We start from the raw sequence: 139034 nt of genomic DNA, 5'->3' as shown, positions 1-139034 counted from the left end.
GAAAATAGTGCCTGTGGAATATATATAATTTTTTTTTTTAAATCGAGTACCTTGAAATTTGTTAGGTATCCTGAAATTTCTTAGGTACCAGTAGCTAAGAAATTTGTTGAGCCTTTATAATTATTATAGTATATATTTTTTTAAACTGAATATCCTTTCGGTAAATTCTTAGATACCTTGAAATTTATTGGGTACCAGTACATCATAGGCATAATTTATTTAAAAGTTGAATTTTTTATTTTTAAATAAATTAATACAAAAATATAACATGTCATTAAATAATTAGATGATGAATATATACTCAATTCAACTTCAGGGTTACCATTATATTCAACAAACAATTCTCCCTTGATCAGAACCTTTGCTTTGATGGAGTTGTTGGAAAATCAACCAAAGAATATCATCACACAAGAAGCAAAAAATAAACAAAATACAACTAAAAAAAAATGAGTTCAATTTTTGCACATAATATTGCAATTTCTCTCAAGCCATACAACTACAAAGTCTCAATTACATCCAAAAAAACTGGAGTAACTGTGATGAAGAAAACTCAAATTAACTGTCCATAATTATGATAGCTCTCTAGGTCTTTTTTCTTCTTACTATTCAATTATAGAGGGAGAATGCTAACCATTGCCCTTGAGGTATTGGATAAAGAGATATAAATAGAAATATAACATTGAAAAATGATAAAAAGTGGTAAATTTAACTTTTTAAAAATCAAAATATTGTTAAAACTAATGCAAACATGTTATTTTTAGCTTTCTTAACCATTGCCATGCAATGGTTAGCAAAACCCTTCTATTATTCTATTAACCGTGACAATCATCAATTCCGAAGATAAGTTGTATAGAATGTTATTAGTTAATGGACAAAACCTTTTGCAGCATTTTAAAATCTAAAAACTAAGTACATAATAATAGTAGTTTATGCATAACTAATATTTATTCAAACAAAATTAGGCAAACGAAAAAACTATCATCCACAAACGTCTTGTGGATGATAGCTTTTTCGTTTTGAACTTTTGATGCGAAATAATATCGATTTTCCATCCTCAAATTATTTATTTGTGTTATTTGAACAACTATTTTATGATAACTTATAAGACAACTATAGATTTACAAAGAAAATGAGGTATTAATACAAAAATCAAACAATAAAGAGAGAAGGTAAAAACATAATGTCAGTATTAGAAAGAATGGTTAATAGTGCTTTACCTCTTGTAATATAAGTCATTTTCGGTTTTTTCCCCTCTAAATATTTTTTTTATTTACCACCCTGTAAATTTTTTTTTTTTTTTTTGGAATACCCCTTAATAGGTCATAAAAAAACCAATTATTATTATTTTTTTTTCAGAAATTTTTCGTTTTTTTATGACCTATTAGGGGGTATTCCAAAACGTTTTACAGGAAGGAAAATCAGAAATGACCTATATTACAGGGGGTAAAGTACCATTAACCCTAGAAAGAAAGTTGTCATAAAAATTATCAAAAAATAATTGTACAAATATCATTTATCGTGCAATAATACTTTAAAAAAAAAATGGAAAATATGAAATCAACTTGAAAACAAATTCGAATCTTCCCTTCGTGAGCTGATCAGAGGATGAAGGACAAGCATCTGTCCCTAATATTTTATCTGTTTGAGAGTTTCCATGTATTTTCAAATAGTATAAAAAAACATTTTCGTGGGTTCTGAACAGAGTTTACAACATTAAGGTCATATTATATATAATATGGTAGTTGATATAAATATATTACATGACCAAATTATTGTGCGTTTATGTGACAAGGGTCTTGGCTAGTCTTGCTCAGTCAGATATATATATGTAGCTTTGCTCTACTGAATCATATATTATATTACTTCAAAATCGACAGTTCTATCTGGTTGAGAAGAATTATTAATTTCTCATGTGATCGTGATCAGTTTAAGCATCAACAACTCGACACCCAGCATGCATATTCGTACTTGCTTGTTCTCTGGCTCGATCTTCTCTCTAGCTTTAATTTATGAGCACATATAATATTAATATTTTCAATAATATTCATTTCAATTACCACTGGGATTCGGAAAATTATACTATCAAGATATACAGGAAGATCTCAACATGATTGATGCTGAATATAGTTATATATAGATTACACTTACATGGTGTCTTTTCAAACTAAATTAACTTTGTTCAACTTGGTTTTCTCCAACTGTCATAGAATTTGAGTTGGAAGTATGTCAGTTATAAAATTGATTTGTAAAATGAGGGATGTCTTTCTTTATAATATCTAATCAAACTTTATCTTAAAATTTGGATTAAACTTAAATATTCATCATAAGAAAATCGATTTGTAAGATGAAAAATGCTTCTATTTATAAACCTTGGTTATGTCTTATCTTTAAACTTTGTGAGACTTGATTTTTCCAATACAACGTAAATTTGTAACTAAGATTTCTGTTGGAAATCAAGTGTGCGTGATTATGTCCGATATCGACTAAAAATGAAGGAAACATTGAAAATATAAGAGAGGAGACTCATAAATCTATTGTCTTAAAGTTTTGGGGCAAGATGTGTTGTCTCTCTCTTAGCGGGTCCTAGACATTTAGCCTATTGTCGTTCCCAACACTCACCAAAATCCCCAACAAATTGGTATCAAAGCCTTGGTTAGGCTCGATGGAGGAGTGGGAGCGGGATCCTAGTGTGGATCAGACTAGTGATGTGAGTGAGTCACACTTGAGGGGGAGATTGTTGGAAATCAAGTGTGAGTGATTATGTCTCACACCGACTAGAAATGGAGGAACCGTTACATATATAAGAGAGGATACACATATACCCGATGCCTTAAGATTTTGGGTAAGAGTGTGATGTCTCTCTCTTAGCGGATTCTAGACGTTTAGCCCACTGCTGCTCCCCAGACTCCCTAACAACTTCGTTTACTTTTATAAATATTTCTATTTTTTCATTTCACAAAATATGTGTTTATTTTAGTTTGCTAATAATATGTAAGACTCTTGAAAGAGAAGATGAAATGTTATATATGTAGAGATGATGCTTTTTTGGAAAATGATGAACTTTTTTTTTTTTTTTTGTGTGTTTTCATTGTTTTTTTTAGAAGTGCACACAATTATTCATTTCAAAAGTCTAATATTTTCCTTGTATTTTTTTTTCTAATAATAATAATATCCTCCTTGTTTGCAAGTATTATTTCTTTTTTTGAATAATTGTTAGCAAGTAAAATTAAAACATATTATAAAAAATTTATATAATTTTTTTCTCCAAAAATAACGGGACCTAACTTATTTTTAGGGAGAAAATAATGATCTAGAAGTTTAAAACTGATTTCAACTTGTGAGATTTCTTTTTTTTGGAATAATAAATTCTGTGTTGAAAATGTAGTATATGATTTAGAGTTTTTTCTCTAAATTTTAACTTTTAGCTTAAAATAATTTCATGAAACTCCTTTATTGTTTTAGCAGATACAATTTTTTTTTTTTTAATAGTGATAAAATTAATGTTTTTGTAAAAACAATAAGCCCGTCTAGCTCAGTTGGTAGAGCGCAAGGCTCTTAACCTTGTGGTCGTGGGTTCGAGCCCCACGGTGGGCGTTTTTTATTTTATTATTTTATTTTTGCTTCAAATTATATTTTTTGAACAATCAATTCTTTAATTTTTTGAATTGTGACCTATTAGACAACCACTCCCAACATAAATAACATACCACAATCAATTCTTTAATTGTTTGAATTGTGACCTATTAGACAACCACTCCCAACATAAATAACATACCACAATCAATTCTTTAATTGTTTGAATTGTGACCTATTAGACAACCACTCCCAACATAAATAACATACCACGAGTAGTAAATGACGTGAGATTTGAACCCCCGTTGATGGTAATTCTTTCAAAAAAAATTTAAATGGACGGTACAATATGTTTTAACGGTGATCAAGATTGAAAATGAAGAAAAGAAATGAAAGAATTTTTAATGGAAAGAATCCAAATCCTAGTAACGTGTCATATCTTGTATGAAGTGTGTTAAATTATAATAACATATTTGTTTCAATCAACTATATGGGAAAATTTGAAGAACATAAATACTTTTTATTTTAGAAGGATTTGAACGGACATAATAAAACCACAAATTTTTTAATAAGGAACAAAAACATCCTACAACTTCATCATATAAGATATGTCCAAGATTAAAGAGCCACATAAAATTGTGTCAAACACAAGTTTTGAGTTGGGAGCTTCCGCGACTACAAACTTTCTTATTCATGCTTCTCTTTCGGATGTCATCGATCTTCTGAAGTTTATAAGCGAAGTTCCACTTTTGTATCTTTACTATAACTTTCCAAGAGAGTAGTTTTGTTTCGATTTTTTCCTCTTGTTTTTTTGTCTTTTGTTTTGTTTGATTAGCCTTTGTAAAAAAAAAAAAAAACACATGTTTTCATGATTCAAAAGAACCAAAACCAATCTAAACAAGACCAGACACAATTTACACAATTGATAACTGCCACCAGAAGTATAGGTCCAAAAAGTTGACTTTGGATCAAAGCTAGGCAATCAGATCAATCTTTAGTGTCCATTTTGTTCGGAATCCAGTATTTACTACTAATAGATGATCTAGTTGACTCTGACACATGTACCAATGCATATGTTTTATCTTTGATATATTCAACTCTCTACTAAAAAAAATTATGAAAATTTAATATTTTAAAAATATTCATCGAGACGAATCCAACAACATCTTATATGATATTATTTATCTTTGTTAATTAGTAGAAAAATATGATCAAAATATGTTAAATTAATAATATATATTGTCAAATAAATTATCCATTGAAAGACAAACTTTCTGCTACCTCATTTTGTTTAAAAACAAAAATATATTGAAGGACAGAGGGAGTACCAAATAGGTAAATTTGGAGGAGTGTAGTTTTCAAGAAATTAGTTGAAGGACAAATATATCTCTTGTAAAAGGACTGGAGAGTGGGTCCCTGATTTGATCACTATATTAGACATTTAACTCATTATGTGATGCATACTCTAAGATATTTCAAGAAGATCTTTGTAATAAAAAAACTACAATTCAAGTAAAGTGAGGGAATAAAAAAGTGTAACTTCGCTTACAATCCCAAACTATCCTTATTGGCGGACTAAGACCTCTCAAATTACTCACGTATGAGAGAATTAGTTAGGAAACACAAACTAAAATCTGGAACCGTTAATAAACAAGTTGTTTTGATCATCTTTGCTTCATTGTTTGGATGAGTTAATTGGTAACTAGTGAGACTTTATGATAGTTCATCATCACATGATATTTTTAAAGTCTTTTTAGTTTATTTCTTGAGTGCTATTTGAATTCTTGAGTGAATTGAGTTGTTTGTGGTAAATTTTTCAACAACCATATAAATCCTTATAGTGTGGTTCTCTCTTTTTGTTGTCGCCTTTTTTTCTCTTTAGTTTGTATTCTACACATGTGTTTAGACGGGTACAAGTTCACTATTTTTATTGTGCTAAAACAGATAAATTATCAAGATTTTTTTTTAATAAAAATAAATTATTAAGATAGTATTCATGAAATTTTAATTTTGATTAAAATTATATGTATATGTATTTTGATTAAATTGTAATAAAGATGAATGCTAACAACATACTCCCTCTGTCCTAAAATATAAGCAAAAAAATCTCATTTTCTTTGTATCAAAATATAAGAAAAAAGATCAACTTTTATGTTATTTTTATGTCTTTTCAAACAAATCATCTTTTCCAATGTAAAATTAAATGCAAGTTGCATTTAATTTGTTCTCCTTTTTATTTTCTCCATAATTTTTAACCAATGAGAATTATTTTTACATCTTTCCATGAAACTTATTCCAAGGAGAACACAAAAAATCATACCTCAAATCACTAAGTGTTAATCTTCTTAATAAGTGTGAATTAGTATTTTTTGCTTATAAATTAGGACGGAAGGAGTACAATTTAACACACGCTTTTCAACACACTCTTTTTAATTGATTAAATTTCATATGGGTCCCACCAAATCATGTGGGTCCCATATAAATTTGGTGGGTTCAATGTGAATTTTAACCAATCAAAAAGAGTGTGTTGAAAAATGTGTGTTAGAACTTGTGTTCTAGCATTTCTTAGGTAACAAATCATGCCTATCTTTTTCAAACATCCACAAAATAGCAAATAACTTAAATTCTTATATTTCTCAACGACACAAATATTATTTTTTTGGGTTAAATTAAGAGCATGATGAAATGAAAGAGAATAAAAGGTGTCCCAACTTGACTCTTATCCTTTGTCAAGTGTTCATATATATTATGAAATAAAGGGAAAACAATATATAAAATGTTTAGGGGGATATCAATTTAACCCCGTAAATCCACACAAAACACAAACGCGTAATACAAATATTTAAAATAACACAAATGGATTTGCCTCTATTTAATCCTAAAACTAATCAAAGGTCTACAATGCGGTGAATGAACCGACCGTCAATATGAAAGTTGGTCCACGTATCATCAACTCTCTGCAACGAATGACAACAAAGTAAACGACTCTTTCGAGTCCCACAATCCTAGTCAAAGATAGTGAATGATGAGGATATCATATCATTTTGAATCAATAACGAGAATCGATACCAATATTAAGAGGGATCAACATGGTGGCAACAAAACAACTACGAAACCTGCAGAACTAAACATATTTGAAAAAGGATCAGAGAATCAAAAGGCAATAACACCAACTATGAACCGAAGCCCAACCAAAACAACTCATACAACAGTGTTGGATGTGAAGAGATAACCATTAGAAAAAACCACAAACGCTGAATCTAGACGTCTCCATATTTTGAACTTAATATTGCGTAACCAGACATACCCTTACGAGGTTGAGCAACCAAACTTGAACCATTTTAAAGGAAATGTAATGCGGCGTCGTTATCTACCAAAGAAACCCTTAACCCATCGACATGGAGGAGGCAAACACCAAGAACTTGCGTATCATGAACAAAAACCAAATCTTTCCGAACCAGATCAAAACTTTGTGAACGAGGGAAAACCTTGTGAGATATCTAATGAGCAAAACCCGGCTTTACCAAGAACCATCCTGTAGAAATTGGATCCACTCAAACCATAACTAAACCTTGCATACGACAGAGGATCTCGACGATGGACAAAAGATGGGGCATGAACAAAGGACCGCCGAAGAAGAATAGGGGTTTATCAGTGGTATGGAGGGTGAATCTCATCGCACCACCAACGTGAATGGCTATATTTTGGAGGAAATAAGTGGTCGGTGGAGGGGCTGTGTGGTGGTTTTGCTAGAGGTTGAAGAGAAATAAAAGAGTGTATGTTTCCGGTGGTTTGGTGACACCAATAATATACCAGTTTTATAGAAAAATTTATTTAAAGGTATGATTGGAAGTGACAAAACCACCCCAAAAAATAATACATCCACTTTATATATAGTATATATATATTGTTGTCTCAATGACGCGAGTGATGTTATAATATATATGACGAAGTTTTTTTTTGAGAAAAAATATATATGTCTCATGCCAATTTATATCATCATTTTTAAAATGTATGAATATTTATATTCTTTTTATACTCTAAGAATGTGGCAACATGCATCTCTATTTGTTTTTTTTTATTACACATGCTCTATTTATTTTATTAAATGAAGAGAACTCTAACTCATCAATATGATAGTTCTTGAAAAACATTCTCTACTTGAGTTAAAATGCTTTAAAAGAAACACTCTTATCTGAAAGTTCATTTATTATAAATGACATTTAAAGTTTATGTTTAAATTGTTACGTTATATTTAATAAGTACAATAAACTATCTTGTCAAAAAAAAAAAAAGTACAATAAACTATTTGTAAGAAATTATGACATTAAAGTTTAAGTTTATCTCTTTTCAAATATTGTTTAAAATATGTAACCAAAAAAAAATTGTTTAAATACATACTAGATGTAGAAGTAAAATAAATATTTAATCTACATAATAGATTTCATTTTATTTTGCTATTGATCAACACATACTCAAATAAACACACATTGAGATAGAGGAAAATATGAAGACTCAGATTCGAATATGGGATTCCACACATAAACAATCCTCACAATTAAACCATTAGAGTGTAACACCTCATACATTGCATTTATATATTACAGTAGCTAATTATAATCATGTAATAAAATTGTTGTTTGTGATATCTACTATAAGAAAATGAATGTAAGAATACTTGCATAAGATAATAGTGCACTTTTTCGCATGTCATAAAAATTGTAAGACCAGAGAATCAAACTTTTAAGTAAATTATAAAATCACAAACATTATGATATAAATAATGAAATTATATGCTTAGAAATAACATAATTATTTTTCAACTTAATTAGTACGGGGATGCCCATATGTCACAAAAGTTATCTTCGCACTTTATATAGAGAGGATAAGGTACCTTTGGACAATCATCGTCAGAAACACAAGAAATCTGAGCTGCATTATCAAATAAGAAAATAAATCATCGTTACTAAAACGTGATTTGATATTGTGTATAAGAAAAATTAGAAAATTGTGTGACAAATTACATACTTCTAATGGTTTCAATAGGAAATAGAGTAATACATACTTCTAATAGTTTCAACAGGAAATAGAATAAGAAAGATGATCAACACATAAAATAAAATTACGATTTGAGTCATATTTGTTCTCCTTTGCATGTAATAAATATAATTATTTTTTTTTGTTTTATAAGCAAAAATTTCTTTTTTTGTTAACTTCAATTAAATAAGTTTTAGCACTTAGGAGTTCTAAGAAGCCATTTATAAAATTGAAATCAATGTTAAATATCTCTAATCAATATGTTGTGTTTATCTCTATAGCTCACTCAATTGATTATTTAATCTTACTAAATATATTACATAAAAATTATGATAATTATCAAAGTTCACTATTTTTTTTTATTAAACTTCATTATGTGTGTGTTTTTTTTTTAATATTTTAGCCTTTCGTAATAGATTGGGGAAAATCCCAATAGCGAAAGAATATTAGTGAATGATACAATTTTTTTTTTACCTGTGTAAATAATGAGTAGAAGAGGTGACAACATATTTTTTTTATAAATTAGAATGACTAGAATGTTATGGCTGGATCGTCCGTGAAAAGGGGTCACCACCAATTTTTAGTTCTTTACGAAAAAAAACCTAACAAATGTTGACCTTAAACCAGAGATCCAATTCAAAAATCGATTAAGAGTTGGGAATGTGTTATCTCCCTACAGTGTCCATTTGAAACAATTGTCCTATAATTAAATGCATAAGAATTATAATACTTTTAATAGTATTTATTTTATACAAAATGAAATAATAGACATAAACAATAATCATTTACATTAAATATGAGATAAGTAAATGTTTTTATATTTAATTTGATAAGGGAGATGATTTTTTATTTATTTATTTTACATATCCTTGGGAAAAATAGGAAAATCAATACACATTTAGTTTTTGTAGATTTTTTTTAAGCAAATGAAAGGGTGCATAGGGATCTCCAACTGCAACACCTTGAAAGATGGATTATGTGTGTTGACTATACTAATGTTAATATGATATTTCTTAATGATGTGGATCCTCTCTAACATTGATAAGTTAGTAGATAATTCATTTAGTTTTAAGTTATTATCATTTATGGATTCTTACTCTAGGTACAACAAAATCACCATGGCTTATGAATGAATCATGCAACTATTTTTACAACGTAATGTCATTCAACCATAGGAATACATGTGAAACCTACCAAATAATGAAACAAGGTTTCCAAAGAAAAAATTGACGACATCCTCTAAGTCTATATGGATGATATGATGATAAAATCCAAACAAGAGGTAGATTATACCATCATCAGAAGTAAGTCTTTGAACAAGCTTAAAAGTACAACATGAGACTTAACCCATATAAATATAAGTGCACATTTGATGTACGAGAAGGTAAGTTCCTAGGGTTCTACTTGATGAAACAAGGAATGGAGGCAACCCAAGATAAATTCACAGCTTTCACCAAAACACAATTACGTACTGAACTCGAAGAAGTCGATACAAAACACAATAACAGTGCAACCAAATATTACAAGAAGATAAATCCTATTTCGTGGAGACATTGCTGAGACAATGATGAGATGGTCACCTGAGATCTCTAAATTTGACATGAAAAAATGACCACTTGCCACGAGGACAAGAACAACATATGGATTATCTTTATAGACGAATCATTGAACTCTAATGGATGCATCACATTCATAATACTCAAGAATGGAGAAGGATCATTTTCAAAGTATATCTTGGACTATCCTTCTAAATATCAAACAATCAAGAGGAATATGAAACATTCTTCTTTGAACAAATTTTCAATTGGTAGCATCCCAAGTCCTAGGGGAATTTTATGTTGGAGATGAGTATCTGTGAGAATATAGTGATATATACAAAAAGAATCCTTATACAGTCCAAAAATATAGTACTTTTTGAAAAGCGACGTCTACTAGGGTTCAAATGGTGCAAAAGAAACGTTCATGGCTTAACTTTTTTTTTTTTTATCAGGTAGTTTAGTAGTTAGTGACTAGAATTCACTTTTTAAAAGGTGAATAAGTGAGGTGTTCGGAGTTCGAACCCCGATCCCTGCATATAATAATGCATATGTATATGAAAATATATCAAAGATTAAAATTACATATAAATAAAATCATTTGTAAGAACCTATGATACAAACATTGTGACATGTAAATAAAATTATACGCTTAGAGGTAATATAGCTAATTTTAAACAATTGTTACGGTGATCCCCATATCTCACAAAAATTATAAATGCACTTTATAAATAGAGGATACGATGCTTTTGGACAATCATAGTCAGAAACACATGGAATGCGAGCTGCATTGTCAAATAAGAAGAAAAAGATTGTTAGTAAAAGGTGATATAATATTATGTATAAGTTGAATTACAAAATTTGAAAATGGTATCAAAATGACATACTTCTATAACTGGTTACAACAAAAGATAGAGAAAGAAAAATAATGAAAAAATAAACAAACAGGAGAATTTGTGTCATATTTTACCCCTTTGCATTCAATAAATATGATTATTTTTATTGCTTTATAAGTAAAATTTCCTTATTTTTTAACTTCAACTAAATAGTTTATAGCACTTAAGAGTTGCAAGAAGACGTTTATAAAATTAAAATTAATGTTAAATGTCTCTAATCGATATGCAATGTTAGTTCATCAATTGACTAATAGCCTCAATAAATATCTCACATAAAGACATTGATGATCATCAAAGTTTATCATCTATTTTATTAAACTTAATTATGTGTTTTTTATTTATATATTAGCCTTTCGTAATAGATCGAAAAACAATTTCAAAACAGAAACAATATTAATTAATGATAAAACAACATTTGTATAAATAACACATCGAAAAGGTAAAAACACATTTAAAGTTAAAAGCACCATAATAGTTTCCATAAGTTTACATTAGCTGGTGAGGAAAAATGCATATTATATGTAGGAAACAGGGTTTGAACCCCGAACACCTCACTTATTCATCTTTAAAGTAAATTTTTCTAGCCGCTAAGCTACTTGACCAAAATAAAAACACCATAATATCGCAACTGGATGGTCTGTAAAAAGGAACCATCACCAATTTTAATTTGTTTATCACAAAAATTTGAAAAGTACTAAAAATGGTGATCTTAAACCAGAATTGAACTCGAAAATCAACAGAATATTTTAAATCCAAAATTAAATAAAAGTCATAAACAATTTTGAATCTAATAGAGAAGGCGTGAGCTAGGGGTGTACGTAGGTTCGGTTTGAGTTGTGTTTGACCAAACCCAAAACTCGAACCATATAGGGTACTCCGGTTTGAGTGAGGTAAAATAATCACCTGTTATACCATTGGATCGGATTGGGCAAACCTGCTAATTTATGGGTTGGATTGGATAATGAGTACGTGAATTTTTTGGATATGAGTCTGGTTTTACCCGAAACCCATTTATTTTTATAGATTTTTCATTTTTTGAAACCATACCCACCCTATTACCCGACCCAACCCATTTTTTTAGTTTTTTTTGGTGGATTTGACCGGTTTTTTTTGGGTTGACCCAACCCATGCACACCCCGCCGTGAGCGGCCTACATTCTCCATTAGATACAATTTTATTATAGTTAATTATATAGGATTTTAAGATATTTTAAATCCAAAATTAAATAAAAGTCATAAACAATGGAATATTTACATTATATATTTGGGGGAATAAACGTTCTTATTATTTAGTTTTTTTTTTTTTTTTTTTTTTTTTTTTTTTTTTTTTTCCGAACTCTAGACGTTGCATATATTATGCATTTTTCTCATCAATTAAGTTAAACTTAGGAAGATTTATTATTATTATTATTATTATTATTATTATTGTTATTATTATTTAGTGCGACAAGGAGGGAAGATTTTTCTTCATGTATGCTTAAGTATAATAGAGAAATCAAAATTCAAAACACACGTTTTTCTTGTAAAAGGAGTAGGTTTCACTTCAACATGTTTATGAGCCTAGCTAGCTAGCCTTCAAAACAAGTGAATTAATATATTTGCAGATGTAAGTTTGTTAATAGTTAGTTAAAATTTAGTTATGGATTTATATGTATAAATATATATGTATAAATAGGGTATATTCATGATAATTCAATTGATCTAATCTATCTATTCTGTATCTATCCATTATATAATTTCTAGCTATATATAAATGGTACAAGAATAGATAGAAATTATACATAATGAACTGATTCTACGAATGCTACATTTAACATGGAAAGATGAAGCATGAAAAGATGTTGCGGTTTGCCCTTTTCCAGATTTCAAATTTCAAATCGTGACATAAAAAAGGTATAAACGAAGCAATTTTAGGTTGTATGAATGATTTAAGGGAGAAGAAGAAAGCAGAAAATGGAAACAGGGGAGAAGAAGATGGAGATATGGAACAGCTTGAAGAGGAAATGTAGAGAGGTAGATCTGTGATTTTTATTTTTGGTTATAAAACCTGTATTTTTTTAGAAATGTTAACAAGTGCTCACTTGATAAGAAGTTTAAAATGGAAATTTTGTTTTGGAATTTGTGTATTCAACACATTGAAACATTAAAAAGTAGGGAGCTTCTACGGTGCAGTTATGAAACTGACTTTTTTGAAAAAGTTAATTTTAATCTTAATGTTTGATTTATTTTTAAAATTGTTGATTACCGATTAATGATCAATAGTAGTTCATCTAATAATGCTTGCAACATCTTAAACTTACATATATTATTTTATCGTTGATTTCTTTAACATGCAAACATACTTGTAGGAATACATTTTATTCCCTAAAAAACAAAAAAATAGTACAGTTTATTTAATTTTTTTAAAGAAAGTACAGTTTATTATTTTCCTCAAAAGGAAAAATACATTTTTTTTATTAAAAGATAAATTTGTCAAAGAAAAAAAATCTACGGTAATCATGCAAAGCTCGGATTTTGAATGAATATGATCAGGAGCTATATTGCTCTATAACAAAGGGGTAGCTATGGCTACCCAAAGAAAAAAAAATTATTGAATGAATAGGTATATTTATCTGATCCCGTCTTCTAAAAATTGGAAGGTGAACAAAAAAATACATATAAATTCTTTTTTTGATGGTGGTCGGGATTCGAACCCTAGACTTTACATATATTATGCATTGTCCTTACCAACTAAGTTAAACTTATGAAAACACACACATATATATATGTTTTGATTGATAATGAAAATATGACAACAACAATAATCTATCACTTCCTCTAAAGAATTTTGTTATCACCATTGGCCCAAAGAGATTTCACAGCAGTCTATTAACCCTTTATTATTGTAAAGGGTAAAGAGATTTAACGCCAGTTTATTAACTCTTTATCATTGCAAAAATAGACTTTTTATTAACAATTTTTTAATCAGTAAATTATAACCCTTTATTAACTATTTATAAGTCGTTCTTGTTGCTATAAATGTATTTTATAAAGTACATTTTATATTCGTAAAAGTTATTGCAATTTTTTTTTCTTATTTGTTAAATTTACTATTAATTTTTAAAAAATATTTTATTTTACTTTATATATGGCTACCTCATGAAAATATTATTAGCTTCGTCGCTCAATATGATGATAATATTTTTTCTTTAAAAGAATGATGATATTAATATTTTTACTCATATATTTTAACTAAATAATTTATTCTACTCACAACATACCGAATAATATATTAGAATGTACTTCAATCCCAAATATTGATTCTATATACCCCTTCAAACCCAATTCTTCAAAAGTTGCAGACTGCGTACCTGGGCCCGTACCGTACCACATGCCTAAGCAAATTAGGAACTATCAAATTTGAAGTTCTTTCTATTTGAATCATCTTTCATGATACTTTGCAAGAATGTCCCAGGCTTTGTGCGCATTCCTCTGAACTTCAGTTGCATCTACAACTAATCATGGATACCATTTTGCACTATTTCCAGTAAATCCAATGCTCCAAACAAACTCTTCATCACTGCACTCCTTCTTTCCCAATTTCTTCCTTCAAGATTTGAAAGATGAGTGTTGAAACTATTGCTACGCTTTAATTGTGTAATTGAAGATTTCTTGCTCCCCTAGAACAAAACAAAAGGCTCCTAATACCAATTTGTTAGCGCAGTTTACAATGCTTGTTCAGTACTAGGAAAATATGAGAAAATAAAAAGAAAAGAGAATGAGAGTTAGAGTTATGTAAATTATGATTTCATTAAATTGTAATCACACATACAAATGTTCATATACAAAATGTTGTTGAATTACTTAGAAACAAGTCATCTCTCAAACCCTAACAACCTAATTTTCAACAAACAAAAGTATCTTGATTACTATGTGATTTAACAAGTAACAATAACTACTTAGAAGGTCTTGACCTAGTTCTTTTCTCTCTTTTTCTTCCTCTTTTGACCTAGTTGCTCTTCTCTTTTTGTTCCTCTTTTTCTTTTGTTCCTCTCTTTTTGCTTGTATTTAACGGTTCTCCTTGCATGCATTACCTTTGTTTGAAAACAAAAATTGTGAGGTTTACATCTCGGTCCACGTGTGTGCATCCCACGTGCCATACTAATTAATTTACCCCAAAAGGAACCACAGGCCAAAACTATGTACTACTTCAAATTAGAGGATATGAGAATTCCTTATATTCATTACAAGATTTACCAAGTACAGACTAAAGATGTCCTATATATGGTGGAACCATTCTTAAAAAAAAAAATTACAAATGGAATAGATAACTTTTTTTCTTCTTCTTACAAGTAAAAGATAGTTTTTTCAGATCAACATTTCAACTCAAACTAAGTCTATCGCTGCCTTAAGAACTTTGAATCTCCATGTCTCACCCGCTCTTCCTGCACGAAATTGTAGAACAATAGACATTGTTAAAGAGAAATTGAACAACCACAAATATATATAACAATGAATGAAAGAAATTTTAATTAAAAATAAAAGTCTAACGTGTTCTGGTTGAGGGTGGCTGCCGCTGCCATCGATGCAGCCACACCGCCCGGTTTAGTTCTCATGTCCGCTTTGTTTCTAAGCTCTGCTCCAATCACTCCCTCTGCATCCTCTCGTGTTACAGCTTTATCCGATCCCAGCTTCTCCCTCGCACCCTCCATTTAAATCATTAAAGAACTATATGTCAGTTCTATAATTTAAGCTTCATTTTATTTTTAAATATGTATCCAATATTAAACCAAAAATATCTCTACAATTCTATTTGAACTAAATAAAACAAGAAAAATGTTAGGGTACTAGATAAAAAAAAATACAATGGAATTTGGAAAGTAAGAGAAATATTATTTTTAATAAAAAATTTCCATTTTTTGTTTTTGTTAAAGCTAAGAGTGCTCCAAGAACATCGATTAATATGACGCATAAAACAATATCACAAGGTAAGAAAAGTTACCGATACGACATCACCCAATGTAGTTTTCTGCAGATCAGGCATAGTACGAGTATTTCTGGTAGCTGCTGACTGAGCTATGGCACCCAACCCACCGGGCTCAGTATGATTCTTTCCGGTAGCTCTCATTTCCGCGGCCTGTATAGCAGCAGCATCACTCTGATCCAACGGCTTATCACCGGCTTGACTCAAAGCAGAAGCTTCCAGTGCCTCTCCAATGGTTATAGCATTCTTGTCCAAAACCAAACCAGGATCATTCATAGGCACATCAGGTTCAACAAACTGTCCAACAACTTGTGATCCAACAGATTCTGTGATCACACGGTTTGCACCCACTTTGGTTTTGGAGACACTCATGCCTTGGTTTTTTGCTATGTCTGAGATGTCTCCGTGGCTTACGAGGCCGGCAGCGGTGTTTACTGCAGCTGCTGATTGCATCACGGAGGCTGGACTGCCCTTTTGGGTTTGTCCTAGGGCTTGATTCTCTGTGGCTTGCATGAGAGCTGCGTCTCTTGGTTTGATTGGTTGTGAGGCTAATTCACCAGAGACGTTGAAAACGTCACCATATTTGATGGGTTCTTGCTCGGAGAATTGCTCTGCTTGTGGTCTCTGTGGCTGTTCTTGACTCATGATTCTGCACTTTGATTTTGATGCTTTACGTTTCCTAGATCGATATTGTGTGATAATTTATTGCAGTGTGTATATATACAGGGCATGTAGAAGAAATTAATGGATACAAAAAGAGGAATGGAGAATTTACACTTGTCATGCAAGGGAAAGATGATTGTTCCATGTTTGGAGGTACAGGTGGCATTTGAAGCAGCAAAGTGCATGCAGCATGACACATAGAAGACCAATTTTGTATGCATGCAGAACACGAATTCTAAAGACAGATTAAGCTGGTGATCTCTAGAACTAAACACACGTTATCCTTCTCTTTCTTTTCTACACCTCCACCGACTGGTGCCGGGAGCAACAAGCTTAGGGGATCACCTCAGAAAGTAAAGTTTTACTTTTTTTTATTTTTATTTTTTATAACGGAATTATACTAGAAAGAATGAGATAAGTACGTAATACGTGATCCACTAAATGGGTCAGAAGGTAATAGAGTATTTTTCACTGTAGGCAAGTGTGATTTAAACGGTTGGATTTGATAGTGTTTAGAAAGTTCGGAATTGATAAATACATTGCATGATATATGTGGAATTAGAGTTCGAACTTCAAACATTTTACTTATTTGTTTTGAAAGTGAATTTTAACCATTCAACTACTTGATAAAAGAAAGTTCATAATTGAAATTCTAATTTTTTAAGTAAAAGAAGTTTTATACATTCAAATACTAAAATCAAGATGTAACAAAAAAATAATACTAAAATGATTCAATAACAAAGATATAAGTTGGGACATGCCTCATTTTTATTTTGAGATTAGTATTAGCGTTAACGGTATATTCAAGATGAATTATCAATATGTATGAAATTCAAATTCTAACAACTAAACTAATTTCATCCACATATAACCAAAGTTATTACGAGATCCACAATTGTTAATCCATCCAACTCTAGGAAAAAAGATTATTGTGCATGTGTTCGCTCAAATAAACTTCAACTTTATGTGGTCTTTGAGATGACTAATCAAACTGCATGATGATAAGTCTTTGGTTACGTCGAGAGAATTATGAATTCGTTGATAGTCTTCACAAATATCTTCTTTTTTTAAGGGACTCACAAATATCTTTTTAAGCATTTCCTTTTAATATTTGTATATATTATCAATTTAATATTTATTTGTCTATGCTAGTTTGCTAATTTAATATTTTTATCATCAATTTAATCTAAAATAAATGAAGGATAATATAAACAAATAAAGGAGAAGATAAACAAATCTAGATATCCTTTCGGAGAAAAAAAAAAAACACATGTTAAAACCCATTATGATAATTTAAACATTAAAAACAATTTTTTTTCTACAAATGGGAAAATGGACAAACAAACAAAAAGAAAATAAACAACTATGGAAGAGAAACAAAGAAACAAAAAGAAAATCAACAACTATCTAGTAAAGAATTTCCCACTAGCATCGCCTAGCAGGTGGAGGAGAATTGCATCTTGATGCTCCGCGATGACCAAAACGCGTCTTGACTGCCAGCTCCAAGCTTAGCAATATAATCTGCACAAATATTTATACTACACTTATTATATAAACCACTTCTACCATAAAGTATCTAAACATAAATCACTTTAAACTTTATTTACTTTTAATCAAAATCAATTCTATCAAAATCAATTTTTGCCACCATATAACCAAACATACGTTAAGTCTGAAGTGAAGATATCACGGTAGGAGAAAATTGAAATTGGTGCTTAATTGTATGAGCAAAAAGCTTTTTTAATTACATCATGGGGTTACATCACTAAGTACTAATCACTAACTAATAAGACCAGTCAGGTTTGGAACAATAGAATAGCGACATTTCAAGGAGAGACAATGAATAGTACCAAAACATGAAAGAGAAGAAATAAAAAAATATACGTTGTATTAGAGTGACTAGAAGTAAAAGTTTCAAAACAAGACCCTTAACTAACCTTCCCTCAAAAAAAAAAAAAACCCTAAACTAATCTAATTTACTTTCTACAAAGTTCAATATCACCAATAACCTCATCAAGCTAAAATGTGTCCAGAACACTTTCACCGAGTGGTTGTTGATTCAACACCAAAGCAATTTTAGTTGTGCGTTTTTCTTACAGCTACACTTTGTTGCTTCTTCTTTTTCACCTTACAAAGATTGTGGCATGCATTTTTCTTGAATGGACGTTGCACCAAACACTCTGAGTATTACATCGTTAGAGCTTTGAAATACTTCTGAACAAGAGTTTTGGTAATACAACCATTTTTATTTAGTCAAGTAATTAGGAAACTAATATTTTTTCCTATAAAATCTCAAAAGCTCTAATCAACATCTTTAGAGACTAATCCTTTGAGGAGGTTCAAAAGAGAGGAATAAATTTCTTTCGAGTGAAGCAGGCAGATGATTGTAGATCAAAGACTGAGGGCTCGTTTGGCATGGATTTAAAAAAAAAAAAAGGATTTTCCTTTGTATTTCTATAATCGCATGCGCGCCGTACACGAGTAGTGCATCGCACAATCAATTTTTCATATGTGGCCTATTATTTCCAAAATAGGACGCGCGTCGCACATAAGCCAGCTAGTTCTACTATTTTTCATCCTTTTGGGCACCTAGGGTCGTGCACGAGGCGCACGGGCCAAAAGCTATTTTTCTTGATTTCTTCACTCTTCATGGACTCTTCATCTTTTGATATGTGATCGAGACTCGTGGCATAGTTCCCCAAGTTGTATGGACTTAAATTACTTCATTGTCCTTGGTCTTTATGCTTCCGTAACTTCTACGAGGTGTTTTCTGATCAGATCAAAACATATTCCAGAAACATTATGACACCCTATTGAATTGTGTGGTTAGGTAGTTACAAGACACACATATTCAATTCAAAACATTGCATACTCTTTTCTAAACTACTTGTAACTCACTTTAATGCTCTATAAAATTTTAAAATAAAAGACAAAAAGACTCTATAAAACACTAACATACATACTATGATGAGAAATCATCACTAAGTCACTACTTGCACCCATGATACATGGATATAAGCTTACCAAACTTGAGGCATCTTCTTACTTTGATCTTTCAGTTTATAGGTCTGTATATGGTTACTTGTAAACATGCAATTATTACAAGACCTGGCATTAGCTTTTATATCAACAAAGTTATGGCTAAACTAAATTAAACATATTGGAAAGTTACTAAAAGGTCTGGAGATATCTCAAGGATACAATCAATTTGGGGCTTCTTCTATAATCTAACTAACAAGTCCCCTAGTTTGGCTCTAAAACCCTAGACAAGGGTTCTGACAGCGATGACTAAAAGGTTAACATTTGATGCTTGTGTGCATCTAGACCTTATTAATTGGGTCTCTTAGTTTCCCCTCAAAAAAAATTGGGTCTCTTAGTGGATAAAAGCAACATGTGGTCTCTAGAAGTAAGACAAAAGCTGAATAATAAAAACAAGGCTTTGGTCACTTGTGGCTTCTTAGTTGCTTAAAGCTCCATTTCTAACTCCAACAGTTTTTTTGTTACAACATGAGTGCATTTGCTTTGACTCACAATCTTATCGTTTTGCATGTCAGGACCAAGCATATTGAGCTGGACCTGTTTTTGTTAGAGAAACGGTTCTTAGAAACAACTAAATGGTGTTCATGTCATAGTCCAACCCAATATGTTGATCTACTAACCAATGTCTTTCCGCTTATTCTTTTTGTAGATATTAGGTTTAAGCTCAAAATAAACTAAAAGTAGCTTAGCATAAGCTATTTAATTAACTCTTAGAGTTCGTTACAATTTGTTATAACTCTAGAAGTCTATAGTAAGAAATCATTGGTCATTGTAACATTTAACAATTCAAATCGATAAAATCAACTCAAAGAACTATGAGATTTCTCTACAATCTTTGAACCCTATCTTCAATTTCTCGCACTTTGCATCCTTGAAAAAATAAATCATATGCACTTTTGGTCCTTGTAGTTAATTCAATCGTCATTTGGGTGCTGTCATTTGTCTAACAGAAATATGCATGACACTGTCATTTTAACTTGGGGTAATAGGTCTTTACCCCCCCTGTAATATAGGTCATTTTCGGTTTTTCCCTCTGTAATTTTTTTTTTGATCTATCCCCTGTAATTTTTGTTTTGTTTTGATTTACCCCCCTAATAGGCCAAACAAAAACGAATTTTATTTTATTTTTCAAGAATTTTTCGTTTTTATTATTTTTTTAATACATAAGTATTAATAGGTCGACCTTCGGGCTTAACAAGCTTTTCAGAAAGCCTAAGCCTGACCTATTTAACTAAATAGTCTTTTTAAAAAGCCTAAGCTTAGGCTCTCACTAAACAGGCCAGGCCATAGCAGGTCAGGCCAAAGGCCCCTGTAGACGACTTGGACTATTCCCAACCCTAGTTGTTGCCATCACAGTTACATACATGAGGCGTTTGATTATTATGTTTACTATTATTTTAATATTTATTTAATTAATTTTCACTTTATTCAATCATAACATGACATGTGTCAAAAAAAATCAAAGTTTGGTTCAAAATATGAGTGAGGGGTGGCAAATGAGAAGGGGGCTAACTCGAGGGGTTAAAATCACACATTTTAAACTTGGGTGACCAAAATCGCACAATTGCTAAACTCGACCGTCCAAAAATGCAATTAAGCCTAAAACTTAACCTAATTTCAATATCTCTTCGATTTCATTCCTTTTAAATATGTGACTGTGTTATCTTTGATAGTATTACCAAAGGACACCGCCGTTGCACCCGCCACTATCTTTCTCTCACTATATTGTGTATACAAAGAGTTGTATAAGTCGTCGTTCACAATTCGTCGCTCATTGATGTACCTCAATTGCGACTCCATGCATTCATCATAAACTAGTAAAATCACAGGTCATTGACATTGTTCTATCATTGATTGCATCTATTTTTCTTTAGTTGTTTATTTTCGATCTTAGCCTTTTATTGTATTGTTTCATTAGATCTACAAGTAAGGCAACAAGATCTAGCCCACAGACAATCATTTTGTACGTCGTCAAATGAAAATCATTATTGTATTTTTTTAACAGTTTTTCAATTATACTTTTATCAATTGATCATTTGTAAAATGGTTGACATAAACCCCCAAACGATTGTGATTTACTTGATTACGTTTAACAAATGGCACTATCTTCATAGAAGATGATAATAATGAATTAACTATTTTTTTAGGGGGTATTATGTTTAGGATTACAATCAAATTTGACTTAATTATTGTTTTTTTCACAAATTATTTGATTTTATTTGTGATAGAAATGATCAACTTCATAAATTATAAATAGCTTTTATTTGTGAATTACTACAATTTTTATGAGTAAGTTATACGATTATATCAGTTATTTGTTTGATTTTATTTGTGATGGAAATGATCAACTTCATAAATTAGAAATAGCTTTTATTTGTGATTACTACAATTTGACTAAATGTTTGATGTCTTCTAATGCAGGTAAAGATCCTTCTGGGTTTAGATAAAAAAAAAAAAATCCTTCTAGGTAAAATGTAAATGGAAAAGAAAATGAAGATCATAATGAGGTTAGTTTTTTATTTTTTTATTTTTTTATTTTTTTTTTATGTTTGTAATAAGTGTATTATCATTAGAATGGCTTGCATATGACCCCCACCACTTGGGTACCATTGGAATAACAATGTTATATAACATTGGTCAATGAAGATGTGAAGTGTCATGTGGCACACCTTCATTGGTCAATGTTATATAACATTGGTATCCCGATAGTACACAAGTGGGCTGGTAGTTATTGGTCACTTGTTACTTTTTGGTTGAATGTTTTCCTTTTTCTTTTTTTTTTTTTGTTGTTATTGAATGTTTTCCTTTCTCATGGAATATATTTCTTGATAATGTTTAGGAATATTTCTTACTTTTTCAAGGTTAAAGATATATATCAACCTGCAAGTGTCTCCGTCTTCAAGGTTTTTCTCTTCCTTATATCTTTAACTTTTATTTTCACTAATTAATATGAATATTTATATTCATTTACAAATAATTAGTTGTATTATATCAACAAGTTAACAAACACTACTAAAACTCTCGATTTTCTTGCGGAATCTGGCGATAAATCCGCAGGAAACATGTTTCCTGCCGATTTTGCCCAGAATTTGCACTTCCAGATGATACTTTCGTGGGTAATTATTTCCTGAGGATTTTAGAAACCGCAGGAAACTTTCCTACCGAAATTTCCTCAGGAAAAGCCAATAGTATCCGCATGAATGTTTTGGTCAGAGTGGAAGAGATTCCCTTGCCCGTGAATATTTCCTACGAACGTTCCGCATGTAATTCCGCAACAAAGCCCTTAATTCAAGTAATTCCTCAAGAAGTGAGCCACAACTGAAGATAAATCAAATGCATAATTTATAACTTGCATAGAGGCGGTGCAAGAATAAATGTATAGATTTTTCCAAACTTTTTAAACACAACTTGCAAGCGAACTCAACCGCGCAGCCTCTAGGCCAAAGGTTGTCATCGTTTGGAAACCTATTGTGAATGAACCTCCACACAATGACGATACTCGAAGGAGCAATTAGGAGAAACTTCAAACCCTCCATATAAGATATTGGTATAGGTATATGGATGTTTTAAGAGGCTAAACCAGAACATGTTTGTCCTAACAGATGTTAACAGAGAAATAAACCATTGACAAAATAACACATAAATCACAACTTCCATAAAAGGTAATGAACATGCCACGTCCTAAAGCATTTTAAGCAATCTCCTTTAAGCAATTACACGTTCTCAAGTTTATGAGGTTGCTTTCTCTTGACCAATTGGAAAAGTGGGAGGAAGAACCCAGATTATTTTCAACATGGGATCACCCTTGTTTGTGTCATGCCAAGCAGAAGCTGAACAATAGCTAGTTGCAGAAAAAACAAGAATAGCAATTGATGATCCAACATTAATCTGATAGTTGGCTACATGTGTAAAAGTCAAACCAGAAAATATGTGGATTCCACCGTAAAGAAAAGCAACGACAATTTCACCACCTTGAGCTGAGTAAACAACTCGTGCGAGGGTCCCAAGATCTATCAGAAAATTAAAACGATTGAAATGGATCTCTTTTGACTTATCGTTTGTTGCCGGAATACTAATGTCCACTTTGGACTCCCAAACCATTTGAATATCAGGATTTCCATGAAAACTTCCAAATATTGGATGGATGACAACATGCTGGGAAGATGATTCCCATCGTTGGACTCTCCACTCTGTGACTGACGGGCCCTCATATGGATTATGATGGGACATGTACTTCCATGCAAAGATGAGTTGCAACATTGAATATCTATATTATGGATAAATGATCAGTGCACGTGAAACTTCATGCATAAAATTCTGACAAACATAAATTCCAATCAGCATCATCACAATATGTAGAAAATATTATATTACACAAGTTGGTCATAGAAGAATTTGTAGGCAGTGACAACATTAATAATAAAGGCAACAAAAATAGTAGGCAAGAATCAAGGATAAAATGCATATTAAAAAAATATATCATATTGCCAGTGAAAAAACACAGGTTTAGACATAAATGTTTAACAAATTTGAACAGCTTAACACAATATGTGGGTAAAATAAGGCTTCATAGATCTTAGTGTCGTTCAATTGGAATCAATTATAAATATGGTTAAGATAATAATGAATGTAAATAATAATGTAAAAAGAATATATTGAAATTGAATGGGGGATTCAAGTTAGAATTCATACCCTCAACTACGAAAACAACTATCACAGAACCACCACACATCAGATCAAAGGCTACCCCTGCTACACCACAACACTGGGTAGTGGGCGCAACTTCAGAACTCACATATGCTGAACAAAATGGCAGCTAAAGGAGCAAAACCACTCTAGTTGGGTGGGCTAAGAGGTGCTGAAGTTGTAATACTTGTCTTGGGAGAAAATTCCAGACCATTTCCATGTCCAGGAGAAGCCTCACATACAATAACAGTAGCTGGATTAAAAGCTCGCACACCGGCCACATGCAATGTACCATTGTCTGTGATGATAGCATCTCCAGCTATAATTCCACTTGGCCCACAATCTAATAGCCCTTTACTAATGCAAAACCATTTGGGTTGTGTTTCATTCTGAGTATGCGGCCTTTGGGGACAATGAAGTTGAACCGATCCTGATTGTAATACAGAACAGACACAGAGAAAATTGGGCCATCTAGCTGAAATCAAAACAACTATAAGTGTCAGACACACAAATTTTATATGTTGATGATGCTAGTCGCAACATTTATGACTAAATTATCATAAGATGCTTATGTGTCTGACACTTATAGTTGTTTTGATTTCAGCTAGATGACCCAATTTTCTTTGTGTCTGTTCTGTATTATAATCAGGATTGGTTCAACTTCATTGGTCCCAAAGGCCTCCTTCTAAGAAGGCAACACGACCCAAATGGTTTTGCACTAGTAAAGGGCTATTAGATTGTGGGCCAAGTGGGATTATATCTGGAGATGCTATCATCACACACAACGGTACGTTGTATGTGGCTGCTGCGCAAGCTTTTAATCCAGCTACCGTTATTGTATGGGAGGTTTCTCATGGACATGGAACTGGTCTGGAATTTGCTCCCAAGACAAGTATTACAACTTCAACACCTCTTAGCCCACCCAACTGGAGTGGTTTTGCTCCTTTAGCTGCCTTTTTGTTCAGTATATGTGAGTTTTGAAGCTGCACTCACTACCAAGTGTTGTGGTGTAGTAGGGGTAGCCTTTGATCCGACATGTGGTTGTTCTGTGATAGTTTTTGTCGTAGTTGAGGGTATGTACATAATTCTAACTTGAATCCCCTCTTCAATTTCATTATATTTTGTGTACATTATTATTTACATTCATTATTATCCTAACCATATTTATAACTGATTCCAATTGAACGACACTAAGATCTGTGAAGCTTTATTTTACCTACATATTGTGTTAAGCTGTTCAAATTTTTTAAACATTTATATCTAAACATGTGATTTTTCATTGGCAATATGATATATTCCTTTAATATTCATTTTCTTCTTGATTTTTGCCTACTATTTTTGTTGCCTTCATTTTTAATGATGTCACTGCCTACATAATCTTCCATGACCAACTTGTGCAATATAATATCTTTTACATATTGTGATGATGTTGATTGTGATTTATGTTTGTCAGAATTTTATGCCTGAAGTTTCACCTGCGCACTGATCATTTATCCATAAAATAGATACTAAATGTTGCAACTCATCTTTGCAGGGAAGTACATGTCCCCTCATGATCCATACGAGGGCCCGTCAATCATAGGGTGGAGAGTCCAATGATGGGAATCATCTTTCCAACATGTTGTCCTCCATCCAATATTTGGAAGTTTTCATGGAAAGCCTCCTATGTGAATGGTTTAGGAGTCCAAAGTGGACATTAGTATTCCGGCAACACATGATAAGTCAAAAAGGATCCATTTCAATCATTTTGATCTTCCAATAGATCTTGGGACCCTCGCACGAGTTGTTTACTCAGCTCAAGATGGTGAAATTGTCGTTGCTTTTCTTCATGGTGGAATCCACATATTTTCTTGTTTGACTTTTACACCTTTAGCCAACTATCAGATTAATGTTGGATCATCAATTGTCGTTCCTACTTTTTCTACAACATGTTGTTGTTCAGCTTCTGTTTGGCATGGCACAAACAAGGGTGAGGCCATGTTGAAAATAATCCGAGTTCTTCCTCCAGCTTTTCCAATTGGTCAAGAGAAAGCTAACTCCTCAACTTGGGAACGTGCAATTGCTGAAAGGTGATTGCTTAAGATGCTTTAGGACGTGGCATTGGTCATTACCTTTTCTGGAAGTTGTGATTTATGTGTTTTGTTGTCAATGGTTTATTTCTCTGCTAACATCTGTTAGGAAAAACAGGTTTTGGTTTAGCATCTTAAAACATCCTTATACCTATACCAATACCAATACCTTATATGAATGGTTTGAAGTTTCTCATGATTGCTCCTTCGAGTATCTTCATAGTGTGGAGGTTCATTCACAATAGGTTTCCAAACGATGACAGCCTTTCGTCTAGAGGTTGAACGGCATTGTTCGCTTGCAATATGTTTTTAAAAAGTTTGGAAAAATCTATACGGAGAGAAGGATCAATATGTAACAACTGTAAATGAATGAACGGTTTCTCAATGCTCAATGTCTAAATCAAAACACACGGGATTAGCAGACAAAATTTCTCAACAAAAAAAATAGATTAGCAAACAAAAAAAAATCAAAACATAAATGGTTTTTTTACTGTTTATTACGCACAATACTACAATTGATTAGGTGATTATTACTTCACATCGGGTGAAATATAGTTGTTAGTTTGGGTAAGATTGGGTTGATAGGGATGCTAGTTAATGACATTAGTTTGAGTTTACTTTGCATATATCATGGTATAAACTTGTTTTTTTCTTCAAATAATCTAACAATTAAACTAAAAAGCATTCTACCGTGAGTTTAGCTCAAGTAGAGACATTAATATATGTAAGGGTCGAAGTTCAAACTCTGAATTCTCCACATATTTAATTTTAAAGTGAATTTCTAACAATTAAACTACTTATCGAAAAAAGAAAAACTAATGTGCACTCGATGCGTATCGAATATCTCTACATTAATTGAATGAGTTGCATTTACATGACGGAATCCTTGTTTTATTTAGAAGGAAAAAAGAAGCCATATATTTATACACATATACATGTCATAAATTCATATATGTGAGTCATGTGATGAATTTGGCCTCTAAAGTGAGATATCTACCACGGTGTAAGGTGTACATATATATATTCATAAGATCGAATATTAGTTCCCTTTGATCTTTGGCACCGTCACTACAAGCTTCCCACCGGTACAAACCGCCGTCACCCTCTCTGGCTGCGTCCACGGAGGAAGTCGAAACCTCCACAAATCAACACCAAGAGAAGACCTTCTCTCCTGCTGACCAACCACCGCAACATCACCACCATCGATTCTCTTAATCACAATTTTAGTTATCCCTGGTAAAATCTCGATTGCATGAGCACGTACACCACCAGCGTTAAATATATTCATCTTATTACACGACGCCACGAATCGAAAAAACTGTGAAGTTTCTTCGATTGAAACGTCGGCGTCTGAAGGAAAAGGAAGCTCGAGCATTTTGGCGAAGACATGTGGAAGCCTCCATAGCTTCTTTGTGTTTACGTTTGGTGTTGAAGAAACAACGCCATGTTGGGAACGTTTCTTTGCAAAGGGGTTAACGTTAGTAACTTTCTTAGCAAACATGCTTGAATGTGTTGTTTGTGTTTTTGAATGTTAGATACAAGGTTGAAGAGGGAATTATGAAAATTTTGTGGGTTTATTTTCTTAAGTGAATGTTTGTTGATATATAGAGGGTAGTGGTGATTGGTTTGACGAAACTACCCTTAAATAGGACATTGTATTTTGATTGATTGGTTTTGCTTTCTTTGTCCTAAGGAATCTTGAAAAGGTTTTGCCCCATACTAAACGAATAGAATCCTTGTTCTGTGATTGATATGTGTTATAGGTAAAGTTAGCAAACAAATTTAATACAAATTAAAATGACTTTGTGGACCGCCCGTGTCTTATTCAAACCACTTCGTCCTTAACCAAGATTTTGTGTTTAGGGATTGTGGACCACCAATGTTCGGATAAGGGCCCATTAGCCCTAGAAAAGGGCAGCGTGCATGCCAGCGAGGGCGCTCTCCCTTCCTTATCCCCCGAAATCATCAAGCCCGAGCTTTTAGGTGAAACATTCGACTAATAAAAGGATATACGTGCTTTCCCCTATTATAGGTAACTTAGGGAGTAAGTCGCGAAAAAGAATGCCCAAAAGGCTAAAAACTAAATAGCATCATGGATATCATTCCCAAAGCATGACCAAATCAGATATCAAACCTTAGTTTTAACATTGTTCTCACTGCAAGTACAGTTTGTAAGTTTTATTTGTTTGCTTTATCACCAGTTTCATTTAACTTTCTAATTTAGTTTTAATATTAGTATGTTAATTGTTATATTAATATTTTCTATCTTGTCAAGATTGGAACTCTAAACTTTTAATTCGAATTTTTTTAATCTTTTAGCTTAATCAAGTGAGTTACTTCCCCTCTAATTTAGTTTTTATCAAATATATATTTAATTCATATACATTGTCATTAAAATAATTTAACTTTTATTCTAACTAGTTTTAAAGTCAAATATTAGATGATTGTGAAAGTGTAATTTTTTTCCCACTCAAAGTAGATAAATTAAACTCAAAAGAAATAATTGAATTGAGAAAGAAAAAGCTAAGATTAAATGAGATTAGAAGTGTGTAATTATGTGTTAAAGTAATCTCATAGAGTGATATATAGTTGACATGAGTAGATATTCCCTTTGTTTTTTTAATTGGTTGTATTCTTTTCATTTCATTTCTTTGGTTTTGGTTCCTTCGAATGTATGCTGCAGATAAAGTTTACAATTAGATGTCTCATCATTCATATATAATAGACATCAAATAATACCTTAAATGTAAAGGTTCTTTTAGTGATTAGATGGAATGTCTTATACGTAAATTACGTAATGATCCTCAAATGGAAGGATTTGTTTAATCGAACTAACTGCATATATTATTTAAATGAAAGACATCGTATAGAGGTCAAGAAGACTTCTTACATGAAAAACTCATATTAAGTACCAACTAATTAGTCTACACTTTTCATCTATAATATGGAGCTTCTTTAAGGTATATATCATAGTTTCTTTTCTTTATAAATTTATTTCGTGATTTTTAAAATTCTTTGTGTTAGAGTTTAAACCCTAGATTCTCCACTTATTTATTTTACAGATGAATTTATAATCACTAAACTATTTAAATGAAAAACTAATTTTCAATATTTTGTTCTACATGTTAGCCTATTATAACTTTTATCATTAATTAATATATAATATATGGTTAAGTGGTTATATAGTATGAATTAACAAATCTGTGTATATTCCATTGAAAATCAGGGTATATATACTTTTATATATTATTCTTGGACGCAAGATAAAAAGATGCCCGTCGAATAGTCAGACTCCACTTTGGGTGTGGTGCTTATAGCCACTTAAACTAATAACGAAGCCCGACCACACTTTTGCTTCAGTTTATATACAATAATATTGAATCTTTTAATGACTTTGATTTTAGTATTGTTGCATGATATAATAGCTATAGCTAGTATGATCTGTCTATGAGGAGTACATTGCAGCAATATATTCATCAATAACCAATCAATTCCATGTTAGTGAGAGTAGTTTTATTCAAGAATCTTATTCTGTAATTTGTGATTTTGTGTGGTCTGAGTATATGTGGGGATTTGACATGCTTACTGTGTTTGCATGTGAATCTTTTCTTTTGTGGCCTAACATGTGTTTGGCTGAGTGAGATAGAGAAAAAGTTGGAGAGAGAAAATGAGAATTTATGATCAAATTAGGGGTGGACAACGGTCGGATTCGGACGGTTTCGGGCTGAAAATCGTCCATTCGAAGCAAACCACGGTTGAAAAAACATAGAGTTTTGCTGTTCCCACATATAGTATGGCTGTGCCACACCAGTAATTTACGCAAATACCCTCTCGGCAGTTAACTGCCGAGGTTTTTAGGAAACCGGCGGCAGTTAACTACCGAGGAATTCCTCGGTAGTTAACTGCCGAGGAAAATGTTTCATCCGATGAAACAGCTACCTGCTCCCCCTACACACTATTTTTCATCACCTTCATTTCCAACCTCATTTCAATCCCAAAATCCATTTTTTCTATAATCAATTTTTGATCCAAAATCATTCAAGCATCAAGCATAGGAGGTATCAACACACTATTGACATAAAAAAACAGGTATTGTGCGTTTTATTTGAGTCATTTTTTGGGTGTTTTAGGGGTATCTACGTCAGTTACGTAGAACCCTGTCATGGGAATCCTCGGCAGTTAACTGCTGAGGAAAACTTCGGTTGTTTAGTGCCGAGGAAAACCTCGGTAGCTAGGTACCGAGGAACTCTTGGTGAAAATTTTCACCACGAAAAAATGGCAGCCACTGCCAAATTTTCAAAAAAAAATTTCTTTTGTTTTTTTTTTGTTTTTTTGTTTTGATTCATTATGGCATTGATGTTTATGCATTACTTAGTTGTTAATTCATATTTATGTGTTGTTTAATTATAGTAATGGTAAAGAATGCGAAAGATGTTCCGGGAGAGACAAAAGAAAATTTTGTCGAAAATTCCGGAGATGTCAAACCGCCTAATTTTGAAGCGAAAACAAACATAGATGAAGCTTCCGTCCATGTTGAAGCTTCAAAGTATGTTGGCGGCTCCGGTGTACTCCCACTTCAACCCCACGAGGTCGACACGGCTAAGTTTTTTTCAGACGACGTTAAGTCGAAAAATAGAGATGAATTGCTTGAGTGGGTGCGCCGACAAGCAAATAAGGCGGGATTTACCATTGTCACACAAAGATCAAGCTTGATCAATCCAATGTTCCGGCTAGTGTGTGAAAGGAGTGGAAGTCACATAGTTCCGAAAAAAAAACCGAAGCATGCGAACACAGGCTCAAGAAAATGCGGTTGCTTATTCATGATTAGTGGATATCAAAGTAAGCAAACAAAGGAATGGGGATTGAACATTCTTAATGGAGTTCACAACCATCCCATGGAGCCGGCTTTAGAAGGACACATTCTTGCCGGTAGATTAAAGGAGGACGACAAGAAGATCGTACGTGACTTGACCAAGAGCAAGATGCTTCCAAGAAATATTTTGATACACTTGAAGAACCAGAGACCACATTGCATGACAAATGTGAAGCAAGTGTACAATGAACGTCAACAAATATGGAAGTCAAATAGGGGTGACAAGAAGCCGTTGCAATTTCTAATCTCGAAGTTGGAGGAGCACAACTATACTTATTACTCAAGAACACAACTTGAAAGTAATACTATTGAAGATATTTTTTGGGCTCATCCAACATCCATTAAATTGTTTAACAATTTTCCAACGGTTTTGGTTATGGACTCCACGTACAAGACCAACATGTATAGGATGCCAATGTTTGAGGTAGTTGGGGTGACTTCAACCGATTTGACATATTCGGTTGGGTTTGGATTTATGACACATGAGAAAGAAGAAAACTTTGTTTGGGTTTTAACAATGTTGCGTAAACTTCTTTCGTCAAAGATGAATATGCCTAAGGTGATTGTTACCGATAGGGATATGTCTTTGATGAAAGCGGTTGCACATGTTTTTCCGGAAAGTTATGCATTGAATTGTTTTTTTCATGTGCAAGCTAATGTTAAACAAAGGTGTGTCTTGAATTGTAAATATCCTTTGGGCTTTAAAAAGGATGGGAAAGAGGTGAGCAATCGGGATGTGGTGAAGAAGATAATGAACGCATGGAAAGCTATGGTTGAATCTCCCAATCAACAATTATATGCAAATGCCTTAGTGGAGTTCAAAGATTCATGCAGTGATTTCCCAATTTTTGTAGATTATGCCATGACCACCTTGGATGAAGTGAAGGACAAAATTGTGAGGGCATGGACAGACCATGTGTTGCATCTTAGTTGCAGGACCACAAACAGGGTCGAATCGGCACATGCTTTGTTGATGAAATACTTGGACAATAGTGTGGGTGATTTGGGTACTTGTTGGGAGAAAATACATCACATGTTGTTGCTCCAGTTGACCGCTATACAAACATCCTTTGGTCAAAATGTTTGCGTGTTGGAACATAGATTCAAAGATGTCACTTTGTACTCGGGGTTAGGTGGTCATGTGTCTAGAAATGCTTTGGACAACATTGCTTTGGAAGAAAAAAGTTGTAGGGAAACATTGTGCATGGACAATGACATTTGTGGTTGTGTTCAAAGGACATCTTATGGACTACCATGTGCATGTGAAATTGCTACAAAACTCCTTCAAGAGAAGCCAATTTTATTGGATGAGATATACCACCATTGGCTTCGGTTATCTATGGGTGAACAAAGTAATGAAGATGCTTTTTGTGTCGAGGTTGAGTTGAAGGCTATTGTAGAGCGTCTAAAGAAACTCCCTTTCCAAATGAAGCTTGAGGTCAAAGAGGGTTTGCGGCAATTGGTCCTGAAACCACCTTGATGTCTCCACCACCACGAAAAGTACCAACCAAGGGAGCAAAGAAAAAAGTCGACATTGCGATGTCTAAAGGAAAAATTACATCGACTAGTCGGATCCCTTCTTCTTGGGAGGTTGTTGATTCCCAAAATCCGAATAGCCAATCGTCACCATCACCAACTACATCATCATATAAAAGGAAAAAAGGTGCTCGTCTTGGTAAAACATCACTTTCCCCACTTCCACCACCTACTCGGTATCCAAAGCCTAAAGCTATCCCGATTATGCGTCCTATTGATTATATGCCACGCTTCATGCTTCCATTTATTGAAAAAGTGGTGGATGTTATCGGCGATGGACATTGCGGATTCCGGGCTATAGCGGAGTTCATGGGCTTGACCGAAAAAAATCATCTCATGATCCGTACACATCTTATCCAAGAGTTGATGGATCATAGAGATGATTATGTTGAAGTATTTGCGGGTGAGCATCGTTATAACTACATTTTAAACGGATTACATCCTCCCGCAAATACAAAAACTTGTGCACATCTTGTTGATAAGTGGTTGACATTTCCAGACATGGGACACATTGTTGCTAATTATTACAAAATGTGTGTGGTTGTGTTGACAAATCTTGAAGTTGGAAAATCGGAATCGTTTTTCCCACTAAGAGGGCCACCACCGCCGGGTAATCAAAAAACTCCCATCTTGTGCCTTGGGGCAATTCCAAATCATTTTGTGCTTATTTCCTTGAAGAATGGTTGTCCACTACCTCCATCATCTACGGAGTGGCACAATCACAAGAAAGAAGATGCGGTGACTTGGGAAGATGAGTATTTGGATCGACATGACTTGTTCCGAAAGCTCATGACTATTGAAAGTGGAAACAAACCGTGCAAACCACAAAAGGAGTCAAACCAAGCGGCGCCTATTTTGTTGGACACTCCCGAAAAACCAAAGCAACAATTTGAAGTTATTGCGGAAGATGAGGAAGATTCTATGTCACTTGATCTTCTCCAATCACTTGGTCTTTAATGAGTGATTTTTTTGTCGGTGTTAGTTCTTTTTTTTTTGGTAGAAATTACACCGATGTATTTTTTTGGGTCGAAATTGTAACGCCAATTTTTTGGTGGCCAATATATAACTAACATTATGTAATTTATATATATATATATATATATATATATATATGATAATATGATTTTTATGTGGAGAAAATAATGCAATACTAATTTATAGCTTTTTAATGTTTTCCGCATTTCATTTATTCGTTATTACATTCCATTTAATTTTGTTCTAATATATGATTCTTTTGTTACAAAATTTTTCAAGTGAGACATGTCTGAGGTTGCACAAATTGAAGGGCGGGTTAGGTACTCCGCGTTTAAAAAGACGGTTAAGGTTATGATAACGCCGACGGACTCTCTTGACAATTTGAAAGCACAACTTAACACTTATTTTGAGCATCTTGGTGAAAATCAATATACACGTCACTTGTTTGGTCAAATGCCATGCATAGACCTAGGAGAAGATAGAGATGAATACGCATGAAAAACGGCAAGCTATATGCCTTTGCTTATTCGCGACGACGGCGACGTCGGATTTATGTTTCGGAATATGGTGGAAGACAATATATTATATATGTATGTTCGTTCCATATGTAATTGCATTGAATGTAAGTAGGGATTTAATTTAATGATGTGTAATGAGTAGTTTAATTATGGACACTTTGTAATGTTTTGATGAATTTCAAACGTCTGTTTAATTTTAACCAAATGTCGGTTTAATTTAATTATGAACAATTGTAAAAGATATTGTATTTATCTTCATTATGTCCGAGTTTCAATCATACATATGAATTATATTACCTTTGGAAATGCTCTGGTTTAATTACAGGTAAAAACTGGCCGAAAAAATGGCTTGGAAATACTTAGAATTATGCAGAACCTGCTGTCTGCATAATCAAATTTCCTCGGCAGTTAACTACCGAGGTTTTCCTCGGCGGCGTTAACTGCCGCCGGTTTCCTAAAAACCTCGGTAGCAAACTGCCGAAGGGTATTTTGGTATTTTACTCGTGTGGCACAGCCAAACAACATGTGGGAACAGCAATACTAAAAAACATAGCCCACTTCCGTCCATTGGTGTCTGCGGTTATTTCGGGTGACGGTTTGAACGGTTGTCGGATTTTGTGGGTGGGTTCAAACGGTTCTTAATCAATAAAAAACCTATAACATGAAAGGGTAGAAAATCCATAAACTAAGAAACATAATCAAGAGTAGCAACACAAAAAAATCAAGAAATATGACAACAACACTCTTCAAATTCATTTGCTTCTTTTGTGTATGTTCCCATTTATTAAAAGATGCATATATGATGTAGAGGAGACCAGATCTGAGGCATAAAAGAATATAAATTATGCAGAGGAGATAAATCTAAATAGATCTTGCTTGGTTGAAAACATTTGTTGTTGTATTAGATCACTAATGAAGATGAGAGGTTGAGATAGACAAGATGAAGAAGATGAAAAGTAGCATCGATTGAGAGAGAGAGACATTAGATTGTTTGAGTTTTCAGAGAGATAAAAAATTGAGTGAGAATACATGAAAGTTCAAGCAGTGTGTGTTTGGTACGGCGGTGGCGAGAATTGATTTTGATAGAATTGAGTTTAAGTGAATTGATTTTGGTTAAAAGTGAGTTGGATGTGAATTGATTTATGTTAGGATACACTTCCTTGATTCTTATGAGTTGATGTTGTTTGGATATTTTACATCAAAATTGATTTTGAATGTGTATTGACCAAATTATCCTTTTAATTGTATTTTTTTAAGCATCCTTTTAATTGTATTTAAAATTAAATATCTCATTTTTATTTTAGATAATTATTTTAACTTATCTTAAATGGATTTATATTGCTTCAAAATTATTTTTAAAAAATATTAATATATTTTCAACAAATTTTACAAAAACAATAGTTAAAAAAAGTTTAGAACATTCAATTTTTCCATAAACTTCAAAGCCATAGTTTAATATATTTTCGTCAAATTACAAGCATGTTCAGTTTTTAACAAGGGTATAATAGAGAGAAGCACACAATAATTTGCTGGAAGCTTGTAACACAAAAAAAAAAACTTGCTGGAAGCTTGACGTCAAAAAATTAAATTTCTCAAATATTAATTTTTATGGACTAGAGTAAACAGTGAAGATGAGAGAAAACGTAGAGGTTGAAACGAGTTCTATAAGAGGAAGAGAAATTTAAGAACGAGACATATCTAAGAAAAAGATAAAAAGATGGAAGTGAGGGCAAAAATGGAATAAAGTGAGTTATCTAACTATTAACAAACAATAAAGGCAGAATTGATTTAAGCCTCACCGTAGAAGCTGAGATTTGTAGCTTCTTGTAGAATTGATTTTGGAAGGTTGAATTGATTCTGGAAAAGGTAACCAAACATGCTGCAAAGTGAAAAAACCACGGTGAAGGAGGGCAAACGTCGTTTGGTAGTGAAAAAAGCTACACCAAACAGGCACGCAGTAGACTTCAGCTTTTTGAAACTAGGAAAGAGAAACGTGGGTTTGTCTCAAGAAGAAAGAGAAAAGGCTGATTGACCATGGAAAAAGCAGTTTAATATTACTAGTATCTTTCGGTCGGATTCGAGTACCGTTGGATTGAAAATCCAAGTCCGTAACCGTCCGCTATCATCCGTTGTAAACTGACAGAAACAGCCCGACGACCCGTTCACCTGAAAATGACCCGTCCGAATCACTGTTTTATCTACCGGTTAATGCGGATTCGGGTGGGTATCGGTTTTTTGTCCAGCCCTAGATCAAATAGAAGAGATAATGAGAATTTCCGATGAATTTTTGGAGATAAAGTGTCTCGGAAACGCACTATCGTGAGTCAGAAGGACATACTATTGTTTTTCTTTTATTTGTTTAGGGTTAAAAAAATTCAAGAAACAAAAAATTTAAATGTTACAGTTACAATAAGAAGGGTGGATTGCCCGAATTGGATACAAAGGATGCAATTTTTATTTTCTTTTTTAGGGGAAAAGGATGCAATTTTATTTGAAAATAAACTTCTCTCACAAAAATTGTGAAAGAATTGTTCGAACAATTGTCAACAGTTTAACAAACGCATGCTAAATGATTAAACACAAAGTAACTTTGTACTGTGACCTCAGCATGGGAGATCGTGCACCATAATGGTATATACTATTACACAATTAGAATGTGCCACGTAGCACATCCTTTAAAAAAATTATACTCCCTCCGTCCCGCAATAGATGATCTATTTGAAAATTTGCAATTTTGACCTAGTTTACTTTGACCATATTTTTCTACTAATATACAAATATAAATAATATCATATAAGATGCCGTTAGATTCGTCTCGATGAGTATTTTCAAAATATCAAATTTTCATAATTTTTTTAACATATTATTCAAGATATTTAAGCTCAAAATTATGTATTGGCATGCGTAATAGAATCAACTGTGTCATGTATTAAGGAACGGAGGGAGTATCAAATAAAACATTTATAAGGTGGCACACTCTAATCGTTCAAACCTATTTTATCCCACCACCAACAAAGAAATCAACTTTGTCAATAATCAACATGGGCAAAGAATGGGACAAAACCAATATGGTAAGTGGTAAAAACTTCTAGAGAGATAATAATAAGAATTTCTAAAAGCCTCAATACCCTTATCAACAGTACCGATAAAATCTTGAGTTGATAGATTACAAGAGCTTGGATATGCTTAAGCAGTTCATGCAAACATCCCTACAAAATTAGAAGAACACACAGAGGTTTCCCTTAAAAATCTTGAAGTACAAATATGACAACTTGCGAACAACATAGGTCGGTGAGCATGAAAAAGGTACTTCCAATACTTACCCTCGTGAAAAATAAAATAAAAAAAATAAAAAGAACCAGTGTCATGCTGTGGAAAATACATGAAGAAGAGCCTGACAAGGACAAAATTTGCAAAATCTCCTTTTTGATAAACTAGTATTTAAACAAGATATACTTGTTTTGGAACATATATAGATGAGAGAATCGTCTCCTCTGATACTGGGAAGGCCATTTATACAAACGATCGGGGTAAAAAAAGTTATGTGGTCACAAAAAAGTTGACCCAAAGAAACAAATTTGACATAATCCATTTTGCCTTGTTTGATAAAGCTGTCACAAGAAAGCAAGTCACATTGACTCAAGAGACGAACAATAAAAGTATCCATACCATCATCTTGGCATGGAATGAACATATGCATCAAGATTACAACATGAAACAAATACTTGTTGGGAGATAACTCAACTTTATAGGTGATGAGGTTCGATGTAGTGAGGAATATCGAAGTATTTCTTTTATCGTATCCATGTGGACTTGGTAAATATAATTAGGCAAATTCTATGGTACATCCAACAATTTGAGTGTATTGGTACATCAAATCCTTAAATTAATAGTTAAATGAGTTATTTTTTGTAGGAAAAATATATTTTCTATCATCTATAATTATAATAACTAAATCTTATTTACCAAAAACGTCAACACAATAAAATTTGATTTTTCTGAATTCCTATTTACCATTTAGTTTATTTGATTATTAAAAGGTTTATGGTTAATAGTTGGTAGTGTTTAGTTGATTGTAGGTGTTTATTGACACATTATGAGTGAGGGGTGAAACAAACAATAGAAAAGTTGTGTTGGGATTAAGCTTCACTAGTCAGTTCAATAATGTCTTTTCCTGATCGATTATAAACTCCTCTTATTTCAATTATACCTTCACTTATCACCTTAAATAGATCTCGATGTCTCATAGATAATGAGAGATCGTCTCTAGTCTCTAACTTATGATGTCTTGCCCAGTTAGCTGAAAGAGAAGCATTAAGTTCTGACATTGTGTTTGATTGTAAACCTAGCATCTACAGTCTAGCACGCCCCAAGTCAAAAGATCAATCTCATATTGCACGCCGGAGAAACATTAAGAGCAGTAATAAAGACACTGATATAACATAATAGGATTTATTTGTAGCCATCCAGACCAAGTATTTACATTAAATTCCTAACTAATTACACTTAATCCCGACACATAGAGCAATTAACTACACATAACATATAACTTACAAGACATAGGAGAGGATGTCGAGATGTAGCATCAACCGACTTGATCTAGAAGCATTCAATGTTTCCACCTTGATTTTTCCCTTTAACAAGTTCTTTCTCTCTAAACATGATCTATTGAGTGAATGAGTGGAATGAGGTTTCAAGCCTCTATTTATAGGTTCTAAACCTAGTCCTTCGTCGGAAAATATCCTTGTTCGTTTGGCAAACAATTGTTCTTTCGCCAAGTGGGGCTTCATACCGTCATTGCTCACCATGCGAGTCATATTCTTCGTTAGACAAATTTTGCTTGTTTTAGACTTTTGGTCTCTGACTTGCTTTGTTGGGCGGGTATTTGACTCGCTATTCGAAGGCCACAATTTTCCTCTTTTAGGTTCAATGCTTACAACTTTCATTCTTCTTATAATTGATATGCATATTGTGTTGGAAAAAATAGTAAAAGTTCAAGAAATACTAATATAATCTTTGTACTATAATAATTACAATAGTTAGGGGGTTTTCATGATGTTTCAAGCCAAATAAATTACAATAATCAGGGGTTTTCATAATGTTTGCCAAATAAGTCAATAAGTGCCATGATTCATAAAGGTAAAATGACGTTCATTTGACACATATCAATATGTATATATTTATATTCTTTAACTATTTTTATTTTGGTTAGATTTGTATCATTGAACTAGGCAAGCATAATGTTGCATTGTAAAAGAAGAGAAGTTTTGAAATAGATTGTCTTTTCTGCAATATGTTGAAATAGCCCGACAAGAGATCTCTGTCGTCGAGTGAATGAACAAATAGAAAACCGAGTTGGCTTCTATTCTAAAATGGTGCCCTTTACTTGAAATTAGTTGAAAATTTTATGACCTTGTGTTGAGGATGACTCAAAATTTGGTGTTTAGAAAATGTTGGAATCGTGGTACGATTTTCAAGGCTGTAAAAATTTGCTTGTGGTTAATTTGGTTGATGGTTGTCATTGATACTTGCTCCACGAATCTAAATTTCATTGACGTGAAGTTTGAAATTGAGACCGAATTCACAACAATTGGCGTCCACCGTGGGACAAGGGGAGAAGTTTTTCAAGTGTGCACCATGGGTACCAAAGGTTACATCTTGGAGGTGGAAACAAGCATGATTCAATGGAAGTGTATGGAAGCATTGAAGGTTGAGATGGTGATGTTGATCAACCTAGCACAATCAAAGAAGGAAAGTATGAAGAGAGGAGGTCATGATGGTGACGTCGTGGCGGTGATGTGTGTGTTCCCAATTGTCAAGGTTAGCTCAGAGAGGCGGTGTGAAGAATACTCGTGATCAACCTTTGAGGTGGAGTTGCAAGGTGAATGCATAGTGTGTGTACGATTTGGAAGTTGAGGTAGAGAAAGTTCGACTTGAGGTGGAGTTGGTGACACCAGGAATGGTACGACTATGGAGACCTTGGGTGATATGCTCTAGTTGTGAGCAAGAGAATTCTTCAAGAGGACGAAAGACATTTCGGGGGTTGAAGAATGTTTGGCATTGCTTGTGGAATTACCGGAAAATGTCAATGGTAATTGGAGGCAAGTGAATCTTCGGGAGGACGGGTTTGATCACTCCGGGGGCCGAAGAGGTTATGGTGTAGGCTTGTGGAACTACCTAAAAATCCTAGTGTAGTTGGATGCAAGGAACTTCAAGAGATCGGAAGGCATTTCGAGGTTTGAAGAGGTAAAGGTGAAAACTTGTGGAACTACAAAGTGCAGTTGGATGCAAGGAATAAGACTTGGAAGCTTGTGGAACTACCGAGGGTGGTTGGATGCAAGTGGAGGTCGGTGTGTGGATCAAAGTTCAAGCAGGGCTTTGGACTTGATTGGTTTTGTCTTGGGGAATAGTTCAAGGCAAGGTTAAGGAGCAAGGTGGTTGATGGTTAAATTGGCATCACCATAAATTTAGAGTCAAGGTGGAGAATTGTTAAGGAAGACTCAAAATTTGGTGTTTGGAAAATGTTGGAATCGTGACACGATTTTGGAAAACGTGATACGATTTTGACAGATCTGAAACACGTCTTAAGCACTCCATGACCCATTTGATTGGGTAAGCTTGGTGAATTTCATGGAAACCAAAGGAGGGAACTTTTAGATACTAAAGGTTGAGAGTCTTTGGATGAGGTTCAAAGCTTCAAGATGTGAATCTTAGAAAACCAAAAGATGGGTTTGTAACATCCCGTTATCCCAAAGTAATTAAATAATAAATATAACATCAGAGTATATCACCAAACGGGCATGTCACACTACTTTTCAAAATTTCTTAAATAGAATATAAAACTATTTAATAAACATCAATAAATTGCAGCGGAATGCTTTTCATTAAATAACAACATCAACATCCATGTTTAATACTCCACTAAATAATCCTGACATAAAAGCCTCATCAAAATAATTCAACAATCAATAAAAGGGCTACATCAGCATGTTCCAAAAATTGATACATAAGGAATGAAAATAAACAAATAATCCTCATCCCGTACGTATCAGAGCCCTAGACACTTGAGCCACCACCTACTACTTAGGATCACCTGCAAGTTACCGATAGGAAGGGCAACATTTTCAAGCAGAAGGGGTGAGATTCACAACAATAATAATAGATATAAAATTCATCAATTGAATCTAACACCCTAAGATAATAATAATTATTCAATACACATATATATTCCATAATTAACAACATCAACAAATAGTGGTAATTTCAACCAACAACAACGACTCATGCAACTACTCGACAACACCGCTAAGACTCCTCGACAATGCGACAATGCACATGCATGTGTTACCAATTTACAGGGCAGAAGCCCTCATCGAATTTTGAATGGTTAAAGCATTCATCAGGGCATAAGCCCTCACCAATTTGAACAACAAGGTGTTCTAGGACATGAGTCCTCCCGCTTTGAATGACAAGGCTTCCAGGGCATGAGCCCTCCCGCTTTATATGTTATGCAATGGACTCGACTTGTGTATATCTACATACAACTTAACAATGCATATATATATATATATATATATATATATATATATATATATATATATATATGACTTACAACTCCACAATTCAACAACATGTATGATTTAATTAAATGTAAACATACATCACAATCATCAACAAGTCAGTATAATTAATCCAACAATCCCAGAAAATGCACAATTGATCATATAAATGTTCATGCACCAAGTTCATCCATTTCTATTCAATCAAAGAACAAACAACTCAGATACTGGGCAACTCGCCTCGCAAGTACATCTACTCGCTATGGCGAACTCAAGAAAAGGGTTACTCGCCGTGGCGAGTACGAGGCGAACGAGAAAAAGGGTGCTCTCAGGAGTTTTGACATTTTTCTCACTAAATCTTCATTTTTAAGCTTCCTATTCATCTTTTTAATCTAAAAATTGTCTCAATCCTCTCTAAAAACATCTAGGCACTCAAAACTAACCAAATTATACCTTATAACAACAATTTAAAAATCAAGGTTCTCACTCACTAACTCGCCATGGCGAGTGGTTCTGCTCGCGAGGCGGGCTATGAAGAATGCTCACTCGTGAGGCGAGACAAGCTACTCGCCGGGGCGAGCGATGAATATCAGTACGGGCAGAATGCAGGTTTTTCCTCAAAATCCCAATTTTCTCAATTTCACCCCCCAAATCAGTTTACAGATATGAAATGAAATCCTGTATGCACTCAGAACCTATTTCTAACATCAAAACAGTAATTTCTACACTCAATTCACTCAAAAACCCAATAGTTCAACATAAACCCCAAAATCCCCAATTTCTACCATAAACCTGTTAAATCAAAATCAGAATTAAACATCTACACTACTGAAGCAAACCTCACCCTTACCTTAATTCAGATGAACAAATGCACAAAAATCTGGTTCACTTGGCTCTACTTGGCTCTTCTCCTTTTTCTCCCAAAACTCTGTTTTCACGTAAAACTGCTTTCTGACTGTTTCTTTTCCTAACTCCCAATACATAACTCCCCTTTATTTCATTTAACTCCCCCTTAATTCTATTAATTTCTAATTAAATCCCCAACCTCCAAAATAATAATAATTCTCACATTATTCTATTAATATTAAAATAAACCATATAATAAAATAATACACACCACATAATCAACAATAATTATTTAAAATCATATAAAAGACTCTAAATAAATCATAAATAAATAAAATAACGACTAGGGCGTTACAGGGTTCTTGTGAAAAGGGTTGGTGCCTTTTGGGGAAGATTCATGGGTTTGGGAAACACGTGAGTGGAGAATCTTTTGTGAGCAACTTGGGTGAGACTTGTGAAACCAAAAGAGAAGATCCTTAGTGAAATCAAAGGCTAATGGTTGGTTCTCTTTTGGGGGTTAGATTCTAGAGTTGGAAGCAGTTGTAAACACCTTGGGAGAGTGAAAATCATGAGTGTCTTGTTCATTGGTGAGAGTGGAAAAATGGGTAGAAATTAGGGATGTTCATTGTGAGCTTGTTGAAGCTAATTTCTTGTAACCCATTTGTATCTCTTTGTAAGAACTCATTGATAGTGGATTGGAGAGATCAATCTCTCCTCTAGAGTAGGTCAAGTTGGACCGAACTAGGTGAACATTTCTTGGTGTTGTTATTTTTTCTTTACTCTCGTTATCTTGTATTATTCTTTGGTTGGATTGTGGTTTTGCTATGCACTTGGTTTATAGACTAGGTCTATATTATTGTTATTGCTTGTGGTTAATTTGGTTGTTGGTTGTCATTGATACTTGCTCTACGAATCTAAATTTCATTAATGTGAAGTTTGGAATTCAGACCGAATTCACAACACCTTGCATTTTCATGTTTATTGATTTACCATATGCATAGATTGAGAATAGGTTGTGTTGAATCAAACACATTTGTATGGCTTGAACCAATTTTTTTCATAAAAATAATAATCTTAAGTTGTAATCAATAGTGAATGTTTTTATGATTAATACTCCCTCCGTTTCAAATTGTATGTCACTTTAGAAAAAATATTTGTCCCAAATTATATGTCGCTTTATAATACCAATGAAAAATTAATGTTACTTTTCCTATTATATCCTTAACTATTTATTACTCTCCCTTCTTTCAATTCCTTCATTTATCTTTCCCATATCATTTATTGAGGATAATTTTGTAAAACAACTCATAATATCTCTTTTCCACACAATATTAATTACATTTCTTAATATGTGTGAAATGTCCAAAACGTCATACAATTTAGGACGGAGGGAGTATATGTTTACCACTTGTAATATGAGCGAATTTTGGTTTACCCTCTATAAAAAAAAAAAAAAAAGGATTCCAACACTATAATATGAAGATTCATTGAAAATGAACATTGATGTCATCTAACTGGATTGAAACGTTGATCTAGTATGCTGACAATGTAAATGATTATCACCATCACCACCTTCACGCCATCTAAATCATCTTCTTCCACACCCGCTTTTTTAATATCTCTCTATCTCTTCATCACCAATTTCACCAGGGCTGTCTTAACAAATTCATAGGCCCGGTTTTAATTTTATAAGGGATGCAAAAAAAAAAAAAAAATCTGGGCCCCAAAAAAATAAATAAGTTATTTTAAAAAAAAAAATATTAAAAATCACACTTTGGTGAGTCTTGAACACATGACCTCACACTCAACAAAAAGTGGCCACGCCACTAAAGCAAGCTGTACAAATTGAATTGATTTGCTTTTAATAGATATATAACCATTATTTTCGTGGCTTACATATAAAAAAAAAATTTTGGATCCCAAAAAATTAGAGGTCCGGTGTCGTCGCCCAGCCTCGACGGGCTATGGGCCGGCCCTGAATTTCACCAATCATTTCCTCTCACTACATTCTCTCTTTTGCTGCTAGAAAGGAGTAATATTTGGGTTTGTATGTGAGAGAAAAATAGAGGTTTTAAGACCAATGAAATACCATTAGAAAGAAAATGAGCACCTCAGAATACATTATTATCTTCATCAATTATTCATCGCTATCTTACTAATATTAACCCTTGGCAGTCATATTGACTTGGATGAGGATGATGACGACATGGCAAGATTTATCAAACTCCTCTTTGTCCTCATGGAAGACCTTATTAATTTCTTCATTTTTCTTCTTCTTTTGGGTTTGGTTATGAATTGGAGACATGGTGAAAATGTTATTTTTTTTCCTTCTGGAATTGAAAGAAGAAGATTACGAGGAACACCATGAGTTGGTGATGAAGGCGAGAAAAAGAATTATTAAAAATACTTATTTTATTTAATTATTTTTGAGAAAGATGCTGACTATTTTTTTTAAGAAATGTCACATAATTAAAAAAGATTACTCAACATGCCATATGAGCAAGTTTGCATAGTCATATATCTTGACGGTTCAAACCTAAAAAAAAATGGATTAATGGTGTTTTACCCTCTGTAATATAGGTCATTTTTGGTTTTTTCCCCTATAAAATATTTTTTTTTATTTAACCCCTGTAATTTTTTTTTGAATACCCCCTAATAGGTCATAAAAAAACAAAAAAATTCTGAAAAAAAAAATAAAGTCGTTTTTTTATGACCTATTAGGGGGTATTAAAAAAAAATAAAAAATTACAGGGGGTAAATCAAAAAATATATTTTACAGGGGGAAAACAAAAAATGACCTATATTATATGATAGTAAAGCACCATTAACCCAAAAAAAAAAATTATAAGATTGAAATCTAATTATTTTCGTTTACAATGGGCTAAACCAAAACTCGCCTAAATTGTGGGGTAAACATCATTTAACCCATGTTTTTAATAGTAACATGAATTTTAATTTGTTTCTTCGTTGAAGCATGTTAATAAGTTTTGGAATCACTTTTTAGAATGACTTGTGAGTTGTATGAACCACATATACCGAATAATGAGTGATAGGCAATTGCATTATACACTTTTGGTTTTGTAAGATTCTTGCGGTTTCCAAATCTTTATAAAGCCATGAAATAATCAAGGCCATTTTCTCATTTGAGTGTAACCTTCAAAGTCAAACAAGACCGACCTTGTGAGCTAGTGATCAATTGCTACCCCTATGAGCCGTAACTTTTTATAAAAAAATATTTCTTGAAATTTTTAACCCCTGAAATCAATAAAAGAAAAACAATATTATGTCCTTATTTCCTAGGATATGTGATCATCTGTTGTATTAAGGTTTCGTTCAAAGTTTAGGAAAAAATTGTTTGTTGAACAAGTTAGGAAAAAAATGTTGGGTTTTATGGAATTAAAAATCAATTGAGAATAGTAATATGAGACTTGGTGATTGTAAATATAAACAAAATGTTGAAATGTTTTGTTTGACGCTACAAATGAAAGGGAAAGAATGAAAGAAAAAAGTTGTCAAGCATAATTGAGATAGAAGAAATATATTACTCTCTCCGTCCCTATATCTAAGCACCCTTTTATTAAAGGCAAAAGATGTTTACATATAGAAACAAACGGAGTATTATTAAGGAAAGACACCATAGGACTAATCGATGAAGTTTAATCCCATCACAACTTGTTACTCAATTGTTTCACCTATCCAATTATTTCAAATAAACATACCAAACATTTATCTATTACCACCACTTTAATTAACAATCAAAGTACTTGTGAATCGATAATTATAAAAACTTTGATACTACTACTCAAACGACTTATCACTTATGAAAGCATCTTATAGCTTATACAAAGTGTTTATCATGAAAACATCTTATTTCTTATACATAAATGTTTATCATAATAACTGCTTATGCTATTAGAGGAAAATTAAGCTGCAAATTAATGTTACACTATAAATTTCAGTTCAATCAGCATACTCTCACATCTACTTATAGTATATAGACACAGACACATTAATTTGTATTTTAATAGCCAAGAAATAATCAAAGTGTGCAAATGGTGCAATAGAAGGCATTTTGTAACTAGAAAATAAATAAAAGAAACAAATGCTATTACGATGATATCTAAAAGATGAGAATAGGTTGAGCTGAGTTGAGATTTGCAAGATATAAGTTTCGATCTATCAAACAATTAAAGGTCTAAGTCTCAAATATAGTTTATCATAGGCTTATTTTTTAGGCCTAAGTATGGCCTTTTGAAAACTTAACATGGCATGTTAGCATGTTTAGCTCATTTCATATGAACATATTTGTTTATTTTTTGATGGGAAAAAGGGGAAGAGTCCCCATATGAGCGTATATAAATTTTTAAGTAGACTAATGAAATTAAACACCCTTTGAATATAAGGATATTTCACATGACATTTTAGAGAATTTGACTATATAGGAAATCACATATCACTTTTAGTTAGCAATAATGAATCTATAATTCATTTGGGTTGGTCTAGTGGTTGGCTTGATACAGTGTAGTGTGCTCCTATCAAGGTCTTATGTTTGATTCCCCCTAGTGTCGATTTCGGTGGGTTAACTTCATACAAGGCTATGCTCTAGCTTTAATCCCTCCCCAACCCTTAAATGGACGATGGGATTGGACCCTTTGAATTAGTCGGTCATTGGGACAGATGCCTAGTTTACGAAATAATAATAATAATAATATGTTTACATATGAAAAAAAAAAACTAAGGTAGACTAATAAGCTCAAAATTATTGAAAAAGGTTAAAAATGTATTATTTAATCCAAAGTACAAAATTTAACAATAAAAATTGTAAAATAAACTATTACTTATATATATTTATTTAAGTAGGTCAGCCTAAAATGCTTCTCTTACGGCCTGTAACCTGACGTGTTTAACTAAAAAAGCTTCTAAGAAAGCCTTAGACTTCTATAATTAAAGAAATCCTGGCCTAAGCATGATGTAGCCTAGGTCTTAGGCTCATGTCTTTCTGACCTATTCCTTCCCTATTTTCCATATCTCACAAAAATTATCAATACATTTCATAAATAGAGGATAAGGCCTCTTTGGGCAATCATTGCGAGAAACACACGGAATGCGAGCTGCATTGTTGAATAAGAAAAAAAAATGTTACTAAAAGAAGATATAATATTAAGTATAAGATAAATTAGAAAAATTGAAAATGGTGTTAAAATGATATACTTTCACAAGTTACAACAAGAAATAGAGAAACAACGATGAATAAAGCATAAATAAATATGAGAGTTTGAGTCATATTTGTCCTCCTTTGCATGTAGTGAATAGGAGTATTACGATTGCTTTATAAATAGAAAAATTCATGATTTGTTACCTTTAATTAAATTGTTTTTAGCACTTAGCAATTGTAAATAGTCATTCATAAAATTACAATTAATCTTAAATGTCTCTAATGAATATATCATGCGTCTCTCTTTAGCTAACACAATTGATCACTTAACTTTAGCAAAAATCTCACTTAACAATATATTGATGATCATCAAAGATCATTATTTTTTTTAATTACACTTTATTATATATTTTTATTTATACTTTAGCCTTTTGTTATAGACAGGGAAATATTCAAAAAGAGAAACAATGATTAATGATTGACAAAAAATTGGTTGTACAAATAATGTATCGAAAAGGTGGCAACAAATTGTAAGTACTATATTATCGGAGGTGGATCGTATGTGAAAGAGGTACCAAAATTTTAATATCATGCATCGTCCGTCAGAAACACTTATCTTATATTTAATTATATAGGAATTATAATTTTTTTTTGAGTAACAAAATTATAATTTTTTTAACACTAGTTATTTTACCCCAAAAAATCAATAATAGGCATGAAAAATAAAGTATTTACATTGAATTTGGAAGAAAAAAATAAGTTTATATTAATTAGTTTAACTAAGGGGTCGGTGGGATCATTCTCCTATATATCCCTAGTAAAAGGGTAATCAAAACCCTGACCAAAAAAAGAAAAAAAAAAAAAAAGGGTAATCAAAACACATGTTCTTGTAACGAAAAAATTATGGTTTGATCGATTTTATTTGTTATTAAAATTTTATTTATCATAAAAAAAAGTTTATATATTATATAATGAGTAAAAAAAAAAAAAATTATGCATCTGCTCTACCAAACTCCTATAAAAACACACAGAAGATACCACTAGGGTCAACTATCGCTCCACGCTTAAAAAGGTTGTGTCTCCTTTTTTCCCAAACCTTCCCCTCCTTTCCCCTCCAAACTCGCAAACAAAGATCTCTAACTGCAAAACTACATCTACTCTTTTGCTTACTAACCTTGACCAACAAACCCATAAGATTTTGGTTGTCCCGTTTGAGCTACCCCATAAAATACGCATTTAAAGCAGAAACACTTACTTCTAAACCTTAGCAGACATTTTAAATAATGAAAGATATAATATAGGGATGTTGTGTTATGACTTACTCCCTCCGTTTCAAAATATAAGCAAAATTTATTTTTTAGGTTCATTCATTTAATGATGTATGTGGTCCATATTATGAACCACATACATCATTAAATGAATGAACCTATAAAGTGAATTTTGCTTATATTTTAAAACGGAGGGAGTAATTGATAAGGATCACCCAACCTTTGAGACTAACAAAAATATTACTCCATGACCCCATATAATTTGAAGGTGGGATAAACCATATGATCACAAGATTTCTCCTTGTGCGGCTTAACCCTAGGGGTGAGAATATGTTAGATTGGCTTACAGAGCCCTAGGTTTAAGCTTTTTCAAATGTCTTTTTAATCAAATAGGTCATGCTTAGACACATAAATCAACCTATTAAGCCTGATATATCAATCTATTTAATAAATAAGTATTATTTTTGTAGAACCTACTTATTTATATAATAAACACTCATCTCAAAATTAGAAGTTGTGTTTTAGCATTGAACACCTTTTTATTTAGACAAAAAACCCTTACTTTTCTTTTTAAAAATAAGTCATTTTGAAGGGCAAGCTTGTAATTTGACATTTAAATTTATTATTTTAATAAATGCTTTAATCAAGCTCTTCTTCTTCGACCTGCTTTTCGCCGCCATTATCGTTGTGGTGAAGGCCGCCAAAAATGTGCAGCTAGGATCATCACCTTTTTTTTAAAAAAAAAAACCAAAACGAAATTCATTCATTCAAATTGATAGAGTACATCACATCATATACAAACTTCGCTAAAAACGTAAAGGATGAATCTGCGAACAAACTCGCAACATCCAAGTTAATAGCATACAACGACAAAATGTCTACAAATAATATGATAAAACCCTAAGTCACTGAAATTTTCATGCTTCTGGATCTGCAACGTTGATGCTCAAATCATTGATTGAACTTGTAATTGACTGATGTCGATCTTTCAACAGGAACTAAACGAACACTGCGACAAGACGCGAAATCAAACGCCGCACAAAATGGCTAACAACACATCGCCGCAATTAGACGACGAAATCACAAAAATACAAAAGAAAAAACTTGATATATGTGAAAACCACTTATTTAGATTGATAGAAAAGAGGAAAAAAGATGCAGATGGATGATTTTAGATTAAAAAAAAAAAAAAAAAAAACTTAAAACCACCCCTCCTCGACGAATAAATGTGAAAGAAAGTTTAGAGAGAAATTGAAGTTTTTCTCTTAATTATTTTACTTCTTCTCTCTTGCCAGTTCCCACCACCGCAACTAATTTCTATTTTCTCCTCAATTCACTCTTTCATTCATTTCATTAAAATAATGGAAACAATATCATGTTTTTGGATTAAAAAATTGTAATTCATTCTCCCCGTTCAAATTAAAAGTAAAAACATTCTATCCAACTCTTCAATTAAATATATATTGTTGTAGTTATTGATAAATTTTGTACATTGTGAGTAAAAATGATTATTTTATTTATAATTTAATCATGCTAGTCAATTAAATATTTGAAGCTATTATTTTTAGATAAATATTTGAAGCTATATTTTCTTGTAGTCGGATTTTCAAAATGGATATTACACAATACAATTTAGAGACTTCTTTGTGTTGACTTATTTGATATAATATTTACTATAAACATGTGTGAGATTGTTCCTATTAACTTGGGAAAATAACTTACAACATAAGTTGTTTTAGCTGTTTGCCATAAGTTCTCAAATTAGCTTATGAAAAAATCTTATAGCTTATACGAAAATAATTTATTTTTATTTTATTATTACTTATAAATATAATTTATACATAATTGTGTATCATAATAAGTGTTTATGCTATGATATGCAAATTACTATTACACTTTATATATTTTAGTTCAATCAACATACCCTCACCTAGGCTATACACATAATATATAGAGACCTTATGTTAAAGAGACATTAATTTGTACTTTAATAAGCAAATAAAGATCAAGAAATGATCAAATGTGTAAATGGTGCAAGAGAAAGCATAGTTGACCTAAAAAAAAGGAATAAATTATGTTACAGTAACCTCTAAGAGATAAGAATAGGTTGATTTGTCAAAAAAAAAAAAAAAAGGTTGAACCAAGTTACATTGACCTAAGTTCTGACTGTCAAATAATTAAGGGTCTAAGCCTGATCCATTTCGAATGATTTATATGTCATGTTAGCATGTTTAACCTATTTTATATGAACATATTTAACAAGTAATTATGTGAATGTTTAATTAAATCAATATTAAAAAAATAGACCAATGAAATTAAACTCCTTTGTAATAATTCAAATGATGTTTTAAAGAATTCGATTATACATGACATCATATATGGTTTCTAATTTATAATCTTACATTATTTTAAAAAAAATTATAATCATACATCTACATATGGGAAAAAATAAATAACGTAGACTAATAAGCTCAAAACTACTAAAATAATTAACAAAATTTATAATTTAATCAAAATAAAAATAATAATAATAGTAATAAAAAAATATTATTCATATCTACTTTAGTTGCTCGACCTAAAAGGCTTTTCTTAAGGCTCATAGCTTGACCTTTTTAGATAAACAAGCTTCTAAAAGAGTCTATGTCTTTTCTATTTTAAAAAAATATTGGCATAGTCATGATTGTAGGCTAGGTTGTAGATTACTATCAGCGGGCATGACTTATTCCCAACCTATTATCCATGTCTCACAAAAATTATCAACACACTTCATAAATCGAGGATAAGGCCTCTTTGGGCAATCATCATGATGAACACAAGGAATGTGAGCTGCATTGTCAAATAAGAAGAAATGAATGTTACTAAAATGTGATATAGTAGTACTTAGGATAAAATATATTCAAGAAATAAAAAATGGTGTGAAAACGATATACTTTCACTAGTTACAACAAGAAATAGAGAAATAAAGATGATCAAAGCATAAACAAATATGAGAATTTGAATCATATTTTTCCTCCTTTCCATGTAATAAGTAAGATTATTTTGATAGGTTTATAAGTAGAAGATTCATGCTTTTTAACTTCACTTAAATTTGTTTTAGCACTTACGACCTTCAAGAAGTCACTTATAAAATTATATTTAATATTAAATGTCTCTAATCAATATATCATGCGTACCCTTTTAGCTAACTCAACTGACCAATTAACTTTAAAAATTACCTCTCTTAAACTGACCAATATATCATGCGTTTATTAATTTTTTATTAAACTTCATTATATATTTTTATTTATATTTTACCTTTTCGTTATAGATTGGGAAAATATTTCAAAAGAGAAATAATAATAATGAATGATGAAAAAAATAGTTGCATAGATAACACATTTATACTTTGTCAAAAAAAAAAAAAAAAAAAGATAACACATTTATTTATAAATTAAGAGCAGCGAATAGTATCTGTGTGGATCATCCGTAAAAGAAGAGTCGTTAACCATTTTAATTTTTTTATGCGAATATGTTAGCATCCTACATAGTCCATTATATTTAATTCTAAGAGAATCATAATATTTTTATCACTATATATTTCTCCCCAAAATAAATAACAAACATAAACAATAAATTATTTACATTTCTACTATACCAATCATCTATACCCATAAGTTATCTTTACATTTTAATAAAGTTTTCTTCTTTTTACTTCTTATCCTTCTTTTATTTACATGCTTACTCATAATAGTGATGATCTTAGTTAATAAAACAAAAGAATATTTGGTTAAAATTTGTTCCTCTAAAAATGAACTTGATTGTGTGGAGAGGAATAAATTATGTACGGGCAGCCGTAACGGACTCTGCTTCCAGCTGTGATTTTCCATCTTCGTCTTCATTAAGTAATGGTCACGATTTTGAATCTTTTGGCAATGCATCTGAAAGTGTTGTAACTTGATTTCTCACTATTTTTGCATTGAAGAAAGCCTCCATTATCATAAATCCAATCATGGCCATCAAGTCTTCAACAAATACAATTATGTCATCATAATTCCACCATTTTTTACATTTTCTTATCTATCCTATTTACCGTCTAGATCGCTTTCTTCTATAAGAGGACTCGTGCGCTATATGGCCTGATATGATGCAACATGCTTTAAATCGCGGTCTTTCTGATCATTGTCCCATTTTGTTGTCTATGGATGAGGAAATTTGGGGCCCTCTCCCTAGGCGCATGTTGAAGTGTTGGGGGGATTTACTAGGTTACAAACAGTTTGTTAGAGAAAATTTGCAATCATATCATATTGAGGGATGGGGTCGGGATCGAAACTAGGCTAATATTCGAGCTTTGAAAGCTCTGCTCGTTATTCTTTTTGAGGCAACTTCTGGTCTTAAAGTGAACTTCCACAAAAGTATGTTTGACGTAGTACGGAAGCGCAGGCTAGCAAGCACTAAACTTAGGTTGAAAGAAACAAGTTTGCAAGCGACAAACTTGTGAAAATAGGGTTCCGGAATCCACCAGAAATTGAGAAAAACTCTCTAAAATACTACTGATTGAATAAAAGTTATCTCTTAGGCTACATCTGTTAAGCTTAAATAGGGAAATAACAAACCTTAAAATACTATAGAAAATAATAAACTGAAACAAAATAGAAAGTTCTAAAAAATTAGACTGAAATAATAAATACTACTAAATTACTAATAAAACCCTCATGCATCAGTCTCCTCCTCCACCTCTGAAGAACTCAACCCCGAGTTCTCGTTCTAATAAGAGTTTTCCATTCATTGTTGACTCCTCCAATGAACAAGAGACTACCTCCTGGATCCGATTGAGTGAAATCTAAAGATGGTTTGGTTTGTAAAATATTGATGTTGCCTTTATCCCATTGAAGAAATGCAGTAGCATGCTGAATATTTTCTAGATCCATCATTTTAGGACCCCCTAATTCATTGGGCTCAATCTTTTAAACTCAAATCATTGCAGGCAATATCCTTACTTATAATAATGCCGACCCCATCAAGACCAACCTTATCCTCAAGGTCGTAAAAGTCGCACCATTGAATTGATTTACCAACTTGAGAATTCAAAGTATCAATTTCAAGTGTAAGATAAGCAATAAGACTTAGCAATATCACCCTTTGCTTACAATTTCTGCAACTATCAATTAAAGCACACTGATCCAGCAAGCCAATTTTCGTTAACAATGTTGCTATGATATTATGGAGAACAAAATCCTGAAGGACAATGTTGCTTACAATAATATCATTTTCCATAGACTTAGATGCAGGGCAAAATAGTATAGCACAACAAATAAATTTGGACACAATATATTCCAATGTTAACATATCGTATAATAGCTTAAATGGCTTACTTGAACCAATACATTGAAAAATTCCATGAAGCAATATTCTGGAAGTGATTGTATCTAGACAAAGCCATGGAGAAATGCAAATAGGAGTTACAGATACTTATGTAATGATTCAAATCCAAAATCTCTTCCAAACCCACTCATCTTGTAACCTCCATAAGGAATGTCATTTCCAAAGGCAAAGTAGCAATTAATCCAAATAGTTCCTGTTCGAATGTCAATGGACTTGAAAATGCATGCCCTGTTATTTTACATGCCTTTACGGTTAAGTAAGGGTTACAGTTCAAAGACGATGATGTGATTAACATACCAGATATGTCTAAACTTTATATCCGAGGGAATTATGTCTAAACTATGTTGTCTTGTTCTTGAACGATTTGCATGACAGCTGATAGTAGACAAAACATGAGGCTCTGAAAGAAGTGTTTTTCCATTAATCTCAGGTTGATTTCCCAAAATCACTCCCTTTGCACCTGCTGATAAAGCTTCCTGACCCTCGGCAATTGATTTTATTTTCCATTCACTTTTGAAGGAATTAAACTTTTTGTGGGAATTAAAATTAAGAGTCGTTGTTGCCTTCCAACATGGAGAATCCACATCAGTATCACTTTCACCGAAATTATTAGAGAACAATTCTTTAGGAGTGCTTTTAGCAGAAGACATATCAGTTGATACCTTGAGTGGGACAACTTTGTTTCGTGCCTTAAAAATGGAGCTAGACTCATCAACAGCATGATTTTTCCCCCGGAATTCAATGGAATGTCTTTTCCCACCATTGTATGGTTGTTGTTTTCAAAAAGGCCATCAGACATTTTTAGAAAGGGATTCAACCCATCAACCACATGCTTGTCTAATGCGGCACCTTGTACAAGTGCTTTCTTCTCCAATTGTGACTTGAATACGAGAGGTGGATAGTTGTCAAATCTCAAAAACGAAGATTTATCAGTTTCCACAACTTCTGAAAATCTCGAAACCTCATTAGAACACAAATCCGAATTAATTCGATTGTTTCCATCATGAACCCTAATTGGTTCACATCTCATGTTCTGTTTTTTCTGTTGTTGTTGATGACGTTGTCAATCTTAGATGTCAACGCCGTCGTTCGAGCCATGGTTGTTGTGAATAACACCACCATCTGATCCGCCACAACTTTGATGGTCGGAGCTAATCCGTCAAAATCTGCCCTTGTAATCAGTTGATCTCCCATAGATGATCACGTTAGGAAAAGAACAGTAGAAGCATAGGCTAGCAAGCGCTAAACCTAGGTTGAAAGAAACAAGTTTGCAAGCGACAAACTTGTAAAAATAGGTTTCCGAAATCCACCAGAAATATTGAATAAAATTTATCTCTTATGCTACAACTGCTGTTAAACTTAGATAGAGAAATAGCAAACCCTAAAATACTATAGAAAATAACAAACCGAAACAAAGTAGAAAGTTCTAGAAAATTAGGATGAAATACTAAATACTACTAAATTACTAATAAAACCCTTCAACATCAATGTTAGTAGGTATTAATATTCACGGTTCTTGGTTGGCTGAGGCAGCCTCTGTTCTTAATTGTAAATTGGGCAGAGCTCTCTTTCTCTATTTGGGGCTGCCTATAGGTGAAATTTTGGCAACCTTTGATTGACCGTATTAAGTCAAGATTATCAGGTTAGAAGAGTAAAAATCTATCTTTGGGTGGTCGTTTAGTTCTTCTAAAGTTTGTCTTGTCATCTCTTCCGGTCTACTTTCTTTCCTTCTTCAAAGTTCCCGCAAGTATCATTTCCTCTATTAAATCTATTTTTAATTATTTTTTGGGCTGTGAGGAGGTTAGAAAAATTTCTTGGATTAATTGAGACACTATTTGTTCCAAAAATAAGAATGGCGGATTAGGAGTGCGAAGGATTCAGGAATTTAATTTGGATTTACATGGTAAATAGTGTTGGTGGATGCGAGTTCAAAAGAGGAGTTTGTGGTATAGAGTTTTAGCAGCTAGATACGGCGAGGTAGGAGGTAAAATCGCAGAGGAGTGGTGGTTTAACTCTGTTTGGTGTAATAATTTGATAAATATAAAAAATGGGGCTGGTGTGGGAGGTGGGCGGTGGTTTGACGATAATGTTGGGCGGTGGGTAGGAGATGGTGCCCAAACTTTATTTTGGTGGGATCCTTGGATTGACGGGTTAGTTTTAAAGAATAGTTTTATAAGTCGCCTTTTTTTTTATCTTGCTAATAATAAAATGGCAACGGTGGCTGAAATGTAATCTCTTGGGTGGGGGGTTGAGGGCGAAGCTTGGCAGTGGCGACGGCGTTTGTTAGCATGGGAGGAGGAGAAGGTGCGGGAATGTTGTGATATTTTATCTAATATTGTTTTGCAACCTAATCATTCTGATAGGTGGATTTCACCCTTACATGCCTCCAGCAGTTATAATGTCACAAGTGCTTATAACCATGTGTTGACATCAACTAACAACAACTTGACAATTACTCACATGACAGAAATTTGGAACAAGGAAGTGCCCCTGAAAATCAGTGTCTTCGGTTGGCGCTTGTTACGTGATAGATTACCAACAACGGACAATCTAATCAAAAGACACATTTTACTTCCAAATGCTCAGTTATGTGTGGGTGGATACGACGTGATAGAAGATGTAAAACACTTATTCCTCTCTTGTGATTTATTTTGGCAAACTTTGATACGGTATTTCTCATTGGCTTAGTTACCACGTTGTGTTTCTTGAACATGTGCCAGACCATTTATATCAATTTGACACATTATGCGGCTTCTCTAATAGCAACCGCTCAGCTTTTAATCTTATTTGGCTATCTTGTGTATGGGTGATTTGACTTGAAAGGAATGCTCAGATCTTTCACCAAAAAGAAGTTTCGTTTAATCAATTGCTAGATAAAGTTAAGCTTCAATCTTACTAGTGGCTGAAAGTGAATCGTCATAGTTTTGTTTTCTCCTACCATTCGTGGTGGTTGAGTCATTTACCTTGCTTGGGAATTTATATGTAATAGGGTAGCTTTCTTTTTTTATCCTGTTTTAGTTCCCCGTTTTGTTTTTGCTTGTAATTGATACTTTTTTCAGCTGGCGTTTTGACACTCCTTGTACTGAAATCTTCAGGCTTTCAGTAATATATTCAATTTTAGCTTCAAAAAAAATATAAAGTAGTTAAACACTCTTAAAATATAGATTAACAATTTATTTGATGAAACATAACATAAAAATAGGTAAATAACCACGTTATCAAATTCTCCCATGCATGCTGGAACCATTGTTTGTTCCAAGATAATTTGCGTAGGTAGGAAGTATTTATAACAAGCAAACAACTAGAAACAATGAGAACAAGAATTCAAAGTGTATTTGCAAACACTGCACTCCTTCTTGACTTCGCCTGGCTTTTTTCCAATGGGTTTTCCAAGCAAGATTGTTATGGTTTCCCTCGAGTTTTGTCCTAGTCCACCGAAGTTTGGTTTGTATTTTTTTAAATAAATTTTAGGGCGTTGTAATTAATAGGTGATGTGTTTGGAGGATCAGCATAGTTTGGATGCCAATCTCTATTACATAAATGAAAAATTTTATTAAATAATATTTCTTCTTCACTTTTGATGTGCAATCATGCATATAAAAGTAAAACCCATTTCTAGAATATTGTAAAATTTGAAATCTATAATTATTATAAGTTAAAACTTATATATATATATATATATATATATATATATATATATATATATATATATATATATATATATATATATATAGCAGAGTCTCTTGGAGTTGCCTTGCGCGCTTGAGCAATTAAAATCTCTTGTAAGTGTGCTTGAATAATTGGAAGTCTCTTGGAGTTGTCCTTGAGTATGAGAGTCTCTTGGTAGTGACGATGAGTAATTGGAAGTCTATTGGAAGAGTCCTTGAACAATTGTAATCAATAGTGATTATAGAGAAATCCTTAAAATGCAAGGGGACTGGACTACTCTTGTAATGTGGGAGGAACTGGTATAATTTCCTTGTGTCTGCTTTCTATATATATATATATATATATATATATATATATATATATATATATATATATATATATATATATTATCTTTATGTTATATTATATGTTGCACTCAGACTTTGTGTCAGAATCTAATCGGCCTCAATACTTGGGAGCACGATGGTGCTTTTTTGATACTCTCTAATGTGTTTAAGTATAAGTTAAGTGTAGTCTTGTCGTTTTCCCTACATTGGATGTTTCTTAAATTCAAAGAGTATGTATGTATAATAGAATATTCATGAATGGATGCATATATTGTAGATTTTAGGTTCAGTTTTAGAGATAGAAAACTTTATTTCAAGTTAAGAATGAGATTTTTATGAGAGTAGAACAACGAAAAGTAGGACCTTTGGATTCATAAATTTCAAGGACGAAATTAAATAAGGGGAAGAATGTAACAACCCACAAATTTCCTTAGCTTAATAATTCATACCAATATCATTGTTAATCTTAACGAAGGTCATTAGAGAAAAATTAGACGGTGGACCAAGAGAGTTAATTTAGCCTAACCATACACATCAGGCTCAAACATAAAAAATTAATAATAAAAAATAAAAAAGACATGAGAGAAATTACCAAAATTTATGAGGGCAAAGAAGTAAACTTTTCCACTCACGTATATATAGCTAAAGTATGAGAGAAAATAAAAAACAAATTACATTTTCACAGTTGTAGTTTTTCAAATGACAATTCTTTTAAAAAAAGCAAAAAGAAGATTTTATTATAACAAATAAAAAACATCTCAAAGCACAAGATATGATATAAAGATGTCAAATACTCCTTCCGTTTCAAAATATAAGCAAATTTTATTTTTTAGGTTCATTCAATTAATGATGTATGTGGTTTATAATATAGACCACATACATCATTAATTGAATGAACCTAAAAAGTAAAATTTGCTTATATTTTGAAACGAAAGGGAGTATAGGGCAAGGTCAAAGTCTGCATAGGACAGAACTCTCTAGAGCACAAAAAACAACAATAATGATGTCAAATAACTCCTAAAGGGATAAATAATTTTGAACACCAATATATCCATTTTAAAGACACCTAGACAAACCCATGACAAAAGCTCCAACAACGAAGAGAGAGAACTACAAAGCGGAAAAGCCAAACCTCCATCAATGGACACACTTCGTACACATTGACCAAATAAATTGTCCAATGATCAAATTAAAAGAGGTATCTTAGGATCTCGCTCTCTCAACTCTAAATTGTACTATATCCTTCCTCACCATTTTCATCATTTTCTTTCAACATTATTCATGTAATCACCAAGAAAATCCACATGCAAGTGAACCGTTATATTAAACACATTGTTTTAGGGTTAAAAACAAAGAGATTTGTGCAGAATATTGGAAGCAAAGAAGAACAAATGGAGAATAAGGTTTCAAGAATTGGGAAAAGATTGGAGAAAAGCTAAGGGCAAAGGATTAGAGGAGAGAAAAACTTACTCATCATCAATTAGAGATGGGTTTCTTCTTATCCCTCATTCCTCATGCATAATCTTAAGTTAGTTAGTTTTTGGAATAAAACTCATTCTTTAGTGAAAATAACTGTATTTGAAAGCTAATTTATAGTATTATGATACTTGAAAGTTGTGTAATTTTATATTATTTGTACATTATTTCGTAACATTATGAAATGAATTGTTCTGTTTTGCAAGTTAATGTGCATCAGTCACAATAGAACCTCTGTATCTTGAGATAGTAACTCCTTTTTGAGTGAAACCAATTGTGTTTGAAAACAGACATCCAATAATTTCTTCATATTAAATTGCATAATTTTAGCCGTATAAACAAGTCTCGATAATTCTGTTAACACACTAGTTTTGTCGCAGAATTTTACTGTAACATTATTGAGTTTACAAAATCACGACTTCAGTTATATATATATATATATGAATTGGGAGGTGATTTGTGTCAAGTGAATGGTAAATGAATTTCAAATTGATTTATCTATTCTTGGATATAATTGATTAGTTGAATGCATAATATTGAGGTCAACAGTGAGGATATTTCTAAATTCTAATACAACCTTTAGAACGAGATATAGTTACTATGTGAACGGAGTGAATAATTTTTTTTTAAGTAGAAAATCTTTATCTGTCGTATGATGATACAATAGAAGAGCCGATTAGAGAAGTTTATATATGAATTGAGATGTTTCATTAGTGTCTTACGTTTAACACTTAATATGATAGAGAACGGTAGCAATTTAAGAGAGCGCTAATTCATAAGAAACAACTCCTGAACTAGGAACTACATTCTCTTGTGAACAAGGAGGATTAGAGCTTCAATTGATCGTTTAGATGTTTAAGAAAAAGATCATTGTATTTAAAGAGGGGAGCCTCATCATAGAATTTTAGAGGAAACTCATAAGAATAAGTCCACCATACACCACAAATAACTAAGATATATTAGGATTTGATAAGAATGTATTAGTAGTCAGGAATACCAAAAAAAAGAAGAGACATCCTAAAATATAGAGTAAATTTCAGGGACAAAATTTCTTTAAGAAGAGAGAAATGTAACATCCTAAAATTAATGGACTAAAAATAATTAGTCTCTTAGAAGTTAAACTAGTAATTTAAAAACTTAAAATTGATCCTAAATTAGTGTTAGACGATAAATTATTTTTATTTTTATTATTATTATTATTAGGGTTAATAGCAGTTTTGGCCACTTAAATATCAGGAAGTTGTGATTTTGGTCATTTAACAAAATAAAATACAACCCATTCCCTAAGTACCGTCCCTTTTGCAGTTTTGACTGGGTCAATGCATATGTGTCAGTCAAATAGGTGTCACGTGTGTTAATGTCTCATTTTTTTTAAATAGTTATGCCATCTTGAAAAATAATAAAAAGAAAAAAATTAAAAAATAGATCAAATTGAATAATTATAAAAAAAAAAGTCAAAACAAAAATAGATCAAAAAAAAATTACAAAAATCCATTGTATTCCTCTTCTTATCATGCTTCATGATTCCAACACGAACATCAAAATTTGACTTTCTCATCTCCTCACCTCATCACCGCCATCTGTCACTTCTTAGAAGCCATTGATATTTCCTCCACCAACCACGTCTTATATTCCAACCGATTCGCCGCTCACGCTTCTCTCTAGAATTACACTGATGATTTAAATGACGCAAAGAAAAATGTCGAACTCAAACCTGATTGGTCAAAGGGTTACAGCTGTCTCGATGCCGCTCATCTCGGTTTTTCTCAATATGACGATGCCGTTTCAGCTTACAAAAAAGGGTTAGAAATTGATTCTAATGAAATCTGGTTCATCCAATGCTTAAAAAGCGAAGTACCTCAACTCAAGCACCCTCTTGCTTGTCGATTTCATACTACCCATTTTGGAGGTACCCCGCTCTTTAAGCATCGGATGAACCAAATTTCATTAGAATCAATTTCTAACCCTTTTTTGTAAGCTGAAACGACGTCATCGTATTGAGAAAGACCAAGATGAGCGGCACCGAGACGGCTGTAACCCTTTGACCAATCATGTTTGTGTTCGACAATATTTTTTTGCGTTGGTTAAAGCATCGGTGTAATTCTGGAGAAAAGTGTGAGTGGCGGATCGGTAGGAATATAGGACGTGGTTGGTGGAGGAAATATCGATGGCTTCTGAGAAGTGACGGATGGCGGTGATGAGGTACGGAGATGAGAGAAAGTAAGATTTTGGTGTTCGTGTTGGAATCGTGAAGCGGGATAAGAAGAGGAAGACAATGGATTTTTGAAATTTTTTTTTTTATTTATTTATTTTTTATAATTATTTAATTTGATCTATTTTTTCTTTTTATTATTTTCCAAGGTGGCATGAATATTTAAAAAAAATGAGACATTATAACACGTGGCACCTAATTTTAACCATTGTTCTCCACTCTCTTTTCACGTTTTTTTTTTTACAAAACTTTCCACGTTTTCTTTTCATTCCAATTATGAGCAACCTGTAACATTTCTTGTTTATTTTTTTTCCTCCAACAAAATTAAGAAAAGAAGAGATAGAGTGGGAAGCTTCACATTGAAATAGAAAAAGAGAGAAGGGAGGAAATGGTCGCTTAGAGAAAGAAAAAAAGAAGGGGTTAAGAGAGAAAGGGGGAATACATGTCTCTGAAAGTGAAAAGAAGAGGAGTGAGAGATGGTCACCGAAGTTGATGGCTATCACACATTGGTGGATTCTATCGTTCCTTGGCATTTAAGCAACATGTGGTTCAAATGCAACAAACTAATTACTAATATGGATTTCACGGTGTCTTGTATTTTCAGAGAAGGAAATCAATGTGCAGACTCCCTTCCAAACATTGGTCTATCCATTCATGGTTTGGTTGTTTGGGATTCAATTGGCATTTTGCTCTTAATAGGCTTGGTATGCCAAGCGTTAGATTTGTTTACTTTTGAGGGTTTTGGTGTAGTCCTCCCTCATTTTGTATGCTCCTTCTCTTTTTATGGTATTTTGGAGGTCTGCAGCTCCTTGTTGCATCCTCTTTGTTTAAAATAAAAATAGTAGACAATTTATACATAGTACTTTTATTTTGATAGTAGTTGTTAAATGCCAATTTTTTAGTATTTTAATCATTTAAGATATTTTCGGATGTAAATAATTAATTATAAATTCTACGAAATTTGTTTATCAAACGATTTATAATTAATTTTTCGCATATTTTTTCAAAATTATTCTTGATATCTTCCGCTAACGTTCAATAATTCAAACTACACAAAAATTAGATGTTACATTGTGGTGTCAGAGCCGGTCGAACCAAGTCGGAGTGTGATGTACCTTTGTTTTAATCTATTTATCTACTGTTATATTAAAAAAAAAAAAAAAAAAACATGGGAGCATAGTATTGATTGTTAAACTCATGAATTATACATGCTACTATGTTGGATATTAGGATTATTGTGTCACTTGATGGTGCTTTTAATGAATGAGGTTATGTGTAGATTATAGAGAAATGAATCAAGTGGCCATTAAGTTATCCATCTTAACTTATACTTGTTGGAACAAAAGTGGTTTGTGCAAAGGTTTTGGTGATAATAAAGTATTGAAAAACAATTGGTTGAAAAACAAAAGTTGTTGAATAACTGACAATCCTATTTTTAGTCCAACAAGTATATATGTGGTAATCTAATATACATATATACCCTAGTATATACGATTGGTAACCAAGCAAAATACACATTAGGGTATCAGAAGAGGTAAGATAATACTGAGATGAGCAGTAGGAAAATGGGGGACGAAAGGTCCACCATTTTTAATCCAATCTTTTTTAACAGGTAACTCATCACTCCTTTTAACCCTCCCATCATACAAATTTTTGATAGAATACCAAATTTTCAAAAAAAAAATTAAAATTAAGTACTTTACTATCATAAGCGTGTATACACCGTATAATATATGATTATTACTGCAGAAATATAATCGGATTATTATATGTAGTATAAGTTTATGCACTATATATTTGTATATCTTCATTGAGGAATTGTAGATCAATATAATATATTATAATTTTAAAGTGATTTTATAGAGATGATTATTGTAATGAAATTATTTCTATTAATATTGAATGTGTATGAGATAGCTTTTATGTTTCATATATATGGGTCTTGCACCTCTGTTTTTACTTTGATATGAGCAAATAGTTTTTACTTTGATGAGCTATGTGCTTCATATATAGATGGGTCATGTACCCCACATCATATTAGTTTTGTGTTCCATATAGATGAGTCTTGTACTCTACATGAGATGAGCTTTGTGCTCCATATAGATGAATCTTGTTTCCCATTGTTGCCCGGATGAGCTATATGCTCCATATATGTGGGTCTTGTTCTCCACATTAGATGAGCTTTGTGCTCCATATGAATGAGTCTTGTACCTCATAGTTACTTAATTAGATGATCTATGTGCTCCATATAACAAAGAAATTTTGATTGATTTATCTGTATTAATTATGTATACTTTTAAAGACTATTTTAGAAAGAAAGCAGATACCACGGTCGATATTTCCGGCTGCCACGCCGGCTGAGAACAATACTTGTTCTTAAACTTTAGTGTATTATTCATTGGGATTTCATATCTCTTTAGAGTGTTGTTTTCAAATTCAGAGATTGAGATGTAGACCGCCGATAACGTTGGAAGATAAGAAGTACGACATTTTGCAAGCATCACTTCAATATATTAGGTTGATAGCTTGGGAATTAATAGTCAAATGTATACATAGAACTCTTATTTTGGTAGTATTTATTAAATGCCTTTTTTGAGTATTTTAATTATTTATGAATTTTTAGGATGTAAATAATTAATTATGAATTTTACGAAATTTGTTTATCAAACGTTTATAATTAATTTTTTGCCTATATATTTTTCTAAAATTATTCTTGATATCTTCCGTTAACGTTCAATAATTAAAACTACACAAAAATTCACTACAACATTTTTGAGTTTAGACCACACTTGACTTGTCCACGGATAAAAAATTGTGGCTAAAAATAGGAATAGGCCATGGATTTTAAAAGTGTGGCTTACCAATTACATACACAATACTTGTCAAAAAAAAATTACATACACAATACACTAAACAACTAAAAAAAAAATCAACCGTACCCTATATCCTTTTAGACAACAACGTAGTCACATAGAATAACCGAGCCATATTTAATTGTAAAAACTCTGCCTTAAAACAAATGAATGAAGTAGCGGGAATTGAAAATGAAAAAAAATTGTTTTACGCGCAACTTTTTTCATTTGGGCGCTATGACAAAAAAATTGATAAAAAAAAATAATAAGATTTAACAAAAAAAGCCAATATAGACATAAAGTCATCTAAAAAAAGCCAATCACTTTGTACACTGACCTCTTCGTCTACCACCAAGCTTCACTCCAACGAACCTCTTTTCTCCTTCATTCTCTACCACCGGCCGACAGACCTCCGTTTGCCTCCGGTGAAACTCTCTTTGTCTCCGGCGACCCACTGTTCTCAAATCCTCTCTTCACCTACATCGGACCTTCAGACTCTTCTCTCTTCACTTCACCTCCGCCGGACCTTCAACCTCTACCCTCCATTGAAACCTCTCTCTTCATCAATTTGAGTCATTTTCTCTCTAGGTAAGTTATATTTCTCTCAAATTTAGATTTATCTCAAATTAGAAAACCATAAAATTTCAAAATCCACCAAAATGTGAAATTGATGTTCAATTTGTTCTTATAGTTAGGTTTTTTAGTGAATCTCTTTACTTTGCATAATTGTTTTGAAATTTTGACAATTTTGGTTAGTTTGTTCTTATCTGTGTATAAGAGAGTATATGAGATTAATGTAATTTTTTTTCTTAGTCATGGAATGTTCCCTTTTTTATTAATATACTTGATTTCTTTTTGTCATGTAAGGCATAAAAATAGTTACTTGTTTTTTTTTTTGGGTGAATGGTAAGGGGCAAAGCCCCACCAAGAAACTAGATTATGACCCTCAAAGGGCTAGAATCATTACAAGCATCTCTAAAAGTATAGTTATCAAATAAAAAGGAAGGTGCATAATTATAAATACAAATATCAGAGGTATTGAAACCCTCCTTAGCCATTCTGCCAGCTGCAACATTAGCATCTCTACATATATGCAGAATGTTTAGGCTTCTAGTTTCCTTCAAAAGCTTGGAAATCTTGCACATAAGACTGAAACAAGTATGGGAGCTAGAGAAACCTTGTTGAATTAATTTTACCGTCATGAGGGAGTCAGATTCAATGGTTAAAATAGACATACCTCTAACCTTTGCTATTTCAAGACTTTTTAAAATGGCCCAAAGTTCAGAGTGAACAACAGAACATTGACCCAATTTAGCAGAGAATCCCCAAAGAAAAGTGTCAGCTGAGTCTCTAGCAATCCCCCCACATGCAGCTCTACTACCATAATCCTTCACTGCTCCATCACAATTTAATTTGACAGTTCCACTACTAGGAGGTATACAATTTTGAATTGTCGAAGCTGCGCTGCTGTTATTTGACTTAGGAATCCTAAGATTCAAATCAGTCCAAGTCTCTTTGATATTAGTGACCATAGTGTTGATTCGGATGGTAGAAGTCACAACATCTAGGGTTATGTTATTGAAAATGTAGTTATTTCTATCCCACCAGAGACAATCCACAGTAACTGCAAAAATTGTGCTCCAACCCTCAATATCCCTTCTAGAAAGATTCCAAAAAAACCAATGTTGCAGTTCACCAAAGTTATAAAAATTTGGGGAAGTGTTACCAAGAATTGTGTTCCAAGTTGCTTTAGCTAAATGGCACTCACGAATTGTGTGAATAATGGACTCCGGTTCAGAGTTACATATGGAGCAACGATCATTTGGCGCCATACCTCTGGAATTTCTAGTGAGATTGGTTAGTAAGATTTTGCGAGCCACTTTCCACAACAAAAATTTAATTCTCTCCGGCCCCTGCCACTTCCAAATGCACTTGTAAAGATTGGAATTGTTAGAAGGGGTAAGACTGAGAATCGATTCGTAAGCCAAAGCATGCGAGAATTCTCCATCAAGAGACCCTTCCCAGGCTAGAGAATCAACCGACGCTTCAGAGTGAGGTGCTGGTAAGGATCGAATTTGCTCTATGATCCAAGGAGGGAGAAGATTTACAAGCAGACTAAGGTTCCAATCCCCTGCATCATTTGCAAACTCTTTAACAGTCAACATATCATCATCTATCGTAATTGGCAGGTTTGTATGACAACTTAGGGGGCCTGCGCCTGGAACCCACATATCACTCCAAAAATTAATGTTATCCCCTTGACCAACTCTCCATATTAGATTTGGTGTGACCTTTTCCCAATTTCTGCATATCCCTCGCCACAAATTAGAGCCAGCTTTGTTAGTCTGGATTCGGGGCATAATATCATTACCACATCTATATTTAGCTTTAATGATTTTGACCCAAAAAGCATCTTTCTTATGACTCAAGGACCATCCCACCTTCATCATAGCAGTGAGATTCATATCGCAAGCAGTTCTGAGCCCCAACCCTGCATAACTCTTAGGGGTGCAAATGGAAGCCCAAGAGGCGAGGTGGACATGCCGATGGCTGGGAGTATCGCCCCAGATGAAACCTCTGCATTTACGGTCAATTTCATCACAAAGACCTTTAGGAATCATAGAAGTTTGCATGACATAAGAAGGGAGAGCTTGAAGAACAGATTTAGCTAAATTTACCCGCCCTGCCAAGGATAGATTCCTAGCTTTTAAATTACTAAGCCATTGATTGACTTTGTCAAGAATAAACTGGTATTTTCCCCTTGCTTCTGGAGTGGAGAAGAGGGACTCCCAGATATTTCCCAAGGTCTTCTGTACTCAAAAAGCCAAGTTGGTATGATGTGGACTTTCTAATAGACCAGTGGACATTTTTAGAGAAAAAAATTCTTGTTTTTTCTTGGCTTTTATCAAAAATAAAATAAAAATAATCATGTTGTTGTTAGGAATATTAGACAGAACATTTTTTAAGATTAGTAATGTTTTAGTGGAAGGATATTTGTAGGAGTATATCCCTATTTGGAGTTGTCATGTTGTTAGGATAGAGGGAAATTAAAGTTAGTTTAGATCTAATATGAATTGTATGAGATGAATATATCTTATTCTAAGGAATTAATTAAAAAAAAGCCTAAAGGGGCACTCTGCCGTGACTAAAATGGCTGATGCAAAATTATTTGGGTGCTTAGGCCTAATATTCAGGTGCCACCTAGCCTAAATCAGATGCCAAAATTCGTGATTTAAACTAAGCCAGAAAACCGTGCCTTATTGTAGTACCTGAAGCCACGGTTGCTACAATTTCGTGGGCAAAGGAAAAAATCCTTGGCCATAGGGAATAGGCCTAGGGCGCATAGACCACACTTGAAAAATGGTGGCCAAACCATGGTTTAAGGCTTTGGCCACAGATTTTCTGGCTTTGGCTACGCTTTTTGAAGTATGGTCTAAGTTTAAAAATGTTGTAGTGATTGGATGTTACATTATAAAGGTGGATTGTGCAGTAGCTTAAATTCTAAAGAGGCTATCGAAAACTTGTAAAGTTTCCCTTATCCTCTTTAGGTTATAAATGTGGATTTTGTGGTAGCTTAAAGTATGAAGTGGTTGTCCAAAACTTGTAAAGCCTCACTAATCCTGTTTAGGCTACCACACAATCCACCTTTATAACCTAAAGAGGATTGGTGAAACTTTACATATTGTGTGAATGACTAGGATCGAATATGGCACGCTCATGTACAATGACGTGCACAAGGCTTAAGGTGCACCTTCATGGTACTTCTCCGCGAGGAAGATCATTTTTAGCTATGCTGGGCTTTTCGCCTTGGGATTTTTTCCGGTCAGGAACATTAATTAATGACTAACATTTATCTGGTATTTTCGCATTGGGAAATCTAAAATCAACAATTCTAAACTTTAACATCTTTCTAACTTTTATGCTCATAAAAATAACATATAATGTCTTCCTCTTTCCATCAATTTTCTACTGAATATTTCACTCCCATGAGAGGTTGAAATTGATTAAGTTAATTGCAAAGATAATTCCGAAGTATTTATATCAACCTTTAGATAGCAAGTAAGATATAGCAGACATAATAATTATAACAATAATTTCAAAGTATTTATAACCATAACCATAGTGGCACCACATGTACCATAATTCAAAATATTTATAACCATATCCATGGTGGCAGTATACGTTGCATACCGAAAAGCTATCTAGTACTCGTAACCATATTCAAATCAAAAAAAGGTCCACAAAAAAAACATATGGCAACATAAGTTTTATATCCAAAAAAGCATTGTGAATAAACGAGCATCTAAATCTCCCCTCCAAACTTGTACGCCAAACCTATGTCAATAGTAAAACATAATTCTCCTTGACATTTCCCAGGATGGAGGGAAATGTCGACACAAAGTTGGTGGTAAAATTTTGATCATTAACTTTGTTTCATATGAAACATAATTTAACTAAAATGTTGATCCTTGTATGTAGTTCCTCCTGCTTATTATGCACACTTGTTAGCATTTCGAGATTGCTACTACCTTAATGAAGTTGACACTTCTGATTCCGGTTCTGTAAATGGTAACAGAAGTACCATACAAGGATTTGGATAATAAGTGTGAATAATAAGAATACTTTTTATTATGAACACTTATTATAGAGATCCTTGTATGTTACTTATGTTACCATTTGCAGAACCGGAATCAGAAGTGTCAACTTCATTAAGGTAGTAGTGACCTCAAAATGCTAACAAGTGTGCATAATAAGCAGGAGAAACTGCATACAAGGATCAACATTTTTGTTAAATTATGTTTCATATGAAACATAATAAGGATCAACATTTTACCACCAACTTTGTGTCGACACTTCCCTCCATCGTGGAAAATGTCAAGGACATTATGTTTTACTATTAACATTGGCTTGGTATACAAGTTTGGAAGGGAGATTTAGATGCTTGTTTATTCACCATGCTTTTTATTTTTATTTTTATATAAAACTTATGTTGCCATCTGTTTTTTGGTGGACCTTTTTGGTTTGATTATGGTTACAAGTACTAGATAGCTTTTTGGTATGCAATGTATGTTACCATCACATATATGGTTATAAATATTTTGAATTATGGTACATATGTTCCCACAATGGTTATGGTTATAAATATTTTGAAATTATCTTTATATTATGTATGCTATCTCTTACTTGCTAGCTAAAGGTTTATATAAATACTTTGGAGTTATCTTTGCAATTAACTTAGTGAATTTCAACCTTTTGCCATGGGAGTGAAATATTGAGCAGAAAATTGGTGGAAAGAGGAAGATGTTATATGTTATTTCTATGAGCATAAAAGCTAGGAAATTCCAAACGTTAACTCTGAACAAAATACATTGATACCACCACAAACAAAAACCATCATTTACAACCTATGTTATCATTCATCGCCTTCAGGGCATCCACTTGGCTCTAAGAGTAAGCCAAACAAGATGTCATAATAACACATGGAAACCCATTTGGACTATGTTCTCATGTGCTTGATATCACTACTGAAGTTGACGTGTCAATTGTTCTCTTTGATTATGCTCGTCGACGAGGGAGGTTAATATGCATCCTCAATGGAAATGGAGTGGTGGATAAAACCACTCTTTGTAAACCCATTGGGAGAATTGTAACCGTTCATCGAAGGTCCAACATTCTTTCGATTTCTAGGATATTGCTACCATTGTCGAAATCGGCAAGTGCGGGAGAGGGTTGATAGTTTACTTATCATGAAATTAAGGATGAATGATTAGGGGGAGTGTGATTCCCTCTTTGGTGGCTTCATATTCAGTTAAGTTAATGGTTGTGTCCTTTGCAAACAATGCATCTGAAGAGCTCTATTTGGCAGCCTATAGTTTTGGAAGTGCACAAACCATATGCCTCGATGCAGCTAGACAAGTGGCTGAAGGTAAACGTTGGCATGACCAATGCTCCAAGATTAACATCTGGAATGCAGAACATGACGAGTAGTAACATCAACAATCCCTCATCCTCTACTCAGGTTCGTATAATCGGAATAAGTATTACTGCGAACTCACCACCTAGACCTCCTCGCTTATAATTGGGTATGAGTAGGTTAACGGGTAATATGAGAATCAGGTATGGGGACGAGGAATGTAAAGCTCATCCTCACCCCCGGCCCATTGACATGCCTAACTGAAAGAGATATTCGTTGCTAATGTTTAAATTCTAAAAACAAATATGTTTTAATTAAAACATGATTTATTGAAGGGAAAAATATATAAATTGTAAAATGAAAATATAAACCCTAAGACATGTTTGATAAAAATAGATTCATGTAAACAATAAAGAATTTAAACTATGTTTGCTTACCTTTTTTATTAGATTCTTTCCGTTAAAGTTTGGATCAGTTGCCAACGTTAGGAGATCTAGTTGCAAAGGAAAGAGGACTTCAATTTTAGGTCTTTGAAGTCAAAAATAATGAATAATCTCCAATTGTATAACACCAATATATATCCTTCAAAAAATTTATTGAATCAAAAATAATAAAGTTACTTCATTATTACACAAAAGAACGTAAATCTACAATTATGATATAACAAAAAAACTTGTCAAAGTATATAGTGTCTAAGGACATAGAATATGTTTGTTGAAACAATATTTCACCAAAAAATTAATATCAAAATAGTGGCTAGATAAACACAATTCCATATATCACACACACACATAAATATCGAACCACAATTTGTTATAGATATCGAACCAAATTATTTTATCTTTTACTTTCAAAATCATTTATAAGTAATATAAGTATTTAATCACACAAATTTATAAAATTAAATAAAACATCAAAATATATGTGTGTGCGCTTTAAAATTAAATATGATATAAATGAATTAAAGTTTTCCTTTTAAACTTGATGCACACCTTATGAATTGTAACTCTGTCATTTTTCAATATTTATAGGTGCTAGTGTTTCATGTTATCTTCCTTTTCTTGATGCTCTAGTGTATGAACTTCCAATCTAAAACATATCAGATAAAAAAAACACAATTTAAAAACATAAGATAATTAGCTGAAATTAATTAAATAATAATTATAGCGCTAAAATATAAAACAAAATAAATAAGTTAAATAAAAAATATAAAAGTTACTTTTATAATTATACAAAAGAGTCTAAATAACATTATTTATGATAGAACATTAAAACCATCACGATATAACGAGACTGGTGAAATAGAATACATTATTAAAACAATATTCAACCAAAATAAATAAAAGATCTAACTAGTGTCTAGCTGAACACAATTTACTTTATTGTATTCATAAAAAAAAAAAAAAATGTACGTGAATCTTGGTTCACTTTTAATACGCCTTCTCAATTTTAAAACCTAATTGATAATAACTTTTTATACTTAATTTGATAAAAAAAAAATTGCAATCAAAATTTTAACAAATTATCCTCCCAATTTTACTTAAATTTATAATTTGATCAACAAAACGTTATGTATACAAATCATATGTTTAAATTCTCAAAAATGAATCACATAATCAAATTATAAGATTTATTGAAACGGAAAATAATCAAACAAAAAACTCCATTATTTACCTTTACTACTTTTATCTTTGTGTTAGAGTTTGATTCCAATGATGTGGATGGAAGATCTAGCTGCAAAACAAAGTAAACTTCAAATTCTATGTTGAAAATTATTTGAAGTTAAAAATATGATATCACCCCCTTTAATAGTACATATATAAAATATGTTTAACAACTTTAAACTCAAGTATAATGTTAAAAATGAAAAATTTAAACTCAACAATAAAATAATTACAAACATCTTTAAACCCATTACCTTCCCTACTATGATTGATACTTTCAAAGCCTACCAAGAAACCGTCAAGATTCCCCATCGCGAAGCTTTGAGAGATGAAGATCGAGAGAAAAATCAATTTTTGAGTGATGAAGATATGATTTAGAGACAAGGGAAAAATGAGATGAGATTGAGAGATGATTTTTCTTTGCCTTTCAGATGATATTCTGCGGCTAGGGTTTTCTTAGATGTGTTGTATCATTGTCTTTTATAGTGGAAACATAGATTTTGATATGTTTGATTTGGGCTAGGTAGGATATGGGCTTTGAGAACACATATTTGGGCCAGGGGTAAGTAGTAGTAGTAGTACTAGTAATAAAAGATGAAAAAATAGGATTTTTCAAATTTGAAAAAAAAAATGAAAATTTTCATTTTTCACATTTTAGAAAAAGAAATTTAATTCCAGACTTAATATGTAATACATTACCGCAACCTATAATTTTATTTTCAAATAAATTATCTAAAACATTACTAGATATATGTACTTAAGAGCACTTGGATGAGTTGACAAGAGATCTCTTCTCTCTTAATCAGAGATGTGTGATTTCTTTTCAGCCATGTGCTTGCAACAATGACAATTCTCTTGAGAGAGACCTTTCCCACCCTTTATGGTTATACCCGTCTCAAAGGATTAGTTTCTCCAGTTGCACGAAGGAGAAAATTAGTTTACACATTAAAAAAATTGTGTTACAATTACAGTATCTCGTGGTATCTTTAGTAGGATAACGTCAAACGGAGGAAACCTATAAGAAATATAAGAAAATTCAATACATGACAAAAATTAAATCTTTTTATAAGTTAGAGAAATTAAATTTATATAATAAAGAATATATTAAAAAGAAAGTTTAATTAGAGTGATTACATATATATGTTGTATTTTCATTCCTTCAGAAAGAAAAAAAAAAATATATATATATATATATATATATATATATGTTGTATTTTCATGGATAACTAAAATGACTTTTATAGAATAAATGTACTATAATGAATATAACAAATATGTTTTGATTTTTTTCAAAAGTATGACATATTGATTGTATTTTAATTTACTCTAAATTCTCTTAATAAGATCTGAAGTAATATTTTTCTTAGTCTTAATTATAAATATATGGAATGGTAGTAAATTTTAATAAACTTTTTAAATATTAAAAAAACTTATTTTCCTTTTTGAAAAAAAGTCAATACATGTCTAAAATATAATCATTTTTTCAGTATAGCTATATTATTTTTTGTAGAATAAATTTACAATAAGTAATATTTTTAATAACATTTAATATTTTTGAAAAGAAGTCAATACATGTCTTAAATATAATCATTTTTTTAGTATAGCTATATTTATTTTTGTAGAATAAATTTACAATAAGTAATATTTTTAATAACATTTTTATTAATATTTTTGTAGAATGAATTTATTTATTTTTGTGTGTGTGTGTCTTATGAGTTGGAGATTGAGAATTGGGGTTTTTAAGGGTGTCGATCTAGTCAGCATAGTAGAGTTTCTCCTTGATGTTTTCCTCACTTTTGGTTCATCGTAGAAAAAAATTATTTATTGCTTTTTATTTTAATTTAATTTAATATTTTTAATTAGGTATTACTTAATATTCTTCTTAGTCTTAATTATTAAGATATTGTAACATTTTAATAACATATTTTAAAAAAAAAACACTTATTTTCTTTTTTTAAATAAAGTCAATACATTTGGTCAAAAAAAAAAAAGGACAATACATATCTTAAATATAATTAATCATTTATACTATAAACAATTAAAAATAATTTAACAATAAATCCTATTTATCGACCCTTTAACCTCATCCGTTTTCACCAAAAAAAATGTCACATGAAATGATTTATAAAGTTTTCGTTGATTGTAAGAAAGCTCTTCGAGGGAGGTTAGTTTTGAATAAAGGGGACAAACCCTACACTGCAAAGGATTTGATTCCAAGGCTCGGTAAGATTTGAAAAACAATAGGTAAATATAGAAATTGGTATCATTTCATTTGGGAGAGACTCCTACGTCTTTCACTTTTAAACTTATGAAGATATTATTAAAAGACTTGTGCTTTCGCACGGGTCACGTAACATTAAAGAAATTATTTTTAAAAAAAAACATTACAGTAATTATATTAAAAAGGATAGGTTCCGTCCTAGGGTTTCGATCACCTCCCTTTTTCTATTTTCAAGTTCACGTTTCATCGCTGTTTTGTACGCTTCCATCACCGTGAGTCCTACCATGGCTTTTGATTGGCAATATGAACTTTCCTCTCCGGTGCTACCTTCCTCGACTGCGCAGATTTCCGTCGTGGTTGTTGTTAGGGAACCAGTCTCAACAAAAACACATCCAAAGAAATCCTTTGCTCGTGCGCTTGTGGCTGCTGCAACAGTTGAGAACACTATGCCACCGTCGTAGCCTGTCATATGTGGGGAAGCCTTGTGTATTAAGATATCATAGGAGACTTATGCACAGGGTGTTGATGTTTGTAAGCAAAATTTATGCGGCAGGTTATTATTGAATAAGGGCGACAAACCTTATACATCGAAAGACATTATTGCAAAGCTTAAAAAACAATGGACAACGGTTGGACCTTGGAAGATGTTGTCGTTGGGCAAAGGATATTTTGAGTTCTCATTTGCTTCATATGTCGTTGGATGCACCCTAACAAAGATAAATCGGTGGACAACAAAGAGAAGAAAAGTGTTGTCTCTCAGAAGCAGTAGTCTCAAAAATGGCAGCACAAATATAATCCTAATCGTATAGGTTCCTCTCGGGCTTTCAAAACTCCATTTATCCAGCCAGTTCCAGCTGTTGTCCCAATAGCGTAGCATGTGCTCACCACACAACCAGAAACTCAGGCCGAGAATGATACAACAACCATGTAGATCTAGGAACATGCTCACAACGAAGATTTCCAACATGAGACAAAATTGTCAGGTGATGCTTCTGCAGCTTTGATTCAGGTTGATGATACCACAATTGAGGGTCTTGTACAAGAGGTTAACAATCATGCACATGATGTTAATAAGTCCTCCACAACTTATCACAAGCATCTCACAAATGTAACAGACGAATGGTCTTTTTTTTTTTTGCTAAGCAGGGAGGAAGACAGACATCAGGAGGCACACCGACATCCCAACTAGGTTGGCATCCCGAGAAGCCTCCATCCTATGCCCGTCAAACTCTAAAATTTTATTAAAAAAAGGGGAAAAAAAATATACAAAGAGAGGGGGGACTAGGCCAAAACCCTCAAAGAAAAAACAAAAGAAAACATAAAAAAAAAAAAAATAGTACTAAAAACAGACGAATGGTCTCACCACAACCGATTGTCAAAAAAATTGCAAAATTTCTTCTAATATTACAAAAGCTAATTGATGGACCCGACGATGATATTGATCTGATATTTCAGAAGGAGATGGATTTAGCTAAGAATTTATTGGAGCAAAGTGCAAATGCAGAAGTTCAATTCATGCCTTATTTGTTGAAAGCTCATAAAATGAAAATCACAACGACTGCCTACAAAACCCGCTCCCAAGGTCCTCCTTCCCCTTCTCAATGAAGATTTTGTTCTAGAATATGAGAGGAATCAGTAATTCTGATTCCCGTCTTGCTTTAAAGGATTTTTGCACTTCTCATAATCCTTCGTTGATTTTAATTTTCGAACCGATGGTTTCCTTTTCTACTGTTCCTAGTTTGTTTTGGAAAAATATTCATGTTACTAATTTTTTTGTGAATAATAGAGATCCTCTTACTTCGAATCTCTGAGCATTATGGGGCGATGATGGTGATTTTTTAGTTCAGTTCACTTCGTCGCAATGTGTGGCGTTGGAATCAGTTTGTAACAATTCTAAAGTTTGGAGTTTATGCAAGCACTTCTTATTTGACGAGACGTCAACTTTGGGCTGATTTGAGGTCATTGCAAAACTTCTATATGGCTCCTTAGATTTTTGCTAGTGATTTTAATGCGCTATTTGGTGCTCATGAAAAGAGGGGAAACAAACTTCCTAAGTCTATTTCTTGCAACAATTTCCTTGCTTAGACTAATGCTAACCTTCTTCTTCATTTGAGCACAACTGGTGTACACTTCACTTGGTATAATGGCAGGCTAAACTCTGATTGTGTGGCTCTCCGACTTGACCTTGCAAGTTGTAATGAAGCTTGGACAAATTTTTGGGCATCTACTTCTTGTAACACGCTTGTTGGGATTGAATCCGATCACAATCCTTTATTATTACATATGGAGGTTTCTTTGATTTTGAAGCGTACGTCCTTCAATTTTGAAACTTCCTCCCATCCGTTTTTATTTTGTGATTTTGCGGTTCATCTCTGGCATTGGTTGGGGTCGAAGATGAATTGTGCTATTTAGTTATCGTCTGTTTTAGATGTTTTTCAGATCATTCCCGTGCATTGTAGTTCTCAATTGCGAGATTTTTCTTGGCTGCCATTATCAACACAATTCATACCATTTGGATGGCCTGATTGCTTTGCCGTTTGGACATGCTAAATTGACTCTTCATGCGGCGAAAGCTAAAATTCTTGCCTCTGTGGCTGTGAGTGGTAACATCTCAACATGTAACTGCTTACTGAATTCTACTCTTGGTTCGAGGCTCTTCCTTCGTTCCTACAGTTAGATTTTTTCAGATACAGAAATAGCTTACCTAACTACCACTTTCCTTAGGCCGTTTGTTTTTCTTTCCTTGCTTTTCTTCCCTTTAGAGGGTTTTGGCCTAGCCCCACCCCCTACATATATTTTCCCCATTTTTTAATAATATTTATGAAGTAGGCGGAAGAGGATGAGGGGCCAGTTAGGTGCCAACCTATTTCTTGCCTTATCAAAAAATATATTAAAAATAATTAGATTGTTGATATTATCAAATGTTTAAAGATATTAAGGGAAAATCATCAGTATAATATTTTTATTAAATATTTTTCTCATATATATATATATATATATATATATATATATATATATATATATATATATATATATCTATTAAATAGTTGAATTGCTCAAATTGTGAATTTTATTTGCTTATATATGTGAAAATAAATTATTTTTTTGTATATATATGAGAAAATCGATATGATTTTTTTTTTTAAAAAAAATTTATAATTATTTTCAAAGTATCAAAATTAATGTAGTGTTTATATTAAATAACATTTTATTTTATATGCAAAACATCATTCGATGTTTCCACCCCAAACTTAAAATGAGAAGGCAACACGAGAGTGAAAAGAAACATAAGAAGAAGATGTTGCTGCATGCGGTGGCAGTTGTGTAGAATGGTTAAAATAATTAAGAAAGAGAATTAATGGGACCAAAAAAGTAGAAAAATATAGAAATACAAATAATCATTTAATCATCAATTACAATCTTGTCCTTTAGTTTTCTCTTTTACAAAAATCAAAATAAGGTTTTTTTTTTTTTTCTAAATGGAAAAGATGCACGTTGTTTAAATACACTTTTATAAGTCCTCGTGAGTTTAGCTCAGTTGGTAAGGACAATGCATAATATATGCGAGGTCCGGAGGTCAAATCCCGACCGCCACAAAAAAAATACACTTTTATAAAAAGGATATGTAATATAAAATTTAAAGTGGTATCATTGCCATACACTCTTGTGCATAATATAAAGTATGACATAACCCAAGAGATTTTGAACTTTAATCTCATTCTATTATACCGAGATGCATATAAAAGTTGTTGTAATCTTAATAAGCATCATAGTTTTTTAATCTTTTTGCGTGCAAATATACACTTGAGAGATAGTTATTAATAATGGTTTATAAAGTCTCTTAGGTTAATAAACAAGGCAAATTCTATTGTACACCTAAAAATATGAGTGTATTTGTACATCAAATTATTAGTTAAATGAGTTATTTATTTAAAGAGAAAAATTATTTTATAACATCTATAGTTATAATAACTAAATCTTATTTACCAAAAACTTCGACGAAATAAAATTTAATTTTTCTGAATTTTTAATACTCATAATATAGAATTTTGATTATTTTTTTTACAATAAAATGTGAAAAAAAAATTAGTATGATTTTTTTAAAAAAATTAAATGATGTTTTTTTCTTACGAAATGATATTTTCTAAAATATTAATATCCACAAATATCTCTTTATTTCGTAATGTTAGTTAATTTATAGATTTTTTTAAACTAGAGTACCGGTCCACGTTAATTTGCGAGTGTATCGTATAAGTCTCCAATAAACAAAGGGTAATTATATAATTAAAAAAAAACCGTAACCATTTTTTTGTCAAAATTATTTGCCTCAGAATCAGCCTTTTTTTTTGTTAAGACTGAGCTGATTTCAAAGATTGCTAAGAAGAAGAAGATCAAGGAAACTGTTGGTGTTGGTGTTCTTGCTGCTTATTTTTTTTTTTTTTGTATGGTATTTTGTTTTGAACAAATTAGGGTTTTTCGCCCCTTTTTAATTTTGTTTGTTTTTGCTGTTGAAATTGAGATCTATGTTATGTAATATTTTTCGGATTTAAAAAAACAAAAGGAAGTTGTTTTTGATTATTATTTTGTTAGGTTTATGCATTTTTGGTTTTAAAAAAGAGAATGATAAAGAAGAATTTAGAAGAAAGATGAGAAAGATGAAGGTCAATTTGGACCATTAGATTTTTTATTGTTTTTTACAATATGCTTGCAACATAAGACACAAAATGGGACCCACCTTTATGCCACGTCAGCATTCCGTTTGATGACGGGAAGCAATTGACAGCAAGGACTATTAATGAAAATAGAGTGAAATTGTAGGGATTTTAAAAACGTTTATTGAAATGTAGGGACTGATATTCAAAGTCTTGCAAAATGCAGAGATGAATAACATATTTAACCCTTTTTTTAAGGTTGTTAATACCGTTTTGTCAATTTTTTTTGGGTTGTTCAATGTTTTTTTTTTGTGTGTCTATTATATATATATATATATATATAAAATTTTATCAATGTTAAGACTATTTAAAAATGGAAAATGTTAACGAGTGTTTCTAGTGCACTCTTTAAGCATTTTAAATGGTAAGTTTTTAATGAAAAAGTTGTGTATTAAATGCATTAGAAATCGTAATAGTTGACTTTTAAAAAAAATACACTCTCTAATCACTTTATAAGCAAAAATTTACTTTTTACATTCATTCATTTAATGATGCACATGGTCTTTATTATAGACCACATACATCATTAAATAAATGAACCTAAAACATAATTGCATTGGGAAACGTAGGACATTAGGCAGTTTGGCATACCTTTCGGTGGTCACAATAAAGCATAATAAAACTCTCATTTTTGTGTGAGAGTGAGCCAACTTTAGTAAACTTTATAGTTGTTCCACCACAACCAAAGAAAGCAAAGAACCACTTCCAGATTTTTAGTTGCCAATTATGAAAGCAACTGGAACGTGTAAATGTCATGTCACAATAATATGGCTAATGTCAGGAACATAACCGACACCAGTAGGTAAACTATAACTTTTCCCATACATTATCACATTTTAATATTATTATTATTTGAGTCTTCACGTTCATTTCAGATCCATTATTTAGAGCTAGTAGAAGTTGGTTTAAGATATTTCATTTTCAATTATGCATGCAACTTTCATTTCTTCTAAACTATAATAAATCAAATATATACATAAATATATTAAGTTAGAAGCTAAATCATACACTTTCTGTGTCACATAAGGAGAATCTTTCTCTTGTAACAAACTGGTAATTCCTTTTGCTTCCTACATATTGTTTTCGTAGCATAATGTTAGTTTGACAAATTGATATCTTAGTCAGTAATGCAAATTTGTTTTTAATATTGTTTTTGTTGGTGATGCTTATTTTTTTTTCACTTTTTGTTAATTTTTTCCAGTGACAAAGTTTATGTGGTGGTTGGTTTGAATCAGTAAGATTGTGGAAGAAATTATTGTTTTTGATACCTTGTAGTAGTGATTTGTGGCATTGAAATTTGAGATCTAGCTTTTTTGACTTAGTTGTTGTGATTATGGAGACCCTTGTTGTTGTTGAGCAGCATAAGAACCAAGACCATGCACCTTCCAGAGACTTTATAGGGATAAATTGCAGAACTTTTGAGTCTGGTTATGGTGTTTTACCAACTCCTTTGAGATCTCAGAGTTTCAATGAAAACCCACATAAGAAAACTAGTCATAGGAGCAACTCAATTCCAATTAATGGAAAAGGTTGTAGAAAAGATTTAACTTTTGATGAAGATTTGAGTGGTGGAAGCTTTTTCCCAACTCCTTTGAAATATGAAAGTTTCAATGGAAACCCTGATAGGAAAACTACTCCTAAGAGCAACCCAATACCAATTAATGGAAAAGCTTGTAGAAAAGAGATAGCTTTTGATGAAGATTTAAGCAGTGGAAGTTTTTTGGGTACTCCTATGAAATCTAGGAGTTTCAATGAAAACCCTGATAGGAAAACCACTCCTAAGAGCAACCCAATTCCTATTAATGGAAAAGCTTGTAGAAAAGAGATAACTTTTGATGAAGATTTAAGTGGTGGAAGCTTTTTGTTATCTGAGTTATGGGCTGGACCTACATACTCAAATTCACCACCACCTAGTTCATTGCCAATTCCCAAGTTTACTGTGAGACCGAAGAGGACTGTGTCTCTTGATCTTCCTGGTTCCTCGCCTGAGATTGAATTGCGTATCATGGCTAAGTCTGCGCCTTCTTCACCGAATAGGGAACGTTTGTGTTTCACAAGTGACCTGTTTGATAATGCTGATTCTGCTACCAAGACCCTGCGTCGGATTCTCAATCTTAACCTCGAGGATGAGTGAAATAAAAGGAGCGATGTAATCCTGTAAATAAGTGTTTGCAATGAAACTGGGTCAGTTAGTATTAGGTGTGTATAAAGGTTCAATAAATTTGTAGTGTGAGTTGGTCTTGAGTGCTTGTGTAGCTTTTGGCTGTGACGGTGTTGCACTTGATAATCTTGGCTTTAGTGGGTCAACAATCTCATGATTTGGGAAATGGATCAGTTTTGGCAGTGGAGAGGGTTACTTGGTGTGTGCCAGAGGAATATGTTGAAAACAGACTTTGTAATAGGTTTTGAAACTTGATTGATGCTTCCATGTAAATGATCAGAAGTAGAATGATGATAACAGGTAGGAGTGGCATGGAAAAGACTTTGGTTGGCTGCGTTTATTGGGCCTGAAGAATGTTACATACAAATTGAATCCCGACTTTATGATATGTAGTTACAACTTATCAGCAGTTTCTTATCATATAATGGTTAACCTTTCTTTACTCTTAACATAGGATTTATGCCTCTTACTCTCGATACTATGCACATACAGTAGAATCTTTCCCTTACAAAATCCCTTAAGTCTCTCCTTTTCTTTCTAAGCTTTTTAGGACTTTCTCCTTACCATCATCTTTAATCATTCTCACTTCTATCCTGATATGAAGTTTGCTAGTTAATAGCTACTTTATCAGTCTTTCAGCTCTTTCAACCATCTTTCTTTCTCTCTGTTAGTATTAAGTTCTTAGCTACCCTCAGCGAGGGTTTTGTTTTCCCCTTAACTATCTTTTCTGTTTTTTTCAATGAAAAGTTAGAAGGGATTTGTAGCAGTCTTTTGCTGCATTGTCTACTTTTTTCTAGGATTAATCAATGCCGTTCCACCAGCTAGTAAACCAGCTGATAGATTTCCTTCTGGTTCTGAGTAATGCTTGTTTCTTTAGTTCTAATCCTCACCTATCCTAGCTTCCATTTCCATGGAGAGTGTTGACCATGCTATGCCAAAATTTAAGGTAAGGTCTTGCTTGACCATTATTTAAATGCTTCTTTCATATTCTTTTCATGCTGTTACATTACAGTTACTGAGAATTTTTTAATGTGTGAATCAGGAAGGCAAAACTTTACCGATGCCGTTTCAGCTATGGATCATGAGATGTAGTCAGTTGCAAATCAGTTTCCGCCGTAATGTCTTCTGTGACTTGTAACTTTGTTTCTTTTTTTTCCTGTTTCAGTAACTTGTGTATTTTGTTTGGTCTGCTGAAATAAAATGTTAGTGACTATTATCTGTGCGACAGTATGTAGTGTTTGTTGAAAACTAAGTAATGATTGGGTATATTTTAATGAACTTGCATCTGATGTTGTTAGTTAAGCTTAGTTAATTAAAATGTAGTGGTCCTAATCCAATTGTTGATGGAACTTGTCCTAATCCAGAATTTAGCCGGGAGGTAAATGAATTCTAACCAAGAATTGTTCCACATTTGTTTTGATGTATTTAGGTTGGATCATATATTTAATTTCCCATATTTTTGCATCAGTGGCACATCCTACTTTGTTTGTATTGTATGATGTATACATGTTGTAATAATTAGGGATGTTGATGGTACCTGGATACCCAATATAACCCAACTATTTGGTCCCTAGATTGAGTTTGTTCCACAAGAAAAATATGGTAAAAATTGCGTCTCATTTTATGAATCGGTAGCATGTAAAAACGGGTGTAAGTTAGCACTAGGGGTAGTCCTACCTAAACACTACTACCTCTCCACCTAAAATATCATTAATCCATCAAATTAGTCCCTTAATTGTTTTAAAAACAGGAGAGAGAATGGTAGTTTAGGAACTAGCTTGGTGTATTAAAAAAAGTATAGAGATCAATTATATTTCTATAGTTCACGGATCAAATAGATGAGACTGGTATCAAATTGATATTTAATTTGTAATTAAGTTCGGTTTAAAAGTAGGGGTGACCCTAAACCTTATTAATAATTTTTTAAAATTTTAATAGAGTAAATAGGCACTCTCTAATTGAACACCTATGTAACCACTTTCTAATTTTGTTTATTTTACACTCCAAGTCAAACTAATTTGTCCTATATTGAGCGACCTTAATTAAACTCGTATATCATTACGTCTTTTTAATTAAAAAAAGACGCTCGTGAACATCACACAATCAAATCCCTTATTTTAGGTACAAAAGAAAGAGGAGAAAGGCTACATGGGACAATAGGGATCAAACCAAGCTGATCCTTAAACAACAATGAATCCAAATGAGGCTAGTATCTTCGAAAAATGTGATTGCAATGAACTTGCCAAACCCAAAGACTTGTCCATAAACCTCAAAACCTTTCTTCAAAAGAATGTAGGGCAATCTTTCTGAAATATTCATAAAACAGAAAGACATCGTATCTTGGACACTGATATCACCATCAACAATTGTTGAAGCCTCTTGTCACTATGAAGCAACCTTCGGTCATCTTCCATACTCAACTCGACGCACAGACTATGTCCCCTTCCCTCGTCATCAATCTCTCACGCTCCACAGTGAATTGTCACACACCATCCATTTCCTAAACGCAAAACATGTCATGCCGTTGTTTACCATCACCAAACCGATACCCAAACCTTGACATATACCCACCAAACCTCCCTCCATTCTGATTATTCCCGCGTAGAATCTGTTCTGACCTCTATCTTCCTATTGAGATGCTCCTTGACTTCACGATCCCCACCACAATCCAATCTCCGCCATTCCTGTCCCTTGCCCCCCTCTCTAACTCTATCTCTAGTTTTATAGAACACAAATTTTTAGAAAAATATTTGTAATATTTAGGAAAAAAAAACAAGAAAATGCATTATCTCTTCTCTCCAAGTCTCAGTCTTCCTTCAAACTCAAAATTATACATTTTCCCTTATTATTATTATTAGGAGAATGTTAACCATTGCCCCGGAGGCATTGGTTAAGCACCAAAAAAAGTAAGTTTTTATTAAAAAGTAATGTAATTATTATTTGATAAAAAATGTCAGTTTATATTTCCAAGATAGAAATTCTATTTATAGATTTCTTAACAAGTGCCTCCAGGACACTGGTTAACAAGACCCTTATTATTAAGCTAAAAATATTCTGTATTCAAATATTAGAACTGTTATAATATTTTGTATACCCTCGAGTGATATAAATAACTACTATTTAATAAAAAAATTTCTCAAAGAAAAAAAAAACTATATTATAGATTTCATTTCACCCGAGAACATAAAAATGTTATAAATTCTTAAATCTTTCGATCATCTTCAAAGAATTGTGTCCTAGAGGTGCAGTCCTACCTTCAATTTTATACTAGACGATACATTTCCAAACTTATAGCGGTCTGATGTGGGACTCCAGTGCATCGATTTTAATTCTTTAGACACCGTTCAACTTAAGCATCCTGCCAGTGCCAGCCAATTTAAGTCAAGGCAGATTAAGAATACAACTACATTTTTTAACTCATTATATAAACTACATTCAAGTAACCTAATTTCAATTAACTAAAAACATTATCTTGCATGCTTTGTAAAGAGATTATCTATTTATTCACTTGAAATTGATTGTGAAATTAAAGTGCAACGGCTACGGTTTTCTTTTATTGTTCAGTACTATATAAAAATAAACTTCCATTGTCGGTGGAATTGCACTAGTGTATTGTATAAAATTAAGGATTAATAGTGTTTTACCCCTGTAATATATGTCATTTTTGGTTTTCCCTTTGTAAAATAATTATTTTGAATTTCATCCTTGTAATTTAAAGATTTTTTGGTTTTGGACCTTCATGGAAAATTTCACCCCTTGTAATTTGAGTAAATTTAAGTTTATCCCCTTTGTAATTTGAGAAAATTTTGGTTTACCCCCTGTTAATTTGATTAAATTTTGATTTACCCCCTGCCATATCTTCGATTTTGTACAGTCAAAATTCATGATGGTCCAAAACCAAAATTCTTTACTTTAAATTACAAGGACGAAATCCAAAAAAAAAATTATTTTACAGTGGGTAAAATCAGAAATGACATATATTACAGGGGGTAAAACACTATTAACCCTAAAATTAATGTTAGTCTTTTTTAATTTATAATTAAATTACATCAATATTTTAAAATTATATAATTATGAATGAGTATACAAATTATTGTTAAAATTTAATGATATAGAGTTATTGTTGGGACCCAACTCATAATTATTTTGAGGTGTTGGGTTGGAGAGAATGTGTGCTTATTCAGTATTAATTATAAAACGAATGATATGTGCAGACGGGACCCATTTAAGCACCTAAATAGGGTGCTGTATTGTGGATGATGTTATAGCTCATTATAGATTGTTAGAGGGACTTCAATATAAAAAGTAGAAAACCAAAATATTTATCTTCTCTTAAAAGCAATGAATATAAATTATGGGTATTATTCCTTGAATATATATTTGTCGATTTTGTAATGTTCTTTACCATATTTTGGTTGAATTAGTTTCGGGAAGTTTTGAACAATGATATTCATTTTGTGCCTCAATGTAACAAGGCATGAACGTATTAAATTACACGGATTTTGAAATAGCGAATTAAAATTGGTGTGATAGTATTAAAGAACACGATCATGGGTCGGTACTTGTTTTTTTTAGAAAAGATTGCTTTTTTTTTTTTTTTGGACAAAAGAAAAGATTGCTTATAGCCTTTTATTATTAATCAAATTAGTGATACATGTCAAAATTTTATCAAAGACACGGAAGCTAGGTTAAGGATGTGGATGCCTTAGTTAATTCATGGACAATTTTATTCACTTGTCTACTGATAAATTCAACATGAGAGTTTGTTAAGTGAGAACTACAAAATTGGATATCAAATTCGGTGATATCTCCCTCTCCTCTATTAAAATAGTCAGCTATTTTTTACAAATCAACCTCAAAATCAACATTTGTGAGTTGTAGGTCATGTATTCACTGAATCGCATGATAGAGTCCCAAAGCCTCCCCTATATCAAGTTATCAACTGGACATAATGGAGTGAACCACATTGTTTTGAAGAGAACATGATGGCCTTTTGCGTCTCATATGCAAATGTCTATACCTACTTTATTATTGAAATTAGAAAAAGAGACATTGACATTGCATTTGAGTCTATCACGTTATGGTTTCCTCCACCTGATTTTATTACTCCTATTATCCACAATCAAATTAGTTTGTTGCTGAGTACCTACAGGGGTGGGAGTGCATATCTACGTTGAATTATGCTGAGTACCTAACACATTATCAAACTGGTTCAATGACAGTTCAATCCTATGCCAGACATTTGCAACATGCCACGTGTCACTTGCGGTGCCACAGTGAAAGAAAATATGATAACTATCTTTATATGGATCGTTGAACATAACACACTCCAATGGACAATTTATATCTCTACTACTTAATTTCACACGCATAGGGAAACAATCTCTACAAATTCGTCATACCAAGTTCTTAACTTTTGGAGGTACTTTCAATTTCTATATGCCACTCCAATGACCTGGTTTTCTAGAGTGGATATTATCCACAATATCCTCAATATAGAGACGGTAAGTATGTCTAACTGAGTAGCAATCATTTTTCTCCAGCTTCCAAACAAGTCTATATGTGTTAACCCATATTGAAATAATAGAGAATTGTTCCACATTTGTTTTGACGTATTTAGGCTGGATCATATATTTAATTTCCCATATTCTTGCATCAGTGCCACATCCTACCTTGGTTGTCTTGTATGATGTATACATGTTGTATTAATTAGGGATGTTGATGGTCCTCGATACCCAATATGACCCAACTATTTGGTCCCTAGATTGACTTTCTTCCACAAGAAAAATATGGAAATTTTTTGTCTCATTTTATGATTTGGTAGCATGTAATCTTACCTAAACACTACTACCTCTCCACCTAAAATATCATTAATCCGTCAAATTAGTCCCTTAATTATTTTAAAAACAGGAGAGAGAGAGAATGGTAGTTTCCGAACTAGCTTGATGTATTAAAAAAAGTATAGAGACCAATTATATTTTTATTGTTCACGAATCAAATACATACATGATAGTAGGATCAAATTGATATTTTTATTCGTAATTAAGTTCGGTTTAAAAGTAGAGGTAACCCTATGCCTTATTACCTCAACATGTAATAAAGGAATATATAACGATCCTTCTTTTTACAATTTTTAAATTTTAATAGAGTGAATATATATCTATTAAAAAAAAAAAAATAGAGTGTAATTGAACACTTATGTAAATTCTTTTTAATTTTATTTATTTTACACTCCAAATCAAACTATTTTGTCCTATATTGAGCGACCTTAATTAAATTCATATATCATTACGTCTTTTAATAAAAAAATTGAAATCAAGTTCATATAATTAGTAATCCACTTTATTTAGTTGGCCTACTAGTAATGACTTGAGACTTGGAATGTGTGGATCTTCTCAAGATCTCAGGTTTGGGGCTTGGGATTTGGGACTATCGACCTCAAGGTAATCAAACTACCAGTAGAAGTAGCCAATAGGAAAGAGGCTATCATCCACATTCAGTTTTAACTTGCTTGCAGATGGAGGATACAAACGGAACAAGAGAAGTACATCAAAGCAGGCATCTTCCTAAGATTAAGAAACTGAGAAATATCATCAAGAGACAAGATAATTTTCCTATAAACCAAATCCACCAAATACTAGCTAAGATGCTTTCCATAGTGAGGAAAATTGGTCCAAATTCAAGTCATTACAAGCAAATAAGATTGGTTAATAGTAGGGTGGGAATTTGATATATTTATCCACCATCCATCCAATCCGTTCAACTAACAATATGGATAGATCAATCCTTTTTTTATTTTATATAAATCCAATCGACCACTTTATTTTATTTATGAAATCCGATGTTTCAATTTTATTCATATGTAGAATTCATATTTTCAAATAAAAATTTTCAGAAAAAATCTTAATATTATAAGAATATCTCCCTAAAAAAAATAGAATATTTTAACAAAGCATGAATTTAATATGAATTTTTACATTTTTTACGGTTAAAAATTCATATTAAATTTGTGTTTGGTTAAAAAATTCTAACTTTTTTTTACAATATTCTACACATTTCTGCACAATTTTATTAAAAAAATACAAAAAATAACTTAAAAATAGGGACTAAAAGTAGTGACTGGAAATTTTATAGGGACTAAAAGTTGAAGGAGAATTTTAGAGGGACTAAAATGAAAAGTTGGTATATTTATAAGGACCAAAAACATATTTAACCCAAAATTTAATATTCTTTTATAGATAGATCGGATGAATATCCATCATTTTTTTTTAGGTAAAATCCATCAATTGAAAATAGGGTTAATGGTGTTTTACCCCCTGTAAAATATTTTTTTTAGTTTACCCCTATAAAATATTATGTTTTTGGAATACCCTCATAATAGGTTTAAAAAAATAAAAAATTTCTGCAAAAAAAAAATAAATAAAGTCGTTTTTTTATGACCTATTAGAGGGTATTCCAAAAAAAAAAGGAAAAATAAAAAATGACCTATATTACAGGGGGTAAAGCACCTTTAACCTTTGAAAATATGATAATGGATTATCATAGGTGATTTATGGGTTGAATGGATGAATTGAATTTCTTAAAGAATTTTCAATAAATTGTTATTTGGATCACTAAATTATTTTGATTCATCAATTACAAAAAAAATAAAAAAATAGTGACTATATATATTGTCACTATTGTTTATTTTTTTTAAAGTTGCCCCCTACTGTTTCAGCTCTAAATAGATATTTTTACAACATGCATGGGACCTGCGTATTTGGACGGGGTGCCATTTTACCTGTTGATGACTAGTTATATCATCATTATTAATGGACTTCCATTTAAGACATTGTCCGGAACTTTTCATAATTTCCTCCTATCCCATATCCTCGTGTCATGGGCTTCCAATTTTTTTTTTTTTTATTTTTTTTTTTGGTTTTCACGAGTAATGTATTTTCAATTTCTACAAGTCATTCTTACTGTGAAAGTGTGAATTATTTCTCCCTCATCCAGATATATTAAGAAATGTTTTTCAAGACATTAATTATGACACATACATTATATATTACTCTCTCCGTCTCATTATAATTGTCTTTTCAAAGATTGTGTATGATTTTTAAAAAAAAAAATTATTAGTTGTGTTGATTTTAATAGTAAATCGTAAATTTAATATCATGTACTGAAACATTCATATGAATTATAGTTAGAGGAGTAATAACGTGGAGTAAAATTCAATAAATAATAATATATTAATGAAAAAAATAAAAATATTGCATTGATATTTCAAAATGACAATTATTAAAATGGAATTCATTCATATTATTCACATACAATCATTTCTTTCGATTTAGTGGAAAGACTTCGACTTACACTGTAATTTTGAGAAATTAAAAACTCCTAATTTTTTTTTTTTATCTTCTACAACTTATACATGAGACACACAAAAAATACACAAAAATACATGTGTACATTTAAAAAATACACACAAAAATCAAACAACAACACTAAAATTTTAATGCCAAAAAGTTATTTCTCATATGATTATGAAAGCTTGAACTTATCTCTCCAATCAAAATGCGAAAGCTGTCACCTTTGATGTTCATGTGTCATTGGTACTAACTATAGTAACTAATTAACGTTTGGAGATGCCAAAGGAGTCACCACTTCCTAGTTCCATGCCAAAGGAGTCACCACTTCCTAGTTCCATTGGTTGGTTCTTTATTATTACCATTAGTTGAGTATCTTAGCATATTAGCATGCTCACTTTTCAGTGTACTTTGGGTCCCAATTTCGTTGCGTTCTTCAATTTTTCACCTTAAGCATTTCACTCTTCCTTTTATGAGAACGTCAATTTCTCTAGTTAATGATTCCACAAAGCACAATACTTATCTAGTTAAGGTTGCTTGTTATTTTCATGCGCACCAAGTCTTGTTTACCATTTGCTTTCATTTTCATATGTCGTATGTTATGGTTGGGTGCCTTATGTGTTTGGTCTAAATATGTGTTTCAATACTTTGGGTCCCAACCTTTGCCACTTATGATTTCTTATTTATCTTTGTCTAAATATGTAATTTGGTACCTTCAATTTCTATTTAAGAAGGCAAATACAATATATTAAAAAACAGAAGTCTCAATCAAGCACAAGATGTGTCTAAAAGAGAGTCAAAATAAAATCATAAGATACAAAGTCTAAACAAGAAACAAATATATCTAAACCCGACATTACATGTTGACATAACCCATGCAAATCAAAGGGTTATTCAGCCAAGAATGGAGGTCATAAAAAAAGTGGTTTTGAGATTTGGATACCACCGAGAGATCCTTTCAAAAAACAAAAAGAAAAGCCGCCAACAAGATTTTGCTTTTTGTTACAGAAAATCCGCGAGTTACACTTATTCTAACTGCCTTATAAAGAAGCCAACCAAATCATCTGAAAGCAATGACGAATATCCTTTTGAAAGCCTTATAAAGAAGCCAACCAAATCATCTGAAAGCAATGACGAATATCCTTTTGAAACAAATGTGAATCACCAAATTACGAGGCGTGCAAGTTGATACCCGCAAATATGTAATTTTGCTTTTATAGTCTCATTAGTTTTTCTTTTTCCTTCGGTCCCTTCAAACATACTATTTTTTATTTATTTTAGTCCTTATTATTTTGCTCCATATAAATTTTATTCATATTAAATTGCAATATAATATGTACAATATCTGATTTTAGTCCTTTAAAATAGGAACTAAAATGAGTATTACAAAGACAATTTTCAATATATACACATTTTGGAAGGTCTAAAACAAAATACGAAAAACCAAAAGCAATATATTGAATATTTACATGGATTAAAAAAAATATAGACAAAACACCAAGAACCTCTATTTTTTATCTGCAGTACTTTAGTTACGACTTCCCCAATATTGCTTTCAATGTGATGTTTAAATTTACTTGTTTTTATCATCATAAGTATATGTTAGTTGTTAATTAGTTAGGGAGGGGAAATGTTACAGGCCAAGATTGAATTCTGGACCTCCTACATATATATCTCTTTCTATGTCTCAACTCAAACCAAGGAATCCTCTTTCAAGGATATTTATTTGTCTTATATTATTTATCGGTTTGAAATACGAGGGGAGTCAGGGGGACCGTCTACATCGATGCTAGAACAACCACACACACTCTTACCTAAAACCTTAAGATGATGAGTTTATGGGTCATCTCATTTATCATGAAAACCGGTATACTTGATGATTTTTTAAGAAGTGTATATAAACTAGAACATTTTTTTTTTTTTTTTTTACAAAAATATAGACTAGAACACTTAATATTAATTAGAATGATAATTTAATCATTTTGCTAATTAGGTTGATCATGTTAAACAAGCCATTGCATTCTTTTCCTTTTCGGCACATAATTATAATTATTGGTGACTTGATGTGGATATAATTGTTTGTAATTTAATATTAGAATGGCTTTAAAACCGAACTTTGAAATTTTGGGATTCTCACAGTTGTTAATACGTACAAAGTGTCTCATTGATGCCTAATACTCAATTATTTGGATCATGGAGTAATAGGTAAGGAAAAGGACCTATAACAAATGTATATTTCTCTGTCAATGTCAGTTTTTTTCTATGTATTATAATGGTTTGCTCGATTTTTATCTAAGTTGAGGGGCGTGAAAACCATATCATAATAATAGAATACATCATGTACTAGTATTCTATTAATGATTAATTGGAATCTTCTTGAGAGAAATAATTTATTGGTCCCCATGTAATAATTATATGCATTATCATGGCCAACAACTAAGATAAGAAGGAAAATTAAAGGCACTATTTTCAATCATGGCATCATTATCATGAGAAGCAATCTATTCAATACTGCTCACATTTCTTGAAATGAACTCTACAATACATCCTCTTTTATATCTATTTGCAAGGTTGAAGGAGGAAAAATCACACAAATAGAACTTAAAAAGGTAAAAAAAAACATAATAAGTAAATTGTGAGCATTAAATTATTAATTTTCTGCTTCATCTAACACCATCTCTTTGTGTCTACATTCTTGACTGCAAAAAGCTTTTTCTCCTCTGCAAAAAAAAAAAAAAAAAAAAAAACACTATCAAGTTAATGTTCCTTAATAAGTTTTGCTCAAGTAACTAAATAAATATTTAAATGTACTAAACTTACCTGTAAATGAAGATGTCTTTTGTATGCTCAAGATGATTTTTGCAAGTGTAACAAAAGCTAAGAAAATTCATTGAAAAAGAGTGAGGACTATTGGTGACAGAACAGTAACTTTCTTCCACAACACAATTATCAAATATATGAGTTGTTTTTGGGTTTGGTCCATGAGATATCACACATGTGTATTCTTCAGAAAGTTCCATCTCACTCAAACTAAGAACACTTTTTTGTGACTCAAACATGGAAGGTGGTAGAGGAGGGATTTTCACTCTAAGCTCAGTTCCAAAGAGAACTTTTCTATTGCTTAGTTTATGATCAGAATTTTGATGAGAAGGTTCATCTTTTAGAACACCAATAAGACCAAGACCAATGGTTTTTGAAGCTACTTTGTCCCTAGTGCTACAAACTTTGTTGCTATTGGTAATTGAGAAAGGATTTTCAAATGAGGTTAATGCTTTTGTGTCAAGAGTTGATGTTGGACTTATCAAAGCTTCAGTTCCAGTGAGAGATTTTTTGGAAGTGAAATGAAAATCTCTATAGTTTGGTGAACCAAATAGAGATGGGAGTGTAGTGAAATTTTGATTTGGTGATTGTTCACCCATCAAAGTTTGTTTGGTGACTGCTCTTGATCTGTTTCTGAGTAGCATAAGTGCTTATTTTAAGCACTTCTAAGATGAAAAAGAAAATATTAAAATTTAAAAGTGTTTCACTTGAGGACTCTAAAGAAAAAGAATCCTAAGTGTATTGTGTTTGGTCTTGTGAATTTTCTTCAAGAAGAAAAAGCATGATTTAGTAGTGGTACATGTACTACAATATTTGGTTTATTTTTCAGCCTTAACTTTGAAACTTTGTGAAGAAAAAAACAGAAAGAAAGAGAAGAAAAAGAAGGAAGCTTTTGACATGGAATAGAGAGAGATATGACTGAATAATATATATGGCTTTTAAAGGAAGAAAAAGCAAAAGATGTTGTGTGCATGAAAATCAAACGTTAATAATACTTCAAAGTTTTGCTTTCTTTTTTAATTGAAAAAAAAGTTCTATTCTATTTTTCTCCATCTAAATCTCAATTCAACTGTGTCACTAAACATATTGATTTTTATTTTTTGTCTTTTTCTAATCATTTATTTATTGTATATATATATATATCTGTGTGTGTGTGATTTGATCCAAGGTTTTTTGTCCTGACTATAGTAATCTGGTGTGCCTTCGAACCATGGAATAGGAAAAAAAATTAAGGGAGATCTCACCTTTATGAATTGATTGAGAAAGTTAAGCATTGACATATTAAAAAAAAATTATAGTGTAAGTTTTATTTGCAATAGAACATGTAATAGATATAGAATAATATTGGACAATTGAAACATTTTTTTGTCATTTACAATATTTGGTAGACAATATACAACCCAAATAAAATAATGTGAGGTTTGTTTTTGATAACAGAATCTTGCCCAAAGTATTAAGAGGGCAGAAAGTACTAGTTAAAATTTTAAAACTTTATGATTGATATTCATAAGAGTAATATATAATTTTTTCCTACTCTTGAAAAATACATCAATTTACTTATATTAAAAATTGTATCACAGTAGCAAAATAAAAAACAACAATTGTATCACTCATAAAAAATGCACAAATTAATTATGTTTTTTTTAACAAATATATATATATATATATATATATATATATATATATATATATATATATATATATAACCCAAGAGAATTCTCAAGCACAAGGTGTGCTAAAGAAAGCTCAACAGTACACAGTTACAAAGTCCGATGTGAAGTAATACAAAAACAGATTAGCCATGCCCTAACAAACAAAAGGGCTCGACCACCACATATGAAAATTAGCCCAAATAGAAATATTAATAGTCTTCATCCACCAAAAGGAATGTAATTTGACTTTCTCTACCAATTGGTGGATGGTGCTCTCCATATTTTTGAAGATCCGACTATTTCTTTCATTCCACATGACCCACACACAATACAACCAAATAAGCTACACAAAAGATCGACGGGTACGCGAGCCACCTGCGCAATAAACAAACTGATAAAAACGATCTGACACTTGTAATGGCTCGGCTAAAGCTATACCCATCCAGGACCGAATTTTGCCCCACAAAGTTGCAAAAAAAGACAAGAGAGAAACAAATGTTGAGTAGTCTCGATGTCGCCGCAACCCACCACACAATGCCGATTAGCGTGAGGAAGAACACCGCGCACGAGCAAATTATCCTTCGTCGTCAATCTATTCTGAAGGAGCCGCCACGCAAGAATAGAGAGACCTTCAAGGAAACTTGTTTGTGCATAATTAAATCCGATAAAACTTATGTTGTCTAAACCTACTGACTGGTAAGCAATTGGTAAACACCTCTAACTGAGTAACCACTCGACGGATCAAGCCTCCAAACCCACTGATCTGTAGAATTTTGCTGCAAAGAAATGTCAGATAGTAAAATCCTACACTGCCCTAACAACTCATCCTCCCAAACCCACAACCGCTTGCGCCACTGTCAAGCCTCCCCGCCTTCCTCCCACCCTAACGAAAACATCTCCGCCATCGAAACAGACTTATTCACAGCTAAATCGAAAAACGTCTAAACTAGACACACAAAGGCGCATCACCCACCCACGGATCTAACCAAACCAACGTATACAACATTGATATGCACAAATTAATTACTAATTTCATATTTTTCTTTTCGATAAGGTAGAATTGTTTTGATTGCAAAAATTGTATTTTCAATAATATTAGCGGGGTAGTGGTGGTAATAGTTAGGGATGGTAATGAGTACCAATGGATAGAGTACTATTGTACCCTTTTTCATACCCGTGTTTGTAAAAAAATGCATGTATATGAGCCTGTACCATCGTGGTAACAATTTTAGTGTCATTCCCCATACCTTGTGGGCACCTAAGTGTTCATACCTGTACCCATACCCACACTTTAATTATAAAAAGACAATAAAAAACATCACAATTGAAATAAAACTATGATCCAATTTTTTTTAATGCAACTAATAAAAGTAGAAATCGTAGTATTTAACCAAATAAAAAAACATCCAAAATATTTCTCAAAAATTAAAATAAAATCATTCAAAATACATATAAAAATGTGCATGTTAAAATAAACATCAAATTGATTTAAATCATAAATTTGTAGCTCGTGAGCTTATGATGGTAATGATGAAATGATTACTGTATTAGTTTTTAGGTTTAGGTTTATCCTTAAATAACTAAATAAATTAAATAATTGTACACAAAAAATAAATAAAATATGGCTTAATTGCATATTTGATCCCTTATGTTTATTTTAGTTTTCAAGTTGGTCCCTATGTTTTAAAAGTTTCAAGTTGGTCCCTTACGTTTTAAAAGTTTCAAGTTGGTCCAAAACGTTACTCACGTTGGAATAAGCCAGTCCCTTCAATCACTTAACATTTAAATATTCGGGTTGACAATATGGGTGATGGAATGGACTAACTTATTTCAATGTGAGTAACGTTTTGGACCAACTTGAAACTTTTAAAACGTAAGGGACCAACTTTAAAACTAAAATAAACATAAGGGATCAAACATGCAATTAAACCATAACATATTTATTATATTATATAAATATGTATATGCCGGTTGTGAAGTTGGGTAGTATAGTACCTTTATCCGCATCCATACCCAACTGAATTTGCGGGTATTATCCGGACCCAAGTCCATACCCATAAAAACGGGATTTTACCCTGCTCTTTGCGAGTATTTTTTGCGGGTGCTCATCGGACCTGGGTCCAATTACCATCTACAGTAATAGTACAAATTATAAGACAATTTTCATGATCATTTGTTGGTTCACATGGTTGTGAAGAAACAAAACTATTATTGAAAGAGTTTTTTTTTTTTTTTTTTTTTACAACCAAATAACTCTGTCTCAATGATCCAAAATTTATTAGAAAAACAGACTTGTATTCGAACCAACCACCTCATCGTGATCTTTAAATGAAGGGGATAATATGCATAGGTTGAAAAAAAAGATGTTTTAACAAAATCCAAATTAAATATAAAATTTTAAGCACCAAAATCATAATTTTTTTTTTCATCCATAACTACCCATAAAATATTTCACAAACTCATTAAAGAATTTTTCATATTTTTTTATCTTCCTAAAATAGGCAAATCACTTAAAAATTTAAGACTTTACCTATTTTGAAAAATAAAAACTATAAAAACATTATCAATTAAAGAAGAGTAAGTTAACGACTATAATCAATGTCTTGAAAACTTTTATATGATAACTTTGTATGAAAACATATGTAATCAATGTCTTGAAAATCGAAATGTTGACTTTTTTATAAATTAGTTTCTTTTTTTTAGAATATTTAAAGAGTGCCTTAAAGGCACTCTTTAACTAGATCCATTGGCCCATTAAAGAATCCAAAATGTGTTGAAGATTAAATACCTTTTCCAATGGGTAGTACTACCACACCTTCGACTTTGACTGCAGTCCTACCATTATTTTTATACCAAATGAAATCCTTTCCAAACGTCTATCTCTCTAATGTGGGACTTGAATGTATCTAATTCTTTCACGGACCAGTTTAGCTTAAGCATCCTGGTAGTAACAATAAGAAGGAAGGATCACTATCTTATGCATTAAGACTCTCTTATGTAGTGTTTGTTTCCTAAAAGTTCTATTCAATTTAAGTAACGAGATTATTAACATTTATGAGAATAGAAGTCAGTTTTCAACTCAAAATAACACTCGTTGATCGAGTGGTAGCTACTGATTAGAGGGTGATAAGAAATCGAAATTGATTAAGTATTTATTTTTTTGAATATTCTGAATATACATGCTGAAAATAATTTGGCAATGTCCCTTTGCTCACCCCAGCGAAAAGGCTAGTTGTCGTGAATCCCTCAAGTTTTAGTATTTTGGCAAGGTGTGTCATTATTGCCCGTTGAAACCGTAAATGTTGCGACGCTTGCATATTCAAAACCAGTGTTTATTTATGAATTGTTAAAATTTGGTTGGTTATGAACTTGATTTCCCTTTGCAACCGAATTTTTGTTTTTTTTTTTAAGAAGAACCGAATTTTTCAAGAATTCTTCATATTTATAAATTATGTTATTTATTAATTAATAATTGTGTAACATTTCTTTCCTCTTTTGTAATGGGCAAAACACTATTATATATTGGCGATTACAAAATGATGAAAGAAATATTGCAAATTCTCATTTTGATCTATATATACTTAATCTTATTCAATGGGTAGTAGTAGTAGTACAAGGGTACTATCACACCTTCGACTTTCACCGAAGTCCTACCATTATTTTTATACCAAATGATAACTTTTGCTAACATATATGTCTTCAATGTGGGACTTCAGTGTATCTAATTCTTTCACGCTCCAAATTTAGCTAAAGCATCCTGGTAGTATCAAACCCAAATGTATTAAGATTCTATCTTATTATGTAGTGTTTGTGTACTATTAGCTCTAAAGAGATTAACATTTATGGGAATATAACTCATTTTTCAACTCAAAATAACACTAGTTGATCTTGATTATTGAGTACTCAAATATCAGCATGCACAAAATCAAAACTTGGTGACAACACAACATAAAATGGAACGAGACTTTAATAGTGCTTTCATCATATGAACCACATTTGTTGACGGGACACTTTGATCACGCACCTGAAATTCATCAAAACTATGTGAATCAATAAACGTTATAAGATATAGTTTACTAAACATTGTATATATACCTGAGAGAAAATCTAAAGTAGTAAGTGTTATTGAGCCTTCGGGTGATTCATATCATGAGAAGTTGAACTTGAAGGAGATACAATCATGGGAATACATAAATTAGGAATAAGTATACTCATGTTTGTTATAAAATTGAGAAACCAGTATTCCTCGGTAAAAAGGTTCTTAGGAATAACGTAACTTTTCACAACTTTCAATACTCCCATGTAACAAACATGGCAACTAGGACGGTGGAAGCTCCGAACGACCCTTGCATGGCTGAAGCGCTGGGTGTGAAGTTTGATCTGGATAGGATAGAAGTAAATGGTTGACGATCTGTGATCATTGAGTCAGATGCAAAGAAGATCGTAGATGGGATCAACAAGCTCAGCTTCTTGCAAAGATACTGGGGGCATATTGGTAGATGTTGTCTGAAGAAGATGAAAAGTCTTCAAAATGTCTCTCTGAACTGGATTAGTAGAAAGAGAATTGCTTTTTGACATTGAGAAGTTCACAATGACACATGTAAATGACCTAAAAACCTGCAGCGGTAGTTAACTACCGTTTGCCAAACCGGCAGCAATTAACTGCCGCTGAAAATTGCTTTTATGCACATGCCCACTTGTTCTGCCACCAACTTCCATTTTTTAATTGCTTTTCTGATTTAATTGCCACCATCATCATCTTTTCATTCTCTTTCTCTCTCCTCCTCATCTCAAGGAACAAAGCAAGCTTCGTCTCTTTCCTTCATCACCTTCTCTCTCTCTCCAACACCTTCCATGATCAACAAAACAAATAAAAATCAACACTTTGAACGACCTTTTAAGTAGGGCCGACAATGAACCGAACTAATTCGACAATAGTTCGGAACTTGATTCGACAATTAAATCGTTGAACTTGGTTCATGAACCAAATGAGCCGAACTTAAGCTGAAAATTAAGTTCGTTAAATAAATGAGCCGAACTTGAGCTGTATATAATTCGACTCGGTTGGTTCATGAGCTGGCTCGATAATATATATACATATTTATATTTATTTATTAGTTTAGTAAAACTTAATGAAGTGCAAACTTAAATATTAAAACACGAAATATCTAATTTATTACAACCTTCCTCTCATATTTAAGTACTTATTTTTTGAGAAAATATTACTAATTAATTAACAATTAACAATAATTATAAGAAAAGAGAGAAAAAAAGAAGCTAATAATATACAAGTGCAGGCTTAGGCTTTTAAGTTTTAACCACACATATGTATTAAAATTTGTCCCACATCGGTGAGTTCAATCACATCAGTGAGGAAGAGTTATTATAAAGAGAAGCGTGAGGGGAATACTACATTAGTAACTATAAGGTGCCATTGCTTTTTTCCTGTGGTCTTCAAGTTCCATAATTTAATGAGTTCAAATTTTGTTGTTTTTTTTTAAATAAATTAAAAGGTCAAGATACCTTTTTTGACAAAAACAAAAAAAAACTTTTGAATTATGTTACTCGAGCAAATGAATTGAAACCCAACGAGCCGAACCGAGATGTTCGTGAACTTTAAACGAGCCGAACCCGAGTTTAAAAAATGGTTTGTATCGAACTCGAGTCGAGTTTCGAGCCGAGTCAATTCTTATTGAGTCGAGCCGAGCTCAGACGAGTTTGACTCGACTCATTTTCAACCCTACCTTTAAGCAAAAACAAAGAACCAAATACTAAAGTCACAATTTTTCAATCAAAAAACTAATTTTTTAATCTTGAACAATTACATGGATCAAGATTGTTCAAAAGGGTATGTAGAAAAACACTAAAAAAATGATCTAATTACCTTCAATGAGTTGAAATGTGATGAAATAAATAATGGGGTCGATGAAAATTTGCTTCTAATGAATTAAGAACTATGCTAGTGTTGGATAGTGAGGTGAATAACAAGGTAGAATCTGAGTGGTGTTTATGTTCGATAAGTTTGAGGAAATGATGATTGATGAATATTGGTGGAAGCTGCAGTTTCATATGATTTGTGTATCGATCTCAAAGAAGGGTTGAATCAATTGGTTTGACAAGGTAGAAGCTGCAGTTTCATATGATCCACGGTAGTTTGGAGTTTTTTTTTAATGTCTTTTTTTTAAGCTGTGTTGGTGTACAACGGTAGTTAACTACCGCCGGATCAATCTAGTGGTACCGTTGGGGGTAAAAACGTCATTTTCATGTGTCAACATGACGTTTTGAATATCAAAAAAGCAATTTTCTAGTAGAAATGGTAACTGGGCCGCTCATGCCACAGCCAAATAGGCTGAGATTTAGCCCAATAGGGATTGGATCTGTAATTTCCTCACTCCCATTTTTACTCATATCCAAAAAGATATGAGCTTTTCTCCCTTTTCTTAATTGAATTCTTTTTTTGAGTCAAAAAAAATAATAATTAAACATCAAGGTAGTAACAATAACAAGGAATGATGACTGCTATTTTCTACCGTCTTACTCCAAAACCAACAATCATAAACCCATTACTACTCGTAACTATCTTTAAGTATTTGTGTACTAAAAGTTCTTCCTAATTTAAGGTTAAGAGATATTAACATATATGAGGATATTACTCTTCCCAATTGTATCAAACTCATATAGTTACTTTCCTGTTAATTCATTCATTATTTAAACGAACAGTGCTTGAGTTCAAATTCTCAATTTCTTAATAGGTTGCGATCAATTACTTAAACGAAAAGTGCCCATTAACAGAGCTCTTTCACAAACAAACAAAATTGCTTTCGAGGTATATAATTTGCTTAGATTTCATAGCGAAGAGCTCGCAAAATTGCATTCGACAAATCAAAATATATTCCTTGGCTGAAATCACAAACGGTGGTGGAGTCACAGTTTTCAGAGTTTCGCTTTCAATCCTTTTGTGATCCTTGTCGTGGTCAATTTATTTGTTGTATTCAACATCACCCATAAAAGAGATTCTAATTTTTATTCTTCTGAGATTCTTATAATATTTTAAAGAAATTTTCAGTAAAAAAATATAGGGTTACATACAGTGGCGGAGCCGGAATTACATAGAGCCTGGGCGAAAAATTTATCGCAAATTCACATGTGACATAATATATATATAAATTCCTTCCTTAAAAAAAAAAAATATATATATATATATATATAGATAAATAGTCATATATAAAAATAAAAAAGGATCGTCATATTAAGTTGTTTGAAGGATTTATCGGCAGTGGTGGATCTTGAGTTATTTTCTCGGGGGTACCAAAATTCTATGAAATATATATTAAGCTGTTTGAAAGATTAATCAAAAATGTTAACTGCTGTAGTGGTTTAATTTGCATGAGTATGGCCCAGAGGTGTGTGTTCGATTCCCACCATGGAACTTTTTTGACAAAAAAGTAAATATATACAGAAATATAAAAAAGGGACAAGAAGGAAGAATCGAACCCGCGACGTCTGAGAGAAATAGCAACTGCTTCTCCACTGCGCTAACTGGAAAATATGTAAATAAAATGCCCAATATAATATATATAGAAACATTGCGGTACCATGGATTCTAAGGAAGATCCGCCATTAATTATCGGTCGAACCCGGGCGACCGCCCGGGGTCGCCGGGCGGTGAAACCGCCCCTTTTCACCGCCCCTGGTTACATATGAATTGACTTAAAAAGTATAACTAAAAGTAATGAAGAAAACTTTTTACGAACTAAAAACCATAAAAAAAAAAAAAAAATCTTTAAAGGAACTAAAACTAAAAATTGATATATTTATAAATAACAAAAACATATTTAACCCTTAAAAATACTATAAATTGTTATAAGAGAATTTAATAATATTTCTCATTCCTCATCATACGTAAACAACTTATCTTATAGAATATAATTTACATATATTGGGATAGTGAGAAACATTAAAAATTCTCACATTATTCAATCATCGCGCGATGCCAATTCAACCTGAAAATACAGTCCTACCTTCGGTTTTATAGCCATAAAACCCTTTCAACACCCACATCTCTATGATGTGGGACACTAGAGCTTCATATCTAATTTTCTTCAGGTACCCGACCCATCGGTTAATACAGCTTAAGCATTCATATAAGAGTAATGTTAGCAATACTCTCTTTAATACTCACTTTCTTATTAGTTTAAATCATTGTGGATTACACTTTAAAAATTGAACCTTCAAAAAATAGTGGGACATACATTGATTTCATCCAACAAAAGAAATAAAAAATAAATGCTAGAAAAAGTATTAAAAAGTAAATGTTGTTGGCATTCCTCTTCATATAAATAACAATAACAAAGAATTATCATAAACTCAAAACATATTAACATAATATTCTTAATTATCTTATGAAATGTTATATTCCCCAAGAATTATTAAAAATATTATGAACTCTTATAATATGTAAATAAATATCTCATAGATTTTATTCAATCAAAAGAAAGAAAAACTATCTAATAGATTTCACATATTTTGGGACAACGAGGAACATTAAAAAATCTCAACTTAATTAATCTGTATTATCTTCAAGGCTATGATGTGACCTAAAGTAGAGTCCTACCTTCATTTTTATACTGATGATACCCTTCCCAAACTCACATCCCTCCGATGTGGGACTCCCGTGCTTCATAAACCCTCACGCACCAGTTGGTACAGTTTAAGCATTCGTATAATTAACTGTAACAATAACAACGAATGATCATATACAGTGTACTAAAAGTTCTTCCCAATTTAATTGAAGAGAGATTAAAATCTCTCCGAATACAACTCACCAAAGCTATGTCAACTAAACTGCTTATACTGTGTGCATATTAAAATCACGTCCTTATCGTCCTCAATCAAATCCCATCACCATCCTGAGACTGACACATCATTCTCCTAGCCAATATCATGGGATAGCTAACTGCTTTGCAAATGAAAGTGATATCAATATTTCATTTAATCACTTCATTAAAATTGGTTTTTGTACAGATTAGTACACGTTGCACAACAGATCCTATCTCAAATATTATATATTAAAAAGAGTGTGTTAGACAATAGACATTATGTTGTTAGTTAATACTGTTATCATTAATGCCACATGGATATAATTTGTAAAAATTCAAGACAAATTATGATGATGTCATAAATTTTAGTCTCCTTTATTTATATGGACATACTTCGTTGCTTGTTGCTTTTGGTTAGTTGCTTTAACGTGGAAATGAATTTCATTTTAAGAAAATTTGAGTTTTTTCGGAGAAACCTGTGAACTTACTAAAACATTTTGTTGGCAGGCCCAGCTATCCTTGAATCAAATGTCCCGTCTCTTACCCTAATTAATGGTTTTCCCTTAAACCTGCAAGGTAAATATCATTGTTAATGTAAAAATGATATACATTGTCAATGTAAACAAATAATTATTTATTTTTTGTTCATACACAAATGTTACTAATTAGCAGTTAGTGGTTATGTTGGCTGTGGATGTTGATTTCCTTTTTACTTGCTAGGTTTATATATGACTTTATGTTGGCTCAGACAAAAAAATGCAGTTATAATTTTTTTATTTACCTTCTAGCCAAACTCTAAATTATACGACCTATTTTCTTAAAAATTGGTAAAGAAAGAGTTCAGTTACAGGAGAATAATGCAAAGAATATAACAAGAAGAATAGAGTAGTGTTTTTAGTCTTGGTAAGTCTTAGCTAGCTCTAACTGAACATAACTGAAAGTTTAATTATAGTACAAGAACCTTTGGATTAATAACCTCAAATTAACGATAGTTGTAATTTTTATTTATTTTCTTCCATTATCGATCTAACTGAACTTGTTGAAATAAAAAAAAAAAATATTGTCTACACTTCAATGCAGTATCTAAAATCATTGAGGTATCTAATTCTCCTAAATCTTGAATTCAACACTCAACAATGCCACCAATGTTGAATATATTAATCCATAATAATATGAGTTAGTTGCGATCTAGTTAGTTAGCGATTTAATTGGTTAAGTTTATTGCTTAACTAACAAGTAATTCATATAAACAAGTTGTAACCATTCCATATATTTACTAACTAGATCAGTTACAACACATACTTTCTCTCTAATATTCATCGGAATTTTCTCATCTTTCACCATTCTTCCATAGATTACTTAGAACACAAGTAATACATAGATGCGCTAACAACTGACATCGAGAGCCTTGAGTTACGATTTTCAGGAAGAACGAGAGATTAGTGAGGGGATCAATCTATGGGAAACACGAGTGAAGTGTGTATTATTTCAGAAAATTCTTGCGTAGTAATCATGAATGTGAACGGTGGTGGTTTTCCATCAAATGTTTTGGTTCTTGACGGAACCAACTAGGAATGATAGAGTGTGTTGATGAAGTCGTTGTTTGGTGCTCAATAAGTCTTTGAGGTAGTTAGAAATATATATGGAGAATTGGGGGCAAATCCTACATATGCACATATAGCAACTTTAAGAGATCCGAAGAAAGATTGCAAGACTTTGTTCTACATTCAACAAAATGTAGACGCTCATCACTTTGAGAAACTCTCAAAGGTAACAAGATTAAAAGAGACTTGTGATATATTAGAGAAGTATGATAAAGGAGACAAAGTGAAGCTTCAATCTTTAAGGAGAAAGTACGAACTGATGCAAGAAAATCATAAAATCAATTATTACTTCTCAAAGTTGATTGATAGAGTGAATTAAATGAAGACTTGTGATAAAATTGTGCCTGATCAACAAGTGGTTGAAAAGGTTAAGAGGTCTCTGACTTCTAAGTTTGATTTCAAAGCAGTGGCCATTCAGAAATCTAAAGATGTTAGAGCTATGAAGATTGAAGAATTGCAAAATTCTCTAGAGGCTCGTGGACTTCTTGTGATTGAGAGAGGATTTGAAAGATCAGTTCAACAAACATAGAAGGATCAGATGACCTACAAATATGGTAACGACAAGATGTCAAAGAAGAAAGGCAAATGAAAGTTGAAGAAACGAAATTGGTATAACAATGAAAAGATCAAGATTGATGGCAAAGCTAAATCCTCCAAGATAGAAGAAGGTTTTGACACCAATCAAGGAAATAAGAAAGACTTTGATAAGAGAAGAGTGCAATGCTATAACTGTGAGAAGTTGGTGCACTATGCTGATGAATGTTGACATAGAAAAGATGGCAAGAAAGGCAAGAAGAACAATAAAGAGGCAAATAGCTCATGATGATTCTGATTTGAGGTGGTATTGTTGATGGACACAATCTATGAAGGAAATCCAATATGTGAAGATTGGTATCTTGACTTTAGATGTTCCAATCTTATGACTATAGACACAGAGTGGCTCGCAAATTTTGATTCTAGCAAGAGAACCAATGTCACACTTGCAAATACTCAAGAGTCTTGCAATTGAAGACATAAATGATATTGTCATCAAGAGAAGAGCTTGCAAGAATGCTCTCATTGAAAAATAGAGAAACACTTTGTGCCTATATCTATTGAGATCCCCACTTGTATCACAAAATAATTAAGGATTTTAATTACCATTTCTATTAGAATTTGTGTTAGCCTTTTTTTAAAAAAAAATTGGGTTAGGTTTGACTTAATTCTACAAAATTGACTTATAAAGTGTGATTTTAGACTATATTTTTCCCCAGTAATGAAACATTTCACTTAGTCTCAATGGCTCACAAATAAGTCATTATACCATCTTAAGACTTAAATTAGCCATAAGAAATATGATTTGTAAGATGAAAACTGTTTTTCTTTTACGGTGAACACGTACCGTCCTTCGTTTCAATTATTCATTTAAAAGTGGACTCAATAAGCACTCCAATACCTAGAGAGTAGCTTTGCGAACCACGTGCAAAATCACTACCACACCACTAAAATGTTTTCATAAATACTTTTTAGAAAATTTCACGTTTGTTGCATTTCTAAAATAGTTTTTTTTTTAAGGGAGATCCCGAAAATAGTTAAAGCATTCAAAACTCACTAAATTGAAAATGTAATAAACATGACATTGTCTCTCGCTACTCTATATAAGCCGAGTATTGTGCTATGGCATCCACTACTGAAATAATTTGGTTATATTGGCTCTTATCTGATATGAGTATCACTCTTTCTAAACCAACTCCGATGTACCATTATAACAAGAGTACTATTCAAATTGCTCATAACTTTGTCTTCTATAAACACACCAAGCACATTGAGTTTGACTGTCATATTACTCGTCATTGTCTTCAGCATGGAATAATCACTCTACCGTTTACCTCTTCATCTTTGCAGATTGCTAATTTGTTCACAAAATGCACTCCATAAAACGTTTTCGGTTATTGGTTGACAAACTCTCGATGCTCTCAACTAATTCATCGTGAGTTTGAGAGGAGATGTTAGATAGTATAGTCAAGGGCGGACCTCATCAAGGCACAGTGCGGCAAGTGCCACACCAGCCTAGGTCCTTTCTTTATTTTTTTTTACCGGTTCACTATATAATTTTTACTCATATATTAATACACTTAGTTCTTTATGTTTATACATGTGTCTATATTTTTACTCATATATTAATATGAAGACATTTTTTTTTTAAATTTCAACATGTGTCTATATTTTTACTCATATTAATAAGATGACCTATTTTTTTAGTTTATACATGTGTCTATATTTTAACTTGGGTTAATTAAGTTTTTGGTCCCTATAAATATCTGCAGTTTTGTTTTTAGTCCCTATAAAAATAAATCACACTTTTTAGTCCCTACAAAATTTTCCGTTAGTGTTTTTAGTCCCTGTTAAATTAAAATTTGTTTAATTATGCTTAAAATTTAAAATTTTTTAATGATTTTTAACATACTTGTTTAAAACATTATAAAAGGTTCCGCCACAATAAATTAGCTCAAAATTTTATTTTTAGGTCCATATTTTCGTTAATTTTATCTTGAATTTTTGGCGTTTTAAAAAAATTATATTTAATTCATTACATGTTAAAAAATTCTAATTTTTTATAAAAGAGATTATTATAATGATCTTAACATGTCTCTTAAAAATCATTTAAAAATATAAAAGTTTAAGTATAATTAAACAAATTTTAATTTAACAGGGACCAACACATACTTTTATTCCTTGTAAAATTAAAATTTGCTTAATTGTGCTTAAACTTTTAAATTTGTAACATATATTTTTCACATACTTACTTAGAATATTATACAAAGTTCTTCCGCAAAAAAGTAATTTAAAATTTTATTATTAGGTCCAAATTTTCATTAATATAATCTTGAAAATTTGGCTTTTAGAAAAATTCATATTTAATTCATTACATGTTAAAAAAACTAAATTATTTTTACAAAAGAGTGTCTTACGATGTTATGAACATGCATGTAAAAAATCTTTCAAAAATTTAAAAGTTTAAGCGTAATTAAACAAATTTTAATTTAACAGGGACTAAAAACACTAACAGAAAATTTGGTAGGGACTAAAAAGTGTGATTTATTTTTATAAGGACTAAAAACAAAACTGTAGATATTTATAGGGACCAAAAACTTAATTAGCCCTTTTAACTTATATATTAATATGGGGACTGACTTTTTTTAATTTATACACATGTCTATATTTTAATTCATTATAATTTTTTGTACAATTTGTACATATGTCTATAGTTTTATTCATGTATCAATACAAAGATCTATTTTTTTTTTTTTTTTTTTATAATTTCTACGTAATTTGCGACTTGCTTCCAAAAAAGAGCGCAACGCACTCCCCGTTCGTATGCACGGGTATCATGCTAGAGCATGTGATTCATCTCTTGTAAGTTACAACTTGTAAGCTAGATAGAAAGAGATGTTCTTAGAACAAATAGTAATGATATAATTTTAGTTCATTTTCAACAAATAAAAAATAGATTTTTTTTTTTTGTAATTTTGTTTGCTACAACTATTCTTAATATAACTTATTAAATTTAGTATTATTTAATTATTTGACAAAAAAATTTACCCCACTAATATTGTGAGCCTAGATCCACCCTTAAGTATAGTTATTATTTAGGCTTAATACATGTTTTGGTCCCTTAACTTATTTTTGAATTTCATTTTGGTCCCTAACTATAAAAGTATCTCAATTTGGTCTTTTATCTTTACTTCCGTCAATCAAATTAGTTCTCTCCGTTAATTTTTTGCAAAATTTGTTAAACATTTTCCATGTTCATTTAGGATTTGTGATCAATGACTGGATTTAAAAAACACATATGGTATACAATGGAAACACAAACATATGATAACTTTTTATTGTCTTTCCATATTTCTTTAATTTCATAAAAATAAAAATTAAAAATTACAACAATCTTCATCCTGCAGCAGCAGCACATACCCTGCCGCATCTTCTTCTTCTCATTCGCTCATTCCCTCTTCTTCAATGGCCATCCAATTCTTGCAAAAACACCTGCAAAAACTCCCTCTAACGTTCAATCTGCAGCTTCTCTGACTCTATTCCTTCTTCAATATCTAGCCTTTCCAACCTCAAAATCTTAACCCTCTGATCCAATTCCATCCAATTTCTTCTCAAAAACATGGGGTTTTTAGGAAAGTAAAGTTGCCCTCGAGCTTGATTCTGACGTTATGATCTTAATTCTTAACTAGAAACGGTATATGGATAATTGAAAATTTATCAATAAAATGAAAAGTAAGCTTGGACGGAATTGGCAGGTGGAAATCAGCCATGATTCTAATAAGTCAAAGACATTGTTACCTCCAAATGAATGAAGTTTGCAGCCTTCTGTTTAACGTTGTGATTTTAATTTTAATTTTTAGGAAATTAAAGAAATATGGAAAGACAAATGAATGTGTGTTTTTTAAATCCAGCCATTGATCACAAATCCTAAATGACATGTGAAAAATGCTTAACAGATTTTGCAAAAAATTAATGGAGAGGATTAATTTGATTGACGGAAGTAAAGATAAGAGACCAAATTAAGATACTTTATAGTTAGGGATCAAAATGAAATCCAAAAATAAGTTAAGTGACCAAAACATGTATTAGATATTTTAGACTATTATATATATATATATATATATTCGTATTGTAAGACTATATGCATTCAAGCTTTTTCTTATTATGTTTATTGAAACGCTAGCCCGTCATTGTTTTTCTTCTCCGATTATCTCTATTATTAACAATTTGTTGGTCGCATAGCCATGGAAGAATTATTCCCTAAAATAAATGCACTTGATTTTATCTTTTTTAAAAGAATTTTTTGTTTTAAACACTTATTAGTCGCCATACTTCTTGTTACTTCATTAGAGAATTGAAGAGTTTATAACTCCAGTCTTTTGTTTTCTTTTTCTTTTTTTTTTTGTACAGAAAGAGAGTAGAGCCCAATAGTCATTTGTTTTTTAATTGTTCTCTAAAAACTGTACTTGGTTTTATATAGTTTTACAAAAGACTAAACAATTCTCTGTAACACTTATATTTTTACAAAAAAGATGATAAAACAATTCTATGTAACACTACTAGACGGTAGTCTTATCTAAAATATAAACACTAATTAGATAATTAAGTAACATTTCTATCTTCCGTTAAAACTTATAAAAATTATATAAATTTTTGTACGCTTTGAAAGGAAAAATAGAAACAATACAAATTCTAAAGTCACAGAGAACACACAGTGTTGAAGATTTTGTAATTATTTAATCTTCTAAAGTCCCATGAGACCTGCATTTGAATGTTCGATACTAGGTCCTACCTTTATTTTTATAATGGATGACACCCTTCCAAAACTTATATCTCTTCGATATGGGACTCCAGTTCTACGCGTATAGTTACTTTTCAGTTAATTCATTATATAAACGACATTCAAGTACCTGATTTCAATTATAAAGGCTTGAACTAAAAAATGATAATTATCTTACTCTGGAAAGCGATTACATATTAATTGTACTATTGGCTTGAATATTCCATAGTAATTATACAACTACGTTACATATATCTTCTATGCCAATGAAATGTAAATATAAAACTTGAGCACTCAAATCTCAATATGAACAAAATCAGAACTTGGTGATGACACAAAACACAATGGCAAGAAGTGAAAGAAACAAGTTGAACGAGACTTCAATAGTGCTTCCATTGGATGAGCCACCATCTGTTGATGGTATACTTTTTGATCCTGCTCCACCTGCAATTCACCAAAACTACTTCAACTAAATTGCTTAAGAAAAAACTAGGTGAACTGAGTGAATCAATAAAATCTATATACTATAGTATGATTATTGATGTATTAATTACTTTAGTAAACATAATAATATATTTACCTGAGGGAAAATCTGAGTTAGCAGAAGGTGTTATTGCGCCTTCGGGTGATTCAGTTGGAGAATCAACAGGAGAGCCCGCCGGAGAAGTTGAACTTGTTGGAGATGTCTGTCCATTGCCACCTGAATTTATACAATGGGAATAAGTTAATAGTTTAATTTTCCATTAGTACCGACACTTGAGGTTGAAGACGTGTCCAACTGTCTGACACATGTTAGTGTGGATACATGTATTTACATTCAATCAATTTTACCATTGATCTAAAACAACTATTATAATTAAACATATTCTTGCATACCTTTGCACTGACTAACAGGTGGAGTTTGAACCTTACAAGCAGAAGGGAGAGAGAGAGCAAGTGTTTGATTTATAGTGATTCCAAAAGAGGAACCACCACCATTAAGGAGGGAGCATAGACACTGAGGAGAAGATTGGACTACACTTGAAAGTTGTGAGCAACATGAAGATGATGGATTTGAAGAACTCCCCATTATGTAGTTTAGACAAGGGCTCAAGCTAGTGATCGTTGATGTACAACCTGATTGAGCTTCATTTTGAGTACACATATTGGCCACTAGGACCATAACTAGAAATAGGATATACCCTTTAAATGCCATTACTCCTTTTATCTTGAAACTGATTAACTCTGATATGTATTTGTTATTTGTTGATATTTATTGATGTTTGAGTGTTAATGAAAAGTTAATGAAGGCTATGTTATTTATATATACCATAGAATACTCTTGAAATTCTAAGAAAATGATAAGTAAAATGCAGGTTACCTACTCTTTGGAATTATATGACCCTCTTGTTGTACATATATATAAATAAAAACCTTTTTCCTTGAAAGGAAGTGCTTATTGTCAACAATTTAATTAAATTAAAATGTGATAATAAACGGTTGCACTTTGACCCCACAACAATACCGCCACATCTTGTATCCTTCACTAACTTCAATTCATCAATTTCTCCTTCATTTGCATAGTAATAGGCTTACTTGACAAGTTTACACATATTATTCCTTAAAAAAAAAAAAAAGTTTACACATATTAAACAAAATGTATAAATGAACGGAGATTATAGTATTTTTACTACATTATTTTTATTAAGTAGTGTGTATCTATTGTAACTATAAATACAAAATGAAAGATATTAAATTATAGTTCAAATTTCATTATTCCGACAAAAAAAATGAAAGATATTAAATTCAAAACGAATATATAGTTTCAATCAGAGGGTACAGCTCGAAAAATAGTATTTCATGTTTAAAATTAAGGGTGTAAATTATTTTGGACAATTTTTTTTAAATAGGTCAATTATTATGGGACTTGAGTGGGTAGTATATATTTAAATATGCCAATATATATATATATATATATATATATGCTTCAATTCGTCAATGACTAAATGTAGTCATTTCAAAATTTGGTTTATAATCACAGCTTCATTCTAGCCTAACCTACCAAACTATCAAACTTGGGCAAGTAACAAAACAAGACTATATCAATAGAATTGTTGAGTAGTCAAGGTAGTTGAACTCCTAATATGCATATTCAAATCTACCTATACTCTCCTCCTAAATGTTGCAAAATATAAATCACGTACTATATCTTTAATCAAAACCCATCACAATCCTAAGAGTGACACATCATTCTTGCAGACCCAACAATGGGACATCTAAGTATTTTTCAAATGAAAGTGATATCAACATTTCTTTTAATCACTTCAGTAAAATTGGTTTTTGGACAGATTAGTACACCTTGCACAACTTCTATGATTAGTAGTTTCACCCCATGTGCAAATTTCATTACAGGAAGCACCAATTATAATGGTTTAATAACACCATCAAGTAGTTGTTGTGATTCATTACAGTCTATGATGAGTACTAGTATGGATTGTGCTTGCTTGTTAATTACTGCTAATGTTCCATTTCAACTACCGCCTATTAATCGAGTTCTTTCCTTCTTCCTTCCACAATCATGCAACCTGAATGGATTGCATGCACAATGCAAGGGTACATAATTCATATATTTTTCCTTTTGTGACAAATTATGTGATGAATTATTTTCTTCCTATTTTAGTTTCCTTTAAAATCATTTGTATATAATATGTCTAATAAAGGTTTTTATAAATTTGTACATTGCAGCTTCTGGTTCTCCTTTACCAGCTCCAGGTATTTATTAATTAAATTAACTCAATTGCTTTTATATTTTTTTCTGAGGTAGCTTAGTGGGACTCATACATTATAAATGTGGAGTAATAAGAAATATGAGATTCGAACTTCAACTCATCATATACTAATACTAATGTCCATGAAGCTATTAATCGAGTTGCATTTAAAAGATTATTTTTAAACATTTTATTTGCAAGAACAGTACGATCCAATCTTGTGATGGGAAGATAGTTTGTTGGTAGTAATATATTTATTTTATTCTCATAAAAAAACGTTGAGTTCTGGATATATATATATAACGACACATGGATATATAACGTCATAAATTTTTGCTTTTGTTGGCAGGTCCAGCTATATTTGGATCAAATGTCCCGTCTCTTCCGCCAATCAATGCTTCTCCCTTGAGTTCACAAGGTAAATAATATTTTTTGTGTAAAAATTATATGTATTATGTAAACACAAAATTAAAAGGGTTGGTGATATTTATTTTCTTCCATTATCCATCTAACCCAATTTGTTGACAAAAAATATTGTTTAAACTTCAACGCAGTAGATGAAACCATTGAGGTAGCTGATTCTCCTAAATATGTAATTCAACACTCAGCAATTGCACCAGCACCGACAAAACTAGCACCAATGAAGCATAGTCGCCCAAGAAAACTTCAAGAATTCAACAAGTAGTTTGGAGTTTCTAACTATCAAATAATGCTTGTATTTATATTCATATGCAATTTGGAATCATGACTTTGAGTATTTTAATAAATTTTTAATCACTAATGCTAGTTCTAAATTAATTACGATTTCTGAAGGAAACACCCCTTATCATTCTACACTTTGTATAATCAACTTATATTTTGATTCCTTTTTTTTTTGGTACAGTATTTTGGTTCCTTTTTAAATTACACCAAAAATACATATTACAAATCAACTAAGCAAAAGTAATCGAATTGAAAGTTGTACAACATTGTAAGATAAATTACCACTATAAACAATCCTTCATGGATATCACTAGGGATACCCTTGGAAACCTTTTTCATACATAAGTGCAAGTAAATCTAAATAAAACCAGGCAGAGTTAGAGTTTCAACTAGACCACTCAAATTGACCTGCTCCACTTTAGATGAGATAATTTTAGAGACTCATTTGAACACCTAAAATGGGGAGCTCCAGTATAGAAGCTCTAAGTTAGCCGTAGATCTTAATTAGACATTATATTATCTGGATGAATTTATTTTGGTGGATAGTGGATATCATATGATCTACATATCTTGAGAAAAAAAGAGATAAAGAATGTAATGTGATGGATATGATAGAAAAAGATGAACAATAAAATGAGATATTAAATAAATATTTGAAAATATGGGTTATACAAATTGAAACTTTCTATCTAGATTTCCTAATGTTTCTTTGACACCCCAAAAATCTATAAACTCATTTGACACCCTCAAAAAAGTTTATAAATAAAAAATTATTTATTATTATAAAAAAATCATTTAATTTACTTATTTTATTATTAATAATAGTAGTGGTAGTTTGAGCCGACCGACGATCGAAGCTTCACTGTCGACCATCGTGAGGTCGTCGAGCTCTACCACCGATCACCTTAAAGTTAACAGAGCTCTGTTGTAGTGGTTATCGTCGTCAACCATCAACCACCACTAAAAGTCGTCGGAGAAATCCTTCCTTGAAGTTCCACAAACTATTGGAAACTACTAGACTATATGACTAAACATGGACCAATTTCATATATGCGGACACAATGATTAGACTTTGATCAGAGCTTAAATAGATACATCCATTTAAAGGATATTTACTCATCTGAATTTTAGAGTACTCAACAATGATATTCGTCCATTCATATTTTCTTATTCGTTTAACGTCTCAATTTCTCTTTCTCTCTTTATATAAAAAATTTATCATATAACATGTGATTTACACATGTCGGAGTATTCAAAATGAGAGAGACATTCCTTAAAAAAAAAAAAAAATGAGAGAGACATATTTTTTATATGTTTCTCTCTCGATTTGTTTATTTCTATCGCACCAACAACTTATCATATAATTACATCACTTTTGATCTCACAATATATACATACAATGGTGGATTTAGATCTCTCAACTTTGAAAGAACTTGAGAAAATAATGTGTTCGATCTAAACAAAAGAAAATAAAATTAATAAATGGAATTTGAAATGAAAAAGAAAATGAGAAAAATTGATTAAGGGTTGAGATTAAAAACTAAAGAAAACATGAGAAAAAAAGTATTGAGAGGATCATATAATTCCCACAATGGGTACGAAACATTTTTCCAAATATAAATATAGGTTTATGACAAGTACAATTTCTCTGTCCGATGTATTTCATGGTCACAGCTAGACTAACAAGTGTGTATTAAAGAACTTTCTCGTACAGTGTCTTGCTGGCTTTTGTGCATATCAACTATTTTTCCACATGGTAACAATTCCCGCTATGTTAATTCATCATAAGACACGTACATTAACACATGTCCCCCTGCATGTTTTTGCCATATACCCCATTGTTTCCCTCTTATTTCATATAAATTAATACACAAACACACACTCAAATTCTTCAATGTCATAGAGCAAATAAGCTGAAACCATGGCAATGAAAACCAAGCTTTCTTTAGCTATCTTTCTTTTCTTCCTCTTAGCCTTATTATGTTCAAACTTAGCTATAGCTATAGGAAGAGAAGAAACTGACCCAGAACTCAAAACTTGTATACACCAATGCAAACAACAACGCCAATATGATGAAGAGGATAAGGGAATATGCATGGACAAGTGTGAGGACTATCATCGGATGAAGCAAGAGCGAGAGAAACGTCAACATCAACATCAACGTGAACATGAACATCAACATGAACGTGAACATGAACATGAAGAGGATGAAAATCCTTATGTTTTTGAAGACAGAGATTTTGAAACCAAAATAGATACAGATGATGGTAGAGTTATGGCTCTAAACATGTTTGATCAAAAATCAAAGCTGCTTAGAAACTTTGAGAATTATGGTTTGACCATTTTAGAAGCTAAAGGACATGCTTTTGTTTCACCACACCACTTTGATTCTGAGGTTATTTTCTTCAACGTCAAGGGTATGTATTAAAAAACAACCAAGTTTAATTATATAATTTTATGACTTATATTTTTGTTATTCATTTTGGTGATTGTTTTGTTTTTTCCTTGTTGAATTACTATAGGGAGAGGAATAATTGGGTTGGTGATGGAAGATAAAACCGAGAGATTTAACCTTGAAGCTGGTGACATTATGAGGGTACCTGCAGGAACACCTATGTACTTGGTTAATAGAGATGAGAATGAGAAGCTTTTTGTTGCAGCATTGCACATGCCACCTTCCTCTGCCTCTGCTCCAGTAAATCTTGAGGTTACAACTTCTAACAACATTATTTGATCTATTATTACATGTGACACTAGCAATCTTAAGGGACATGATTAAATGTGTGACATACATGTATTGGTGCAGGCATTTTTTGGGCCTGCAGGGCGAGACCCAGAATCAGTCCTCACAGCATTCAGCTCCAAAGTGCTCCAAGCAGCATTCAAGGTAGAGTATACCCTTCTATAATCAAATATAATAATTTTGCTTTTCTAAATTTTCCTAATTTGGTTTATTAATTTTGTACTTGTACCTGACAACAAACAGAGTCCAAAAGGGAAGTTAGAAAGTTTTTTGGATGAACAGAACAAGGGAAGAATTTTCAAAATACAAAAAGAAGATCTTAGTGGCTTGGCACCTAAGAAAAGCATTTGGCCATTTGGTGGACAATTTAAGAATCCTTTCAATATTTTCAGCAATAATCCAGCCTTTTCTAACCAATTTGGTAGTCTCTTTGAAGTTGGTCCTTCAGAAATTACAAGTGGACTTGATGGACTCAATCTCATGCTTACCTTTGCCAACATCACCAAGGTATATATCTAATATATAATCACATGACCTTAATGTTTTCATTAAAATAACTACTCCCTCCCTTTCAAAATATAAGCGATCCATAAAATGAATGAACCTAAAAAGTGAATTTTGCTTATATTTTGAGACGGAGGGAGTACTACATAGTGACCAAATATTAATTTAGGAGACTGAGAAAGGTTAGCAACACGCATTTAATATACATTTTTCAACACACTCTCTTTGATTTGTTAAAATTCACATCGTCCTATTAAATTATGTGGGACCCATATAAATTTGGTGGGAACCAATCAAAAAGAGTGCGTTAAAAATATGTGTTGCTATCAGATATAAATTCACTAGTTAGTAACGAACTCATTTAAGGACTAATATCAATTTTAATTTTGTTTGCAAATTGATATCTAAATGTGGCACAAGCTTATTTTAAGGACAAATCAATTTGAAATAAATTTGGTCCTTATAAATGTTTGGTACATCCTATGACTATCATTCTTTTGTCTAGGGATCTATGTCTACTATTTACTACAACACAAATGCAAACAAAATAGCACTAGTAATTGATGGTGAAGGAGAATTTGAGATGGCATGTCCACACATGTCATCAAGTTCATCACACTCTAAACAAAGAAGGAGTAGCAGCACTTCATACCAAAAAATCAATGCAAGATTAAGGCCAGGAACAGTGTTTGTTGTCCCAGCTGGTCATCCTTTTGTAACCATAGCTTCCAAGAACAATAACCTCAAGATAGTTTGCTTTGAGGTTAATGCACAAAGGAACAAGAAGCTTGCTTTTGCAGGGAAGAACAACATTGTGAGTGCACTAGACAAGACAGCTAAGAAGCTAGCATTTGATAAATCTGCTGAGAAGGTGGATGAGATATTTAAGAGAGATGAGGAATTCTTTTTCCCTTATGATGTTGAAGATGAGAGCAAGGAGGAGCATGGTCGTGCTGATGAGTGAATAGGGTTTTAAAAGGGTGGTGACAATGGAGGTTATGTAAATTAGGTCATGGTATGTGTATGCAAGGATGTGAATGAAATAAAAAGGACACACATTGTTGCTTGTTATGGCAACATAACTATATGTGTTGTATCATGAGAGTTACATTACATCTAAGTTAATGTAAGCTCTTTTCTTCGGCTTTTTTCTTCTTATTTTTACAGCATAAAACATCCAATTTAGTTCTCAATTATGTGACTTAACATTTTAATATATCCTAAAAAAACATTTTAATATATAATTTTACAAAAGAAACATTTAATATGAGAACATTTTAAATATAATTACTTTGCTATTTCAGTCATACATTTCTTAATTATCGTTGCGTTTTGGTTTACACCAGGATAGCAACTAGGGCTTGACAAAAATAACTAAAAATCATTTCGAACCGGTTAGAACCATATTAAAATTAACCGAATTATTATATTAGTTATTTAATGAACTATTATTTTAAAGACAATTCACTAATTGTTATCTAACCAAATTATTATTTTAAAGACAATTTACTAATCGAATCAAACCGTTGTTAACCACAATTAATTGTTACCAACCGAACTGAACCATTACAACTTAATTAATTTGGAAACATAAATTCAACTAAAGAAAAATAAAAATGCAGATCATATATAAGATATAGAAGCTATAAACATGAACTACGAATAATTTTTTGTTCAAAAAAAAATGAACTACGAATTATTTTAAATTCTAAAACACAACATGCAATTGAAAATAAATTAAATATAGAAATTCAAATTTGGCTAATCAATTATGCGATCCAAATGTAGAAATTGCAAAAACTAAAATTAAAAAACTAACTAAATATTAATTAATCAAGAAAATCTTAATTAACAATCTTAATTATTAATTCTCTATTCTTTCTTCGTTTTTGACCAAAAAGCAAAATAGAGCATAATCACGATTACTATAAACAATCTCTATTTTTTCTTCGTTTTTGATCAAAAAGCAAAACAGAGCATAATCACGATTACTATAGACACGCATTGATAATTGATCATTAAGAAGTAATTAAGCATAATCATAAATAATCGATTATGAAAAGAAAATTTGAAGAAGAAACACGAGAACGAGAAGGACAAGTAGAAGAACTGATGCTAACAAACTCTTATATCAGAATAAACAGAACATGCTTACTCATAAAATATTTGCAATTACATTATAGAACATAAAACAATTAAGGAAGTTTTACATGACATTGATGTTGTATCATTATGATTTCGAATTTTATTTCAATGCAATTTTTTAAATATTGCATTGAAGTGTTTTATGCTTAGAGTTATGATTTACTAGTCTCTTCAAAATTTTAAAAAAATAGAAACAACATATTTTGTATTCTACCTAATGACTTTTTTTTTTTAAGGCTACCTAATGACCTATATAGGTTTTTATATCAAATTCCTTCATATTAGATGAGTAGTGATAAAAATGAATGCATTCTAATATATTCTTTTGAACATCATTTTATTGTCACTCCAACTGACATGTTTCAATTTACAAAGGAGCATGATATAAAAACATGTTCTCAAATACACGTCCTTCATATATTCTTTGAAAATGCATTCTTTTTCGTCACACTCATCTTTTATGAATGAATTTGATGTGCGAACCTATAGTTCATTAGGTTGAATACAAAACATGTTCTCTTTTTTCTTTTAAATTTTTTAAGGGTAGCGAATCTTTACACTGAGTATAAGAAACTTCAATACCAACATTTTCAAAAATGACAATGAATTAAACTTAAATCCAAAAAAATAATGATACAATTTAATAATACAACATCCTCCAACAAAAACATAAGAATGTAACATAATAAAATACGACAGATATCACGGATCAAACAACCTAAAATTTAAATTTGATTCCTCCATGAGAGCCCTGGTTTTGTCGTAAGTTCTTGGCCGAAACAAAAATTTCGAACATCTTCAAAAGATCCGACGAATAAAAACTCAACTCGATCGATCATTTCGTATTGTGCTGACCAAATATCAAGAACATAGTTCTTACATCGTCGTAATTTATAATCTTCATCTTGGTGAACTAGATGCTTCCATCTGAGTCGATCGATGGACATCGATATTCAACACTTCCCACCCCCCTTGTATCTCTGTGGTTGAGTCGATGACTGATTGACTCGGACCCATAACAGATTTGGGTTTTTCAGCGTTGTAGTAAACTACGACTAACTTTCTATTGTTCTTTTCTTCAGAAAATGTGAGTAATTTGAGAAGTATATTGTGCAACCATCAAATACTGTGTATATAGCGGCAACAAAAGCCCATATTTTGGAACCTGGGCTTACTTTATTGAAAACAACTATAAATCATCTTTTTCTTTCTCACACCCGCCAATTTGAGCTGTGTTCAGGTTCCATATTGACTAACTTTGTCACATTTTAAGCTTCGGCTAAAAAGTGTAATGATTAATTTTTTTATTTATCTGTCAACAATGTCTTTAGAGTCAAACCATTATACTGAAACAACATGAACATAATGATTAATTTAACATTCACAAGTAAGTTCATAGAGATCAATTTGATTAATTTTAAGTATTCAACTTTTAATTTTGTTCAGCTCAAAAGAAAAAATAATAGTTTTGCTAAATAGTATTATACTTTTCAGACAAATTGAAATATTTCCCATTTGAACGTATCATGGAAACTTAAGACAGTAATTCCTTACGAGCTTAATGTTTTTTACTTAGTTTATATCCTTTTTTAATAAGCTGCTTCAAGTAGCATTTAAGATTATAGCTTATAATCCATCATTTGTCTTTTGTAAAAAAAAAAATCTATAATTTTTCTAACAATTTAAATTTTATTATCTTATTAAAAAATTAGATATTGATTAAAATCAACTTTTTATATCAATCCGTATCCAGATAGCCCAAGTCAGCAAAATACAACATGGTTAAGAAATGTGAGATTTATTATAGGCTTAATTGCACTTTTCTCCCCTATCTTTTGTTAATTGTACGATTTTGCACCCCCTCTTTTTTCGAGCGATTTTGCACCCCATCTTTTGTCAATTGTGTTTTGTTCAAAATCATCATTAAAAGAGGAGAAATGGGGCAAAACATGGGGTGCAAAATCGCTCAAAAAAAAGAAGAGGGATGCAAAATCGCACAATTGGCAAAAAGATAGAGGGCAAAAGTGCAATTAAACACAAGAAGGTCCATCAAACCAGAAAGGGGGCAAAAAGATCGGGTGCAAAATCGCTCAAAAAAAATATGGGATGCAAAATTGCACAATTAGCAAAAGATAAGGGGGTAAAGTGCAATTAAACCTTTATTATATGCACACCCCTGCTAAATTGGTAATTACATACTTAACTTTGGCCTAAGATATTCCTATGATATTTGTGTGCACAAAACTAAAAGACTTAAGTTATTGCTCTTCGCCCATCTGTTTATGTTCGTTCCCGTTAAAATAGCTGAGCATGAGTTAACTCACGCAAGTGCATTTTTACCGTGAGTTAACTCACATAGATGTATTTTTCACTGTGAGTTAACTCATGTTGGACGAAAATGAGTAAAACAGACGGGAGAAGAGCAATTCTCAAGACTGAAAGCCTCATCCAGCATAGACAACCCTAAATGCGTGTGATTGGAAAATGCTCTTCTCCCTTTTAAAATTGCTCATTTCCTTGAGTTAATGGGAGCTAACTCATGCTCTGTATTTTTCAACGTGAGTTAACTTATGTTGACACTTTTTAAATCGATTAAATAACATTTTATTAAAGTCGGTTCGACCGATCTTAAAAGTGTCAGCGAGAGTTAACTCACGCTGAAAAATGTCGAGCGTAAGTTAACTATTGCTGGGTCAAAGGAATGAGCAATTTTGAAAGGGAGAAGAGCAATTTTCATGTAATTACGGCAACAAATTTTCCCTGCAAATGTAGTACTTGTTTGAATGAATTCAATTTGAGAAATGATATTTGTACAACCATTTTATGATAACCTTTTATGACAACTTTCTCTCTCATACTCGCATTATATTTTAACTTTCCCTCTTTATTGTTTTGGTTTTCGTGTCAATACATATTTTTCTGGTTGTTCCATAAGTAGTAAAGCAAATAGATGTTCAAATATTCATTCAATTTTACCATACAAATAAGTGTTGAATGCAATATTTTGGATGAGGAGTGTTATGTACACTCACTTTCTAACTCTCTTTAACACTCATTCTTTTATTGAATAAAATTCACATAGATACCACACTTGAAAAGGATTTCAATATATAAAGTGGTGAGATTCATATGAGTTTTATCCAATAAAAGAGTCATTTTTAGAGATGGTAATAGAACGAGAGTTTTCGTCATAAGCATCACAAGACAAAGTAAAGGGTTTATCCACCAACCATACAAATCATATGATAAATAATAAAATTTAGTTTTAAGACACCAAAACACTAACATTGTCCCCTTTATTAATTAATGACTTAACACACACTAGTATTATTTATTGTGTTGTTACTTGGTGGAAGTAAAATCGAAAAGAGTAGTAAACCACAATCACTTCCCTGAAAAATTGGTTGGACAATCACAATAGACGATGAATAACGTCATCAACTCAGCTTGGGAAGCAGAACATCCCCATTCCCATGGCCCATGCTTACCTTGCTGACCATATCTGTCACTGTTTGTTTCTGCGTGAATCTATGTTCTCCATTGTTTTACACAATCATTTTACCACGTGACGTGATAGCTATTAGCTACTCTTCATTAAAATATTCAACAACGAAAAATATTGAACAAAAAAAAAGAGTAAGGCCAGTGCTTTGTACTATACAGCCATTGTAAGCTTTTCAATTTTAATGATAGTAGTACTCATATGCATTCTTATTGGTTATGCTAACGTAATGCATGCGACGGTATAGACACTTCGTTCAAAGTTTGGACTTTTTCAAGTGGACCACTTATCATAACCAAATTGACTTGCCATGGGATGGGATGTTAGAAAATAGTTTTCTCTATGGTCTCATGAGTGACACGTATTAGTAAATAATTGGTACAAAGTGGGATGACTTCTTAATTTTTTAATGCAATAATATTTTTGAATTACCATGTTATAATATTTTATCATCGTTTAGTATATGTTTGTTTTCAATTTTGAAAGGTAAAAAATGATTATGAATGTGTTAGCCAATATTTGTGAAAAGGATATCATTCAATACAGTCAAGGGTTTGACCTAAGAAGATGGACTTGACTTCATAAAAATCTATCGAATAAATGTTCGTGGCGAGAATCGAAGATGCTAATTCCAGTTCGATGGGTAGAGAAGTTATCGAAGCGCTATCATCTTTGTGGATAAGGTCAAAAGATAGTAACGGCTATATTCGATATTCAAATCGAATGGCTATGACTAGGTAGTTATAGGTCTATTTGTATAAATAGTAGTTTTTCTTAGGAAAAACGGGTCACAATTCAATCATACTCAAAACTTACACTCAATACTGTCCGTATGGAAGCGACAAACGAGTCACAAGTTGCAAAGTATGAATATGTGCACCAATTTTCATTAAATCTTTGCAATTTCAATACATTTCTTTAAACATCTTTGCAATTTACTTAAGCATTTTTAAGTATTTTCTTTACTGTTATTTACACTAAACTTCGATTGGATTCAACTGGGTTGGATTCGATTGTTTGTATTTTGTTCTTGTTTTTATCAAAGTTCTTTAAGAACAAGTATTACGTCTGAAACAGATAATAAAAAGCACAATATGCTCTTAAGATTTACTGGTTGATCTTGCAAGTGAACATCTTTGAAATCAGCGATTGTTTACCAAATTTCAGTGTAAACAGAATGAAGTGAAAAATATTACTCACGTGCCCGTTTTTCCGATCTTTTTATTATGTTAAAGTTTAAAAATTATAAACGGTGTTTTTTTATGAAATTTTGATTAAGACTAAAAATATAAATATTTGTTGTTTTTCAAGTTATAACAAACCAAACTAATCATGATTATCTTATTTTAATGACACCAATAATATAACAAAAAATATAACCTAAATTCTTTTTTTTAATGACACCAACAACAATTTTATTATAGAAAAAGTTGTTTAAGGGTATAATTGAAATGATGAAAAAGTAAGTATAAATATACTCATCTAATTTGTTACACTTTTTAAATGATAAAGGAAAAAAAAACAAAAAAATATATATTCATATCGTGTTTGTTACTTTTATTTTAATATTTAAATTTATTCTTATCCATTTGTTACATGTGTTATTTGTATTGAAAATTGAGCGTATTTTTGGAAAGAAAAATTCAGCCCAAAAATACTGAAAGGGATAATTTTCTTTATATATAATATAGATAAGGTGACAACTAGGGTACCCATGGAAGAATGGTGGGTAACAGGGGCGGAGCCACCCCCCAGCTAGCCTGATCTAGTGCCCAGGCTCAACTCCAACTTTCTTTCTAGCAAACCCAACCATTACTAGAAATTTTAGCTTTTCCTACGGATTTACCTGCAGATTTTTGTGTAAATTCCGCAGGAAACACATTTCCTGCAGATTTTGCCAAGGATTTAGGTTCCGCAGGAAAGATATATCCGTAGGAAATGTGAAATTATTCGCAGGAAGGAAGTAACATTTTGCGATAAATTTTTTGCCCAGACTCTATAAAATTCCTGGCTCCGCCACTGGTGGGTAATTTACCCCAACCAATACACATTAGCCACATAAGCACATTTTTAAGTGGTATCCATGAACTATCTTGACCTCACCAACAAATTGCTCATTTTCATTGGTTGGTGGGTAAATTATCCACCATTCCTCAAAGGTAATCTAGAAAAAACCTATAGATAATTGATTTTATTTAAAGTTAAAATTTGTAGTTATTGACTTCTACAATTGATTTTAGTATTTTTTTTTTTAAGGAAGTCTTAAAATTATTTTTAAATTCACTTTTATATAAATATATATGAACATAAATCACTTTACATTCAACTTACTTTTATTCCAAATCAAAGTTAACATAATCAATTTACTTCATATCAATTCTTGTCTCGCAAATCCAAACATACACTTAGCGACGACTAATATTCGTCTGAGAACATGTTAGTAATTCAAGATGATTTCTCACATTACAATCAAATTTCTTTCATACGCAAGAGTCAAAGATTGAATTTCTCACCACTTGCTTATGTGGTTGGAATATCTTATCACTTGAACCAATCTATATATATGGTGTTTTAATGGAATGCAAATTAAAAAACTTCAATCATATTGCAACACTCAAAGTTCAATATCTTCCACTTTATATTGGTTGTAAATGTAAAATACACTAAACTTGATAAGAGTGTTTTAGCAAAAGTTTTTTTTTTTTTTTTCATTTATACATTTTTCTTTCTTTCTTTTTATTTTGAAGCCAATTTATGCATTTTTTTTAGTATTTGAGTAGACAAGTTAGCATTTTTATTTTTATTATTATGTGTTGTCAAATAGATAAAAAAAAAATATATATATATATGGTCGAAGGAGTAATATCATTATTGCTATTAAGTAAAATATTTGAGATTATAAACAATTACATCCTCTCTATCCCTAAATATAATACTAGTACATATAAATTGTTGAATTATTTTAGATAAAATACGGTATCATAGAAATAAACTAATATATATTTAAATTTAAGATAACTTGGATTAAAAAAATATAGGTTGCTTTTTTTTTGGCCAAAAGAAAAAAAAATATAGGTAGCTTAAGAGTTGTATAATTTTTTATCATTATAGTAAAATGTGTATGAGTTGTATATGTTGTGGCATTAAAGGACCAAAAATGAGTTTCTTACGTACTATCCATAACTTAAATTATTCTTCCTTTATTTTTTTTTTTGACAAGAACTTAAATTCTTCTTTCTATATTTTGATTTTTTTTAATATTAAAAGAATATGCCTCTCCAGTACCAATAAAGAAAGGCTCTGTCTTCAGCTATTTTGAATTGCATAATTCGTATTAGGCATTTGTACTTGTGGAGTGAGTACTTTATACCTATATGATAGTGGGCTCTGATGAATGGTCCTTATATTGTTATGATTGTGTGCCAAACGTTTGGTTCGTGGTTCAAGATTCTATATCATTGTGTTAAAAGGACTAGACAAAATGGTGCAACTTCGTTCAACTTTAGTCGATTCATGAATTAAAGAAGTCAAATTATACGCAATTCTAGTTTAGTTCATTTGTTTATTAATAGCCAGATTCATTATCAAATTGAAATATTTTGAGTTGGTCTTGGTCCATTCATTGTACTACCTCCGGTCCTATTTATAAGAGAAATTTAGGTCAACAAAAGTGAATGTATTTGGACTGAATTTTTAACTAGATACATCAACTTTTGTTGACCCAAAATTCTCTTATAAATAGGACCGGAGGGAGTAATTGCTATTCTCCTGAATTAAATAATATAATGCCAAAGCATGGTCCATTAATATTTAAGCAAAAAATTGACAAGTTTGAGGTTAGTTTTCGTAATGGTTACAGCAGTTATAGTAATGTACAAGTGTAGATCCTGATAGTACTTATCTCACATCTCAATAGAGTTTGGTTAATCAGGTTAGAAGTAAGTGGTAAATGACGATGATATGAGAGCTTAAAAATTGTGGTAAATATTGTAGGTTCAAAGTTTGAGACGCATAGCATTTTCCAGTGAAAATTTTGATTCCTGACAAATTGACGCACGCTTGAGAATTGCATAAATTAAAGGGTATTGCATATGTGTATGATAAAAGTTCATTGGCTTTGGAATTAAGACCTCAAAAGCTTATCTCGTCTGACCACTATTCCACTCCTACCACCTCACGCCAATGCCATCACCTAGTTAATTAGTATCTTTAGTCAAACAACAAAACACGTTATGCAGATTTTTAAAAAAAATTCAAGAATTTTACGGTAAAACAAAAGGTGAAAGCAGATTTTGGTTGCGAGTTGAGAGGTACATGCATGCAAGTAAGGTAGAGAAGGAGAGGAGTGAAAGGTTTTAAGATAAAGTGTATCTTGAGTCGTGATCTACGGACACTTTTATACAACCGTCGATGTGACAGTTGAATGTAGTCATTGGAAGGCTGTTGCGAAAGGCAAAGTTCTATTACCATTGATGTTGGATAACCATTATGGTCAGAAGTGTTATTGATAACCATTAGACCGTTGGGTCGTGAGTTGGTGTGAGTAGGGTTTGGGATTTTATATAGTTTGGATTTCTTGCTCGGCATGAGGGATTTTGGGTCAAAGGTATTTTTGGGCGTTCTCCTATTCTCGAGCATGGGTATTTGGCCGGTTCATAACGAAGTTTAAATTTAAATCAAATATGTTTGACTTTGTAAATATATTTAAAACTGGATTGAGTAGTTTTAAAACGGGCATGCATTAAAAAGCAATATGCCATAGAATTTTTGTTCACTGCAGAGAGTAAAAGTGTACTATGTCATATTGAATATTGATCATGAAGCATCAAAACAGCAAAATCCAAAAACACATAATAATGAATATATGCATCATCTTTGTCAATAGCATGAAAAAATAACAAGATCAATGAGATAATGAAGTGTACATGAGAGTGCACGTGTGTACAATTAATGTATCGGTCTTACTTATGTATAATAATGCAACTTATGATGTCACAATTAGAGCATCACTCGTATTACTATATCTGAAGACTGAAACCTCTGCAGTTTTTTTTTTGCTTGTTAAATAAGTTATCTGTTACCAGAACAGAATAATTAATAACTAGTTAATGAATGAATGATATGTTAAACACTATTCACAACACAAAAGAAGAGACCAAAATTAATATATTTTGTGAACAACACTCAACATGGCCAATGTAAAATTAAGTTTATAACTTTATACTATCGTATATCATTTACTACACGTAGTAGTATTGTACGCTATGCAGAGCAGAATGCAGGACCTGACTCGGTTAATTTATATTGTACGTACGTATATAAATGTACAGAATATCATGTATCTATATCATAAATGTAATGAGTGATATCACGGTTGGAGTAGAATTACTGCTCAACTTTTACTACTTGCATGATTCATAACTATATTATTTGCTGCATTATATATATCCACGTGCATGCAAACAGAACCTCTTCTGTGTATTTTCCTCCGTGCGTGCAGACTTGTTCTTTCTATTTTGAGCTGCTGATCAAGATTTCGGAATTTAGCTTATATGGAGCAAATTCTTTTATTTCCACTCAATTTAGCTTATATATATATATATATATATAATTTCTTAGTAGATTAAAATTTGAAAGATATCGATCATATAGTAGTATTATTAATTATACGTATTGTAGCCTAGGAAGGATACGTAGGTGGTTAATTTTGTACATATACAAATGTTTAATGTAGTTTGTTGTATGTCCTTCACTGCTCTGCAACAAATAATTTTTACATGTAAGATGTATAATTGTCAATTTATAGACCCTCAAATGAAGTAATGAATGCACACATGTTAGTGAAATTAAAATTCGCTATGAATAGCATTATTCTTTTTTAAATTGATAACTTGGTCGTTGTGCGAAAATAGCTAGTGGTTCACGAATTAAAATCTTTATTTTATTTTTGTTCTTGATTTTTTTTTCGCACCATTAAGCATTTTCCTATCTCAACTCAAAACATTATCGGCTGACGTAAAAAAAAGTTTTGATGTCTTCTAAGTTAGGTCCACAACAATTTTGACAGGGTCAATACATTGCTCTTAATAAGGGGCTTAAGAATTTTGAACTTATATGAAACCTCTAATATGAAGGTGGAGAAAGTTTTAATGGAGCTGGTTATTTAGTTTGAGCAACTGAAATTTTGTTTCTATTTTTTTAATTAGCTATGGAAAAGTTGACATATGTATATATTTGGAATTTGGAATTTGGAATTTGGTATCATGCATATGGAGAAGGCAACATGAGCCAAATGGCTAAGTGGGTAGCCAATGGTGGCCAAGCCTTGGTAGGACCTGGACTAAGACAGGGGATGGAAGAAACTGGTCAAGTAGGTGAACAATATAATTACTTACACCAAAACAGCTACCTTCCCCATTTGTTAATTTGGTTTTATATATGTACATGCCACAACCAATATGTTCATTATGGAAGCAACCTTAATTTGGTGGCAGAGCTATACGACATTCACCATTCACGAGATTTGAAAGTTACATACAATTAAAAACATCATGAAAATTGAAAACCCAGTTTCATCAATTAAAATATCAAATTCTCTAAAAAATATGAATAAGTAGGAATTAGGCTCCTAACAACAAGACCGAGATACAAATAAGACTAAAAGCCTCTAAGAAAGACAACATATATAGTTCCTATAGCTATCAACCAATGTTAAGGCAAAAGAAGCAAGAATAATATCAAAAGTACGATCACAACTAGGGAAGGACCTATTTGCAGGCATATGGGGACACTTACCCCACTATCAATTTTAATTCGTTTCTTTAAGAAATATAAACATGCATTATTCTTTCCAAAATAAATATAAACATGAATATGTGTATATATTCCATCCAAAAGACAATTATGTTTTTACGTTATGAGTAAGTATATGGAAGTATTGGACCGTATGGTTCTAAAAATAATTTCGAAGTATTGGACGCGACATACCAATGCTTTTTCATTTTTGAAGTATTTTTGCATTCTATTGTTAGTATGAGAGCAATGCTAACAACACATATTTTAATTTACTTTCTAATATACTCTTTTTTATTAATTAAACTTTACATGCGTCCCACCAAATCATATGGGTCTCGTATAAATTTAGTGGATTTCCTATGAATTTTGACCAATCAAAATAAATGTTAGAAAGTGCGTGTTAAAATGTATGTTGCTATCATTTCTCTTGTTAGTATTTACATATTTGGATCATGTTAACAGACTGAAATAAGTAGTTTTTGTAGTGATTGCGTTTTAATACATAGATTTCAAAATTAATCAAAGGTGTTTGGTTACAGAAAAACTAATTAAAGTTTAAGGTCGAACGCTTTATCTTTCTTTTTTTCGTTTTCTTTAAGGTGTTGGTCTGTTTGGAGACTCTGATACTTGTGATTCCAAGATTTGACACTGACCAAATATTGAGAAGATTTGACAATGACGTAGATACCATCCAATTACTTTGTCTTCAACATTTTGGAAGTCAAACATTTGCTTGCTCCATTGTGTTTGTGTAGAACAAAAACCAAAATCAAAATCATTGTTTTGTTGTTTATTAGGTTAGATAAATTAATTGAGCAATTATAGAGCTATTTAGCGTGTGTGTTATTTATAGAACACTGAATGCTAAATCAACATTTTTAATATGATTTAGGGTTAATAGACCTTTATCTAATGTGATATAGGTCACTTTTGGTTTTGCCCTCTGTAAAAAAAAAAACATGGATTCGGTCCTTGTAAATTTTTTTGTTGTGGAAAACCCCCATGAGCCAGCAAACTGTGCATTTTTGCTAATGGGCATACTGCGTCACCTTTTACGGATGACGTGGCACGCTGACACGTGGCATTTATGATATTTCTAAAAAAAAATTAAAAATTCTTACAATGTTTTTAAAAAATGAAATAAGTTCTGGAAAAATGAAAAATAACCGAAAAAAATCTAGAAAATTTAGTATAAAAAAAATCTGGAAAAATTTTAAAAATCTGGTAAAATCTAGAAAAAATGAAAAAATTAATATATATCGAAATTTTCAAAAAAATCTGAATTAAATTAAAATTATAAAAAAAAAATTGAAAATATATTATTATATAATTATTTTGATTTTGAAAATTAATTTCTAGAATTTTATTTTATTCGAAAATATAATCCAGATGAATAACATGATACAATGGATATTGATTGACACCGATATATAAGTCGTGTTATAGTGTTGAATAACAATCCCTTAATTATATTCTTCTTGATCTAATGCTATATTCTTATTATATTCATAAATTTCGAAATATTTTAAGTTGCTGAATTTTTCATTTTTTTAATAAAATAAAACTTCTTACTTTCAAAAAAAAAATTAAAAATTCATTTTTCCAATTTTTTTATTTTTCCGCTGTTGAAAATAATATGGAAATATGAATTGTTTTAAATATATTAATTTTTTCAGATTTTATTTTATTAAATTTTCTAGATTTTATCAGATTTTTAAAATTTTCCAAATTTTTTTTTTAACTAGATTTTCTAAATTTTTCCATTATTTTTAATTTTTTTAATCATTTTTATTTTTCCAGAATTTATTTCTTTTTTTTTCAAAAAAAATCATAAATGCCACGTGTATTCCATAAAAATAATTATACAGTCAGCGTGTCGCGTCATCCGAAAAAGATTACGCAGCATGCCACATCAGTAAAAATACACAGTCAGCTGATCTAGGGGGTTTTTCAAAATAAAAAAAAATTTACAATGACCAAATCAGAAGAAGAAAAAAAATTACAGAGACTAAAATAAAAAATGATCTATATTATAGAGATAAAGGCCTATTAACCCTATGATTTATTTGAAGATGAACATGTTAAAGGTGAAGGCAAATGATTTTCATTAAAATGAATTAGAAGCATATTTCAAAATTCAAACCAGAAAGCATTAGCACGTCTTGTAAAAAAAGTGGAAACATGATAAGAAAATTTGCCTGAGATTCTCTTCAAATTGTCATTTTTCTATAATTATGTATATGATATGATATGAAGTGCTTCTTAGACGGCTCATTGCCAAATTGTCTCCCAGCAAAAAATGTTTTTGTCTCTGTGTAAGAACATATAAAGCATGTTTGCTAGCTCAGATTAAAATACTACTTATCATATTTTTCAATATTTGATTAGTCCGTAGATATAATAAATTAATTATGTTACGTTATTCTATTTTATTACTAAAGTCAAATTCTTATCCTACGTAGAGATTAACATAAGAATACACATACTTATCACTAAACGAACGCATAAAATTATCACAATAACCACTATATAAATAGGCATGAAAAATCATATAATTGGTAGTCACCAATCACCATATCTTTAAAAAATTGACACACTTGTGTAGTTTTTTTTGACAAAAACAAAATGATATTCATTCATTTAAATCGAGAGATTATATCATTCAACACCGCTAAAAATGTAAAGGATAAATCTGCGAACAAACTCACAGTATCCAAGTTAATAGCATATAACGGCATAATGCCTACAAAAATATATGATGAAATTTGTCAAAAAAAATATATATGATGAAATTAAAGTGACCGGAATATCCATTGCTCCGGTTCTGCAACGTTGACGCTCAAATCTTTGATTGAACAATCGATTTTTCAATATGAATCAAATGAACACCGCACGAAGACGGGAAATCAAACAACACCGCACAAGACGACGAACAACAAATCACCACACTTAGATGATGAAATTACAAAGAAAAAAAACCTAGATCTATGTGAAAATCACTTATTTAGATGATTGAAATGAAGAAATTGTAAGAGAAAACCTAGAGAGAGAAAACTAGGGCCGGCTTGTTGGAGAGGGAGAGATTCTATCTCCTATTTTCTTCCACTTGTGTAGTTGGATCGCTAACATTATAATGTCACTCCTTAACAAAGATAGAAGATAAATGATTTCTAACGTAAGCCACCAATTATCCAAACCAAATTATTCTCAATCGACTTTCCGTTGTTAATAATCCGATTCCGATCACCGTGAGCATATTTCAGTTTGCATAAACAATGCATTATTATATGCGATGGTTGGAGGTTTAAACTCTACACATTTCACATATTCACTTCAACAATGAATTCTAGCCACAAAGCTACTTAAAAAAAAAAAAAAAAAAAAAAAAAAAACTCTTTCTGAAAATTATAACTACTTACATATTAACATCAATACACAGGTAAAAGAATGTTATTATTTTTTACAATATGTAGTAGAAAATTTTCATAGTGACAAGATTGTGTTTCAGACCCCTAAAAAAAGATTGTATTTCGATGTTTTGTCAACAAAAAAAAAAAGTGTTTGGATGATTCATTATTAAGCAACTTTATTTAGCCGTATAAATTGGAAAATGTTAGTTTAAAGTGGTGAATTAATTATATTTTTAATACCATATTTTGTTTAAAAATATTCATTTACAATCATATTTTATTATTTTAGGATCCATCGCAAAGTTACTCTTTTTTTTTTTTTTTTTTAGTTAAGTAGTCTAGTGGCAAAGTTACTCTTCTATTATTGTCTGACAATGAACTAATTAACCCTTTATTTTTTTAATGACAAATGTTATTTCATATTGTTAGGTGACAATGAGCCAATTGGCTCATAACGAATGTCACTTATCTTAAAACCGTTTTAGCATTGTTTTATGTACAAAATACATATGAAGATCACTTTTTAATTTTCTTTTAATGATTAAAATAGATTACAGACTTTAGTCTTCAAATCTAGACACCCCTTTATCTTCCAAGTTAGAGACCACTTTGTCATATATACTCATACCAAAGTGAGGACACTGTATGTTAAGTTTGTGTGTAAATTTAGTGGCGATCGAAAATTATCTACCAACAAGTCTAGAAAGGTTTTTAAAATGGGAGGGTGAATAATGATTGTTTTAGGTTTTATTTTACTGAAATAGTACAATTAGATTTTGTATTTTGTTAGTTTTTTTATTAAAGTATTGCTTAGGTATTTAGATTTTGTAAATTACTTCGCTTATTGGAGTATGGTCATATTTCTTTTTAGTACTTCTTCCGTTCTATATTATACGATACAGTGACTCTGTCATACATATCAATGCATAATTTTAATCTTAAATATATTTAATAGTATTTTATATGAATGGTGCCCATTTTCAAATTAGGTCATTTAAAATGGAATGGATGGAGTATGTTCAAGTCTTGCCCTTAAAAGAAAATGCGGTGTTGGGTTGGTCAAAATACCATGTGTGATGACCAAAAGAAAAACGACTACTGTTTTGGGGTGGGGTGGGGGTGGGTTAGAGTAAGATGAAAAACATGTTTCCAAAACCTATTTTGCGTGAAAAATGTTCGTCAAACATACGTTTATTTGAAAAGATTCTTCAGATCATCAATTAAGTTTTGAAACTTAGAATTTTTCTATAAGGATTAGGCCTCGAAGTACACCATTTCAATATTTGAGGCATGTTTTGCAAACAAAAGGGTTCCTGTCGATGATCACACGATTATTTGAAAGGAGTCTCCTAATAAGATAAGTTTGCCTATGTTTGGTTGTGCGATGCCATTTTCACATCAGGTCAAAACCACGACAAGAACTCACGTTTCCAATGAAGCTACATATATAGTAGCTTTTTCAAATCACGGAACAAAGGTTTCAAAACGTGTGTCAGTCATTGCAAAACTCTAAACCAAACACATAGTAATAGCATGTTTGGTTTAGCGGTTAAAAGGGTAATATCGCGTCCCTATGCACATTTGCCGTGGTTTTTGAGAAGTTGGTAATTGTAGAGTTTGTGAAACGCGTGTCACTAACGTGATTTTGTGATTTTCCAAACACTAACTAAGTTATGAAGTGTTGAACAATAATTTATAAATATTCTTCTTTCATGTAAACAATTTCTAGTAAGTTAGTATAATTTACTTACTTGTAAGGTGTGTAAATTGTTACTGTATTGTTGATTCTGGATTTGGAGAGTCAAAATTGATTATAACATATAAAAAAAAAAATCGAATAAAATTGATTTTGCGTTAAAAATTGATTCTAACTAGAATTTGTAATTGTAGCTTTTGCCTTTGGAATTTATTTTTAGCTTCAATTTTATTGTTCAACCTACTCCAAATCTTTTTTATTCAAACATAAATCAATTTGCATATAGCCTACTTAGTTAAAAATTAATATTGCAAAATCTAGTTATGTGATGTTGAGTTTTTGAAGAATGGTAGCGTTGGAGATGTCGACACAAACATTCTAGAGATGGTAACTCAGTTTACAAATTTTAAACTTCACTAAGTTGCAAAATGGCAATAAAACAAAACAGATAAGTATTATTTTAGATCCCCTAATCTAAAATAATGTTGAGGGGTTGTGTATTGGGAGGAAGATAGGAAGATTGTTGTAGCTAAAATAATAGATATGATATTTGTAAAACTATTTTTGTATAATTTTTTGACAATTTTCTCTCTCATACTTACATTGTGTAATTTTTTTTTGTTTGAATTGGCAAAATATTATTAACCAACAAATCCGTGCAAGATGCACTAACAAGCTCGGGTGAAAAAAAATACAAGGGAAAATCGGTTGCCACATAACACCGGCTCGAACAAAAACCCCTTAAAAACCACCCCAACACTAAGGCACAAACTACCAGTCACAAAAGTAATGACGCAGACATATACAAATGGCAATCCGCAAGCATACCCCTACCGGTCACATTGTGTAATTGATCTCTTTTTTTTTTTTTTCTCTCTATTGTTTTTGACCATTAAAAAAAAATGAAGGTTGTCACGAAATGGTTGTACACATATCATTACTCCGAAAATAATGAAACCCTTCTCCCCTATCTAAAACATACAAGATTTGTTATACAATTTGAATTGTACCATTATATATGATGTGCTCAGCCATTTTCCATATTTGAACTTTAACCTAAAATCTTTAATAAGAAAAAACAAATTTGAATTTCTTATAAAAAAAAAAAAAAAATTTAAATTTCTTCTTATTTTGTCAATTTTCAACTAAACTTGGTTGAATAATTCAAATTAGAGACGTTCTGAATGGGCCGATCGAGTTAGACACTACCCTGGTAAGATTTTTTTTTATGTTATTCAAGCAAGTCTTGTTCGACTTATGACGTATGAAGAAATCAAGACATGCATGGATGAATTTGATGAAGAAATCAGTTTGCCTCATCTATGATCTTGTTTGTTTTATTTATATTGTTGTTGTTGTTGTATTACGCCGTTGAATTTATATTGAATTATATTGTTGAAATTGTTATGGTTAACTTATGTTGTTGTTGAAGTAGATTGTGATTTAATTGCAAATTATTTTGGGTTTTTTTTTGTTTAAATGATTTCGAATTATATAAAGACGCATGAGAGAGTTTATCAAAAAAAAAAAAAAGATGCATGAGAGATTGAGTGTTGGATAAGAAAATCTTATAAATATTTGGAAATAAAAGTCTCCACAAATTTTATTAAGGAATGATATTTGTATAATTATTTGAAGATAACTTTTGTGTCAATCTTTTTTTTCATTTTTTTTATTGATCAAATGCAATAGAGAGAAAAATGAAGAGAGAAAAAGTAAGAATATAATATGAATATGAAAGAAAGTTGTCCAAAAATTATCATTTTGTATAAATATCATTTCTCAATTTTAGTTGAGGTTTTATTTTTTCTAAATAAAAGACTTATAGAGAGGTTGCATGACTGCATCCTTGATGGTACACATAGATTTGACAACTTAAATGAGAGCCATAATTATTGGTCTGAATATTTATTCTCTGAAAGGATCATCATAAGTTGATGAGCAAAGCATATGGTACGCCCCATTCCTTCTATTGCATTAGCTATAACTACTATATCATTCTTTATTAGGATAATTTATCCAAATTCTAACACTAAAAATATTCCAAACCTTATGACTCAACAACAAAGGAGAACCAGTTAAAAATTTAATAAGCATGGGCTGAATTCACCACATTTATATTCAGTAAAGATTGATGGAAAAAGTTGTTGACGTTACCTAAGGAATCATACCAGAATCAGAATGAAAGTAAAAGAAAATTCAAAAGAATAAAAGAGTCATAATTTGGAATTTGGTACAAATAATGACTAGCTGATAAAAAGCCAATAAAGCAATGTATATTGTGCACATTTCTTTCTCTCCTTTTGGTTCCAACTTTCATCTTATTCACAAAAGAGAAAACAAAAAAATATTTGAAAAACTAATAAATTTACTCATTCACTTTAATAGTTCTCAGTGAAATCATTAGCCTCCACAAGTAAAAGAAGCTTCATATCCACCAAAATTTGCACATGTCTTTTCTAACACAAACAATGAGCATTCTTCACAGCATTCTTTCTTTTTATTGTTTCTGCAAAAGACCAAAAGAGTAAATAAGATAATTATGCAAGTTTCCACTGTTATGCAAAATTGCATGTGTTTTGTTACTTTTTCCTACTTTTTAGTATGTTGGTAAATTAGCCGATTATGTTAGTAATTAGTTCTTAGATTTTGAATTTTGAACCTCCTCGTTATTATTTCTAAGGTGTTCTTCAGCTCATCAACCGAACTATATGTGACTACCTAACTAAAGAGACATAACATAGTTCAAATCCTCATCGAGAAATATATGGCCGAATATCTCTCCATCCCGTAAATAAATAATAAAATTCCTCCCACTCTTATAAAAAAAAATTATAGTGTTAGTCAACGTTTGTTGCTAATTTTACACTAAGGGGTAAAACAAGTGTAATTGTGTAAATAACAATTACATTACCTTATTTTCAATGAGAATTGAGATACTATTTGTATAGATAAAAGAAACCGCCAAAAAGATTGTTAGCTGCAAAACATCCAATGTTGGTGATTGTAGACAAAAACCAAACTCTGCAGCAAAGAGGTAGGGAAGAGAGTTTTAGAAAGAAAATTGACGAAGACGGTGCGAAAATGAGAGAAGACAAAGGACAACCTTCTATGAGAATGTGAGAATAACAGAATGTCTACATCACAATTGGGGCTAAGCTAGCATTCCTCATAGCAGTGCCCACCTACAACAAGAGGGGGACCAAAACTAATTAAGGGTAAGAATAAGACATACAAGAGTCTCAACCAATAACTGTATTAGGAATAGGAAGGTAGAAACGGTCAAATTCATCACTGTGCACAAATCTATTCACTAAATTTTTGCATCAACATGTGCAAATTGAGTCAACTAGCCTAAAATTTTGAATTACCTTGTATTTTACACTTTGTACATCAGTTTCTTCAATTGATCAAGTTGATAAGAAAGAATAAATATTGATGCATTTCATCAATAGAAAGTCAAATCGGTATAGTTGTAGCCATTTGAATGAGGCAACAACTCTTCTACTTCGACCCTTGAACTTGAGCAACTAGAGCATTTTTTGATTCGGTTACGGCTAACAGACTCGACTTCTGCCAGGAACACGCTGCAAACTGGTCTATGATCAGAGAATCTTGACTCGCCACGAACATAAGATAATTGGCGGAGGCCTCTTCCATGCCATAAGATCCGATCACACCTTCAACAACAAAGATTTTAATCAAATTTACACTAACAATGCAATAGTTTAAAAATAATGACCTAGCACATTTCTTTTGATAATAATAATATTAGTGACATTTATTTGTTTCCTGCATTACATTTTCTGCTACAAGTATTCATACCATGCTGGAGTTCTCCTCTTTTGTTTTGAGTGTATATCATCGCCTGTGTATCTGTCCGAATTGTTTGAATACTTATATGTGGGAGGGAAGTATATTTGCCCCTCATTCCATCCTTCAAAGACACGACCTTGTTCCCGCTCAATATGCAACTGAAAGTAAAATTAATCGAAGCTCAGATACTGAGACAAGAAACAAAAGCTATGGCATATTGTAAGAGTACAAAGTATCATACCTGGTCATTCTCTAACAATACCTTCCAATTATGCATCTCAACAAGAGCTTTTGCTGCACGGTAAGTAAGGGCAATCCGATAATTTAAATCTCCCAGCCAAATTATTCGACTATACCAATTAAACCAAGAATTTTATTAGCCTTGCAATCTCCGAGCATCATAGGAATGGAAAAGATTGAAGGAAGAGATGAAAGGCTTACTCATGGTCCAGAATAGTCTGAGGTGAGCTCTCATCGCCAATGCCGTTAACCCGGGGAAACCTTGTCTTTCTGAGAATCTCCATTACATCTGAGTTTCTCCTTAACTCATCCCCCTCCTTTTGTCCGGAAGTCAAATGACTGCATATGAAGCAAAAGCTCGTTTTGTGCAAAGACATGCTAATTGATATTGAACCCTGAAAAGCATAAGAAAATGAGAT

The 139034-nt window shown here is 31.9% G+C and overlaps 8 protein-coding genes, 3 long non-coding RNA genes and 1 other non-coding gene across 16 annotated transcripts in view; 4 read left to right on the top strand and 8 right to left on the bottom strand.

The window, feature by feature from the left end:
- Positions 1-3521: 3521 nt before the first annotated feature.
- TRNAK-CUU (transfer RNA lysine (anticodon CUU)) lies at positions 3522-3594 on the top strand. Its single transcript has one exon. It is a non-coding gene; the product is annotated as a tRNA-Lys (tRNA).
- A 4662-nt stretch (positions 3595-8256) lies between these two features.
- Positions 8257-11354, bottom strand: LOC11433279 (uncharacterized). Its single transcript, XR_005643221.1, has 3 exons — positions 11116-11354; positions 8602-10930; positions 8257-8505 (listed from the first exon to the last, which is right to left on the bottom strand). It is a non-coding gene; the product is annotated as an uncharacterized lncRNA (long non-coding RNA).
- Positions 11355-15061: 3707 nt separating this feature from the next.
- LOC11433278 (late embryogenesis abundant protein D-34) lies at positions 15062-16705 on the bottom strand. Its single transcript, XM_003590580.4, has 3 exons — positions 16022-16705; positions 15571-15725; positions 15062-15464 (listed from the first exon to the last, which is right to left on the bottom strand). Exons 1-3 carry the CDS (start codon positions 16646-16648, stop codon positions 15452-15454), a joined length of 795 nt encoding a protein of 264 aa, XP_003590628.1. The 5' UTR covers positions 16649-16705; the 3' UTR covers positions 15062-15451.
- Positions 16706-27293: 10588 nt separating this feature from the next.
- Positions 27294-28061, bottom strand: LOC25484355 (uncharacterized). The gene has a single exon (XM_013613146.3). It carries the CDS (start codon positions 27959-27961, stop codon positions 27500-27502), a length of 462 nt encoding a protein of 153 aa, XP_013468600.1. The 5' UTR covers positions 27962-28061; the 3' UTR covers positions 27294-27499.
- Positions 28062-51668: 23607 nt separating this feature from the next.
- On the bottom strand, positions 51669-52278 carry LOC25484353 (uncharacterized). Its single transcript, XR_003007719.2, has 2 exons — positions 52121-52278; positions 51669-52016 (listed from the first exon to the last, which is right to left on the bottom strand). It is a non-coding gene; the product is annotated as an uncharacterized lncRNA (long non-coding RNA).
- A 17420-nt stretch (positions 52279-69698) lies between these two features.
- On the bottom strand, positions 69699-73099 carry LOC112418587 (uncharacterized). The gene is made up of 4 exons (XR_003008710.2): positions 72919-73099; positions 72675-72734; positions 71993-72089; positions 69699-71582 (listed from the first exon to the last, which is right to left on the bottom strand). It is a non-coding gene; the product is annotated as an uncharacterized lncRNA (long non-coding RNA).
- A 7148-nt stretch (positions 73100-80247) lies between these two features.
- Positions 80248-83166, top strand: LOC11431274 (uncharacterized). Of its 3 annotated transcripts, none has more exons than XR_003010633.2 (3): positions 80248-80399; positions 80799-82704; positions 82801-83166. XR_003010633.2 is itself a non-coding variant. In XM_024780190.2 (2 exons), exon 2 carries the CDS (start codon positions 80931-80933, stop codon positions 81729-81731), a length of 801 nt encoding a protein of 266 aa, XP_024635958.2. In that variant the 5' UTR covers positions 80463-80650; positions 80799-80930; the 3' UTR covers positions 81732-82710. The 3 variants fall into 3 exon arrangements, 1 of the variants encoding a protein (XP_024635958.2); XR_003010631.2 differs by lacking the exon at positions 80248-80399 and adding an exon at positions 80463-80650; XM_024780190.2 differs by lacking the exons at positions 80248-80399; positions 82801-83166 and adding an exon at positions 80463-80650 and having other exon boundaries at positions 80799-82710.
- A 9424-nt stretch (positions 83167-92590) lies between these two features.
- On the bottom strand, positions 92591-93886 carry LOC11434150 (protein MARD1). The gene is made up of 2 exons (XM_003590568.4): positions 92927-93886; positions 92591-92826 (listed from the first exon to the last, which is right to left on the bottom strand). Exons 1-2 carry the CDS (start codon positions 93568-93570, stop codon positions 92757-92759), a joined length of 714 nt encoding a protein of 237 aa, XP_003590616.1. The 5' UTR covers positions 93571-93886; the 3' UTR covers positions 92591-92756.
- Positions 93887-110465: 16579 nt separating this feature from the next.
- Positions 110466-111586, bottom strand: LOC11435088 (non-specific lipid transfer protein GPI-anchored 5). The gene is made up of 3 exons (XM_024780178.2): positions 111192-111586; positions 110896-111015; positions 110466-110759 (listed from the first exon to the last, which is right to left on the bottom strand). Exons 1-3 carry the CDS (start codon positions 111508-111510, stop codon positions 110632-110634), a joined length of 567 nt encoding a protein of 188 aa, XP_024635946.1. The 5' UTR covers positions 111511-111586; the 3' UTR covers positions 110466-110631.
- Positions 111587-112479: 893 nt separating this feature from the next.
- On the top strand, positions 112480-113863 carry LOC11421336 (non-specific lipid transfer protein GPI-anchored 16). Of its 2 annotated transcripts, none has more exons than XM_013613141.3 (4): positions 112480-112907; positions 113040-113066; positions 113412-113480; positions 113620-113863. In XM_013613141.3, exons 1-4 carry the CDS (start codon positions 112562-112564, stop codon positions 113745-113747), a joined length of 570 nt encoding a protein of 189 aa, XP_013468595.1. In that variant the 5' UTR covers positions 112480-112561; the 3' UTR covers positions 113748-113863. The 2 variants fall into 2 exon arrangements, with proteins under 2 accessions (XP_013468595.1, XP_003590611.1); XM_003590563.4 differs by having other exon boundaries at positions 112485-112907; positions 113617-113863.
- A 1772-nt stretch (positions 113864-115635) lies between these two features.
- On the top strand, positions 115636-118169 carry LOC11429744 (sucrose-binding protein). Its single transcript, XM_003590562.4, has 5 exons — positions 115636-116181; positions 116287-116471; positions 116571-116651; positions 116751-117014; positions 117517-118169. Exons 1-5 carry the CDS (start codon positions 115686-115688, stop codon positions 117973-117975), a joined length of 1485 nt encoding a protein of 494 aa, XP_003590610.1. The 5' UTR covers positions 115636-115685; the 3' UTR covers positions 117976-118169.
- Positions 118170-136733: 18564 nt separating this feature from the next.
- Positions 136734-139034, bottom strand: part of LOC11425613 (type I inositol polyphosphate 5-phosphatase 4) — a 4886-nt gene continuing 2585 nt past the window's right edge. Inside the window, exons 7-13 of one of the 2 annotated variants that reach the window (XM_003590559.4) lie at positions 138817-139010; positions 138617-138725; positions 138385-138533; positions 137931-138239; positions 137666-137744; positions 137474-137583; positions 136742-137068 (exon numbers count right to left, since the gene is read on the bottom strand). In XM_003590559.4, the coding sequence (XP_003590607.1) occupies positions 138008-138239; positions 138385-138533; positions 138617-138725; positions 138817-139010 (684 nt within the window). In that variant the 3' untranslated portion in view covers positions 136742-137068; positions 137474-137583; positions 137666-137744; positions 137931-138007. Of the gene's footprint in view, positions 137069-137473; positions 137584-137665; positions 137745-137930; positions 138240-138384; positions 138534-138616; positions 138726-138816; positions 139011-139034 lie in introns of both variants that reach the window. The other variant, XM_039828254.1, reaches the window with a different exon arrangement.

Source organism: Medicago truncatula, chromosome 1 (genome assembly GCF_003473485.1).
Source record: "Medicago truncatula cultivar Jemalong A17 chromosome 1, MtrunA17r5.0-ANR, whole genome shotgun sequence".
Taxonomy (NCBI): Eukaryota; Viridiplantae; Streptophyta; class Magnoliopsida; order Fabales; family Fabaceae; genus Medicago; species Medicago truncatula.
Note: the sequence above shows the minus strand (reverse complement) of the source record. Positions and strands in the feature narration are given on the sequence as shown.

What these genes read in the sequence shown, in the direction of transcription:
- LOC11429744 (XM_003590562.4), top strand. Translation starts at nt 115,686, where the DNA reads ATGGCAATGAAAACCAAGCTTTCTTTAGCTATCTTTCTTTTCTTCCTC. An exon ending in CTGCTCCAGTAAATCTTGAG is followed by an intron (nt 116,472 to 116,570) that starts GTTACAACTTCT and finishes GTATTGGTGCAG; the next exon opens with GCATTTTTTGGGCCTGCAGG. An exon ending in CCTTTGCCAACATCACCAAG is followed by an intron (nt 117,015 to 117,516) that starts GTATATATCTAA and finishes TCTTTTGTCTAG; the next exon opens with GGATCTATGTCTACTATTTA.
- LOC11433278 (XM_003590580.4), bottom strand. Translation starts at nt 16,648, where the DNA reads ATGAGTCAAGAACAGCCACAGAGACCACAAGCAGAGCAATTCTCCGAG. An exon ending in CATTGGGTGATGTCGTATCG is followed by an intron (nt 15,726 to 16,021) that starts GTAACTTTTCTT and finishes ATTTAAATGGAG; the next exon opens with GGTGCGAGGGAGAAGCTGGG.
- LOC25484355 (XM_013613146.3), bottom strand. Translation starts at nt 27,961, where the DNA reads ATGTTTGCTAAGAAAGTTACTAACGTTAACCCCTTTGCAAAGAAACGT.
- LOC11435088 (XM_024780178.2), bottom strand. Translation starts at nt 111,510, where the DNA reads ATGGCATTTAAAGGGTATATCCTATTTCTAGTTATGGTCCTAGTGGCC. An exon ending in ACCTGTTAGTCAGTGCAAAG is followed by an intron (nt 111,016 to 111,191) that starts GTATGCAAGAAT and finishes GTATAAATTCAG; the next exon opens with GTGGCAATGGACAGACATCT. An exon ending in TAACTCAGATTTTCCCTCAG is followed by an intron (nt 110,760 to 110,895) that starts GTAAATATATTA and finishes GGTGAATTGCAG; the next exon opens with GTGGAGCAGGATCAAAAAGT.
- LOC11421336 (XM_003590563.4), top strand. Translation starts at nt 112,562, where the DNA reads ATGGGACATCTAAGTATTTTTCAAATGAAAGTGATATCAACATTTCTT. An exon ending in TTCTCCTTTACCAGCTCCAG is followed by an intron (nt 113,067 to 113,411) that starts GTATTTATTAAT and finishes TTTTGTTGGCAG; the next exon opens with GTCCAGCTATATTTGGATCA. An exon ending in TTCTCCCTTGAGTTCACAAG is followed by an intron (nt 113,481 to 113,616) that starts GTAAATAATATT and finishes ACTTCAACGCAG; the next exon opens with TAGATGAAACCATTGAGGTA.
- LOC11434150 (XM_003590568.4), bottom strand. Translation starts at nt 93,570, where the DNA reads ATGCTACTCAGAAACAGATCAAGAGCAGTCACCAAACAAACTTTGATG. An exon ending in AAAGACATCTTCATTTACAG is followed by an intron (nt 92,827 to 92,926) that starts GTAAGTTTAGTA and finishes TTTTTTTTGCAG; the next exon opens with AGGAGAAAAAGCTTTTTGCA.
- LOC11431274 (XM_024780190.2), top strand. Translation starts at nt 80,931, where the DNA reads ATGGAGACCCTTGTTGTTGTTGAGCAGCATAAGAACCAAGACCATGCA.